We start from the raw sequence: 125,636 nt of genomic DNA, 5'->3' as shown, positions 1-125,636 counted from the left end.
TAACATTTCTCTCAGAAAATAATAAATCAAGGAAATAAAATAATTATAAGGATGTAGAACATGTGAACAACATGAATTAACAACATAAATTATCCTGTTTGACTATACATATGTGTACATATTTAAATCTATGTACATATGTATATGTGTGTGTGTAAAAACTTTCATTCAACAAAGTGAAATAATTCTTTTCAAGGATACATGGAAATTTTTTGTAAATCGACTCCAAAGGAAACTTCAATATGATTTTAAACATCAACTCCATATGGACCATTCTGTGCATACAGTGAATAAAATTAGAAATCAATTATTTAAAAAAATTATGTTTGGAAACTAAGAGACTTACTTCTAAGGAATTCATGGGTGGAAGAGAATATCCTCATGGAGTATTTTGAACTAAATGACAGCAGGAGTGCTGTGTCCTTCAGGCCTTGTGGGAGAAGCTGAAGGTCTACTTATAAAGTTAATTATGTGAGGGTCCGGCCCGGTGGCACAAGCGGTGGGGTGCGCACGCTCCACTGCGGCAGCCCGGGGTTCGCCAGTTCGGATCCCGGGCGCACGCTGACGCACCACTTGTCAGGCCATGCTGTGGCGGCGTCCCATATAGAGCAGAGGAAGATGGGCATGGATGTTAGCCCAGGGCCAGTCTTCCTCAACAACAACAAAAAAAGAGGAGGATTGGCAGATGTTAGCTCAGGGCTGATCTTCCTCACAAAAAAAAAAAAAAAGTTAATTATGTGAGAAACAAGAAAAATTGAAGACCAACATTCTGAAAGCTTTGATAGTAGACTAATAGTAAGTTAATTCTTTTATTAGTGTTTACTTGTGAATAATAGAAACAAGTTCTTAATAGAATCTGACTAGCATCTCAGGAGTTCATGTTTGACCATCATTTCACAAGAGAATGTTGGATTCTACTGACATTTACTAACATTCAGACTTTTAAGTGAATATTTTCCTCTATGTCATATAGTTCTCATTCCAAGTGCTTTTGTGTATTTTAAGTCTACCCTACTAATATCAGCTTGATTATCAAACTTTATTAGAGCCCTAAAATATTTGGGGACTAAGTATTGATTTCAACCAAATTACTTAAGTGAAATTAAGTAAATTTGCCTGTAGGTCATTTACTTGGAGAGTTGGTACAAGTGAAAACACACTTTTTTAAACCTTTGAGCAAATTATGTTTATATATTTTTTAAAACTTAAAAAAATCATTAAATCAAGTTGTCAGGAGATTTTCAGAGGTACTCTAGAAGTCAGTATATAATCCTATATTGAATTGTTAATGCCGTATTCTTATATCTTCAGTATGTTTTTCTAATTTTGCTTCTCAGTATAGTAGGATTTCCCCTTGACACCGTTGAGTGATATATGTGTAGTCAACGTATCAAAAACTGTAAGTATCAAGAGAGTGTTCCATCTCTATCCCTTTTAACCTTTTCAATAAAGGGGTCAACTACTCCATAACATTCAATTTCAGTGTTTAAAACTTGTATGAGAAGTCTTGTTTTTGAAAGGCTTCTTACCTTCCAAGAAGGAGCGAACTTTACTAACAGTTTATCTCCTTCAACTTTTTTTCCTTCATTTTTAAAAAATTTTTTATTGTGAAATTTTTATTGTACATTATTGTTTATCAGTCACGATATAAGTGCATCCCTCCACCCCTTGTGCCCACCCCCCGACCCCCTAGCCCCTGGTAACCACCAAACAGTTTTCTCTGTCCATGTGTTGGTTTATCTTCCACATACGAGTGAAATCATGCACTGTTTGTTTTTCTCTTTCTGGCTTATTTCACTTAACATAATACCCTCCAGGTCCGTCCATGTTGTTGCAAATGGGACGATTTTGTCTTTTTTTATGGCTGAGTAGTATTCCATTGTATATATATACCACATCTTCTTTATCCAATCATCAGTCAAGGGTTACTTCCATGTCTTGGCTATAGTGAATAATGCTGCGATGAACGTAAGGGTGCATAAGCCTCTTTGGATTGTTGATTTCAGGTTCGTTGGGTAGATACCCAGTAGTGGGATAGCTGGATCATAATGTATTTCTATTTTTAATTTTTTGAGGAATCTCCATAGTGTTTTCCACAAGGCTGCACAAGTTTGCATTCCCACCGGCAGTGCATTAGGGTTCCCATTTCTCCACAGCCTCTCCAGCATTTGTTGCTTTTTGTCTTGGTGATTATAACCATTCTAACAGGTGTAAGGTGATATGTTAATGTGGTTTTGATTTGCATTTCCCTGATGATTAGTGATGTTGAGCATCTTTTCATGTGCCTATTGGCCATCTGTATATCTTCTTTGGAGAAGTGTCTGTTCATTTCCTCTGCCCATTTTTTGATTGGGTTGTTTTTTTTTTTGTTATTGAGTTGCGTGAGTTCTTTATATATTATGGAGATTAATCCCTTGTCAGATATATGGTTTGCAAATATTTTTTCCAAGCTGGTGGGTTCCCTATTCATTTTGATCCTGGTTTCATTTGCCTTGTAGAAGCTCTTTAATCTGATGAAGTCCCACTTGTTTATTTTTTGGTTTGTTTCCTTTGAGTAGACATGGAATTCAAAAAGATCCCTTTATGGCTGATGGCAAGTAGTGTACTACCTATATTTTCCTCCAAGAGTTTTCTGGTTTCAGGTCTCACCTTCAGATCTTTGATCCATTTTGAGTTAATTTTTGCATATGGCAAAAGAAGATGGTCTACTTTCATTCTTTTGCAAGTGGCTGTCCAGTTTTCCCAGCACCATTTCTTGAAGAGACTTTCCTTTCTCCACTGTATGTCCTTAGCTCCTTTGTCAAAGATTAGCTGCTCATAGATATGAGGTTTTATTTCTGGACTTTCAATTCTGTTCCATTGATCTGTGTATCTGTTTTTGTACCAGTACCATGCTGTTTTAATTACTATTGCTTTGTAGTATGTTTTGAAGTCAGGGATTGTGATGCCTCCAGCCTCGTTCTTCTGTTTCAGGATTGCTTTAGCTATACGGGGTCTTTTGTTGCCCCATATGAATGTTAGTATTCTTTGTTCTATTTCTGTGAAGAATGTCCTTGGGATTCTGATTGGGATTGCATTGAATCTGTAGATTGCTTTAGGTAGTATGGATATTTTAACTATGTTTATTCTTCCAATCCAAGTGCATAGAATATTTTTCCATTTCTTTATATCATCATTGATTTCACTCAATAATGTCTTATAGTTTTCACTGTATAGGTCTTTCACCTCCTTGGTTAAATTTACTCCTAGATTAAAATTTTATTCTTTTTTGTTGCAATTGTAAACAGGATTGTCTTCTTGACTTCTCTTTCTGTTAGTTCGTTGTTGGTATATAGAAATGCAGCTGATTTCTGTAAGATGATTTTGTACCCTGCCACTTGGCTGTGGCTCTTTTTCCAAGTGGTGAGAGTGGGCACCCTTGTCTTGTCCCTGTTTTCAGAGGGATGGCTTTCAGTTTTTCCCCATTGAGTATGATGTTGGCTGTGGGTTTGTCATATATAGCCTTTATTATGATAAGGTACTTTCCTTCTATACTCATTTTGTTGAGAGTTATGATAAAAACTCTCAACAAAATGGATCTCGTCCATCTTTGTTGGATCTTGTCAAAAGCCTTCTCTGCATCTATTGAGATGATCATATGGTTTTTATTCCTCATTTTGTTAATGTGGTGTATCACATTGATTGATTTGCGGATGTTGAACCATCCCTGTGTCCCTGGTATAAATCTCACTTAATCGTGGTGTATGATCTTTCTCATGTATTGCTGTATTTGGTCTGCCAATATTTTGTTGAGGATTTTTGCATCTATGTTCATCAAGGATGCTGGTCTTTAGTTTTCCGTCTTAGTATTGTCTTTGCCTGGCTTTGGTATCAGGGTGATGTTGGCCTTGTAGAATGTGTTGGGAAGTGTTGCATCTTCCTCTATTTTTTGGAATAGTTTGAGAAGGATGGGTATTAAGTCTTCTTTGAATGTTTGGTAAAATTCTCCAGAGAAGCCATCTGGTCCTGGACTTTTATTTTTTGGGAGGTTTTTGATTATTGTTTCAATCTCTTTACTTGTGATTGGTCTATTCAGGTTCTCTATTTCTTCTTGATTCAGTTTTGGGAGGTTGTATGAGTCCAGGAATTTATCCATTTCTTCTAGATTGTCCAATTTGTTGGCATATAGTTTTTCATAGTATTCTCTTATAATCTTTTGTATTTCTGTGGTATCTGTTGTAATTTTTCCTTTTTCATTTCTAATTTTATTTATTTGAGCCTTCTCTCTTTTTTCTTGGTGAGTCTGGCTAAGGGTTTGTCAATTTTGTTTATCTTCTCAAAGAACCAGCTCTTTGTTTCATTGATCCTTTCTACTGTTTTTTTAATTTCAATTTCATTTATTTCTGCTCTGATTTTTATTATTTCCCTCCTTCCTCTGACTTTAGGCTTAGTTTGTTCTTCTTTTTCTAATTCTGTTAGGCATACTTTGAGGTTGCTTATTTGGACTTTTTCTTGTTTGTTAAGGTGGGCCTGTATTGCTATGAGTTTCCCTCTCAGGACCGCTTTTGCTGCATCCCATATGAGTTGGTACAGTGTATTTTCATTTTCATTAGTCTGCAGATATGCTTTGACTTCTCCTTTAATTTCATTAATGATCCATTGGTTGTTTAGTAGCATGTTGTTGAGTCTCCACAGCTTTGTCACTTTCCCGGTTTTCTCCTTGTAGTTGATTTTTAACTTCATGGCATTATGGTCTGAAAAAATGCTTGTTATGATTTCAATCTTCTTAAATTTATATCAGCATGCCTTGTTTCCCAACATATGATGTATTCTTGAGAATGTTCCATGTGCACTTGAGAAGAATGTGTAATATTCTGTGTTTGGATGGAGTGCTCTGTATATGTCTATTAAGTCCATCTCATCTAGTTTTTCATTTAGGTCCATTATTTCCTTATTTATTTTCTGTCTGGATGATCTGTCCATTGATGAGAGTGGGGTGGTAAGATCCCCCACTATTATTGTATTGTTGTTAATATCTCCTTTTAGGTTTGTTAATAGTTGCTTTATGTACCTTGGTGCTCCTGTATTGGGTGCATATATATTTAAAAGTGATAAGTCTTTTTGGTGGAGTGTCCCTTTTATCATTATACATTGCCCCTCTTTGTCTCTCATTACCTGTTTTATCTTGAAGTCAGCTTTGTCTGATATAAGTATGGCAACACCTGCTTTCTTTTGTTTGCCATTAGCTTGGAGTATTGTCTTCCATCCTTTCACTCTGAGCTTGTGTTTGTCTTTAGAGCTGAGATGTGTTTCCTGGAGGCAGCGTATTGTTGGGTCTTGTTTTTTAATCCATCCCACCACTCTGTGTCTTTTGATTGGAGAGTTCAGTCCATTTACATTTAGGGTAATTATTGATATATGAGGGCTTGTTGTTGTTATTTTATTGCTCTTTTTCCAGTTCTTTTGCATTTCTTGTGTTTCTCGTCCCATGTGTTTCGGACTACCAATTTAGTTTGGTAGTTCTGTATGGGGGTTCTCTTAGTTTTCTCTTTCTTTATCGTGTGTGATTCTGTTCTGATTATTTGGTTAGTGGTTACCATGAGGTTTGTGTAAAAAATCTCGTGGATGTGAGAGTCCATTTTTTGATGGCCTCTTATTCCCTTAGACTAAGTTGATTCGATCCCTTTCTTCTTCCCCTTCTACGTTGTTGTTGTCACATCTTATTCCTTCTTGTGTTGTGAGTTCGTGTTTAACATGATGAGGTTATATTTATGCTTGGTGCTTCCCTTCCCTTGATCTTTGGTTTTATAATTAAGTGTTTGCTAATCTATTTTGATAGAGGACTGCAATTTTTCTGGTTTTGTCGACCTATTTTCCTCCTTGTTCAAAACTTTGAATCCCCTTTCTCTTTTTTTCCTCAGGGACGAGGGCCTTCTTGAGCACTTCTTGTAGTGGGGGTCTTGTGGCAATGAACTCCCTTAGCTTTTGTTTATCTGGGATAGTTACTATTTCTCCATCACATCTGAAGGATATTTTTGCTGGATAGAGTATTCTTGGCTGAAAGTTTTTGTCCTTCAGAATTTTGAATATATCATTCCACTCTCTCCTAGCCTGTAAAGTTTCTGTTGAGAAATCAGCTGAGATCCTGATAGGAAATCCTTTGTATGTTATTTTTTTTTTTTGTCTAGCTGCCTTTAATATTTTTTCTTTGTCGTTGACTTTTGTCAGCTTTACTACTATATGCCTTGGAGACGGTCTTTTCGTGTTGATATATTTAGGAGATCTATTTATTTCATTCACTAGTATTTCCAGCTCCTTCCCCAGGTTTGGGAAGTTCTCGGATATTATTTCTTTGAATAAGTTCTCTGCTTCTTTTTCCCTCTCTTCTCCTTCTGGAATACCTATAATCCTTATGTTGGATTTCCTAATTGAGTCGGATATTTCTCGGAGAGGTTCTTCACTTCTTTTTAGTCTTAGTTCTCTTCCTTCCTCCCTCTGGAGCATTTCTGCATTGCTGTCCTCAATATTGCTAATTCTTTCCTCCATATTGTCAGCTCTGATGCTTAAGGCTTCCAGATTTGTCTTTATCTCCTCTATTGTGTTTTTCATCTCTAAGATTTCTGATTTTTTTTTTATAGTTTCAATCTCTTTTGTGAAGAAACTCCTGATTTCATTGAATTGTCTATGTTTTCTTGTATTTCATTAAGCTTTTTTATGATGGCTATTTTGAATTCTCATTAAGGTTATACATTTCTGTGCTTTCCGGGTTGACTTCTGGGTGCTTGTCATTTTCCTTTTGGTCTGGAGATTTAATATATTCTTGCATGGTGCCTGTCAGTGTTGGCTTACTTTTCCTCACAGTGAAAATATATGGTCTCAGTTTCCTCTTGCTGCTGCTGGGTGGGGGTCAAGGGCTGTGTATTGTGGCCAGCCTCAATCCGCAGGCATTCTTCTCGGCCTCTGGCTGATCTGAGGCGTGGCTGAGTGGAGGCTGCTAGGGGGGAAGCGTGGGAACAGCTGTGACTAGAGTGCAGCTGGGCTGAAGCAGCTGGGGTTTGGGTGCGGGTGAGTTGAAGCAGCTACAGCTGAAGTGCTGCTGGGCCAAAGAAGCAGGAACTGGAGCACCACTGGGCCGAAGAAGCTGGAACTGGAGTGCGCTAGGCAAAAGAAGCTGGAACCAGAGTGTGCTGGGCCAAAGAACCTGGAACTGGAGTGCGGTGGGCTGAAGTTACGAGCGCCAAGTCAACTGGAGCCTGAGCACAGGCCAAGCTGCAGCAGCTGGAGCCAGGGGGAGGGAGGGCGGTCAAGCCAAAGGAGCTGGGGCCGTGGCACGGTGGAGCTGGGGAAGCTGGGGCCGTGGCCTGGTCCAGCTGGAGCAGCTGGGGCTGTGGCATGGTGGGGCCTGAGCTGCCGCTTCCTCTGGTGTGGGGGCGCAGGCTCACCCCACTGCTGGTCAGGCCCGGGCACCTGGGGGCTGCTGTCTGTGGGGGTGGGACGCGGTCACGCTGCCCCTGCTGGTGGGGCCCAGGCACCTGGGGGCCACTGCCTCTGGGGACAGGGCTGAGCTGAACCGCCACTGTGCTGAAGTGCCAGTTGGGTGGGCCAGGTGGGAGAGGGGCTCTTACTTTCGCCTCCCGGATCTCCGAGGTTTCTTGCCTGGCTGTCGCTCTCTGCTCTCCTGAGGGGGTAGGTTGTTGAAACTACCCTCACAACAGTTCCTCTCCCTCCATAGGGGGATCCCCTCAGGCTGTGAGGGGTCTTGGAGAGTGCCATTTTTCACATGGCGAGCCGTCCCTCCCCCTCCTCTGAGAGCCACGGGGTCTCAGTCTCTGGGTCGCAGTCCTTGGGAAAGGAAGGGAGCTCCTCTTACCTTCTTCCACTTACTCTGGGGATTCCAGCACCTCAATCTTCGAGTGTACGGCTGCCTGGGTGCCTCAGATGTCCCGTGTTGTGTGAATAGCTTCTGTTGGAATATGAATGTCTTTTTTGTTGTGTCTTAGTGGGGAGAGCTTCAATGGGGGAAGCTCACTCTGCCATGATGCTGATGTCCTATCTCTGTCAACTTTTGATGACTTGGCCCCCCAATAAACTTCAGGCAGAGGCCTCTGCACATGCCCTCAGCATGGACATCACTCAGAGGACCTCAGAGTTCAAAGTCTCCTTCTTCCCCAAGCATTGCTGATTACTCTTCAGCCCGCTGAATGCCGAAATTCCCACTGTCACAGTATGGTTCCCTCCTTCTGGGTCAAAGTTAAAGGCTTCAGTACCTCCTAACAGAACTGGATCCCTAAGGCCAAGACATTTAGCCAATGTCAGCCATTTTAGGCATTTTGACTAGAAATTACATTGAAGGTTCCTGAAAGAATGAGAAATGTTTGTACATTTTATTCAAGCTCATTTGATTACAGAGTTAATGTACTTGATTTTTAAAAAAAAAATTAATTGTGGTAAAATATACAGAACATAAAATTTACCATTTTGCTTATTTTTCTAAAAGTATACCTTTTTTCCAGAGTACTGATAAATATTAAGGTTTAGTTTTTATTATTTATGATGATATAGGTTTGTTTCTAATTAGCCTTCTAAATGTATTTATCCAGATGAACCAGTTTTTGTTTTCTTGTATTTCCCCTTGTGAGCTTTTAAGATGTGAAATGCTGTTTCACTTTGAGTTAATTTAATATAAGGGTATGTTCCATTCAAATATCCTGGACCAAAAGCAGATAATTCTTCTTGAAAGACTCTCATTTGCTTAGCTCTAAGTGCATTATCATGGATATGCAGGTTAACTTGTCCATCTGTTCTGCTTTATCAGATCAAAATGTGTTTTTAAGAGATTATACATTTTCAGTGTGTGTGTGTGTGATTCTCATTCCCTCCTCCCCCGCTTATGTCCTCCCAAGTCGCCTGCAGTGCCAGCATCCCCTCCCTGCTGGGCTCATGCCTGTAACTGTCCAATGCAGACGCCTGTCGTGCCTAAACTTGTTACCTGCCAGCAATTAAATATGCCTTGTTGAAGTGAAGAGTCAAACCAGACTTAAAACAAAGCTTTTCAGTGCTGAGGTCCTAGTTTTATTCATTCCAGCCCGCTTGTGAGTCACTAACGGTGACAAATAACCATGTGTTCAACTGTGTTCATCTGAAATCACACGGGGGCCACTCAGTCATGTCCCCTCTCAGTGAGGTCTCACCATCAGAGTGTGAAATACAAATATTGATCAACTTTGAAAAAGCTTACAAATGATTCTGCTTTTTCCCTCCCTTCCCTTCAGTATCTCCTTTCAGGTAAAGGTTGTGACAGGAAAGGATGGGCAGACTGGTACTCCTTTTGTTATAGCAACCCAGCTTCCTCCTGGTTTCTGCCTCTTTTTCACCCCAGCAGCAACCATTTCAGGTACTTTTCAGTGGTTCTAAAATGTAGCTTTGTCCCTGATTTTCCACACTTGGACGTGGGGATTTGGTGTTCTCTGGCAGAATCAGATATTTTCCAAGAGTCTGTCCTTTGTAATTAAAAGATACATATTGAGATGACTTTATGAAGAATCAAAGTTTTAATGCATGAATTATGTTATTTTTTCCTGCTGTTGATGAAATGAAGAAGTTTTTGTCTCTGGTTCATTGGCTTACATCTATTAACTATTCAGCTTGAATGTTTTTCATTATTATTTGCTTTTCTGATACATCTGCTTTTTTATGCTTTTTGTATGATTGTGGCCTCTTTGTGATAGATTTTTCTCCTCTCTCTTCCCCCTTTCCTTGTCTGCTTTTTAAAAAAGGAGTAAATTTTCCAAATTATTTCCTTGCTAATGTAACTTTCTTTTGTTCTTTAGGCATGTTTTAGGTGATGAGTAGCAAAGAACAATGATTCTACATTTCTGAATACAAGAAAGTACCTAGAAACCACAAGTCACTTACTGTGTTCCTGTATACATAAGTTCTTTTTTAACTGTGATAAAAATACATAACATAAAATTTATTCTCTTAACCATTTTTTAGCATACAGTTCAGTGGTATTAAGTACATCCACATTGTTATGAAACCATCACCACCATCCATCTCCAGGACTTTTTCATCTTCCCCAAACTGAAACTCTGTCCCCATTAAACACTAACTCCTCATTCCACCTTCCCCAGCCTCTGGCACCCACCATTCTCCAGAGACTTCCTATAAGTGGAATCATACAGTATTTGTCCTTTTGTGACTGGCTAATTTCACTCAGCACAGTGTCCTCAAGGTTCATTCATGTTGCAGCAGGTGTGAGAATCTCCTTCCTTTGTAAGGCTGAATAATATCCCATCGTATGTATATATCACATTTTGGTAATCCATTTATCTCTCAGTGGACACTTGGGTTGCTTCCACATTTTAGCTGTTGTTAATAATGCTGCTTTGAACATGGGTGTACACATATCTCTTCTAGATCCTGCTTTCAGTTCTTTTGGGTATATATGCAGAAGTAGAATTATTGGATCATATGGTAATTCTTTGTTTAATTTTGTGAGTAACCACCATACTATCTTCCATAGTGGCTGTAACTATTTTACATTCCCACCAACAGTCACAGCGGTTCCAATTTCTCCACATCCTCGCCAACACTTCCTTTTCTTTTTTTTTTTTTTAATAATAGTAACCATCTTAATGGGCGTGCTATATACTTTTATGGCATAATAGAAAAATATGCACTGAATACATATGTACATAAAGCTGAAGACTTTCACAGTTTTAATATTCAATCAGCTAGCACCATTGATGGTATAGAATTGACTAGTGAGGGAGGGAGCATTTACAACACAGCTTTACCTCAAAGTAGCAGATGTGGTTTTGGCAGCACATGTAGAATCCCAAAGGAAGGGTCCCCTGGAGGAAGGGGAAGGACAGGGGGCTCTTGTGAGCAGAGGTGGGGCTGTCTGGGTGGAAAGGCACACTCCACCTGTGCCCTGGGAGGCACTGGGACCTACACACAGACCAAGGGGTGCTCAGCTCCCTTCTCACGTCCATGTTTTTAACAACTGAAACTGAATTCAGTGTGAGTCTCAAACCCACTGGCCATGGAAAATGTGAATTTTCTTTAATTTTTGTAAATTGATCATTATCTATGGAAGCATTTAGGAAGCTGCAGTTTTCACCTTAACAAATATTTTGTTAACCTTCTTTAGTGATCTACATTGTAGCAGATACAAAAGAAATAACAATCCAGAGTTTCTGCCCTTGAGTCTTCTTGGAACGTAATTTAGAAAATATTAGAAACAGTACAGGACATTGCATAATAAAGTGTGAAACTGCTTTCAGCAAAGTGCCAAAATGTGTGGGATACTCATTAGATGCTTACATTGGCCAGGAGTGTGATATATAATTCATGTTTGTGATGATCTCTTTATGGAATGCAGCTAAAATATTATAGACTTGTGTGAAACAATTTGATTTATTTTCATATATCTAGCTATATGTATACAGAGATTTTGTAGAAAGCACTTTTAAAATTTTTATTTCAACTTTAAATTGATGTTGTATTATTGTATAGCCAAACGTTCTATAGCTGTTTCGTTTCAGATGCTAGAGCACTACAAGTATTTTCCCCAAGTTATTTTGAAAAATTTCAAACTTATAGAAAATGTAGAAAGAATAGTGCAATGAATACTAATAGACGCTTCACCTAGACTCACATTTGCCACATTCATGTGTTATCTATGTCTGTCTGTCTGTCTTTATCTACTCAAATCTAGCTCTCTACCATCTTTCTATCTATCAATCATCTGTCTATGTCTCATCTGTCTATCAATCAACTATCCATCTGTCTATCTATCTGTCATAGCACGTGTTTTCCAAATCATGTTCAAGTTTTAGATCATGCTGGTTCTTTCATGAGTACTTTATCACATATCTCCCAATAAGGAAGTTTACCTGCATAACCATAATGTTATATCACACCCATTAACTTTGATGCAATAATATTCAAAACTTCCCACCTGTATCAGAATATCCTCTGTAGCCGGGTTGTTTCCAACCCAGGATTCAGAGGAGGGCCATGTGATGTCTTTAGCTGCCATGTCTACCTAGTCTACTTTCACCTAGAACAGTGTTTGTGTTTTCCTTCTCTCTCACGACACTGACATTTCTGAAGAGCCCAGGGCATTCACTCTTAGAGTTGCCACAACTTGGATTTTTCTGAGTTTCCTCAATATTAGATTTAGGTCAAACCTTTTTGGCAAGAATATTGTATAGGTGATGTTGTGCAAACATTATTTTAAAATCCTGTCTGGTGGATTGTTAAGGAGAGGTGGACATGCGTGCCCCTAGAGATGCAGATGCTGGCTGCCTGGGTGGTGCTGCAAGGCTGCTGGTATTGCGGCTCAGGACGGCCCGTGCTGGCACTTGGTTCATCTCCTTGTACTATCTGCTGGAATACTTTAAGGAGGCACACTCTCTATTACTAGCTGGGGCTTGGCCTGAACCCAAAGGCTTAGCAGTTGTCCATTTCTAAATACCTTCTTGCTCCTTCTATTCAGACGTTCTCTTCCTGTGGTCCTTTGTCTTGCTGTTGACCCACACCAGAGCCCTTTCCTGGAGGAATGCCAGCAGTAGGAATTAGACACCAAGCATTGAGCTTTCCCAAGAGGCCGCGTGAGCAGGGTGAAGACTTGATGGGCCAGTAACCTGTGGGCTGGGGCATCAGGCTGTGACCTGTCCTTCCGTTCTTTGTTGGGGTGAATTTGGCCCATCCAGCTTGCCTTATGTAGCATAGTATATATTGACAGAGATGTACTGACACATTTTAGAATTCTCTTTGGACTCACACACACATAAACAAATTTTTTTAACCACTTTGAGTCCATAAAACACAGGTATTTAATTTTATAGGCAAAATTTTTTTTAAAGTATCTTTTTCAAGCTTTTTTGGTATTTCTGAAACTCAGCTGGCTGCAGCATTCTGATCTATCTTTGAAATGGTCCTGCATGCTGGTTTTCATCATGAACCTGTATGAATCTCCATTCTAGATTGCTCTCTGAAACTGAACATTCTGCTTGAGGAAAGATCTCATATATAGGGATATTAAAACAAATGTTATTTTATATGAGAATAATGTCTGAGGCTCAATACATATATGTTTCATATCTCAGAAATAGTCACCCATATATTTATGAAAGTGCCCTGGATCACTTTGATGCAGTTGATGATGAAGAAATCTCCGTATAGAGAGTCAAGGAGATGTGTGCTAGAAGTGATTGTGGGAGCGTACAGAATGCAGCCCACCCTCAAACGAGGCAAAGACTGAAGGTGTGCACTTGGAAGACAAAAGGTTTATTGTGCCTTATGCCAAGTAATAAAAATATAAAAATAAAGTAAAATGCTTTTAGTACATTTCAGATTCTCCTATGCCACACCCCCTTGTAGTGTTCTATATGATTTTCTCCTTATTTCAGTTAAGAGTTGGTCTTACAAAACATATTTTTATATTGTAGATTTATAAAACCCAAATCTCTCTACTTCCTACTCAGTAAGTGATTATACTCCTGATTTTTCTTTTTGTATTGTTCACTAATTACTAGGATTTTGTTTGCACGTAAAGAAGTTCTTGCTTTTGCCATCAGATCCACCCATACTTTAAGTTTTTTGTTAAATTATGTTATGGATTAGAGCTTTATTTTTTCCCAAAAACATTATCATTTTTTACTTTAGTTTATACAACTGTTTTTCTAAGCACTAGACTTAGTTTTAACATTAACATCTTTGATGTTTTTATTCTAACTTTCACTTTTTGTTAGTGTGCTAACTGCAGTTCTTACCCAGATGCTGCTTCTGAAACCTAGTTCTATTGTACTATCTTTAGTAAATTATAAACAGAAAAGTATGAAACAAATGGTAATAGCTTTTTTTCCTTTGTTGTCAAGTTCAAAGGCTAATCTGGAGTTTTTTGGAATTTATAATCATTGGCTGATAGATCTAAGCTGTGAAATCTTGTTGTTTGTTATGGAAACTGAAAAGATAGTGCGGAGATATTTCTTTGAAAATCAGTATGATATAAGTCAATGCACATTTACCTTCTGGAATGTTTGTCTTCTGATAGTACATACACATAGAGACTCCAGTACCTAGAAATGTGAATTCCATAGAAATGGAAGCGTTTAAGAGATAGCAAACACTGATGCCAGCAGGTGTTAGCAATTAACCAGCATTAAGCAAACAAACAAAATGAAAACTGCCAGGCACCTTTAGCTGTTTATTTCATAACTTTTTATCATTTTAATCAATCAACAAGTATATAACAAATGGGTTCTGTGGGCTCAGGAGAGTGATTGTGCCTTATTTCAGTGGTAATCAGAACCCATTTGTTCTTATTTAGAACGAACTAATTTAACATGCTGTTGACCATTTAGTGCATAGTGTTGGCCAGTTAGTGCATTGTGGTGGGAGATGTGGTGAAGATGCCCTCTCATATGGAGGTCGTACCAGCACCCAGGGAGTGGCAGTACCTGGGTCGACCAGGGGCCCTGGGACCTGGCCCTCAGCTCTGGGTTTATCAATGCACTTGCTAACCAAATGCATGAAAGACTACGTCACCCCCTTTAATATCAGGATATCTGGGGAGTTGAATTATTCAACAGCAGGTTTGGAATCAGAACAAAGTGAGATGGATAATCTCAAAAGATGCAGTTTATCCAGTCCTTGATAAGTCTAGCCTCACTGAGGTTACCTCTCTAGTGATTGTGATATAAATGTGCGTGTTCTGCTTCCTTGAGCTATAATTCTGTGATATCACAGTAGCCTGCACTTCTGATGACAGCAGGTCTAGTACAGCATGAACTCTGAAGACAGAGCCTGGCTCACTGTCTTGTGCTGTGACTGGAATTTGATGTCACAGATTCTCCTAAGAGACCTTGACTGGAGGTGGGCCATCCTGGGCTGGGCCTCCAGCACCCAGGGCTGATCAGGAGTCCCTCTTGAGCAGCTGATGCTGACAAGGTACAAGTACAGGGTATCTGTGTCGAGACACCTGGCAGGTGCTGGTCCTGGAGCGCGGGCAGAGGGACTGGAGATCCTGCTAGCGTTTGGGGGCCACTGTAGACTCTGCCGCATGTAAACTTTTTTTTTTTTGGCAGATTGTGCCTTTGTGCCTGTTTTGTTTACTCAACCACGTGTACAAGCTAATGGTGTTCGTGCAGGCTTAGAGATTATCCTTAAACGTGCTGAACACTTAATGCACTTGCGTGCAGTCAAGAGGGTGTTTGAATTTTACTTTCAATTGCAGAACTATCTATTATCTCGCAGACTTTGTAGGACATGTGGCCACAGACAGCGGATAAATAAACAGGCAGGCTGTGTCCCAATAAAACTATTTTATCAAAACAGGCGGCAGGCTGGATTTGGCCACGGGCTGTAGCTTGTCCATCCCTGCAATGGAGAAAGAGGAACAGGGAAAGCTTCTTGGAGGAAGTGGCGACTGATCTAGGCTCTAAAAGAGTGGGGTTTGGGTGATGGGAGACAGAGGCGGCACCTTCCAGAGTTGGGGATCCTGTAGGCAAAGGCAGAGCAGGGAAGAGACAGGCGAGGTGTAGACAGGTCTGATCATCTGGTTTGAGTAGCACATGAAGTGGGACTGAAGAAGGCCATCGTGATGGTGGAGAAAAGAAATGCTAAGGTAAGGCTTCCGTGGATCCATCAACAGTGCAAGTGAGTCACTGAGCATGAGGAAGACTGCCCTATGGAGGGTGAAGGGCTGACAGGGGAGGGAGGGAGGCGGCTGGAGAGTGGGGTGACACACGGCAGAGCTTTCGGGCAGACCCCATGGGTAGTGAAGAGGGCTGGGTTCATGGCCAAGGGCAGAGGTTAGCCACCCCTTGATTCTAGAAATTACCTTGTTGTTGTTGTTGTTCTAAAAGGTAAAATGAAACTTTTAAATCGACTACTTTGAGAACTTTTAGAACAGGCACAACTGCTGCAAACATAATTTAAAAGAAAAACTGTGATCATGTGTTATAACACAAAACAATTCGAAGTGTTTCTTTTCTTTTACCATTTGTAAATGTACAGCTCAGAGGCATTAAGCACATTCTCATTGCTGTGCAACCATCACCACCATCCGTCTCCAGACCTTTTTGTCTTCCCAAACTGAAACTCTGCATCCATTAAACACTAACTCCCCATTCCTCCCTCCAGCCTCTGGCACCCACCATTCTACTTTCTGCCTCTATAAATTTGACTACTCTAGAGACCTCATGTAAGTGGAATCCTACAATATTTGTCCTTTTGTCACTGGCTTATTTCACTTAGCATAACGTCCTCAAAGTTCGCCTTGTTGTGGCATGTGTCAGAATTTCCTTCCTTTTTAAAACTGAATATTATTCCGTTGCTTGTATATACCGTATTTTGTTCATCCATGCTTGGACATTTGGGAAAGTAGTGCAGTTTTTACTTTATTTTTTTTATTTTATTGAGGTCATAATAGTTTATAACACTGTGAAATTTCAGTTGTACATTATTATTTGTCAGTCCCCATACAAATGCTCCCCTTCATCCCTTGTGCCACCCCCCAACCCCCTTACCTTCTGGTAACCACTAAACTGTTGTCTTTGTCTGTGTGTCGTGTGTTAGTTTATCTTCCACATGTGAGTGAAATCATATGGTGCTTGTCTTTCTCTGTCTGGCTTATTTCGCTTCACATAATACCCTCAAGGTCCATCCATATTGTTGCGAATCGGATGGTTTTGTCTTTTTTTATGGCTGAGTAGTATTCCATTGTATGTATGTATACCACATCTTCTTTATCCAATCATCAGTTGATGGGCACTTGGGTTGCTTCCACTTCTTGGCTATAGTGAAGAACGCTGCAATGAACATAGGTGTGCATAAAGTCTCTTTGAATTGTTGATGTTAAGTTCTTTGGATAAATATCCAGTAGTGGGATAGCTGGGTCATATGGTATTTCTATTTTTAATTTTTTGAGAAATCGCCATACTGTTTTCCATAGTGGCTGTACCAGTTTGCATTCCTGCCAGCAGTGTATGAGGGTCCGTTTTCTCCACATCCTTTCCAACGTTTGTTATTTTTTGTCTTGGTGATTATAGCCATTCTAACGGGTGTGAAGTGATATCTTAGTATAGTTTTGATGTGCATTTTCCTGATGATTAGTGATGTTAAACATCTTCTTATGTGCCTATTCGCTGTCTGTATATCTTCTTTGCAAAACTGTCTGTTCATATCCCCTGCCCATTTTTTGATCGGGTTGTTTGCTTTTGTTATTCAGTTGTGTGAGTTCTTTATATATTTTGGAGAATAACCCCTTGTCAGATATATGATTTGTAATTATTTTCTCCAAGTTCGTGGGTTGTCTTTTTGTTTTGTTCCTATTTTCCTTTGCCTTGCAGAAGCTCTTTAGTCTGATGAAGTCCCACTTGTTTATTTTTTGTTTCCATTGTCTGAGTAGACACAGTATTCGAAAAGATCCTTCTAAGACCCATGTCAAAGAGTGTACTGCCTATATTTTCTTCTAGGAGTTTTATGATTTCGGGTCTTATCTTCAAGTCTTTGATCCATTTTGAGTTAAGTTTTGTGTATGGCAAAAGATAATGGTCTACTTTCATTCTTCTGCATGTGGCTGTCCAGTTTTCCCAACACCATTTATTGAAGAGACTTTCCTTTCTCCATTGTATGTTCTTAGCTCCTTTGTCAAAGACTAGCTGTCCATAGATGTGTGGTTTTATTTCTGGGCTTTCAGTTCTATTCCATTGATCTGTGTGTCTGTTTATGTATCACTACCATGGTGTTTGATTACTATAGCTTTGTAGTATATTTTGAAGTCAGGGATTGTGATGCCTCCAGCTTTGTTCTTTTTCTCAGGATTGCTTTAGCTCTTTGGGGTCTTTTGTTGCCCCATATGAGTTTTAGGATTCTTTGTTCTATTCCGTGAAGAATGTCATTGGGATTCTGATTGGGATTGCATTGAATCTGTAGGTTGCTTTAGGTAGTGTGGGCATTTGGACTATGTTTATTCTTCCAATCCATGTGCATGGAATATCTTTCCATTTCTTTATGTCATCATCAATTTCTTTCAATAATGTCTTATAGTTTCATTGTGTAGGTCTTTCACCACCTTGGTTAAATTTATTCCTAGATATTTTATTCTTTTCATTGCAATTGTAGATGAGATTGTCTTCTTGAGTTCTCTTTCTGTTAGTTTGTTATTAGAGTATAGAAATGCAACTCTTTTTTGTAAGTTGATTTTGTACCCTGCAACTTTGCTGTAGTTATTGATTATTTCTATAGTTTTCCAATGGATTCTTTCGGGTTTTCTATATATAAAATCATGTTGTCTGCAAACAGCGAGAGTTTCACTTCTTCATTGCCTATTTGGATTCATTTTTCTTGCCTAATTGCTCTGGCCAAAACCTCCAGTACTGTGTTGAATAAGAGAGGTGAGAGTGGGCACCTTTGTCTTGTTCCTGTTCTCAGAGGGTTGGCTTTCAGTTTTTCCCCATTGAGTATGATGTTGGCTGTGGGTTTTTCATATATGGCATTTATTATGTTGAGGTGCTTTCCTTCTATACTCATTTTATTCAGAGTTTTTATCATAAATGGATGTTGGCTCTTGTCAAACGCTTTCTCTGCATCTGTTGAGATGATCATGTGGTTTTTATTCCTCATTTTGTTAATGTGGTGTATCACATTGATTAATTTGCAGATGCTGAACCATCCCTATGTCCCTGGAATAAATCCCACTTGGTCATGGTGTATGATCTTTTTAATGCATTGTTGTATGAAATTTGCTAGTATTTTGTTGAGGATTTTTGCATCAATGTTCATCAGTGATATTGGCCTGTAATTTTCTTTTATTGTGCTGTCCTTGTCTGGTTTTGGTATCAGGGTAATGTTCGCTTTGTAGAATGAGTTAGGAAGCTTCCTCTCCTCCCCAATTTTTTGAAAGAGTCTGAGAAGCATAGGTAGTAAGTCTTCGTTGAATGTTTGGTAGAATTCACCAGGGAAGCCATCTGGTCCTGGACTTTTATTTTTTGGGAGGTTTTTGATTAGTGTTTTGATCTCCTTACTGGTGATTGGTCTATTCAAATTCTCTATTTCTTCTTGATTCAGTTTTGGAAGGTTGTATGACTCCAAGAATTTATCCATTTCTTCTAGATTATCCAGTTTGTTGGCATATAGCTTTTCATAGTATTCTCTTATAATCTTTTGTATTTCTAAGGTGTCCATTGTAATGTCTCCTCTTTCATTTCTGATTTTACTTATTTGAGCCTTCTCTCTTTTTTTCTTGGTGAGTCTAGCTAAAGGTTTGTTAATTTTGTTTATCTTTTCAAAGAACCAGCTCTTGGTTTCATTGATTTTTTTCTATTGTTTTTTAGTCTCTATTTCATTTATTTCTGCTCTGATTTTTATTATTTCCCTCCTTCTGCTTATTTGGGGCTTTGTTTGTTCTTCTTTTCCACTTTTTCCAGTTCCTTTAGGTGCACTGTTAGATTGTTTATTTGAGATTTTTCTTTTTGTTGAGATAGGCCTGTATTGCTACAAACCTCCCTCTTAGAACTGCTTTTGCTGTATCCCCTAAATTCTGGCATGTCATATTTTCATTTTCATTTGTTTCCAGGTGTTTTTTGATTTCTTCTTTGATTTCTTCATTGACCCAGTCATTGTTCAGTAGCATTTTGTTTAATCGCCACGTATTTGTAGCTTTTCTGATTTTCTTCCTATAGTTGATTTCTAGTTTCATAATGTTGTGGTCAGAAAAGATGCTTGGTATTATTTCAGTCTTCTTAAATTTATGGAGACTTGTTTTGTGGCCTAATATGTGATCAATCCTGGAGAATGTTCCACGTGCATTTGAAAAGAATGTGTATTCTTCGGTTTTTGGATGGAGCATTCTGTATATATCTACTAAGTCCATCTGGTCTAGTGTGTCGTTTAAGGCCAGTGTTTCCTTATGGATCTTCTGTTTGGATGATCTATCCATTGGTGTAAGTGGAGTGTTAAAGTCTCCTACTATTATTGTGTTACTGTCTATTTCTCTTTTATGTCTGTTAATAATTGCTTTGTATATTAGGTGCTCGTATGTCGGGTGTATAGATATTTATGAGTGTATATCCTCTTGTTGGATTGTTCCCTTGATCATTATGTAGTGCCCTTCTTTGTCTCCTGTTACAGTTTTTGTTTTAAAGTCTATTTTGTCTGATATGAGTATTGCTACCCCAGCTTTCTTTTTATTGCCGTTTGCATGGAGAATCTTTTTCCATCCTTTCACTTTCAGTTTGTGAGTGTCTTTAGGTCTGAAGTGTGTCTCTTGGATGCAGCATATATATGGATCTTGTTTTTTTTTTATCCAATCAGCCACCCTATGCCTTTTAATTGGAGCGTTTAGTCCAGTGACATTTAAAGTAGCTATTGATAAGTATGTACTTACTGCCATTTTTTGGTGTTTTAGTAGTTCTTCTCTGTTCCTTTCTTCTTCTCTTTCTCTCTTCCCTTGTGATTTGATGACTTTCTTTAGTATTATGTTTGGGTTCCTTTCTCTTAGTTTTTTGTGTATTTATTATAGGTTTCTAGTTTGTGATTACCATGAGGGTCATATATAATAACCTACATATATAGCAATCTATATTAAGTTGATGGTCTCTTTAGTTTGACTTCTTTCTAAAAGCTCTACTCTTTTACTCCCCTTCTCCCACATTTTATGTTTTTGATATTTTGTGTAACCTCTTTTTTGTGTGTTTGTATCATTACCCTCTTATCATGGAAATAGATAATTTTTTCCTATTTGTGAGCTTCTCTTTCCCCCTTAAATGAGTCCCTTTACCATTTCTTGCAGGACTGGTTTCTTGGTGACAAACTCCTTTAATTGTTGCTTGTCTGGGGAACTCTTTATCTCTCCATCCTGCAGGGTAGAGTGTTCTTGGCTGTAGGTTTTTTCTTTTTAGCACTTTAAATATATTATGCCACTCTCTTCTAGCCTGTAAGGTTTCTGCTGAGAAGTCAGCTGATGGCCTTATGGGGTTTCCTTTGTATGTAACTTGTCTTTCTCTTGTGGTTTTTACGATTCTCTTTTTATCTTTAATTCTGGACATTTCAATTATGATGTGTCTTTGTGTGGGCCTCTTTGGGTTTTTCTTTTTTGCTGCTCTCTGTGCTTCCTGTACCTGGATGTCTGTTTCCTTCCTTAGGTTAGGGAAGTTTTCAGCTATTATTTCTTCAAATAGATTCTCTGCCCCTTCGTCTGTCTCTTCTCCTTCTGGGACACCTATAACACGGATGTTAATGCACTTGATATTGTCCCAGAGGTCCCTTATACTGTTCTCACTCTTTTTCTTCTTTCTTTTATCTCTTCAGCTTGGGTGATTTCCTCTACTCCTTCATCCAGCTTGCTGATCTGTTCTGTATCCTCTACTCTGCTTTTAAGCCCCTCTCGTGAATTTTTTATTTCCAGTATTGTATTCTTCATTTCTGATTGGTTCTTTTTTATATCTTCCATTTCTTTGCTGACATTCTCACTGAGTTCATCCATTATTCTCCCAAGATGGGTGGGCATCCTTATGACCCTTTGTTTGAACTCTCTGTCAGATAGATTGCTCATTTCTGTTTCATTTAGTTCATTTTCTGGGATTTTGTCCTGTTCCCTAACTTGGAACATATTCCTTTGCCTCCTCATTTTGCCTCTTTCTCTGTGCTTTTATCTATGTATTAGGTAGGTCAGCTACGTCTCCTGATCTTGGAGAGGTGGCCTTATGTAAGAGATGCCTTTTGAGGCCCAGCAGTGTGCTTCCCTCTCATCACCAGTTCCAAATATTCCAGGAGTGACCCCTCTCTGGGCTACGTGTGTCCTTCTGTTGTGGCAGGGTTGCTCTTGCCATAGGTGCCCAGGGAGGCTAAGCTGTCTCCGTGGCCAGCTGGTTATAACGCTCAGCTGCGTGTGGTTGTTGTGGGCCCTTCAGTCTCTTTATCGGGTGTGGGGAGCCCCAGCACAGTTGGCTGCAAGATCTAATAGCACATTCCTGTTGCAGTTTTTCTATTAAGTGAGTAGGCCACCAGTGTAGCTGGTTGTTAGGCTCAGGGGCTTACAATTGCTATAAGCCTCTGGCCTATAAGGCTCTTGTCTGCTCTCTGAGGATTGCAGCTGGGTGGGGCTGGCCCCAGGCACAAGAGCACCCAGTTGTTTCAGGCTTTGGAAGGTGGGGCTGATCCCATATGTGGCTGTTTGAGAAGCACACGTCTTCTGCAGCTGACAAGCCCCACCACCCACAGGGCCACACACACAGTCAACACAGTCCTGCCCGGTACGCACACCCCGACCCCCTGAAGTGGATCCAGTTGCTGCAAGGCAGGAGCCCCACAGACTCCAATAATGCCCCACACGCTCCACCCACTCCTCATGCACACCGTGCCCCACAGAGGTGGACCCACTTGCCAGGCTGCAGAGAATCCAGGCAGCTTGCTTCTGCAGGCCCACAAGTTGCCCAAAGGCTTGTTGTTGGGTGGGGCCAGTCCTTAGGGTGGGCTGCTTTCCTTGGCTGAGTTGGATTAAATCGGTGCTCTAGTGGGTGAGGCAGACCCTGGACTAGCAAGTCACAGGGAGAACTCCAATGGTGTCTGCCAGCATGTATGTCAGCATGCCCATACCCATGCCAGGTCACAACAATGGCTGCCACCAATGTCCCAGTCCCTCGAGAGGTCTCACCTTTCATGGAGATGCACCCAGAGCCTATCAGGTGAGTCTCTTTTCACCAAAGGACTGTGCACCTTTCTTTCTGGTGATTTTAGGTTGCTTTCTGAAATGGGTGAATTTGTGTATGGGCCCTTTAAGAGCCGGCTTTAAATTCTTTGTGACCCAGCTTTTCTAGGGGTACTCCCTGTTGTTGTTAGTAGCCAGCAAAGCCAGATATTACGACACTTGTCTCAGTTGTGTTGCGTCCAAAAATTGCCTATAGCAGCAACACTCCCCTCCCTGGCTCAGGTCCCCCACTCCTCCAGGGAAGGCTGCATACCTTTGGGTTCCCTCTGCATGGCCGTGAAGTCTTGTGGCTTGTGAAAGTGACGTTTTTTGTCTCCAGAAGGGAATTTCTGCCACTTCTACCTCAGTTAGGACTGCCACTTGTTGCAGGGGTTCCGCTTATCTAGTTTTCAGTTCTCTCTCAGGGGTAATTTTTCCAAGAATAGTTGTATGTCTGCTGGCCATGGGAGGAGGTGAGTTCCGAGTCTGCCTATGCCGCTATCTTGACTTCTCTTAAAGTTCAATTTATTAATTTTTGTCTCTATGTTTAATGTACCCTGTGATCTGTGTAAGAAACCTTTGCCTGTCCCAAAGTCATGAGAATATTATCCTGTATTATCTACTACAAATGTCATTGTTTTAAACACCACATTTGGATGTAAAATCCACCTGGAGTTGACTTTTGTTTATGGTGTAAGTAGGAATCAAGATGAATTTCTTTCCTGTGTGGGTAACCAGTGCCCCTGGGCCATTTACTGAGAAGACTGTCTTTTCCCCAGTGCTCTGCCTGCCTCTTCTGTCACATACAAGTGTTCGTATGTCTGGGTCCCAGGAGGACTCTATTCTTTCTACTTCTCCTTGTGGCTGTCCCTGCACTATGACAGCACACCTCCCTGATGACTGTAGCTTTATACCAAGGCTTCATATCTAGTAGCAGAAGCCCTCCAAGTTTATTCTCCTTCAAGATTGTCTTGACTAAATGTGGCCACTAGTATTTCTATGGAGATTTTGAAATTGCATAGTCAGTGTCCACAAGATATCTGCTGAGATACTTTATTGTGATTGTATGAATCTGTAGATCAATGAGGGGAGAAGTGACATATTAACAATACATAGCAAAGCAAACAAATAAAAATACCAAAAAAAAACCTGAACCAAACGAAAACATCACAATAAAGAAGGAAGAAACGATAAACTGAGAAGAAATATTTGTAATTCATGTCACAAAAGGGTTCATATCCCCAATTAGAAAAAGTTCCTAGAAATTGATAAGAAAAATAACACATAGTAGAAAAATTGACAAAAGACACGAACCCACAGTTCACGGAAAATGATATATAAATAGTCCTAAATGTATGAAAATATGCTCAAGCTCAGTCATACCATGACAAAATTGTCATATTGAAGATGTAACAAAGCCAGGGGAAAATAGAGAAGGGACTCCTTCCTCTCAGACTTTGCAGGCCCACCAGGTCCAGCACCCTGAGGACCTGCCTGACTGCACTGGGGGTGCCCATGGGGCTGCAGAAGATATGGGGTTCTCGGAGGCTGCAGGTAGAGGATCTCAAAGAACTCATCTCATGAGCAGAACAGCTGGTGCAGTGCTCATGCCAGCGGCAAGGCAGGGCTCAGGGGCACTCACAGTCCTGGGGCTGCTTGTGAGCACTGGGCCTTCAACAGGAGACCTGGCTGCTCCCGCTCCATGTCCACCAGCATCTGCCCATGTTAGGAGGCCTGTGCACCTGTGCCCACTTGAGCTCGCCCACTCCAACACCCCATCCAGTGTCGATGGAGCCTGAAAACATGCCCTGCTGTGCTTGTGCTTATGAAATTCTGCATTCAGCCCCTCTTTGTATAATTGGGAAACTGAGGCTCAGAAAGAGGCAGGCCCAGGGCACAGTATGTGGTCAGAGTCAAGAAGAAAAGTGAGGACACCGGCTTCATAGGCCCGGGCCCAACTCCTCCAGTCATGTTTACTTTGGAAATGAAAGCCCCTAAGATCCTAGTTTGGACTAGGATCCTACCCAACCCCTCCCAGTTTGGACCATTTTCCTTCCTGCATCCCCACAAGCACGCAGGCACGCACAAACAGAAGCAGACTTCCAGCTGGGGACTATGGGAGGGTGGTTAAGAAGAGCAGACACCCTGAAAATGACAAGGGAAAGAGGAGAGAGGGGTTGGAGCCAGCTCTGCAATAGAGTAGGGGCATCCATTCTCCCGGCAACATGTCCAGAGGTCCATAGCATGAAGGCGATCCTTAAATTTCCCACAGTCCTGCCTGGGCAGGGGCCAACTCCATAGTAGTCTCCAGAGGACAGGGACTGGGGTCCTGCAGTCTACTGTGCTAGGCTCCTGGAAGTGGACCGAGCATACTTCATCCCCTAGTATAGACAGGGACTACAGGAGAGAAGGTCTCAGTTTCCTTCTCTACAAATTGGGCTCTTGCAATGGCAGTACCCAAGGGTTCTGCATGCTTGGAAAGTCTGTAGACCTTGATTCTCTACCAATGACCCATCGTCCTCCAAGGACATGGATAAATGCTTCCCACTCCCTGAAGGTCCTTCGTGGCAGAGAGGAGCTTGGGGAATGAGGACTTGGGGTAGGGAAGAACAAGACAGAGCCAGGGACTGAAAGTTAAGGGTCCAGGAACAAGACCACTCATACTTGGATCCTTGGGGTCCTCATTTGGAAGTAGGGGGAATCATTGCCCTGGCTGAGGTGAGGATGCCTTCTGAGAAAACTAGACACCCCAGAGGGGAGTGGCAAAGAGGGCGGCAGGAGTGTCTTCTGAGGTCCCTTCCACAGCCCTGAAATCCTTCAGGGCCTGCTGTTTTACTCCTGGGACTCCGGAGAGCCTTTGCCTTGAGGTCACCCAAAGAAAGATTCCTGCCTGGGGCTGCAGTGCTAGTGCTGGCCACCAGGGGACAGGCAGCCTCCTGGTTCATGGTGCCCACTGAGCTTTGCTGGAGCAATTGGGGCAGGAAGAGCCATGCAGAATGTCATTTCGGCCACGCCTCTGCTTCAGAAACAATATGCACCTCCTACGATTAGTGATCATTTCTACAGAATGAGCTGGGCAGAGGCAGGAAGAAGAGCTCCAAGATCTCCCCATTTATTTATTTATTCGGAGATTTATTTATTTATTTATTCCGAGATTATGGCTCACCCTGTGCCAGGTGCCAAATGGTCTCTCTCTTCCAGGAGCTTTCAGTCTGGAGGAGAGAAGGACAAAAGCACAGAAGCAAGACATGTGAAAGAAAAGAGTAAGTGCTAACCTGAAAACAAAGCAGGGTGTTGTGAGAGATGAGATGGCAGTCGCTGGGTAGGAAGATCTGAAAGGCCTCACTGGGGTGACATTTACTGAGACTAGAATGACAAGAGAGAGCCATCCCTGCACAAGTCTGGGAGCAGTGTGTCAGGGAGAAGGCACCACTGGTACAGAGACTTGCAGGCAGAAGTGAGTTTGACCTGAGGCGGTTAGAAAGGTGACCAGTGTGGCTGGAGCGAGCCTGGGAAGAGAGAGGAGCAGAAGGAGGAGGGCAGGGCCAGATCTTGGGGGCTGTTAGATTGTTAGTTATCCCTTCCTCTCTGAAAGCGTTGCCCCAATACCATGCATCTTAAAACTACAAATATTTAATAGCTCACAAGTTTTGTGGATGAGGAATCCAGGCTTCGATTAGCTTGGTTCCTCCAATTCTATACATTTCTGTGCAACTTGTCATTTCACAGACTGCATCAAATCACTGTAGGGCTGTCAGGTCAGGAGCTGTGGCCTTAATGTGACTTCATAATATCCCATAAAGGAAGTCATTTGCCACAGCAATTCAGCTTTTCAATGTTGTCGGACCTTGACATGATTCAATTCTGTTGCCATTTCAGCAGTGCTGCAGGAACATCTTAAATGTGTCCTCATAGACTGTGTTAGTTTGCTGGGTCTGCTGTAACATAGAACCACCAAGTGGGTGGATGGCCCCTCATGCTTACTGGCACGGTACTGGTTTCTGTCTTTGTAGAGCTCCACCCAGGACATTGTCAAGGAGCTGGTTGATGGGTTCAACTCCTCCATCTCACTAGACAAGGGGCAGATGCATCTGGCGATGAACAATGGCCAACACTGGTCTGGGGTAAGTGTGGGCACATAGTGGTCTCCATACCCAGGACACTGAGATGACCGGGGTGAACCCAGAACCCAGTCAATCTGGTGAATCCCCTGGGTTCCTTCCAGGAATGTGGTTTCCCCAGAGCCTTCCGCTTCATGCCAGGTGCTGATGAAGCCTCAGGTAGTTTAGAGGGAATGTCATGCAGCCCATGGTAGGGGCAGTTCTCAGTTCTGACCTGTGTGATCTTGAGCAGCCCCTTGAAATCCCTAACCCTCTGTTTCTCAATATCTACAGTGGGGACGTTTGTTGATGACTCACTGAGATAAGGCTCTTAATACAGGCTATCAATACAGGGAGGTGCTATTGTTTCTCAGCTAACACAAAGCCTTGAAGGTACTGGTTGTTTATCACTCTCCCCAAAATCAAATGATGCTTTTAAAGCCTGGAACCTTTTTCTGTGTGGGCACTCATGTCCCTCCTCTTGCCCAAGTTCCTGAGGTGATGGGAGTTTCTGGTCTGAGCTCCAGACCCTGATCCTCCTGGTGGCTCATGGTGATGCCACTCACTATTTGTTCCTCCTCGTCCACTTGGTGTGAAAAGGAGTCAACCCTCTCCCGGGATGAGGCCTACTCAATGCCGACCCCCAAGGCAGGCACAATGGAGAAGGTGGTAGAGTCCCTGGTACCAGCTTTCCCGGATAGAAACATCTCCTACATTGCCGCCTTCCCATGCATGTACCAGGTCTTCACCACCACCCAACAGGTACTGGACTAGCTGCCCCATAGGCGAGTGCTGCCGCCTCCAGAGCACAGTGGTTAGTGTCCCATCTACCAACCGTGTGTATGGGGAATGTCAACACACCTCTGTGAGCTTTACTTTGCTCTTCTGAAAAGTGGGTTGGTAAGAAGATGAACCTCATAAAGTTATTTTAGGAAATCATGGAATCAGCCAAGGCAGGTGCTTACCTGGTGCCTGGTTCTGCAAAAAGGGCTGGGGAATGTGCTGTGGTTGTTCATGGTGATTATTTTTCTTTCCCCCATGAAAAGCAGACTTCCTCACGCATCACTGGGATTTAGCCTTTCTGAGTTTGGAAAACCAGATGGACACCCTGTCCAGGAGTTTGAGGTTCTCTCCAGCTGATCTTGACTGCTACATGGCACACATTTACAACTTGCAATGCAACACTGAGACAGACACCGTTAATAATTCACTGAAGTTTAATATATACATAATATTTGCACAATATCGTCTAGAGAAAGGTAGTTTGATGAAGGTTCAATTTAAGGAAAAGATAAGTCTCTTCTTCACTACTAACGAGGGATAATCCAAACAGTCCGTGAAGTGAAACAAAGTCCCACTTTTCTTGGTGTGCTCTAGGAATTCCAAAAGTCTGTCGATTTGGAGGAACTGACCGCGAAGGAGCCGTCTGCGGTGTCCAGCAGGCGAAGGTAGAGGATCTCCAGCCCAGCGAAGGGGCTCCCCTGCATCCACTGGCCTCAGGAACGCTCCGATGGAGGTCCAGCTGGCTGGAGGCAGCCAGGCGGCTTGGGAGGCCTGCGTGGAGGGGGAGAGAACAGCTCCGCTTTAAGACCCAGGCCCACTGCCGGGGAAGGGACCAGCAGGGCTTGGCTCTCGGCCTCCGGGCAGCTTTGGCAAAGCTCCTCGTGACGTGCTGGATCTCACGACCGCTTCTATGGACGCGAGCGCTTTTAGCATCTCGGCAATCTTTTCTTCTTCTTTCGACCGTTTGGCTCTCGCTGGAATGGTGTGTGTCCACGGATGTGCGTGTGACCTGTGCAGGAAGTCACGGTTCTGGAAGGCTTATCGGTATCTGCTTCTGCTCCCTCCAGGCCCAGCCTCACGGGGAGCTCACAGTCAAGTTCAGTCCTCGGGAATTTTCTGGAAGCCTCTTTCTTTCCCCGGCACAGAACTGGGGGATAAGAGCCCCATGGCTCTTCCTCATGCTCAAGGCAGAGCCGGGGATGTGGGGTCCACTCCAGCACATTCCCCTGCACCCACGAAACTCCGATCATAAAAGAAGAACCACCGAGATCGAGCCAGCTCCCCCCTTTCCAGGACACTGCAGATCACCTCTCTGGGATTTGGAGCAGGACCCAAGGCTGGCTCTGGTCTCACAGGCCTGTGCTCCTTCCCTTGACTCGGCTGTACACTCCCAGCCATGCATTTGTTCCGAGGCTGTGGCATCTCTCCGTAGCGTTGGCTGTCCCTGGCTGTCACAGGAAGGGAGCTCAGCCAGGACTTGCCTCTCCCTTTGTCGTCGGAGGCAAACCACAGGACATGTCCACTGTGGGTCGCATGAATTCCCCTTCCCTGCGTATCCCCTTGGAAGAACAGGCAGAAATTCTCAGATCCACATTCCCCATAGAGGACGCCTGGAAGCTGAGCTCCCTGCATCATGTCGCCGGGTCGGAAATTCCTTCACAGAAGGGAACAGCTTGACGGTGGCCTCCCAGGGCCATTGGCCCTCCTGGCCAAAGTCTCCCCAGAGCAGAAGGGGGGGTAGAGTCCACGGAAAGTTCTGCCCATACAAGGTGGTAGCAGTATTGTGTATGTGAAAATAAATCTGCAGATTTTAGGTTTCGTCTGGAGTGCAAAGAAAACAGACGATCACGGGATCAGATGTGAAAAGTCGTTTAGCCGACTGGTTTGCGAACAGCGGCACCAAGCGTTCTCGCGGATGGGGACAGCGGGGACGCAGCAACAAACTGGGGAGAGTGGGGCGGTGGCGGTTCTTCGCTGCTTACAGCCCACAAAACCCTCCACTCCCCGGGGGACGGTAGGATCAAGAGTGCCGTGAACACCCAGGGGACTGGATCTGGCTCTACCTTCCTGACCAGGGATCCCAGGCCTGAAGAGACAGCCCGAGGCAGAACAGAGCCTCATCACAGGTTGTGGAAGACTTAATCACCGTGCTAATGAATGGGCTTGAAAATGATTCTCAACTCTCTTCTATACTAACGGTGAACACCTCGAATTTAAAGTTACAAACACATCATTGATATCAGCATCAAAAATGACACACACAGGTGTAAATCTAAACACTTACGCACAAGATCGATGTGAGGAGGTCTACAACACGCTGACAGAAGAAATCACAGAAGACCAACAGCAGTGCAGACTTCCTCCATGTTTCTTCATAGGTTGACTCGGTATTGTTCAGCAGATGTCAGCTCTTCCCAACAGGATCTACAGAGTCAAGACAATCCTAGTGAAGATCCCAGCGGCAGACTCAACACGCCTCCCCAGTATGGAAGCAGAACATAGTGAGAGGAAGGTACGGTACTACCATCTTCGGGACTGCCTCTAAAGCTATACTACTCGATAAAGGGTGTGTGTGGTGGTGGTGGGCCTCCTGGAAACAGTCAGTGAGGAGGGGGCACGTGATGGGGTAATTAGGAGGCGGGGAGGGCGGGGTGGCGGTGGCGGTGGCGGGGGGGCGGGGGGGGGCGGCAGGGGGCGGCTTGTCCAGAGGGAGTGGCATCTGGACGAGGCCTTGAAGGACAGGGAGGACTTGAAGGTTGGAGGCAGGTGGGAAGAGAGGCCCCTGCAGCCTGAGGGAGGCGACAGCAGGAAGCACGGCACGGAGGAGGGGAGGGCACTGCTGTGTGAGTGTGGGGTGACAGAGCACCAGGAGCTGGCACTGCGGGCAGCCAGGCCCTTCCCTTCCTCCTGTAAATCTGACCTGTGAGCCGCCAAAGCCGCAGTCCCCGTTCCAGACAGTGGACATTCAGTCCAGCGCAGGACCGCAGCCTGCCTCCCGGGGCTGGACTTCTAGGTGGGGACAACAGGCGGGGCCCCATCCTCAGGGACCATCTGGGCACACATTTAATAAGAGGTGCCCACGGAAGTGGGGTGCACCGTGGCATGGCACAGGAGCCGCACTGAGCGGGGGCCCTTTGGGGGGGTTCCCCTAGAGCTGCAGGTGGTCAGGAGGGCCCAAGTGGAGAAGGAGTCGCTCGTCCCCGTCCACCCCTGCCCACCTCTGGGCTCTGAGCACGTTCGCGACACCATGGTCAAGGGCTCCACGCGTGGCGTGAACTGTTTCTTTGCAGACTCATTTTCCAAGCGCGGCCTTCGACGGGATTCGCTGGTGACGGGATGTTTGCCTCGCCACCTCCCACCTTCCCAGCCAAACCAGGGATCGGGGTGGCAGCGGGGTTCCCGGAAGTTCACAAAAGTGGAAACACGCCGCTCCTCTCTCAAAGGCAAGACGGAGGTGAGAAGAACCCCCTCCTCCCTCGGTCACTGACACCTAGGGAGCTTTCGAGGTTAGCGCCTTCAAAGATCTGTTTTCTTCACCAGGTACAGTTCTATACCCGTTTGGAATGTAAAAATTCTATGCGTCTTCAGGAAGGGGAAAAAGTCACCGAAATGTCACCTCGAGAGGCCCATTTCAAGCCACTGTGGCAAGTATTCTTCCGCGTGTTAGGAAGTGAGCTCTTCCTTGAGCAGCCCTGGTTCTGAGGAGGAGCCTCACGACGCATCCACAAATGGCAACGTGTGAGGCCCTCGAGCCCGGAGCGACGTCTGGGCCTCTCGGCCCTTCCTCCTGGCTCTAAAAGGCAACCCCGCTTCCAGAGCGAGGAGCTGCCCTAAAACCTGAGAACTGGCATCACCCCCGGGCCCTCCCTGCCAAAAACAAAGAAAGAAATGGGGACAGGAGAAGTATCAAGAGGAAAGAAGAGAGGCCAGCTTCATCTCTGTCCCCTAGAAATGCCACCATAAAACCCACGCCAGCTACACACACCATCTTTTAGGGCCTCCCAGCCCCCTCGACCCGCCCCCACCACCCCCAACCCCACAAATGGATTCAGGCTCAGTGGACCTTCAAGACAGCTGCTTGAGGCTTCCTGTGCTCCCCTGGTCACCTGGCTCCCATGGGACACCTGGCTTCTGTTCTCTACTGTTTTCATCTGTGAGGCCTCCAAGCCCAGGACACCAGAGGCAGGCCTGGGCTGATTACTGACCCTTCCACTCCAGAGAAAGGAAGAGGTAAATATTCACTTCACTTCTCTGGGCCTCAGCTTCTGCATCTGTAAGATGGGCTCTCGCCGCAAACAGGCCCATGGAGTCTACCCTGTGGCATCTTCTCGGCCCTTGGACATCGTCTCTGCTACGGGAACTTCCCTCCCCGATGCCCCTGCGTACTTCTATCTGCAGCCGTGAACGCTCCTCTGAGCGCAGACACCTGTCTCCTCCGAACATTCGGTATTTCTACTCTGCTGGCTGAGGGGCCCTGAAACCTAACTCTCACAGAGACCCACTCTGATTTCCCGTCCAAAGGCACTCCTCTGCCATTCCCCCCATCTCGCTGAAGGACACCACCCCTCACCTGGGGCTCCCGTCCCCATGCCGACGCCTCTCTTTTCTCACACCCACAGGCATCAGCACGTCTCACGGTCTCTGCCTGCAGGACAGGTCCCGGATCCCACCCCATCTCTCCGTCTCCACCTCCACCGCTGCCCGGGGGCAGCCTTCACCATCCTCAGCCTCGAGTCCCTGCCATGCTCTCCCACAGGTTTCCCTCTGTTCTCCTCTTCCCCATGGCAGCTTCTGTCCTCTGAAAGGGAAACCAAACTCTTTACGGTGGATTCGACTCCCTCCACCTTCTGACCCCTGATGGCCTTGACCCCCTTCTCTCTGGCTTCACTCACTGCACTCGGGCCACTCTGGCTCCTGGTCGCTTCTCACACTCACCGTGCTCATGCCGCCTTCAGAGCCATGGCCCGTTCTGCCCCCCCTGCCTACAGAGCTCTCCTCCAGGGCTCCTCAGTGCTCAGGTGACCACTCCCACCGAGAGTGTGTGTCTAGGCAAGTGTGCCCCCCATTCCCACACCCATCACCCCTTACCCTGCCTTGTTTATTCTTCTCCAGAACATTCGTTATCACCTAATATGCCATGTCTTCTACTCAATTTGATTCTTTAGCACCTGCCTGTCCTTCCTAAAATGTCAGCAACACAAGGGCAGGCTCTCGCATTCTAGTCTTCATTGCTCTGTTGCCAAGGCAAGCACAGGTTTTTGGTTTGTTGCTTTCTCTCGACTTAAGAGGAGAAATCCTTTCTGTGCCGCTGATGCTGTCTCTGCCATTTGTCTCATGTGACCCCTCCTATTTGCTCCACCTGCCACTTGCTGCTTTCCTGCCACTAGAGTCATCCGCAGCTGGTGCTCGTTGCCTAACTGGGGGACATTATCTGTGAGTGAAACTAGGAATGATCGAGACCCTCACTTCGTCACATGGGAGAGAAACCCCTGAGACTTCCCTCAGCTTTCCAGTGTGGAGCGTTAGCTGGTGAGTAGAGGGGGCCGAGGGCAGCAACGAGGAGGTTCCCCCCAGATGTCAAAGGTGATTTCCTCTTCATCAGTAAACTCTCCCTCGGCCTTCGTGTAGTGCAAGGACAAACCTCCACGTAGTTTATCATTTGTTTCTTGAAAATTGTTTAGCCGTTGCCACATTAGAATCAAGTCACAAAATAAGGCAAACCTCTCTCTAACCAGGCAATGTAACTTGATCCCCAAAGAGATCGATCAGCTTTTTCTTTTTCTAACCACTACATACTTAGTCCAAGAAAGCTCCTTCGACCTGTGAGTCGCGACTCTTGGGAATACTACTCTGAAACAAGACTGCTGTCGATTGCTAAAAGTCTTGACTGCTACATGGCGCACATTTACAACTTTCAATGCAACACTGAGACAGACACCGTTAATAATTCACTGAAGTTTAATATATACATAATATTTACACAATACCGTCTAGAGAAAGGTAGTTTGATGAAGGTTCAATTTAAGGAAAAGATCAGTCTCTTCTTCACTACTAACGAGGGATAATCCAAACAGTCCGTGAAGTGAAACAAAGTCCCACTTTTCTCGGTGTGCTCTAGGAATTCCAAAAGTCTGTCGATTTGGAGGAACTGACCGCGAAGGAGCCGTCTGCGGTGTCCAGCAGGCGAAGGTAGAGGATCTCCAGCCCAGCGAAGGGGCTCCCCTGCATCCACTGGCCTCAGGAACGCTCCGATGGAGGTCCAGCTGGCTGGAGGCAGCCAGGCGGCTTGGGAGGCCTGCGTGGAGGGGGAGAGAACAGGCCCGCTCTAAGACCCAGGCCCACCGCCGGGGAAGGGACCAGCAGGGCTTGGCTCTCGGCCTCCGGGCAGCTTTGGCAAAGCTCCTCGTGACGTGCTGGATCTCACGACCGCTTCTACGGACGCGAGCGCTTTTAGCATCTCGGCCATCTCTCCTTCTTCTTTCGACCGTTTGGCTCTCTCTGCCTTCAGTTCTCGAACCAGGCCAGTTAATTCCTCCATCAGCACTGAGTTGGTCCTCGTCACCTTTCGGTAAGCGTCTGTGAGGCCGGGTATATTTAGCGACTCTCTCTCTAGCCTGGCGTTCTCTGAAGACGAGTCGATCCCCATATACTCCTCTTGAGCAGCGCTGAGCTTGTCAATGAGCTGGCATTTCTCCTCAATCGCTGCAGCCACTGCTTCTGCCAGCCGCTTTTCACGTCTCACGTAACGTCGACTTCTAACAGACTGAACAAGTCTGAAGAGAAATAAGAGACCCACCAGTAAACCGACGACAGGTGGGCGCATCACTGTCTCCCACTGGAGGCTGTGGCAAGTGAGGCGTGGACTCAGGCCATCGGGCAGCAGCGCCACCACCACCTCGCCCAGCTTGCCGAGGATCGGCCCAAAGCCCAGCTCCACAGAGGACGGCAGCCCCTCCATGGCACTGACCCACCACAGGGCTCTGCCCAGTCACCGTGGCAACACCAGCCACAACAAATGTCGGCTCCCGACATTCCGCCTGGAACCCGACCGGCAACTGACAGTCTGGAAAGGTCACTTACATGGTGGGGCTGGGGGGAGATCTGTAAATAAACTATGCGTAGCTCCATGACGGTTCAGTGTTCCTTCTGATTTCCCTCTTTCTTTTCGCTTTTTAGTCAAATCAAATGAAAATAGAGTGAAACGTGTCAACATTAGCTGCGTGACTTGACCAATCTTCGACACTTCACGAACCCCTAGAGCGTCCAAACCCCCTCCCCTATATGAATCATTCCCATGACTACAGAAAACAGCCCTCTGCAACGTTTCAATTGAGACCCAACCACCCTCGACATGCGCAGCCTCTGTTTTCATTTCTGTTGACATCCTTCAGTTGGGTCGTGGCAGAACTTCATGAAAAGGAAGTAAATCACGGCCTACAGTTCGATGTCTGTCTGTTTTGCTCAAAGCAATGTTTTTTGAGATCTATATATTTTTCTTTGAATAAGCAGTACGCCCTCCTTTGAAGGCTGAGTATTTTGACCTCATGGAAATATATCCCAAAATGTCCAGCCCTTCACATAATAATGTACTTCTGCGTTAGTTCAAGCGTGGTATGTTATGAACAGAGATGCTGTGAAAATTCACGTATACGTCTGCCTTATAAGCACGTAGTTTCATTTACCTTGGGGGAAGAATACCCGGGAGTAGAAATGCTGGGTAGATACACGCTAAATGCCCTTTTATTTTGAAACCGTTTTCTTGAGGCACAATTCAGTGTCATCAATTCACACACCGAAATACGCAATTCACTGATTTTTCTCTGTACAAGTGCAGAGTTGTGTAACTATCACAGTGCCGTTGTAGGAAAAGTCCATCACTCACCCTTGACTCTCTTGGCTGCATTCGACACAGTCGGTCCCTTCTCCTTGAAATGCTTCCATCACTTCGTTGCCGGTTCGGTCCATTCTACTCTTTCGAGGATTGTCTTGTCGTCGGCTGGCGTGTTTCTCTGACCTCAGTAGCCTTTCCTTCTCTGTCTCCATCGCTGACGTCTGTGTTTCTCCCAAACCTCTCAGCATCAGTGTTGACCCAGGACGTAGATCCTGGACCGCTTTTGAGCCCTTGCTGACCTTAGCCAGTCTCCGGACTTCAATGACATCTGTGCTGTCGTGACTTCCACGTTTATTTATCCTTTCCACACCTTGCCACACAGTCCGGACTCACACCCACCCAGCTGCCTCCGTGACATCCCCACGTGGACATCGAACGAGCCCACACCATACTCCAATTCTCCCCTGAACCCGCTCTCCCTCTTTTCCACGTGGGCAACTCCACCCCGACGGGGGTTCAGGCCCCAGCTTTGTGGTCTTTCTTGACCTCTCCCCTCTCTCCTCTTCACCTCCACCCCATCGGCAAAGCCTTCATTCCCAGCATCAGAGTAATGCCCTCATCCGGCCATTCCTTGCCTCCCGCTACCCTACCTGTTCAGAGTCGCCTTCACCTTTTGACAACATGAGCGTGGCTGCTCCTAACCAAGCTCCTTCTCCTGCCCTCAGCCGTGCAGTCGGTTCTCCACCCAGCTCCAGAGGATCCAGTCAGGTCCGTCCTCAGCTCACGCCCCCAGCAGCTTTCCACTCATCAGAGTGCAAGTCAAACACACCCATGCCCCAGGAGCCCTACGGGATCTGACCCCCGGTTACCTCCCCGGTCGAACTGCACAGCTGGGCCCTCACGCGCTCTGCCCCAGCCTCGCAGGCCTCCTTCCTGCTCCACGAGTGCGCCAAGATGCTCCTGCCCCAGGGCTTGACGTTTCCTCCTCTCTCTGCCTTGAATCCCTGTCCTGTGAGACCCACGTGCTGGTCTCCCTCCTTCCCTTCAGGTCTCTGCTCAAGCGTCTCCCTGTCAGTGTCACCGCTTAGTCTCCAATACCTATCACAGGACCTATCCAGTCCCTATCATGACACGTGCAGTGTGAAGGCAGAGAAAAGCATGACTGAGTTACGTGAGCACCAAAAGTCTACTTTAGTGGATTGTACTAAGCCTGCGACTTTTTCCAGATCTGCATGTGGACATACACGTCATCGTAGTGCAGTCCCTCCTTAGTCTTCAGATTTCCAATTAATTTCTTCAAGGTCGTCTCGGGAAATATTCCTCGGCTTGAGAAGACGTAACAGTAAAGAGCAGAAGAGCAGCTAAAGATATATACGAGTACTTAAATGTATCTCCCAGTCATGCAACCTCTCGTAACGGATGCTGTGGGAGGGGAGCCCATGAGAAGGGTAATCGCCTGACCTCGTGCGTCTGCCCTGTGGTTGTGAGGAATGGTGTGTGTCCACGGATGTGCGTGTGACCTGTGCGGGGAGTCACGGTTCTGGAAGGCTTATCAGTATCTGCTTCTGCTCCCTCCAGGCCCAGCCTCACGGGGAGCTCACAGTCAAGTTCAGTCCTTGGGAATTTTCTGGAAGCCTCTTTCTTTCCCCGGCACAGAACTGGGGGATAAGAGCCCCATGGCTCTTCCTCATGCTCAAGGCAGAGCCGGGGATGTGGGGTCCACTCCAGCACATTCCCCTGCACCCACGAAACTCCGATCATAAAAGAAGAACCACCGAGATCGAGCCAGCTCCTCCCTTTCCAGGACACTGCAGATCACCTCTCTGGGATTTGGAGCAGGACCCAAGGCTGGCTCTGGTCTCACAGGCCTGTGCTCCTTCCCTTGACTCGGCTGTACACTCCCAGCCACGCATTTGTTCCGAGGCTGTGGCATCTCTCCGTAGCGTTGGCTCTCCCTGGCTGTCACAGGAAGGGAGCTCAGCCAGGACTTGCCTCTCCCTTTGTCGTCGGAGGCAAACCACAGGACATGTCCACTGTGGGTCGCATGAATTCCCCTTCCCTGCGTATCCCCTTGGAAGAACAGGCAGAAATTCTCAGATCCACATTCCCCATAGAGGACGCCTGGAAGCTGAGCTCCCTGCATCATGTCGCCGGGTCGGAAATTCCTTCACAGAAGGGAACAGCTTGACGGTGGCCTCCCAGGGCCATTGGCCCTCCTGGCCAAAGTCTCCCCAGAGCAGAAGGGGGGGTAGAGTCCACGGAAAGTTCTGCCCATACAAGGTGGTAGCAGTATTGTGTATGTGAAAATAAATCTGCAGATTTTAGGTTTCGTCTGGAGTGCAAAGAAAACAGACGATCACGGGATCAGATGTGAAAAGTCGTTTAGCCGACTGGTTTGCGAACAGCGGCACCAAGCGTTCTCGCGGATGGGGACAGCGGGGACGCAGCAACAAACTGGGGAGAGTGGGGCGGTGGCGGTTCTTCGCTGCTTACAGCCCACAAAACCCTCCACTCCCCGGGGGACGGTAGGATCAAGAGTGCCGTGAACACCCAGGGGACTGGATCTGGCTCTACCTTCCTGACCAGGGATCCCAGGCCTGAAGAGACAGCCCCAGGCAGAACAGAGCCTCATCACAGGTTGTGGAAGACTTAATCACCGTGCTAATGAATGGGCTTGAAAATGATTCTCAACTCTCTTCTATACTAACGGTGAACACCTCGCATTTAAAGTTACAAACACATCATTGATATCAGCATCAAAAATGACACACACAGGTGTAAATCTAAACACTTACGCACAAGATCGATGTGAGGAGGTCTACAACACGCTGACAGAAGAAATCACAGAAGACCAACAGCAATGCAGACTTCCTCCATGTTTCTTCATAGGTTGACTCGGTATTGTTCAGCAGATGTCAGCTCTTCCCAACAGGATCTACAGAGTCAAGACAATCCTAGTGAAGATCCCAGCGGCAGACTCAACACGCCTCCCCAGTATGGAAGCAGAACATAGTGAGAGGAAGGTACGGTACTACCATCTTCGGGACTGCCTCTAAAGCTACACTACTCGATAAAGGGTGTGTGGTGGTGGTGGTGGGCCTCCTGGAAACAGTCAGTGAGGAGGGGGCACGTGATGGGGTACTTAGGAGGCGGGGAGGGCGGGGGGGGCGGTGGCGGGGGCGGGGGGGCGGGGGGGGGCGGCAGGGGGCGGCTTGTCCAGAGGGAGTGGCACCTGGACGAGGCCTTGAAGGACAGGGAGGACTTGAAGGTTGGAGGCAGGTGGGAAGAGAGGCCCCTGCAGCCTGAGGGAGGCGACAGCAGGAAGCACGGCACGGAGGAGGGGAGGGCACTGCTGTGTGAGTGTGGGGTGACAGAGCACCAGGAGCTGGCACTGCGGGCAGCCAGGCCCTTCCCTTCCTCCTGTAAATCTGACCTGTGAGCCGCCAACGCCGCAGTCCCCGTTCCAGACAGTGGACATTCAGTCCAGCGCAGGACCGCAGCCTGCCTCCCGGGGCTGGACTTCTAGGTGGGGACAACAGGGGGGGCCCCATCCTGAGGGACCATCTGGGCACACATTTAATAAGAGGTGCCCACGGAAGTGGGGTGCACCGTGGCATGGCACAGGAGCCGCACTGAGCGGGGGCCCTTTGGGGGGGTTCCCCTAGAGCTGCGGGTGGTCAGGAGGGCCCAAGTGGAGAAGGAGTCGCTCGTCCCCGTCCACCCCTGCCCACCTCTGGGCTCTGAGCACGTTCGCGACACCATGGTCAAGGGCTCCACGCGTGGCGTGAACTGTTTCTTTGCAGACTCATTTGCCAAGCGCGGCCTTCGACGGGATTCGCTGGTGACGGGATGTTTGCTTCGCCACCTCCCACCTTCCCAGCCAAACCAGGGATCGGGGTGGCAGCGGGGTTCCCGGAAGTTCACAAAAGTGGAAACACGCCGCTCCTCTCTCAAAGGCAAGACGGAGGTGAGAAGAACCCCCTCCTCCCTCGGTCACTGACACCTAGGGAGCTTTCGAGGTTAGCGCCTTCAAAGATCTGTTCTCTTCACCAGGTACAGTTCTATACCCGTTTGGAATGTAAAAATTATATGCGTCTTCAGGAAGGGGAAAAAGTCACCGAAATGTCACCTCGAGAGGCCCATTTCAAGCCACTGTGGCAAGTATTCTTCCGCACGTTAGGAAGTGAGCTCTTCCCTGAGCAGCCCTGGTTCTGAGGAGGAGCCTCACGACGCATCCACAAATGGCAACGTGTGAGGCCCTCGAGCCCGGAGCGACGTCTGGGCCTCTCGGCCCTTCCTCCTGGCTCTAAAAGGCAACCCCGCTTCCAGAGCTAGGAGCTGCCCTAAAACCTGAGAAGTGGCATCACCCCCGGGCCCTCCCTGCCAAAAACAAAGAAAGAAATGGGGACAGGAGAAGTATCAAGAGGAAAGAAAAGAGGCCAGCTTCATCTCTGTCCCCTAGAAATGCCACCATAAAACCCACGCCAGCTACAGACACCATCTTTTAGGGCCTCCCAGCCCCCTCGACCCGCCCCCACCACCCCCAACCCCACAAATGGATTCAGGCTCAGTGGACCTTCAAGACAGCTGCTTGAGGCTTCCTGTGCTCCCCTGGTCACCTGGCTCCCATGGGACACCTGGCTTCTGTTCTCTACTGTTTTCATCTGTGAGGCCTCCAAGCCCAGGACACCAGAGGCAGGCCTGGGCTGATTACTGACCCTTCCACTCCAGAGAAAGGAAGAGGTAAATATTCACTTCACTTCTCTGGGCCTCAGCTTCTGCATCTGTAAGATGGGCTCTCGCCGCAAACAGGCCCATGGAGTCTACCCTGTGGCATCTTCTCGGCCCTTGGACATCGTCTCTGCTACGGGAACTTCCCTCCCCGATGCCCCTGCGTACTTCTATCTGCAGCCGTGAACGCTCCTCTGAGCGCAGACACCTGTCTCCTCCGAACAGTTGGTATTTCTACTCTGCTGGCTGAGGGGCCCTGAAACCTAACTCTCACAGAGGCCCACTCTGATTTCCCGTCCAAAGGCACTCCTCTGCCATTCCCCCCATCTCGCTGAAGGACACCACCCCTCACCTGGGGCTCCCGTCCCCATGCCGACTCCTCTCTTTTCTCACACCCACAGGCATCAGCACGTCTCACGGTCTCTGCCTGCAGGACAGGTCCCGGATCCCACCCCACCTCTCCGTCTCCACCTCCACCGCTGCCCGGGGGCAGCCTTCACCATCCTCAGCCTCGAGTCCCTGCCATGCTCTCCCACAGGTTTCCCTCTGTTCTCCTCTTCCCCATGGCAGCTTCTGTCCTTTGAAAGGGAAACCAAACTCTTTACGGTGGATTCGACTCCCTCCACCTTCTGACCCCTGATGGCCTTGACCCCCTTCTCTCTGGCTTCACTCACTGCACTCGGGCCACTCTGGCTCCTGGTCGCTTCTCACACTCACCGTGCTCATGCCGCCTTCAGAGCCATGGCCCGTTCTGCCCCCCCTGCCTACAGAGCTCTCCTCCAGGGCTCCTCAGTGCTCAGGTGACCACTCCCACCGAGAGTGTGTGTCTAGGCAAGTGTGCCCCCCATTCCCACACCCATCACCCCTTACCCTGCCTTGTTTATTCTTCTCCAGAACATTCGTTATCACCTAATATGCCATGTCTTCTACTCAATTTGATTCTTTAGCACCTGCCTGTCCTTCCTAAAATGTCAGCAACACAAGGGCAGGCTCTCGCATTCGAGTCTTCATTGCTCTGTTTCCAAGGCAAGCACAGGTTTTTGGTTTGTTGCTTTCTCTCGACTTAAGAGGAGAAATCCTTTCTGTGCTGCTGATGCTGTCTCTGCCATTTGTCTCATGTGACCCCTCCTATTTGCTCCAACTGCCACTTGCTGCTTTCCTGCCACTAGAGTCATCCGCAGCTGGTGCTCGTTGCCTAACTGGGGGACATTATCTGTGAGTGAAACTAGGAATGATCGAGACCCTCACTTCGTCACATGGGAGAGAAACCCCTGAGACTTCCCTCAGCTTTCCAGTGTGGAGCGTTAGCTGGTGAGTAGAGGGGGCCGAGGGCAGCAACGAGGAGGTTCCCCCCACATGTCAAAGGTGATTTCCTCTTCATCAGTAAACTCTCCCTCGGCCTTCGTGTAGTGCAAGGACAAACCTCCACGTAGTTTATCATTTGTTTCTTTAAAATTGTTTAGCCGTTGCCACATTAGAATCAAGTCACAAAATAAGGCAAACCTCTCTCTAACCAGGCAATGTAACTTGATCCCCAAAGAGATCGATCAGCTTTTTCTTTTTCTAACCACTACATACTTAGTCCAAGAAAGCTCCTTCGACCTGTGAGTCGCGACTCTTGGGAATACTACTCTGAAACAAGACTGCTGTCGATTGCTAAAAGTCTTGACTGCTACATGGCGCACATTTACAACTTTCAATGCAACACTGAGACAGACACCGTTAATAATTCACTGAAGTTTAATATATACATAATATTTACACAATACCGTCTAGAGAAAGGTAGTTTGATGAAGGTTCAATTTAAGGAAAAGATCAGTCTCTTCTTCACTACTAACGAGGGATAATCCAAACAGTCCGTGAAGTGAAACAAAGTCCCACTTTTCTCGGTGTGCTCTAGGAATTCCAAAAGTCTGTCGATTTGGAGGAACTGACCGCGAAGGAGCCGTCTGCGGTGTCCAGCAGGCGAAGGTAGAGGATCTCCAGCCCAGCGAAGGGGCTCCCCTGCATCCACTGGCCTCAGGAACGCTCCGATGGAGGTCCAGCTGGCTGGAGGCAGCCAGGCGGCTTGGGAGGCCTGCGTGGAGGGGGAGAGAACAGGCCCGCTCTAAGACCCAGGCCCACCGCCGGGGAAGGGACCAGCAGGGCTTGGCTCTCGGCCTCCGGGCAGCTTTGGCAAAGCTCCTCGTGACGTGCTGGATCTCACGACCGCTTCTACGGACGCGAGCGCTTTTAGCATCTCGGCCATCTCTCCTTCTTCTTTCGACCGTTTGGCTCTCTCTGCCTTCAGTTCTCGAACCAGGCCAGTTAATTCCTCCATCAGCACTGAGTTGGTCCTCGTCACCTTTCGGTAAGCGTCTGTGAGGCCGGGTATATTTAGCGACTCTCTCTCTAGCCTGGCGTTCTCTGAAGACGAGTCGATCCCCATATACTCCTCTTGAGCAGCGCTGAGCTTGTCAATGAGCTGGCATTTCTCCTCAATCGCTGCAGCCACTGCTTCTGCCAGCCGCTTTTCACGTCTCACGTAACGTCGACTTCTAACAGACTGAACAAGTCTGAAGAGAAATAAGAGACCCACCAGTAAACCGACGACAGGTGGGCGCATCACTGTCTCCCACTGGAGGCTGTGGCAAGTGAGGCGTGGACTCAGGCCATCGGGCAGCAGCGCCACCACCACCTCGCCCAGCTTGCCGAGGATCGGCCCAAAGCCCAGCTCCACAGAGGACGGCAGCCCCTCCATGGCACTGACCCACCACAGGGCTCTGCCCAGTCACCGTGGCAACACCAGCCACAACAAATGTCGGCTCCCGACATTCCGCCTGGAACCCGACCGGCAACTGACAGTCTGGAAAGGTCACTTACATGGTGGGGCTGGGGGGAGATCTGTAAATAAACTATGCGTAGCTCCATGACGGTTCAGTGTTCCTTCTGATTTCCCTCTTTCTTTTCGCTTTTTAGTCAAATCAAATGAAAATAGAGTGAAACGTGTCAACATTAGCTGCGTGACTTGACCAATCTTCGACACTTCACGAACCCCTAGAGCGTCCAAACCCCCTCCCCTATATGAATCATTCCCATGACTACAGAAAACAGCCCTCTGCAACGTTTCAATTGAGACCCAACCACCCTCGACATGCGCAGCCTCTGTTTTCATTTCTGTTGACATCCTTCAGTTGGGTCGTGGCAGAACTTCATGAAAAGGAAGTAAATCACGGCCTACAGTTCGATGTCTGTCTGTTTTGCTCAAAGCAATGTTTTTTGAGATCTATATATTTTTCTTTGAATAAGCAGTACGCCCTCCTTTGAAGGCTGAGTATTTTGACCTCATGGAAATATATCCCAAAATGTCCAGCCCTTCACATAATAATGTACTTCTGCGTTAGTTCAAGCGTGGTATGTTATGAACAGAGATGCTGTGAAAATTCACGTATACGTCTGCCTTATAAGCACGTAGTTTCATTTACCTTGGGGGAAGAATACCCGGGAGTAGAAATGCTGGGTAGATACACGCTAAATGCCCTTTTATTTTGAAACCGTTTTCTTGAGGCACAATTTAGTGTCATCAATTCACACACCGAAATACGCAATTCACTGATTTTTCTCTGTACAAGTGCAGAGTTGTGTAACTATCACAGTGCCGTTGTAGGAAAAGTCCATCACTCACCCTTGACTCTCTTGGCTGCATTCGACACAGTCGGTCCCTTCTCCTTGAAATGCTTCCATCACTTCGTTGCCGGTTCGGTCCATTCTACTCTTTCGAGGATTGTCTTGTCGTCGGCTGGCGTGTTTCTCTGACCTCAGTAGCCTTTCCTTCTCTGTCTCCATCGCTGACGTCTGTGTTTCTCCCAAACCTCTCAGCATCAGTGTTGACCCAGGACGTAGATCCTGGACCGCTTTTGAGCCCTTGCTGACCTTAGCCAGTCTCCGGACTTCAATGACATCTGTGCTGTCGTGACTTCCACGTTTATTTATCCTTTCCACACCTTGCCACACAGTCCGGACTCACACCCACCCAGCTGCCTCCGTGACATCCCCACGTGGACATCGAACGAGCCCACACCATACTCCAATTCTCCCCTGAACCCGCTCTCCCTCTTTTCCACGTGGGCAACTCCACCCCGACGGGGGTTCAGGCCCCAGCTTTGTGGTCTTTCTTGACCTCTCCCCTCTCTCCTCTTCACCTCCACCCCATCGGCAAAGCCTTCATTCCCAGCATCAGAGTAATGCCCTCATCCGGCCATTCCTTGCCTCCCGCTACCCTACCTGTTCAGAGTCGCCTTCACCTTTTGACAACATGAGCGTGGCTGCTCCTAACCAAGCTCCTTCTCCTGCCCTCAGCCGTGCAGTCGGTTCTCCACCCAGCTCCAGAGGATCCAGTCAGGTCCGTCCTCAGCTCACGCCCCCAGCAGCTTTCCACTCATCAGAGTGCAAGTCAAACACACCCATGCCCCAGGAGCCCTACGGGATCTGACCCCCGGTTACCTCCCCGGTCGAACTGCACAGCTGGGCCCTCACGCGCTCTGCCCCAGCCTCGCAGGCCTCCTTCCTGCTCCACGAGTGCGCCAAGATGCTCCTGCCCCAGGGCTTGACGTTTCCTCCTCTCTCTGCCTTGAATCCCTGTCCTGTGAGACCCACGTGCTGGTCTCCCTCCTTCCCTTCAGGTCTCTGCTCAAGCGTCTCCCTGTCAGTGTCACCGCTTAGTCTCCAATACCTATCACAGAACCTATCCAGTCCCTATCATGACACGTGCAGTGTGAAGGCAGAGAAAAGCATGACTGAGTTACGTGAGCACCAAAAGTCTACTTTAGTGGATTGTACTAAGCCTGCGACTTTTTCCAGATCTGCATGTGGACATACACGTCATCGTAGTGCAGTCCCTCCTTAGTCTTCAGATTTCCAATTAATTTCTTCAAGGTCGTCTCGGGAAATATTCCTCGGCTTGAGAAGACGTAACAGTAAAGAGCAGAAGAGCAGCTAAAGATATATACGAGTACTTAAATGTATCTCCCAGTCATGCAACCTCTCGTAACGGATGCTGTGGGAGGGGAGCCCATGAGAAGGGTAATCGCCTGACCTCGTGCGTCTGCCCTGTGGTTGTGAGGAATGGTGTGTGTCCACGGATGTGCGTGTGACCTGTGCGGGGAGTCACGGTTCTGGAAGGCTTATCAGTATCTGCTTCTGCTCCCTCCAGGCCCAGCCTCACGGGGAGCTCACAGTCAAGTTCAGTCCTTGGGAATTTTCTGGAAGCCTCTTTCTTTCCCCGGCACAGAACTGGGGGATAAGAGCCCCATGGCTCTTCCTCATGCTCAAGGCAGAGCCGGGGATGTGGGGTCCACTCCAGCACATTCCCCTGCACCCACGAAACTCCGATCATAAAAGAAGAACCACCGAGATCGAGCCAGCTCCTCCCTTTCCAGGACACTGCAGATCACCTCTCTGGGATTTGGAGCAGGACCCAAGGCTGGCTCTGGTCTCACAGGCCTGTGCTCCTTCCCTTGACTCGGCTGTACACTCCCAGCCACGCATTTGTTCCGAGGCTGTGGCATCTCTCCGTAGCGTTGGCTCTCCCTGGCTGTCACAGGAAGGGAGCTCAGCCAGGACTTGCCTCTCCCTTTGTCGTCGGAGGCAAACCACAGGACATGTCCACTGTGGGTCGCATGAATTCCCCTTCCCTGCGTATCCCCTTGGAAGAACAGGCAGAAATTCTCAGATCCACATTCCCCATAGAGGACGCCTGGAAGCTGAGCTCCCTGCATCATGTCGCCGGGTCGGAAATTCCTTCACAGAAGGGAACAGCTTGACGGTGGCCTCCCAGGGCCATTGGCCCTCCTGGCCAAAGTCTCCCCAGAACAGAAGGGGGGGTAGAGTCCACGGAAAGTTCTGCCCATACAAGGTGGTAGCAGTATTGTGTATGTGAAAATAAATCTGCAGATTTTAGGTTTCGTCTGGAGTGCAAAGAAAACAGACGATCACGGGATCAGATGTGAAAAGTCGTTTAGCCGACTGGTTTGCGAACAGCGGCACCAAGCGTTCTCGCGGATGGGGACAGCGGGGACGCAGCAACAAACTGGGGAGAGTGGGGCGGTGGCGGTTCTTCGCTGCTTACAGCCCACAAAACCCTCCACTCCCCGGGGGACGGTAGGATCAAGAGTGCCGTGAACACCCAGGGGACTGGATCTGGCTCTACCTTCCTGACCAGGGATCCCAGGCCTGAAGAGACAGCCCGAGGCAGAACAGAGCCTCATCACAGGTTGTGGAAGACTTAATCACCGTGCTAATGAATGGGCTTGAAAATGATTCTCAACTCTCTTCTATACTAACGGTGAACACCTCGAATTTAAAGTTACAAACACATCATTGATATCAGCATCAAAAATGACACACACAGGTGTAAATCTAAACACTTACGCACAAGATCGATGTGAGGAGGTCTACAACACGCTGACAGAAGAAATCACAGAAGACCAACAGCAATGCAGACTTCCTCCATGTTTCTTCATAGGTTGACTCGGTATTGTTCAGCAGATGTCAGCTCTTCCCAACAGGATCTACAGAGTCAAGACAATCCTAGTGAAGATCCCAGCGGCAGACTCAACACGCCTCCCCAGTATGGAAGCAGAACATAGTGAGAGGAAGGTACGGTACTACCATCTTCGGGACTGCCTCTAAAGCTACACTACTCGATAAAGGGTGTGTGGTGGTGGTGGTGGGCCTCCTGGAAACAGTCAGTGAGGAGGGGGCACGTGATGGGGTACTTAGGAGGCGGGGAGGGCGGGGGGGGCGGTGGCGGGGGCGGGGGGGGCGGGGGGGGGCGGCAGGGGGCGGCTTGTCCAGAGGGAGTGGCACCTGGACGAGGCCTTGAAGGACAGGGAGGACTTGAAGGTTGGAGGCAGGTGGGAAGAGAGGCCCCTGCAGCCTGAGGGAGGCGACAGCAGGAAGCACGGCACGGAGGAGGGGAGGGCACTGCTGTGTGAGTGTGGGGTGACAGAGCACCAGGAGCTGGCACTGCGGGCAGCCAGGCCCTTCCCTTCCTCCTGTAAATCTGACCTGTGAGCCGCCAACGCCGCAGTCCCCGTTCCAGACAGTGGACATTCAGTCCAGCGCAGGACCGCAGCCTGCCTCCCGGGGCTGGACTTCTAGGTGGGGACAACAGGGGGGGCCCCATCCTGAGGGACCATCTGGGCACACATTTAATAAGAGGTGCCCACGGAAGTGGGGTGCACCGTGGCATGGCACAGGAGCCGCACTGAGCGGGGGCCCTTTGGGGGGGTTCCCCTAGAGCTGCGGGTGGTCAGGAGGGCCCAAGTGGAGAAGGAGTCGCTCGTCCCCGTCCACCCCTGCCCACCTCTGGGCTCTGAGCACGTTCGCGACACCATGGTCAAGGGCTCCACGCGTGGCGTGAACTGTTTCTTTGCAGACTCATTTGCCAAGCGCGGCCTTCGACGGGATTCGCTGGTGACGGGATGTTTGCTTCGCCACCTCCCACCTTCCCAGCCAAACCAGGGATCGGGGTGGCAGCGGGGTTCCCGGAAGTTCACAAAAGTGGAAACACGCCGCTCCTCTCTCAAAGGCAAGACGGAGGTGAGAAGAACCCCCTCCTCCCTCGGTCACTGACACCTAGGGAGCTTTCGAGGTTAGCGCCTTCAAAGATCTGTTCTCTTCACCAGGTACAGTTCTATACCCGTTTGGAATGTAAAAATTATATGCGTCTTCAGGAAGGGGAAAAAGTCACCGAAATGTCACCTCGAGAGGCCCATTTCAAGCCACCGTGGCAAGTATTCTTCCGCACGTTAGGAAGTGAGCTCTTCCCTGAGCAGCCCTGGTTCTGAGGAGGAGCCTCACGACGCATCCACAAATGGCAACGTGTGAGGCCCTCGAGCCCGGAGCGACGTCTGGGCCTCTCGGCCCTTCCTCCTGGCTCTAAAAGGCAACCCCGCTTCCAGAGCTAGGAGCTGCCCTAAAACCTGAGAACTGGCATCACCCCCGGGCCCTCCCTGCCAAAAACAAAGAAAGAAATGGGGACAGGAGAAGTATCAAGAGGAAAGAAAAGAGGCCAGCTTCATCTCTGTCCCCTAGAAATGCCACCATAAAACCCACGCCAGCTACAGACACCATCTTTTAGGGCCTCCCAGCCCCCTCGACCCGCCCCCACCACCCCCAACCCCACAAATGGATTCAGGCTCAGTGGACCTTCAAGACAGCTGCTTGAGGCTTCCTGTGCTCCCCTGGTCACCTGGCTCCCATGGGACACCTGGCTTCTGTTCTCTACTGTTTTCATCTGTGAGGCCTCCAAGCCCAGGACACCAGAGGCAGGCCTGGGCTGATTACTGACCCTTCCACTCCAGAGAAAGGAAGAGGTAAATATTCACTTCACTTCTCTGGGCCTCAGCTTCTGCATCTGTAAGATGGGCTCTCGCCGCAAACAGGCCCATGGAGTCTACCCTGTGGCATCTTCTCGGCCCTTGGACATCGTCTCTGCTACGGGAACTTCCCTCCCCGATGCCCCTGCGTACTTCTATCTGCAGCCGTGAACGCTCCTCTGAGCGCAGACACCTGTCTCCTCCGAACATTCGGTATTTCTACTCTGCTGGCTGAGGGGCCCTGAAACCTAACTCTCACAGAGGCCCACTCTGATTTCCCGTCCAAAGGCACTCCTCTGCCATTCCCCCCATCTCGCTGAAGGACACCACCCCTCACCTGGGGCTCCCGTCCCCATGCCGACTCCTCTCTTTTCTCACACCCACAGGCATCAGCACGTCTCACGGTCTCTGCCTGCAGGACAGGTCCCGGATCCCACCCCACCTCTCCGTCTCCACCTCCACCGCTGCCCGGGGGCAGCCTTCACCATCCTCAGCCTCGAGTCCCTGCCATGCTCTCCCACAGGTTTCCCTCTGTTCTCCTCTTCCCCATGGCAGCTTCTGTCCTTTGAAAGGGAAACCAAACTCTTTACGGTGGATTCGACTCCCTCCACCTTCTGACCCCTGATGGCCTTGACCCCCTTCTCTCTGGCTTCACTCACTGCACTCGGGCCACTCTGGCTCCTGGTCGCTTCTCACACTCACCGTGCTCATGCCGCCTTCAGAGCCATGGCCCGTTCTGCCCCCCCTGCCTACAGAGCTCTCCTCCAGGGCTCCTCAGTGCTCAGGTGACCACTCCCACCGAGAGTGTGTGTCTAGGCAAGTGTGCCCCCCATTCCCACACCCATCACCCCTTACCCTGCCTTGTTTATTCTTCTCCAGAACATTCGTTATCACCTAATATGCCATGTCTTCTACTCAATTTGATTCTTTAGCACCTGCCTGTCCTTCCTAAAATGTCAGCAACACAAGGGCAGGCTCTCGCATTCGAGTCTTCATTGCTCTGTTTCCAAGGCAAGCGCAGGTTTTTGGTTTGTTGCTTTCTCTCGACTTAAGAGGAGAAATCCTTTCTGTGCTGCTGATGCTGTCTCTGCCATTTGTCTCATGTGACCCCTCCTATTTGCTCCAACTGCCACTTGCTGCTTTCCTGCCACTAGAGTCATCCGCAGCTGGTGCTCGTTGCCTAACTGGGGGACATTATCTGTGAGTGAAACTAGGAATGATCGAGACCCTCACTTCGTCACATGGGAGAGAAACCCCTGAGACTTCCCTCAGCTTTCCAGTGTGGAGCGTTAGCTGGTGAGTAGAGGGGGCCGAGGGCAGCAACGAGGAGGTTCCCCCCACATGTCAAAGGTGATTTCCTCTTCATCAGTAAACTCTCCCTCGGCCTTCGTGTAGTGCAAGGACAAACCTCCACGTAGTTTATCATTTGTTTCTTTAAAATTGTTTAGCCGTTGCCACATTAGAATCAAGTCACAAAATAAGGCAAACCTCTCTCTAACCAGGCAATGTAACTTGATCCCCAAAGAGATCGATCAGCTTTTTCTTTTTCTAACCACTACATACTTAGTCCAAGAAAGCTCCTTCGACCTGTGAGTCGCGACTCTTGGGAATACTACTCTGAAACAAGACTGCTGTCGATTGCTAAAAGTCTTGACTGCTACATGGCGCACATTTACAACTTTCAATGCAACACTGAGACAGACACCGTTAATAATTCACTGAAGTTTAATATATACATAATATTTACACAATACCGTCTAGAGAAAGGTAGTTTGATGAAGGTTCAATTTAAGGAAAAGATCAGTCTCTTCTTCACTACTAACGAGGGATAATCCAAACAGTCCGTGAAGTGAAACAAAGTCCCACTTTTCTCGGTGTGCTCTAGGAATTCCAAAAGTCTGTCGATTTGGAGGAACTGACCGCGAAGGAGCCGTCTGCGGTGTCCAGCAGGCGAAGGTAGAGGATCTCCAGCCCAGCGAAGGGGCTCCCCTGCATCCACTGGCCTCAGGAACGCTCCGATGGAGGTCCAGCTGGCTGGAGGCAGCCAGGCGGCTTGGGAGGCCTGCGTGGAGGGGGAGAGAACAGGCCCGCTCTAAGACCCAGGCCCACCGCCGGGGAAGGGACCAGCAGGGCTTGGCTCTCGGCCTCCGGGCAGCTTTGGCAAAGCTCCTCGTGACGTGCTGGATCTCACGACCGCTTCTACGGACGCGAGCGCTTTTAGCATCTCGGCCATCTCTCCTTCTTCTTTCGACCGTTTGGCTCTCTCTGCCTTCAGTTCTCGAACCAGGCCAGTTAATTCCTCCATCAGCACTGAGTTGGTCCTCGTCACCTTTCGGTAAGCGTCTGTGAGGCCGGGTATATTTAGCGACTCTCTCTCTAGCCTGGCGTTCTCTGAAGACGAGTCGATCCCCATATACTCCTCTTGAGCAGCGCTGAGCTTGTCAATGAGCTGGCATTTCTCCTCAATCGCTGCAGCCACTGCTTCTGCCAGCCGCTTTTCACGTCTCACGTAACGTCGACTTCTAACAGACTGAACAAGTCTGAAGAGAAATAAGAGACCCACCAGTAAACCGACGACAGGTGGGCGCATCACTGTCTCCCACTGGAGGCTGTGGCAAGTGAGGCGTGGACTCAGGCCATCGGGCAGCAGCGCCACCACCACCTCGCCCAGCTTGCCGAGGATCGGCCCAAAGCCCAGCTCCACAGAGGACGGCAGCCCCTCCATGGCACTGACCCACCACAGGGCTCTGCCCAGTCACCGTGGCAACACCAGCCACAACAAATGTCGGCTCCCGACATTCCGCCTGGAACCCGACCGGCAACTGACAGTCTGGAAAGGTCACTTACATGGTGGGGCTGGGGGGAGATCTGTAAATAAACTATGCGTAGCTCCATGACGGTTCAGTGTTCCTTCTGATTTCCCTCTTTCTTTTCGCTTTTTAGTCAAATCAAATGAAAATAGAGTGAAACGTGTCAACATTAGCTGCGTGACTTGACCAATCTTCGACACTTCACGAACCCCTAGAGCGTCCAAACCCCCTCCCCTATATGAATCATTCCCATGACTACAGAAAACAGCCCTCTGCAACGTTTCAATTGAGACCCAACCACCCTCGACATGCGCAGCCTCTGTTTTCATTTCTGTTGACATCCTTCAGTTGGGTCGTGGCAGAACTTCATGAAAAGGAAGTAAATCACGGCCTACAGTTCGATGTCTGTCTGTTTTGCTCAAAGCAATGTTTTTTGAGATCTATATATTTTTCTTTGAATAAGCAGTACGCCCTCCTTTGAAGGCTGAGTATTTTGACCTCATGGAAATATATCCCAAAATGTCCAGCCCTTCACATAATAATGTACTTCTGCGTTAGTTCAAGCGTGGTATGTTATGAACAGAGATGCTGTGAAAATTCACGTATACGTCTGCCTTATAAGCACGTAGTTTCATTTACCTTGGGGGAAGAATACCCGGGAGTAGAAATGCTGGGTAGATACACGCTAAATGCCCTTTTATTTTGAAACCGTTTTCTTGAGGCACAATTCAGTGTCATCAATTCACACACCGAAATACGCAATTCACTGATTTTTCTCTGTACAAGTGCAGAGTTGTGTAACTATCACAGTGCCGTTGTAGGAAAAGTCCATCACTCACCCTTGACTCTCTTGGCTGCATTCGACACAGTCGGTCCCTTCTCCTTGAAATGCTTCCATCACTTCGTTGCCGGTTCGGTCCATTCTACTCTTTCGAGGATTGTCTTGTCGTCGGCTGGCGTGTTTCTCTGACCTCAGTAGCCTTTCCTTCTCTGTCTCCATCGCTGACGTCTGTGTTTCTCCCAAACCTCTCAGCATCAGTGTTGACCCAGGACGTAGATCCTGGACCGCTTTTGAGCCCTTGCTGACCTTAGCCAGTCTCCGGACTTCAATGACATCTGTGCTGTCGTGACTTCCACGTTTATTTATCCTTTCCACACCTTGCCACACAGTCCGGACTCACACCCACCCAGCTGCCTCCGTGACATCCCCACGTGGACATCGAACGAGCCCACACCATACTCCAATTCTCCCCTGAACCCGCTCTCCCTCTTTTCCACGTGGGCAACTCCACCCCGACGGGGGTTCAGGCCCCAGCTTTGTGGTCTTTCTTGACCTCTCCCCTCTCTCCTCTTCACCTCCACCCCATCGGCAAAGCCTTCATTCCCAGCATCAGAGTAATGCCCTCATCCGGCCATTCCTTGCCTCCCGCTACCCTACCTGTTCAGAGTCGCCTTCACCTTTTGACAACATGAGCGTGGCTGCTCCTAACCAAGCTCCTTCTCCTGCCCTCAGCCGTGCAGTCGGTTCTCCACCCAGCTCCAGAGGATCCAGTCAGGTCCGTCCTCAGCTCACGCCCCCAGCAGCTTTCCACTCATCAGAGTGCAAGTCAAACACACCCATGCCCCAGGAGCCCTACGGGATCTGACCCCCGGTTACCTCCCCGGTCGAACTGCACAGCTGGGCCCTCACGCGCTCTGCCCCAGCCTCGCAGGCCTCCTTCCTGCTCCACGAGTGCGCCAAGATGCTCCTGCCCCAGGGCTTGACGTTTCCTCCTCTCTCTGCCTTGAATCCCTGTCCTGTGAGACCCACGTGCTGGTCTCCCTCCTTCCCTTCAGGTCTCTGCTCAAGCGTCTCCCTGTCAGTGTCACCGCTTAGTCTCCAATACCTATCACAGGACCTATCCAGTCCCTATCATGACACGTGCAGTGTGAAGGCAGAGAAAAGCATGACTGAGTTACGTGAGCACCAAAAGTCTACTTTAGTGGATTGTACTAAGCCTGCGACTTTTTCCAGATCTGCATGTGGACATACACGTCATCGTAGTGCAGTCCCTCCTTAGTCTTCAGATTTCCAATTAATTTCTTCAAGGTCGTCTCGGGAAATATTCCTCGGCTTGAGAAGACGTAACAGTAAAGAGCAGAAGAGCAGCTAAAGATATATACGAGTACTTAAATGTATCTCCCAGTCATGCAACCTCTCGTAACGGATGCTGTGGGAGGGGAGCCCATGAGAAGGGTAATCGCCTGACCTCGTGCGTCTGCCCTGTGGTTGTGAGGAATGGTGTGTGTCCACGGATGTGCGTGTGACCTGTGCGGGGAGTCACGGTTCTGGAAGGCTTATCAGTATCTGCTTCTGCTCCCTCCAGGCCCAGCCTCACGGGGAGCTCACAGTCAAGTTCAGTCCTTGGGAATTTTCTGGAAGCCTCTTTCTTTCCCCGGCACAGAACTGGGGGATAAGAGCCCCATGGCTCTTCCTCATGCTCAAGGCAGAGCCGGGGATGTGGGGTCCACTCCAGCACATTCCCCTGCACCCACGAAACTCCGATCATAAAAGAACCACCACCGAGATCGAGCCAGCTCCTCCCTTTCCAGGACACTGCAGATCACCTCTCTGGGATTTGGAGCAGGACCCAAGGCTGGCTCTGGTCTCACAGGCCTGTGCTCCTTCCCTTGACTCGGCTGTACACTCCCAGCCACGCATTTGTTCCGAGGCTGTGGCATCTCTCCGTAGCGTTGGCTCTCCCTGGCTGTCACAGGAAGGGAGCTCAGCCAGGACTTGCCTCTCCCTTTGTCGTCGGAGGCAAACCACAGGACACGTCCACTGTGGGTCGCATGAATTCCCCTTCCCTGCGTATCCCCTTGGAAGAACAGGCAGAAATTCTCAGATCCACATTCCCCATAGAGGACGCCTGGAAGCTGAGCTCCCTGCATCATGTCGCCGGGTCGGAAATTCCTTCACAGAAGGGAACAGCTTGACGGTGGCCTCCCAGGGCCATTGGCCCTCCTGGCCAAAGTCTCCCCAGAGCAGAAGGGGGGGTAGAGTCCACGGAAAGTTCTGCCCATACAAGGTGGTAGCAGTATTGTGTATGTGAAAATAAATCTGCAGATTTTAGGTTTCGTCTGGAGTGCAAAGAAAACAGACGATCACGGGATCAGATGTGAAAAGTCGTTTAGCCGACTGGTTTGCGAACAGCGGCACCAAGCGTTCTCGCGGATGGGGACAGCGGGGACGCAGCAACAAACTGGGGAGAGTGGGGCGGTGGCGGTTCTTCGCTGCTTACAGCCCACAAAACCCTCCACTCCCCGGGGGACGGTAGGATCAAGAGTGCCGTGAACACCCAGGGGACTGGATCTGGCTCTACCTTCCTGACCAGGGATCCCAGGCCTGAAGAGACAGCCCGAGGCAGAACAGAGCCTCATCACAGGTTGTGGAAGACTTAATCACCGTGCTAATGAATGGGCTTGAAAATGATTCTCAACTCTCTTCTATACTAACGGTGAACACCTCGAATTTAAAGTTACAAACACATCATTGATATCAGCATCAAAAATGACACACACAGGTGTAAATCTAAACACTTACGCACAAGATCGATGTGAGGAGGTCTACAACACGCTGACAGAAGAAATCACAGAAGACCAACAGCAATGCAGACTTCCTCCATGTTTCTTCATAGGTTGACTCGGTATTGTTCAGCAGATGTCAGCTCTTCCCAACAGGATCTACAGAGTCAAGACAATCCTAGTGAAGATCCCAGCGGCAGACTCAACACGCCTCCCCAGTATGGAAGCAGAACATAGTGAGAGGAAGGTACGGTACTACCATCTTCGGGACTGCCTCTAAAGCTACACTACTCGATAAAGGGTGTGTGGTGGTGGTGGTGGGCCTCCTGGAAACAGTCAGTGAGGAGGGGGCACGTGATGGGGTACTTAGGAGGCGGGGAGGGCGGGGGGGCGGTGGCGGGGGCGGGGGGGCGGGGGGGGCGGCAGGGGGCGGCTTGTCCAGAGGGAGTGGCACCTGGACGAGGCCTTGAAGGACAGGGAGGACTTGAAGGTTGGAGGCAGGTGGGAAGAGAGGCCCCTGCAGCCTGAGGGAGGCGACAGCAGGAAGCACGGCACGGAGGAGGGGAGGGCACTGCTGTGTGAGTGTGGGGTGACAGAGCACCAGGAGCTGGCACTGCGGGCAGCCAGGCCCTTCCCTTCCTCCTGTAAATCTGACCTGTGAGCCGCCAACGCCGCAGTCCCCGTTCCAGACAGTGGACATTCAGTCCAGCGCAGGACCGCAGCCTGCCTCCCGGGGCTGGACTTCTAGGTGGGGACAACAGGGGGGGCCCCATCCTGAGGGACCATCTGGGCACACATTTAATAAGAGGTGCCCACGGAAGTGGGGTGCACCGTGGCATGGCACAGGAGCCGCACTGAGCGGGGGCCCTTTGGGGGGGTTCCCCTAGAGCTGCGGGTGGTCAGGAGGGCCCAAGTGGAGAAGGAGTCGCTCGTCCCCGTCCACCCCTGCCCACCTCTGGGCTCTGAGCACGTTCGCGACACCATGGTCAAGGGCTCCACGCGTGGCGTGAACTGTTTCTTTGCAGACTCATTTGCCAAGCGCGGCCTTCGACGGGATTCGCTGGTGACGGGATGTTTGCTTCGCCACCTCCCACCTTCCCAGCCAAACCAGGGATCGGGGTGGCAGCGGGGTTCCCGGAAGTTCACAAAAGTGGAAACACGCCGCTCCTCTCTCAAAGGCAAGACGGAGGTGAGAAGAACCCCCTCCTCCCTCGGTCACTGACACCTAGGGAGCTTTCGAGGTTAGCGCCTTCAAAGATCTGTTCTCTTCACCAGGTACAGTTCTATACCCGTTTGGAATGTAAAAATTATATGCGTCTTCAGGAAGGGGAAAAAGTCACCGAAATGTCACCTCGAGAGGCCCATTTCAAGCCACTGTGGCAAGTATTCTTCCGCACGTTAGGAAGTGAGCTCTTCCCTGAGCAGCCCTGGTTCTGAGGAGGAGCCTCACGACGCATCCACAAATGGCAACGTGTGAGGCCCTCGAGCCCGGAGCGACGTCTGGGCCTCTCGGCCCTTCCTCCTGGCTCTAAAAGGCAACCCCGCTTCCAGAGCTAGGAGCTGCCCTAAAACCTGAGAAGTGGCATCACCCCCGGGCCCTCCCTGCCAAAAACAAAGAAAGAAATGGGGACAGGAGAAGTATCAAGAGGAAAGAAAAGAGGCCAGCTTCATCTCTGTCCCCTAGAAATGCCACCATAAAACCCACGCCAGCTACAGACACCATCTTTTAGGGCCTCCCAGCCCCCTCGACCCGCCCCCACCACCCCCAACCCCACAAATGGATTCAGGCTCAGTGGACCTTCAAGACAGCTGCTTGAGGCTTCCTGTGCTCCCCTGGTCACCTGGCTCCCATGGGACACCTGGCTTCTGTTCTCTACTGTTTTCATCTGTGAGGCCTCCAAGCCCAGGACACCAGAGGCAGGCCTGGGCTGATTACTGACCCTTCCACTCCAGAGAAAGGAAGAGGTAAATATTCACTTCACTTCTCTGGGCCTCAGCTTCTGCATCTGTAAGATGGGCTCTCGCCGCAAACAGGCCCATGGAGTCTACCCTGTGGCATCTTCTCGGCCCTTGGACATCGTCTCTGCTACGGGAACTTCCCTCCCCGATGCCCCTGCGTACTTCTATCTGCAGCCGTGAACGCTCCTCTGAGCGCAGACACCTGTCTCCTCCGAACAGTTGGTATTTCTACTCTGCTGGCTGAGGGGCCCTGAAACCTAACTCGCACAGAGGCCCACTCTGATTTCCCGTCCAAAGGCACTCCTCTGCCATTCCCCCCATCTCGCTGAAGGACACCACCCCTCACCTGGGGCTCCCGTCCCCATGCCGACTCCTCTCTTTTCTCACACCCACAGGCATCAGCACGTCTCACGGTCTCTGCCTGCAGGACAGGTCCCGGATCCCACCCCACCTCTCCGTCTCCACCTCCACCGCTGCCCGGGGGCAGCCTTCACCATCCTCAGCCTCGAGTCCCTGCCATGCTCTCCCACAGGTTTCCCTCTGTTCTCCTCTTCCCCATGGCAGCTTCTGTCCTTTGAAAGGGAAACCAAACTCTTTACGGTGGATTCGACTCCCTCCACCTTCTGACCCCTGATGGCCTTGACCCCCTTCTCTCTGGCTTCACTCACTGCACTCGGGCCACTCTGGCTCCTGGTCGCTTCTCACACTCACCGTGCTCATGCCGCCTTCAGAGCCATGGCCCGTTCTGCACCCCCTGCCTACAGAGCTCTCCTCCAGGGCTCCTCAGTGCTCAGGTGACCACTCCCACCGAGAGTGTGTGTCTAGGCAAGTGTGCCCCCCATTCCCACACCCATCACCCCTTACCCTGCCTTGTTTATTCTTCTCCAGAACATTCGTTATCACCTAATATGCCATGTCTTCTACTCAATTTGATTCTTTAGCACCTGCCTGTCCTTCCTAAAATGTCAGCAACACAAGGGCAGGCTCTCGCATTCGAGTCTTCATTGCTCTGTTTCCAAGGCAAGCGCAGGTTTTTGGTTTGTTGCTTTCTCTCGACTTAAGAGGAGAAATCCTTTCTGTGCTGCTGATGCTGTCTCTGCCATTTGTCTCATGTGACCCCTCCTATTTGCTCCAACTGCCACTTGCTGCTTTCCTGCCACTAGAGTCATCCGCAGCTGGTGCTCGTTGCCTAACTGGGGGACATTATCTGTGAGTGAAACTAGGAATGATCGAGACCCTCACTTCGTCACATGGGAGAGAAACCCCTGAGACTTCCCTCAGCTTTCCAGTGTGGAGCGTTAGCTGGTGAGTAGAGGGGGCCGAGGGCAGCAACGAGGAGGTTCCCCCCACATGTCAAAGGTGATTTCCTCTTCATCAGTAAACTCTCCCTCGGCCTTCGTGTAGTGCAAGGACAAACCTCCACGTAGTTTATCATTTGTTTCTTTAAAATTGTTTAGCCGTTGCCACATTAGAATCAAGTCACAAAATAAGGCAAACCTCTCTCTAACCAGGCAATGTAACTTGATCCCCAAAGAGATCGATCAGCTTTTTCTTTTTCTAACCACTACATACTTAGTCCAAGAAAGCTCCTTCGACCTGTGAGTCGCGACTCTTGGGAATACTACTCTGAAACAAGACTGCTGTCGATTGCTAAAAGTCTTGACTGCTACATGGCGCACATTTACAACTTTCAATGCAACACTGAGACAGACACCGTTAATAATTCACTGAAGTTTAATATATACATAATATTTACACAATACCGTCTAGAGAAAGGTAGTTTGATGAAGGTTCAATTTAAGGAAAAGATCAGTCTCTTCTTCACTACTAACGAGGGATAATCCAAACAGTCCGTGAAGTGAAACAAAGTCCCACTTTTCTCGGTGTGCTCTAGGAATTCCAAAAGTCTGTCGATTTGGAGGAACTGACCGCGAAGGAGCCGTCTGCGGTGTCCAGCAGGCGAAGGTAGAGGATCTCCAGCCCAGCGAAGGGGCTCCCCTGCATCCACTGGCCTCAGGAACGCTCCGATGGAGGTCCAGCTGGCTGGAGGCAGCCAGGCGGCTTGGGAGGCCTGCGTGGAGGGGGAGAGAACAGGCCCGCTCTAAGACCCAGGCCCACCGCCGGGGAAGGGACCAGCAGGGCTTGGCTCTCGGCCTCCGGGCAGCTTTGGCAAAGCTCCTCGTGACGTGCTGGATCTCACGACCGCTTCTACGGACGCGAGCGCTTTTAGCATCTCGGCCATCTCTCCTTCTTCTTTCGACCGTTTGGCTCTCTCTGCCTTCAGTTCTCGAACCAGGCCAGTTAATTCCTCCATCAGCACTGAGTTGGTCCTCGTCACCTTTCGGTAAGCGTCTGTGAGGCCGGGTATATTTAGCGACTCTCTCTCTAGCCTGGCGTTCTCTGAAGACGAGTCGATCCCCATATACTCCTCTTGAGCAGCGCTGAGCTTGTCAATGAGCTGGCATTTCTCCTCAATCGCTGCAGCCACTGCTTCTGCCAGCCGCTTTTCACGTCTCACGTAACGTCGACTTCTAACAGACTGAACAAGTCTGAAGAGAAATAAGAGACCCACCAGTAAACCGACGACAGGTGGGCGCATCACTGTCTCCCACTGGAGGCTGTGGCAAGTGAGGCGTGGACTCAGGCCATCGGGCAGCAGCGCCACCACCACCTCGCCCAGCTTGCCGAGGATCGGCCCAAAGCCCAGCTCCACAGAGGACGGCAGCCCCTCCATGGCACTGACCCACCACAGGGCTCTGCCCAGTCACCGTGGCAACACCAGCCACAACAAATGTCGGCTCCCGACATTCCGCCTGGAACCCGACCGGCAACTGACAGTCTGGAAAGGTCACTTACATGGTGGGGCTGGGGGGAGATCTGTAAATAAACTATGCGTAGCTCCATGACGGTTCAGTGTCCCTTCTGATTTCCCTCTTTCTTTTCGCTTTTTAGTCAAATCAAATGAAAATAGAGTGAAACGTGTCAACATTAGCTGCGTGACTTGACCAATCTTCGACACTTCACGAACCCCTAGAGCGTCCAAACCCCCTCCCCTATATGAATCATTCCCATGACTACAGAAAACAGCCCTCTGCAACGTTTCAATTGAGACCCAACCACCCTCGACATGCGCAGCCTCTGTTTTCATTTCTGTTGACATCCTTCAGTTGGGTCGTGGCAGAACTTCATGAAAAGGAAGTAAATCACGGCCTACAGTTCGATGTCTGTCTGTTTTGCTCAAAGCAATGTTTTTTGAGATCTATATATTTTTCTTTGAATAAGCAGTACGCCCTCCTTTGAAGGCTGAGTATTTTGACCTCATGGAAATATATCCCAAAATGTCCAGCCCTTCACATAATAATGTACTTCTGCGTTAGTTCAAGCGTGGTATGTTATGAACAGAGATGCTGTGAAAATTCACGTATACGTCTGCCTTATAAGCACGTAGTTTCATTTACCTTGGGGGAAGAATACCCGGGAGTAGAAATGCTGGGTAGATACACGCTAAATGCCCTTTTATTTTGAAACCGTTTTCTTGAGGCACAATTCAGTGTCATCAATTCACACACCGAAATACGCAATTCACTGATTTTTCTCTGTACAAGTGCAGAGTTGTGTAACTATCACAGTGCCGTTGTAGGAAAAGTCCATCACTCACCCTTGACTCTCTTGGCTGCATTCGACACAGTCGGTCCCTTCTCCTTGAAATGCTTCCATCACTTCGTTGCCGGTTCGGTCCATTCTACTCTTTCGAGGATTGTCTTGTCGTCGGCTGGCGTGTTTTCTTCTGACCTCAGTAGCCTTTCCTTCTCTGTCTCCATCGCTGACGTCTGTGTTTCTCCCAAACCTCTCAGCATCAGTGTTGACCCAGGACGTAGATCCTGGACCGCTTTTGAGCCCTTGCTGACCTTAGCCAGTCTCAGGACTTCAATGACATCTGTGCTGTCGTGACTTCCACGTTTATTTATCCTTTCCACACCTTGCCACACAGTCCGGACTCACACCCACCCAGCTGCCTCCGTGACATCCCCACGTGGACATCGAACGAGCCCACACCATACTCCAAATTCTCCCCTGAACCCGCTCTCCCTCTTTTCCACGTGGGCAACTCCACCCCGACGGGGGTTCAGGCCCCAGCTTTGTGGTCTTTCTTGACCTCTCCCCTCTCTCCTCTTCACCTCCACCCCATCGGCAAAGCCTTCATTCCCAGCATCAGAGTAATGCCCTCATCCGGCCATTCCTTGCCTCCCGCTACCCTACCTGTTCAGAGTCGCCTTCACCTTTTGACAACATGAGCGTGGCTGCTCCTAACCAAGCTCCTTCTCCTGCCCTCAGCCGTGCAGTCGGTTTCTCCACCCAGCTCCAGAGGATCCAGTCAGGTCCGTCCTCAGCTCACGCCCCCAGCAGCTTTCCACTCATCAGAGTGCAAGTCAAACACACCCATGGCCCCAGGAGCCCTACGGGATCTGACCCCCCGCTTACCTCCCCGGTCAGAACTGCACAGCTGGGCCCTCACGCGCTCTGCCCCAGCCTCGCAGGCCTCCTTCCTGCTCCACGAGTGCGCCAAGATGCTCCTGCCCCAGGGCTTTGACGTTTCCTCCTCTCTCTGCCTTGAATCCCTGTCCTGTGAGACCCACGTGCTGGTCTCCCTCCTTCCCTTCAGGTCTCTGCTCAAGCGTCTCCCTGTCAGTGTCCACCGCTTAGTCTCCAATACCTATCACAGGACCTATCCAGTCCCTATCATGACACGTGCAGTGTGAAGGCAGAGAAAAGCATGACTGAGTTACGTGAGCACCAAAAGTCTACTTTAGTGGATTGTACTAAGCCTGCGACTTTTCCAGATCTGCATGTGGACATACACGTCATCGTAGTGCAGTCCCTCCTTAGTCTTCAGATTTCCAATTAATTTCTTCAAGGTCGTCTCGGGAAATATTCCTCGGCTTGAGAAGACGTAACAGTAAAGAGCAGAAGAGCAGCTAAAGATATATACGAGTACTTAAATGTATCTCCCAGTCATGCAACCTCTCGTAACGGATGCTGTGGGAGGGGAGCCCATGAGAAGGGTAATCGCCTGACCTCGTGCGTCTGCCCTGTGGTTGTGAGGAATGGTGTGTGTCCACGGATGTGCGTGTGACCTGTGCGGGGAGTCACGGTTCTGGATGGCTTATCAGTATCTGCTTCTGCTCCCTCCAGGCCCAGCCTCACGGGGAGCTCACAGTCAAGTTCAGTCCTTGGAATTTTTCTGGAAGCCTCTTTCTTTCCCCGGCACAGAACTGGGGGATAAGAGCCCCATGGCTCTTCCTCATGCTCAAGGCAGAGCCGGGGATGTGGGGTCCACTCCAGCACATTCCCCTGCACCCACGAAACTCCGATCATAAAAGAAGAACCACCGAGATCGAGCCAGCTCCTCCCTTTCCAGGACACTGCAGATCACCTCTCTGGGATTTGGAGCAGGACCCAAGGCTGGCTCTGGTCTCACAGGCCTGTGCTCCTTCCCTTGACTCGGCTGTACACTCCCAGCCACGCATTTGTTCCGAGGCTGTGGCATCTCTCCGTAGCGTTGGCTCTCCCTGGCTGTCACAGGAAGGGAGCTCAGCCAGGACTTGCCTCTCCCTTTGTCGTCGGAGGCAAACCACAGGACATGTCCCACTGTGGGTCGCATGAATTCCCCTTCCCTGCGTATCCCCTTGGAAGAACAGGCAGAAATTCTCAGATCCACATTCCCCATAGAGGACGCCTGGAAGCTGAGCTCCCTGCATCATGTCGCCGGGTCGGAAATTCCTTCACAAAAAAAAAAGAAGGGAACAGCTTGACGGTGGCCTCCCAGGGCCATTGGCCCTCCTGGCCAAAGTCTCCCCAGAGCAGAAGGGGGGGTAGAGTCCACGGAAAGTTCTGCCCATACAAGGTGGTAGCAGTATTGTGTATGTGAAAATAAATCTGCAGATTTTAGGTTTCGTCTGGAGTGCAAAGAAAACAGACGATCACGGGATCAGATGTGAAAAGTCGTTTAGCCGACTGGTTTGCGAACAGCGGCACCAAGCGTTCTCGCGGATGGGGACAGCGGGGACGCAGCAACAAACTGGGGAGAGTGGGGCGGGTGGCGGTTCTTCGCTGCTTACAGCCCACAAAACCCTCCACTCCCCGGGGGACGGGTAGGATCAAGAGTGCCTGTGAACACCCAGGGGACTGGATCTGGCTCTACCTTCCTGACCAGGGATCCCAGGCCTGAAGAGACAGCCGAGGCAGAACAGAGCCTCATCACAGGTTGTGGAAGACTTAATCACCGTGCTAATGAATGGGCTTGAAAATGATTCTCAACTCTCTTCTATACTAACGGTGAACACCTCGAATTTAAAGTTACAAACACATCATTGATATCAGCATCAAAAATGACACACACAGGTGTAAATCTAAACACTTACGCACAAGATCGATGTGAGGAGGTCTACAACACGCTGACAGAAGAAATCACAGAAGACCAACAGCAATGCAGACTTCCTCCATGTTTCTTCATAGGTTGACTCGGTATTGTTCAGCAGATGTCAGCTCTTCCCAAACAGGATCTACAGAGTCAAGACAATCCTAGTGAAGATCCCAGCGGCAGACTCAACACGCCTCCCCAGTATTGAAGCAGAACATAGTGAGAGGAAGGTACGGTACTACCATCTTCGGGACTGCCTCTAAAGCTACACTACTCGATAAAGGGTGTGTGGTGGTGGTGGTGGGCCTCCTGGAAACAGTCAGTGAGGAGGGGGCACGTGATGGGGTACTTAGGAGGCGGGGAGGGCGGGGGGGCGGTGGCGGGGGGGCGGGGGGGGCGGCAGGGGGCGGCTTGTCCAGAGGGAGTGGCACCTGGACGAGGCCTTGAAGGACAGGGAGGACTTGAAGGTTGGAGGCAGGTGGGAAGAGAGGCCCCTGCAGCCTGAGGGAGGCGACAGCAGGAAGCACGGCACGGAGGAGGGGAGGGCACTGCTGTGTGAGTGTGGGGTGACAGAGCACCAGGAGCTGGCACTGCGGGCAGCCAGGCCCTTCCCTTCCTCCTGTAAATCTGACCTGTGAGCCGCCAACGCCGCAGTCCCCGTTCCAGACAGTGGACATTCAGTCCAGCGCAGGACCGCAGCCTGCCTCCCGGGGCTGGACTTCTAGGTGGGGACAACAGGGGGGGCCCCATCCTGAGGGACCATCTGGGCACACATTTAATAAGAGGTGCCCACGGAAGTGGGGTGCACCGTGGCATGGCACAGGAGCCGCACTGAGCGGGGGCCCTTTGGGGGGGTTCCCCTAGAGCTGCGGGTGGTCAGGAGGGCCCAAGTGGAGAAGGAGTCGCTCGTCCCCGTCCACCCCTGCCCACCTCTGGGCTCTGAGCACGTTCGCGACACCATGGTCAAGGGCTCCACGCGTGGCGTGAACTGTTTCTTTGCAGACTCATTTGCCAAGCGCGGCCTTCGACGGGATTCGCTGGTGACGGGATGTTTGCTTCGCCACCTCCCACCTTCCCAGCCAAACCAGGGATCGGGGTGGCAGCGGGGTTCCCGGAAGTTCACAAAAGTGGAAACACGCCGCTCCTCTCTCAAAGGCAAGACGGAGGTGAGAAGAACCCCCTCCTCCCTCGGTCACTGACACCTAGGGAGCTTTCGAGGTTAGCGCCTTCAAAGATCTGTTCTCTTCACCAGGTACAGTTCTATACCCGTTTGGAATGTAAAAATTATATGCGTCTTCAGGAAGGGGAAAAAGTCACCGAAATGTCACCTCGAGAGGCCCATTTCAAGCCACCGTGGCAAGTATTCTTCCGCACGTTAGGAAGTGAGCTCTTCCCTGAGCAGCCCTGGTTCTGAGGAGGAGCCTCACGACGCATCCACAAATGGCAACGTGTGAGGCCCTCGAGCCCGGAGCGACGTCTGGGCCTCTCGGCCCTTCCTCCTGGCTCTAAAAGGCAACCCCGCTTCCAGAGCTAGGAGCTGCCCTAAAACCTGAGAACTGGCATCACCCCCGGGCCCTCCCTGCCAAAAACAAAGAAAGAAATGGGGACAGGAGAAGTATCAAGAGGAAAGAAGAGAGGCCAGCTTCATCTCTGTCCCCTAGAAATGCCACCATAAAACCCACGCCAGCTACAGACACCATCTTTTAGGGCCTCCCAGCCCCCTCGACCCGCCCCCACCACCCCCAACCCCACAAATGGATTCAGGCTCAGTGGACCTTCAAGACAGCTGCTTGAGGCTTCCTGTGCTCCCCTGGTCACCTGGCTCCCATGGGACACCTGGCTTCTGTTCTCTACTGTTTTCATCTGTGAGGCCTCCAAGCCCAGGACACCAGAGGCAGGCCTGGGCTGATTACTGACCCTTCCACTCCAGAGAAAGGAAGAGGTAAATATTCACTTCACTTCTCTGGGCCTCAGCTTCTGCATCTGTAAGATGGGCTCTCGCCGCAAACAGGCCCATGGAGTCTACCCTGTGGCATCTTCTCGGCCCTTGGACATCGTCTCTGCTACGGGAACTTCCCTCCCCGATGCCCCTGCGTACTTCTATCTGCAGCCGTGAACGCTCCTCTGAGCGCAGACACCTGTCTCCTCCGAACAGTTGGTATTTCTACTCTGCTGGCTGAGGGGCCCTGAAACCTAACTCTCACAGAGGCCCACTCTGATTTCCCGTCCAAAGGCACTCCTCTGCCATTCCCCCCATCTCGCTGAAGGACACCACCCCTCACCTGGGGCTCCCGTCCCCATGCCGACTCCTCTCTTTTCTCACACCCACAGGCATCAGCACGTCTCACGGTCTCTGCCTGCAGGACAGGTCCCGGATCCCACCCCACCTCTCCGTCTCCACCTCCACCGCTGCCCGGGGGCAGCCTTCACCATCCTCAGCCTCGAGTCCCTGCCATGCTCTCCCACAGGTTTCCCTCTGTTCTCCTCTTCCCCATGGCAGCTTCTGTCCTTTGAAAGGGAAACCAAACTCTTTACGGTGGATTCGACTCCCTCCACCTTCTGACCCCTGATGGCCTTGACCCCCTTCTCTCTGGCTTCACTCACTGCACTCGGGCCACTCTGGCTCCTGGTCGCTTCTCACACTCACCGTGCTCATGCCGCCTTCAGAGCCATGGCCCGTTCTGCCCCCCCTGCCTACAGAGCTCTCCTCCAGGGCTCCTCAGTGCTCAGGTGACCACTCCCACCGAGAGTGTGTGTCTAGGCAAGTGTGCCCCCCATTCCCACACCCATCACCCCTTACCCTGCCTTGTTTATTCTTCTCCAGAACATTCGTTATCACCTAATATGCCATGTCTTCTACTCAATTTGATTCTTTAGCACCTGCCTGTCCTTCCTAAAATGTCAGCAACACAAGGGCAGGCTCTCGCATTCGAGTCTTCATTGCTCTGTTTCCAAGGCAAGCGCAGGTTTTTGGTTTGTTGCTTTCTCTCGACTTGAGAGGAGAAATCCTTTCTGTGCTGCTGATGCTGTCTCTGCCATTTGTCTCATGTGACCCCTCCTATTTGCTCCAACTGCCACTTGCTGCTTTCCTGCCACTAGAGTCATCCGCAGCTGGTGCTCGTTGCCTAACTGGGGGACATTATCTGTGAGTGAAACTAGGAATGATCGAGACCCTCACTTCGTCACATGGGAGAGAAACCCCTGAGACTTCCCTCAGCTTTCCAGTGTGGAGCGTTAGCTGGTGAGTAGAGGGGGCCGAGGGCAGCAACGAGGAGGTTCCCCCCACATGTCAAAGGTGATTTCCTCTTCATCAGTAAACTCTCCCTCGGCCTTCGTGTAGTGCAAGGACAAACCTCCACGTAGTTTATCATTTGTTTCTTGAAAATTGTTTAGCCGTTGCCACATTAGAATCAAGTCACAAAAGAAGGCAAACCTCTCTCTAACCAGGCAATCTAACTTGATCCCCAAAGAGATCGATCAGCTTTTTCTTTTTCTAACCACTACATACTTAGTCCAAGAAAGCTCCTTCGACCTGTGAGTCGCGACTCTTGGGAATACTACTCTGAAACAAGACTGCTGTCGATTGCTAAAAGTCTTGACTGCTACATGGCGCACATTTACAACTTTCAATGCAACACTGAGACAGACACCGTTAATAATTCACTGAAGTTTAATATATACATAATATTTACACAATACCGTCTAGAGAAAGGTAGTTTGATGAAGGTTCAATTTAAGGAAAAGATCAGTCTCTTCTTCACTACTAACGAGGGATAATCCAAACAGTCCGTGAAGTGAAACTAAGTCCCACTTTTCTCGGTGTGCTCTAGGAATTCCAAAAGTCTGTCGATTTGGAGGAACTGACCGCGAAGGAGCCGTCTGCGGTGTCCAGCAGGCGAAGGTAGAGGATCTCCAGCCCAGCGAAGGGGCTCCCCTGCATCCACTGGCCTCAGGAACGCTCCGATGGAGGTCCAGCTGGCTGGAGGCAGCCAGGCGGCTTGGGAGGCCTGCGTGGAGGGGGAGAGAACAGGCCCGCTCTAAGACCCAGGCCCACCGCCGGGGAAGGGACCAGCAGGGCTTGGCTCTCGGCCTCCGGGCAGCTTTGGCAAAGCTCCTCGTGACGTGCTGGATCTCACGACCGCTTCTACGGACGCGAGCGCTTTTAGCATCTCGGCCATCTCTCCTTCTTCTTTCGACCGTTTGGCTCTCTCTGCCTTCAGTTCTCGAACCAGGCCAGTTAATTCCTCCATCAGCACTGAGTTGGTCCTCGTCACCTTTCGGTAAGCGTCTGTGAGGCCGGGTATATTTAGCGACTCTCTCTCTAGCCTGGCGTTCTCTGAAGACGAGTCGATCCCCATATACTCCTCTTGAGCAGCGCTGAGCTTGTCAATGAGCTGGCATTTCTCCTCAATCGCTGCAGCCACTGCTTCTGCCAGCCGCTTTTCACGTCTCACGTAACGTCGACTTCTAACAGACTGAACAAGTCTGAAGAGAAATAAGAGACCCACCAGTAAACCGACGACAGGTGGGCGCATCACTGTCTCCCACTGGAGGCTGTGGCAAGTGAGGCGTGGACTCAGGCCATCGGGCAGCAGCGCCACCACCACCTCGCCCAGCTTGCCGAGGATCGGCCCAAAGCCCAGCTCCACAGAGGACGGCAGCCCCTCCATGGCACTGACCCACCACAGGGCTCTGCCCAGTCACCGTGGCAACACCAGCCACAACAAATGTCGGCTCCCGACATTCCGCCTGGAACCCGACCGGCAACTGACAGTCTGGAAAGGTCACTTACATGGTGGGGCTGGGGGGAGATCTGTAAATAAACTATGCGTAGCTCCATGACGGTTCAGTGTCCCTTCTGATTTCCCTCTTTCTTTTCGCTTTTTAGTCAAATCAAATGAAAATAGAGTGAAACGTGTCAACATTAGCTGCGTGACTTGACCAATCTTCGACACTTCACGAACCCCTAGAGCGTCCAAACCCCCTCCCCTATATGAATCATTCCCATGACTACAGAAAACAGCCCTCTGCAACGTTTCAATTGAGACCCAACCACCCTCGACATGCGCAGCCTCTGTTTTCATTTCTGTTGACATCCTTCAGTTGGGTCGTGGCAGAACTTCATGAAAAGGAAGTAAATCACGGCCTACAGTTCGATGTCTGTCTGTTTTGCTCAAAGCAATGTTTTTTGAGATCTATATATTTTTCTTTGAATAAGCAGTACGCCCTCCTTTGAAGGCTGAGTATTTTGACCTCATGGAAATATATCCCAAAATGTCCAGCCCTTCACATAATAATGTACTTCTGCGTTAGTTCAAGCGTGGTATGTTATGAACAGAGATGCTGTGAAAATTCACGTATACGTCTGCCTTATAAGCACGTAGTTTCATTTACCTTGGGGGAAGAATACCCGGGAGTAGAAATGCTGGGTAGATACACGCTAAATGCCCTTTTATTTTGAAACCGTTTTCTTGAGGCACAATTTAGTGTCATCAATTCACACACCGAAATACGCAATTCACTGATTTTTCTCTGTACAAGTGCAGAGTTGTGTAACTATCACAGTGCCGTTGTAGGAAAAGTCCATCACTCACCCTTGACTCTCTTGGCTGCATTCGACACAGTCGGTCCCTTCTCCTTGAAATGCTTCCATCACTTCGTTGCCGGTTCGGTCCATTCTACTCTTTCGAGGATTGTCTTGTCGTCGGCTGGCGTGTTTCTCTGACCTCAGTAGCCTTTCCTTCTCTGTCTCCATCGCTGACGTCTGTGTTTCTCCCAAACCTCTCAGCATCAGTGTTGACCCAGGACGTAGATCCTGGACCGCTTTTGAGCCCTTGCTGACCTTAGCCAGTCTCCGGACTTCAATGACATCTGTGCTGTCGTGACTTCCACGTTTATTTATCCTTTCCACACCTTGCCACACAGTCCGGACTCACACCCACCCAGCTGCCTCCGTGACATCCCCATGTGGACATCGAACGAGCCCACACCATACTCCAATTCTCCCCTGAACCCGCTCTCCCTCTTTTCCACGTGGGCAACTCCACCCCGACGGGGGTTCAGGCCCCAGCTTTGTGGTCTTTCTTGACCTCTCCCCTCTCTCCTCTTCACCTCCACCCCATCGGCAAAGCCTTCATTCCCAGCATCAGAGTAATGCCCTCATCCGGCCATTCCTTGCCTCCCGCTACCCTACCTGTTCAGAGTCGCCTTCACCTTTTGACAACATGAGCGTGGCTGCTCCTAACCAAGCTCCTTCTCCTGCCCTCAGCCGTGCAGTCGGTTCTCCACCCAGCTCCAGAGGATCCAGTCAGGTCCGTCCTCAGCTCACGCCCCCAGCAGCTTTCCACTCATCAGAGTGCAAGTCAAACACACCCATGCCCCAGGAGCCCTACGGGATCTGACCCCCGGTTACCTCCCCGGTCGAACTGCACAGCTGGGCCCTCACGCGCTCTGCCCCAGCCTCGCAGGCCTCCTTCCTGCTCCACGAGTGCGCCAAGATGCTCCTGCCCCAGGGCTTGACGTTTCCTCCTCTCTCTGCCTTGAATCCCTGTCCTGTGAGACCCACGTGCTGGTCTCCCTCCTTCCCTTCAGGTCTCTGCTCAAGCGTCTCCCTGTCAGTGTCACCGCTTAGTCTCCAATACCTATCACAGGACCTATCCAGTCCCTATCATGACACGTGCAGTGTGAAGGCAGAGAAAAGCATGACTGAGTTACGTGAGCACCAAAAGTCTACTTTAGTGGATTGTACTAAGCCTGCGACTTTTTCCAGATCTGCATGTGGACATACACGTCATCGTAGTGCAGTCCCTCCTTAGTCTTCAGATTTCCAATTAATTTCTTCAAGGTCGTCTCGGGAAATATTCCTCGGCTTGAGAAGACGTAACAGTAAAGAGCAGAAGAGCAGCTAAAGATATATACGAGTACTTAAATGTATCTCCCAGTCATGCAACCTCTCGTAACGGATGCTGTGGGAGGGGAGCCCATGAGAAGGGTAATCGCCTGACCTCGTGCGTCTGCCCTGTGGTTGTGAGGAATGGTGTGTGTCCACGGATGTGCGTGTGACCTGTGCGGGGAGTCACGGTTCTGGAAGGCTTATCAGTATCTGCTTCTGCTCCCTCCAGGCCCAGCCTCACGGGGAGCTCACAGTCAAGTTCAGTCCTTGGGAATTTTCTGGAAGCCTCTTTCTTTCCCCGGCACAGAACTGGGGGATAAGAGCCCCATGGCTCTTCCTCATGCTCAAGGCAGAGCCGGGGATGTGGGGTCCACTCCAGCACATTCCCCTGCACCCACGAAACTCCGATCATAAAAGAAGAACCACCGAGATCGAGCCAGCTCCTCCCTTTCCAGGACACTGCAGATCACCTCTCTGGGATTTGGAGCAGGACCCAAGGCTGGCTCTGGTCTCACAGGCCTGTGCTCCTTCCCTTGACTCGGCTGTACACTCCCAGCCACGCATTTGTTCCGAGGCTGTGGCATCTCTCCGTAGCGTTGGCTCTCCCTGGCTGTCACAGGAAGGGAGCTCAGCCAGGACTTGCCTCTCCCTTTGTCGTCGGAGGCAAACCACAGGACATGTCCACTGTGGGTCGCATGAATTCCCCTTCCCTGCGTATCCCCTTGGAAGAACAGGCAGAAATTCTCAGATCCACATTCCCCATAGAGGACGCCTGGAAGCTGAGCTCCCTGCATCATGTCGCCGGGTCGGAAATTCCTTCACAGAAGGGAACAGCTTGACGGTGGCCTCCCAGGGCCATTGGCCCTCCTGGCCAAAGTCTCCCCAGAGCAGAAGGGGGGGTAGAGTCCACGGAAAGTTCTGCCCATACAAGGTGGTAGCAGTATTGTGTATGTGAAAATAAATCTGCAGATTTTAGGTTTCGTCTGGAGTGCAAAGAAAACAGACGATCACGGGATCAGATGTGAAAAGTCGTTTAGCCGACTGGTTTGCGAACAGCGGCACCAAGCGTTCTCGCGGATGGGGACAGCGGGGACGCAGCAACAAACTGGGGAGAGTGGGGCGGTGGCGGTTCTTCGCTGCTTACAGCCCACAAAACCCTCCACTCCCCGGGGGACGGTAGGATCAAGAGTGCCGTGAACACCCAGGGGACTGGATCTGGCTCTACCTTCCTGACCAGGGATCCCAGGCCTGAAGAGACAGCCCGAGGCAGAACAGAGCCTCATCACAGGTTGTGGAAGACTTAATCACCGTGCTAATGAATGGGCTTGAAAATGATTCTCAACTCTCTTCTATACTAACGGTGAACACCTCGAATTTAAAGTTACAAACACATCATTGATATCAGCATCAAAAATGACACACACAGGTGTAAATCTAAACACTTACGCACAAGATCGATGTGAGGAGGTCTACAACACGCTGACAGAAGAAATCACAGAAGACCAACAGCAATGCAGACTTCCTCCATGTTTCTTCATAGGTTGACTCGGTATTGTTCAGCAGATGTCAGCTCTTCCCAACAGGATCTACAGAGTCAAGACAATCCTAGTGAAGATCCCAGCGGCAGACTCAACACGCCTCCCCAGTATTGAAGCAGAACATAGTGAGAGGAAGGTACGGTACTACCATCTTCGGGACTGCCTCTAAAGCTACACTACTCGATAAAGGGTGTGTGGTGGTGGTGGTGGGCCTCCTGGAAACAGTCAGTGAGGAGGGGGCACGTGATGGGGTACTTAGGAGGCGGGGAGGGCGGGGGGGCGGTGGCGGGGGCGGGGGGGGGCGGCAGGGGGCGGCTTGTCCAGAGGGAGTGGCACCTGGACGAGGCCTTGAAGGACAGGGAGGACTTGAAGGTTGGAGGCAGGTGGGAAGAGAGGCCCCTGCAGCCTGAGGGAGGCGACAGCAGGAAGCACGGCACGGAGGAGGGGAGGGCACTGCTGTGTGAGTGTGGGGTGACAGAGCACCAGGAGCTGGCACTGCGGGCAGCCAGGCCCTTCCCTTCCTCCTGTAAATCTGACCTGTGAGCCGCCAACGCCGCAGTCCCCGTTCCAGACAGTGGACATTCAGTCCAGCGCAGGACCGCAGCCTGCCTCCCGGGGCTGGACTTCTAGGTGGGGACAACAGGGGGGGCCCCATCCTGAGGGACCATCTGGGCACACATTTAATAAGAGGTGCCCACGGAAGTGGGGTGCACCGTGGCATGGCACAGGAGCCGCACTGAGCGGGGGCCCTTTGGGGGGGTTCCCCTAGAGCTGCGGGTGGTCAGGAGGGCCCAAGTGGAGAAGGAGTCGCTCGTCCCCGTCCACCCCTGCCCACCTCTGGGCTCTGAGCACGTTCGCGACACCATGGTCAAGGGCTCCACGCGTGGCGTGAACTGTTTCTTTGCAGACTCATTTGCCAAGCGCGGCCTTCGACGGGATTCGCTGGTGACGGGATGTTTGCTTCGCCACCTCCCACCTTCCCAGCCAAACCAGGGATCGGGGTGGCAGCGGGGTTCCCGGAAGTTCACAAAAGTGGAAACACGCCGCTCCTCTCTCAAAGGCAAGACGGAGGTGAGAAGAACCCCCTCCTCCCTCGGTCACTGACACCTAGGGAGCTTTCGAGGTTAGCGCCTTCAAAGATCTGTTCTCTTCACCAGGTACAGTTCTATACCCGTTTGGAATGTAAAAATTATATGCGTCTTCAGGAAGGGGAAAAAGTCACCGAAATGTCACCTCGAGAGGCCCATTTCAAGCCACCGTGGCAAGTATTCTTCCGCACGTTAGGAAGTGAGCTCTTCCCTGAGCAGCCCTGGTTCTGAGGAGGAGCCTCACGACGCATCCACAAATGGCAACGTGTGAGGCCCTCGAGCCCGGAGCGACGTCTGGGCCTCTCGGCCCTTCCTCCTGGCTCTAAAAGGCAACCCCGCTTCCAGAGCTAGGAGCTGCCCTAAAACCTGAGAACTGGCATCACCCCCGGGCCCTCCCTGCCAAAAACAAAGAAAGAAATGGGGACAGGAGAAGTATCAAGAGGAAAGAAAAGAGGCCAGCTTCATCTCTGTCCCCTAGAAATGCCACCATAAAACCCACGCCAGCTACAGACACCATCTTTTAGGGCCTCCCAGCCCCCTCGACCCGCCCCCACCACCCCCAACCCCACAAATGGATTCAGGCTCAGTGGACCTTCAAGACAGCTGCTTGAGGCTTCCTGTGCTCCCCTGGTCACCTGGCTCCCATGGGACACCTGGCTTCTGTTCTCTACTGTTTTCATCTGTGAGGCCTCCAAGCCCAGGACACCAGAGGCAGGCCTGGGCTGATTACTGACCCTTCCACTCCAGAGAAAGGAAGAGGTAAATATTCACTTCACTTCTCTGGGCCTCAGCTTCTGCATCTGTAAGATGGGCTCTCGCCGCAAACAGGCCCATGGAGTCTACCCTGTGGCATCTTCTCGGCCCTTGGACATCGTCTCTGCTACGGGAACTTCCCTCCCCGATGCCCCTGCGTACTTCTATCTGCAGCCGTGAACGCTCCTCTGAGCGCAGACACCTGTCTCCTCCGAACAGTTGGTATTTCTACTCTGCTGGCTGAGGGGCCCTGAAACCTAACTCTCACAGAGGCCCACTCTGATTTCCCGTCCAAAGGCACTCCTCTGCCATTCCCCCCATCTCGCTGAAGGACACCACCCCTCACCTGGGGCTCCCGTCCCCATGCCGACTCCTCTCTTTTCTCACACCCACAGGCATCAGCACGTCTCACGGTCTCTGCCTGCAGGACAGGTCCCGGATCCCACCCCACCTCTCCGTCTCCACCTCCACCGCTGCCCGGGGGCAGCCTTCACCATCCTCAGCCTCGAGTCCCTGCCATGCTCTCCCACAGGTTTCCCTCTGTTCTCCTCTTCCCCATGGCAGCTTCTGTCCTTTGAAAGGGAAACCAAACTCTTTACGGTGGATTCGACTCCCTCCACCTTCTGACCCCTGATGGCCTTGACCCCCTTCTCTCTGGCTTCACTCACTGCACTCGGGCCACTCTGGCTCCTGGTCGCTTCTCACACTCACCGTGCTCATGCCGCCTTCAGAGCCATGGCCCGTTCTGCACCCCCTGCCTACAGAGCTCTCCTCCAGGGCTCCTCAGTGCTCAGGTGACCACTCCCACCGAGAGTGTGTGTCTAGGCAAGTGTGCCCCCCATTCCCACACCCATCACCCCTTACCCTGCCTTGTTTATTCTTCTCCAGAACATTCGTTATCACCTAATATGCCATGTCTTCTACTCAATTTGATTCTTTAGCACCTGCCTGTCCTTCCTAAAATGTCAGCAACACAAGGGCAGGCTCTCGCATTCGAGTCTTCATTGCTCTGTTTCCAAGGCAAGCGCAGGTTTTTGGTTTGTTGCTTTCTCTCGACTTGAGAGGAGAAATCCTTTCTGTGCTGCTGATGCTGTCTCTGCCATTTGTCTCATGTGACCCCTCCTATTTGCTCCAACTGCCACTTGCTGCTTTCCTGCCACTAGAGTCATCCGCAGCTGGTGCTCGTTGCCTAACTGGGGGACATTATCTGTGAGTGAAACTAGGAATGATCGAGACCCTCACTTCGTCACATGGGAGAGAAACCCCTGAGACTTCCCTCAGCTTTCCAGTGTGGAGCGTTAGCTGGTGAGTAGAGGGGGCCGAGGGCAGCAACGAGGAGGTTCCCCCCACATGTCAAAGGTGATTTCCTCTTCATCAGTAAACTCTCCCTCGGCCTTCGTGTAGTGCAAGGACAAACCTCCACGTAGTTTATCATTTGTTTCTTGAAAATTGTTTAGCCGTTGCCACATTAGAATCAAGTCACAAAAGAAGGCAAACCTCTCTCTAACCAGGCAATCTAACTTGATCCCCAAAGAGATCGATCAGCTTTTTCTTTTTCTAACCACTACATACTTAGTCCAAGAAAGCTCCTTCGACCTGTGAGTCGCGACTCTTGGGAATACTACTCTGAAACAAGACTGCTGTCGATTGCTAAAAGTCTTGACTGCTACATGGCGCACATTTACAACTTTCAATGCAACACTGAGACAGACACCGTTAATAATTCACTGAAGTTTAATATATACATAATATTTACACAATACCGTCTAGAGAAAGGTAGTTTGATGAAGGTTCAATTTAAGGAAAAGATCAGTCTCTTCTTCACTACTAACGAGGGATAATCCAAACAGTCCGTGAAGTGAAACTAAGTCCCACTTTTCTCGGTGTGCTCTAGGAATTCCAAAAGTCTGTCGATTTGGAGGAACTGACCGCGAAGGAGCCGTCTGCGGTGTCCAGCAGGCGAAGGTAGAGGATCTCCAGCCCAGCGAAGGGGCTCCCCTGCATCCACTGGCCTCAGGAACGCTCCGATGGAGGTCCAGCTGGCTGGAGGCAGCCAGGCGGCTTGGGAGGCCTGCGTGGAGGGGGAGAGAACAGGCCCGCTCTAAGACCCAGGCCCACCGCCGGGGAAGGGACCAGCAGGGCTTGGCTCTCGGCCTCCGGGCAGCTTTGGCAAAGCTCCTCGTGACGTGCTGGATCTCACGACCGCTTCTACGGACGCGAGCGCTTTTAGCATCTCGGCCATCTCTCCTTCTTCTTTCGACCGTTTGGCTCTCTCTGCCTTCAGTTCTCGAACCAGGCCAGTTAATTCCTCCATCAGCACTGAGTTGGTCCTCGTCACCTTTCGGTAAGCGTCTGTGAGGCCGGGTATATTTAGCGACTCTCTCTCTAGCCTGGCGTTCTCTGAAGACGAGTCGATCCCCATATACTCCTCTTGAGCAGCGCTGAGCTTGTCAATGAGCTGGCATTTCTCCTCAATCGCTGCAGCCACTGCTTCTGCCAGCCGCTTTTCACGTCTCACGTAACGTCGACTTCTAACAGACTGAACAAGTCTGAAGAGAAATAAGAGACCCACCAGTAAACCGACGACAGGTGGGCGCATCACTGTCTCCCACTGGAGGCTGTGGCAAGTGAGGCGTGGACTCAGGCCATCGGGCAGCAGCGCCACCACCACCTCGCCCAGCTTGCCGAGGATCGGCCCAAAGCCCAGCTCCACAGAGGACGGCAGCCCCTCCATGGCACTGACCCACCACAGGGCTCTGCCCAGTCACCGTGGCAACACCAGCCACAACAAATGTCGGCTCCCGACATTCCGCCTGGAACCCGACCGGCAACTGACAGTCTGGAAAGGTCACTTACATGGTGGGGCTGGGGGGAGATCTGTAAATAAACTATGCGTAGCTCCATGACGGTTCAGTGTCCCTTCTGATTTCCCTCTTTCTTTTCGCTTTTTAGTCAAATCAAATGAAAATAGAGTGAAACGTGTCAACATTAGCTGCGTGACTTGACCAATCTTCGACACTTCACGAACCCCTAGAGCGTCCAAACCCCCTCCCCTATATGAATCATTCCCATGACTACAGAAAACAGCCCTCTGCAACGTTTCAATTGAGACCCAACCACCCTCGACATGCGCAGCCTCTGTTTTCATTTCTGTTGACATCCTTCAGTTGGGTCGTGGCAGAACTTCATGAAAAGGAAGTAAATCACGGCCTACAGTTCGATGTCTGTCTGTTTTGCTCAAAGCAATGTTTTTTGAGATCTATATATTTTTCTTTGAATAAGCAGTACGCCCTCCTTTGAAGGCTGAGTATTTTGACCTCATGGAAATATATCCCAAAATGTCCAGCCCTTCACATAATAATGTACTTCTGCGTTAGTTCAAGCGTGGTATGTTATGAACAGAGATGCTGTGAAAATTCACGTATACGTCTGCCTTATAAGCACGTAGTTTCATTTACCTTGGGGGAAGAATACCCGGGAGTAGAAATGCTGGGTAGATACACGCTAAATGCCCTTTTATTTTGAAACCGTTTTCTTGAGGCACAATTCAGTGTCATCAATTCACACACCGAAATACGCAATTCACTGATTTTTCTCTGTACAAGTGCAGAGTTGTGTAACTATCACAGTGCCGTTGTAGGAAAAGTCCATCACTCACCCTTGACTCTCTTGGCTGCATTCGACACAGTCGGTCCCTTCTCCTTGAAATGCTTCCATCACTTCGTTGCCGGTTCGGTCCATTCTACTCTTTCGAGGATTGTCTTGTCGTCGGCTGGCGTGTTTCTCTGACCTCAGTAGCCTTTCCTTCTCTGTCTCCATCGCTGACGTCTGTGTTTCTCCCAAACCTCTCAGCATCAGTGTTGACCCAGGACGTAGATCCTGGACCGCTTTTGAGCCCTTGCTGACCTTAGCCAGTCTCCGGACTTCAATGACATCTGTGCTGTCGTGACTTCCACGTTTATTTATCCTTTCCACACCTTGCCACACAGTCCGGACTCACACCCACCCAGCTGCCTCCGTGACATCCCCACGTGGACATCGAACGAGCCCACACCATACTCCAATTCTCCCCTGAACCCGCTCTCCCTCTTTTCCACGTGGGCAACTCCACCCCGACGGGGGTTCAGGCCCCAGCTTTGTGGTCTTTCTTGACCTCTCCCCTCTCTCCTCTTCACCTCCACCCCATCGGCAAAGCCTTCATTCCCAGCATCAGAGTAATGCCCTCATCCGGCCATTCCTTGCCTCCCGCTACCCTACCTGTTCAGAGTCGCCTTCACCTTTTGACAACATGAGCGTGGCTGCTCCTAACCAAGCTCCTTCTCCTGCCCTCAGCCGTGCAGTCGGTTCTCCACCCAGCTCCAGAGGATCCAGTCAGGTCCGTCCTCAGCTCACGCCCCCAGCAGCTTTCCACTCATCAGAGTGCAAGTCAAACACACCCATGCCCCAGGAGCCCTACGGGATCTGACCCCCGGTTACCTCCCCGGTCGAACTGCACAGCTGGGCCCTCACGCGCTCTGCCCCAGCCTCGCAGGCCTCCTTCCTGCTCCACGAGTGCGCCAAGATGCTCCTGCCCCAGGGCTTGACGTTTCCTCCTCTCTCTGCCTTGAATCCCTGTCCTGTGAGACCCACGTGCTGGTCTCCCTCCTTCCCTTCAGGTCTCTGCTCAAGCGTCTCCCTGTCAGTGTCACCGCTTAGTCTCCAATACCTATCACAGGACCTATCCAGTCCCTATCATGACACGTGCAGTGTGAAGGCAGAGAAAAGCATGACTGAGTTACGTGAGCACCAAAAGTCTACTTTAGTGGATTGTACTAAGCCTGCGACTTTTTCCAGATCTGCATGTGGACATACACGTCATCGTAGTGCAGTCCCTCCTTAGTCTTCAGATTTCCAATTAATTTCTTCAAGGTCGTCTCGGGAAATATTCCTCGGCTTGAGAAGACATAACAGTAAAGAGCAGAAGAGCAGCTAAAGATATATACGAGTACTTAAATGTATCTCCCAGTCATGCAACCTCTCGTAACGGATGCTGTGGGAGGGGAGCCCATGAGAAGGGTAATCGCCTGACCTCGTGCGTCTGCCCTGTGGTTGTGAGGAATGGTGTGTGTCCACGGATGTGCGTGTGACCTGTGCGGGGAGTCACGGTTCTGGAAGGCTTATCAGTATCTGCTTCTGCTCCCTCCAGGCCCAGCCTCACGGGGAGCTCACAGTCAAGTTCAGTCCTTGGGAATTTTCTGGAAGCCTCTTTCTTTCCCCGGCACAGAACTGGGGGATAAGAGCCCCATGGCTCTTCCTCATGCTCAAGGCAGAGCCGGGGATGTGGGGTCCACTCCAGCACATTCCCCTGCACCCACGAAACTCCGATCATAAAAGAAGAACCACCGAGATCGAGCCAGCTCCTCCCTTTCCAGGACACTGCAGATCACCTCTCTGGGATTTGGAGCAGGACCCAAGGCTGGCTCTGGTCTCACAGGCCTGTGCTCCTTCCCTTGACTCGGCTGTACACTCCCAGCCACGCATTTGTTCCGAGGCTGTGGCATCTCTCCGTAGCGTTGGCTCTCCCTGGCTGTCACAGGAAGGGAGCTCAGCCAGGACTTGCCTCTCCCTTTGTCGTCGGAGGCAAACCACAGGACATGTCCACTGTGGGTCGCATGAATTCCCCTTCCCTGCGTATCCCCTTGGAAGAACAGGCAGAAATTCTCAGATCCACATTCCCCATAGAGGACGCCTGGAAGCTGAGCTCCCTGCATCATGTCGCCGGGTCGGAAATTCCTTCACAGAAGGGAACAGCTTGACGGTGGCCTCCCAGGGCCATTGGCCCTCCTGGCCAAAGTCTCCCCAGAGCAGAAGGGGGGGTAGAGTCCACGGAAAGTTCTGCCCATACAAGGTGGTAGCAGTATTGTGTATGTGAAAATAAATCTGCAGATTTTAGGTTTCGTCTGGAGTGCAAAGAAAACAGACGATCACGGGATCAGATGTGAAAAGTCGTTTAGCCGACTGGTTTGCGAACAGCGGCACCAAGCGTTCTCGCGGATGGGGACAGCGGGGACGCAGCAACAAACTGGGGAGAGTGGGGCGGTGGCGGTTCTTCGCTGCTTACAGCCCACAAAACCCTCCACTCCCCGGGGGACGGTAGGATCAAGAGTGCCGTGAACACCCAGGGGACTGGATCTGGCTCTACCTTCCTGACCAGGGATCCCAGGCCTGAAGAGACAGCCCCAGGCAGAACAGAGCCTCATCACAGGTTGTGGAAGACTTAATCACCGTGCTAATGAATGGGCTTGAAAATGATTCTCAACTCTCTTCTATACTAACGGTGAACACCTCGAATTTAAAGTTACAAACACATCATTGATATCAGCATCAAAAATGACACACACAGGTGTAAATCTAAACACTTACGCACAAGATCGATGTGAGGAGGTCTACAACACGCTGACAGAAGAAATCACAGAAGACCAACAGCAATGCAGACTTCCTCCATGTTTCTTCATAGGTTGACTCGGTATTGTTCAGCAGATGTCAGCTCTTCCCAACAGGATCTACAGAGTCAAGACAATCCTAGTGAAGATCCCAGCGGCAGACTCAACACGCCTCCCCAGTATTGAAGCAGAACATAGTGAGAGGAAGGTACGGTACTACCATCTTCGGGACTGCCTCTAAAGCTACACTACTCGATAAAGGGTGTGTGGTGGTGGTGGTGGGCCTCCTGGAAACAGTCAGTGAGGAGGGGGCACGTGATGGGGTACTTAGGAGGCGGGGAGGGCGGGGGGGGCGGTGGCGGGGGCGGGGGGGGCGGGGGGGGCGGCAGGGGGCGGCTTGTCCAGAGGGAGTGGCACCTGGACGAGGCCTTGAAGGACAGGGAGGACTTGAAGGTTGGAGGCAGGTGGGAAGAGAGGCCCCTGCAGCCTGAGGGAGGCGACAGCAGGAAGCACGGCACGGAGGAGGGGAGGGCACTGCTGTGTGAGTGTGGGGTGACAGAGCACCAGGAGCTGGCACTGCGGGCAGCCAGGCCCTTCCCTTCCTCCTGTAAATCTGACCTGTGAGCCGCCAACGCCGCAGTCCCCGTTCCAGACAGTGGACATTCAGTCCAGCGCAGGACCGCAGCCTGCCTCCCGGGGCTGGACTTCTAGGTGGGGACAACAGGGGGGGCCCCATCCTGAGGGACCATCTGGGCACACATTTAATAAGAGGTGCCCACGGAAGTGGGGTGCACCGTGGCATGGCACAGGAGCCGCACTGAGCGGGGGCCCTTTGGGGGGGTTCCCCTAGAGCTGCGGGTGGTCAGGAGGGCCCAAGTGGAGAAGGAGTCGCTCGTCCCCGTCCACCCCTGCCCACCTCTGGGCTCTGAGCACGTTCGCGACACCATGGTCAAGGGCTCCACGCGTGGCGTGAACTGTTTCTTTGCAGACTCATTTGCCAAGCGCGGCCTTCGACGGGATTCGCTGGTGACGGGATGTTTGCTTCGCCACCTCCCACCTTCCCAGCCAAACCAGGGATCGGGGTGGCAGCGGGGTTCCCGGAAGTTCACAAAAGTGGAAACACGCCGCTCCTCTCTCAAAGGCAAGACGGAGGTGAGAAGAACCCCCTCCTCCCTCGGTCACTGACACCTAGGGAGCTTTCGAGGTTAGCGCCTTCAAAGATCTGTTCTCTTCACCAGGTACAGTTCTATACCCGTTTGGAATGTAAAAATTATATGCGTCTTCAGGAAGGGGAAAAAGTCACCGAAATGTCACCTCGAGAGGCCCATTTCAAGCCACCGTGGCAAGTATTCTTCCGCACGTTAGGAAGTGAGCTCTTCCCTGAGCAGCCCTGGTTCTGAGGAGGAGCCTCACGACGCATCCACAAATGGCAACGTGTGAGGCCCTCGAGCCCGGAGCGACGTCTGGGCCTCTCGGCCCTTCCTCCTGGCTCTAAAAGGCAACCCCGCTTCCAGAGCTAGGAGCTGCCCTAAAACCTGAGAAGTGGCATCACCCCCGGGCCCTCCCTGCCAAAAACAAAGAAAGAAATGGGGACAGGAGAAGTATCAAGAGGAAAGAAGAGAGGCCAGCTTCATCTCTGTCCCCTAGAAATGCCACCATAAAACCCACGCCAGCTACAGACACCATCTTTTAGGGCCTCCCAGCCCCCTCGACCCGCCCCCACCACCCCCAACCCCACAAATGGATTCAGGCTCAGTGGACCTTCAAGACAGCTGCTTGAGGCTTCCTGTGCTCCCCTGGTCACCTGGCTCCCATGGGACACCTGGCTTCTGTTCTCTACTGTTTTCATCTGTGAGGCCTCCAAGCCCAGGACACCAGAGGCAGGCCTGGGCTGATTACTGACCCTTCCACTCCAGAGAAAGGAAGAGGTAAATATTCACTTCACTTCTCTGGGCCTCAGCTTCTGCATCTGTAAGATGGGCTCTCGCCGCAAACAGGCCCATGGAGTCTACCCTGTGGCATCTTCTCGGCCCTTGGACATCGTCTCTGCTACGGGAACTTCCCTCCCCGATGCCCCTGCGTACTTCTATCTGCAGCCGTGAACGCTACTCTGAGCGCAGACACCTGTCTCCTCCGAACAGTTGGTATTTCTACTCTGCTGGCTGAGGGGCCCTGAAACCTAACTCTCACAGAGGCCCACTCTGATTTCCCGTCCAAAGGCACTCCTCTGCCATTCCCCCCATCTCGCTGAAGGACACCACCCCTCACCTGGGGCTCCCGTCCCCATGCCGACTCCTCTCTTTTCTCACACCCACAGGCATCAGCACGTCTCACGGTCTCTGCCTGCAGGACAGGTCCCGGATCCCACCCCACCTCTCCGTCTCCACCTCCACCGCTGCCCGGGGGCAGCCTTCACCATCCTCAGCCTCGAGTCCCTGCCATGCTCTCCCACAGGTTTCCCTCTGTTCTCCTCTTCCCCATGGCAGCTTCTGTCCTTTGAAAGGGAAACCAAACTCTTTACGGTGGATTCGACTCCCTCCACCTTCTGACCCCTGATGGCCTTGACCCCCTTCTCTCTGGCTTCACTCACTGCACTCGGGCCACTCTGGCTCCTGGTCGCTTCTCACACTCACCGTGCTCATGCCGCCTTCAGAGCCATGGCCCGTTCTGCCCCCCCTGCCTACAGAGCTCTCCTCCAGGGCTCCTCAGTGCTCAGGTGACCACTCCCACCGAGAGTGTGTGTCTAGGCAAGTGTGCCCCCCATTCCCACACCCATCACCCCTTACCCTGCCTTGTTTATTCTTCTCCAGAACATTCGTTATCACCTAATATGCCATGTCTTCTACTCAATTTGATTCTTTAGCACCTGCCTGTCCTTCCTAAAATGTCAGCAACACAAGGGCAGGCTCTCGCATTCGAGTCTTCATTGCTCTGTTTCCAAGGCAAGCGCAGGTTTTTGGTTTGTTGCTTTCTCTCGACTTGAGAGGAGAAATCCTTTCTGTGCTGCTGATGCTGTCTCTGCCATTTGTCTCATGTGACCCCTCCTATTTGCTCCAACTGCCACTTGCTGCTTTCCTGCCACTAGAGTCATCCGCAGCTGGTGCTCGTTGCCTAACTGGGGGACATTATCTGTGAGTGAAACTAGGAATGATCGAGACCCTCACTTCGTCACATGGGAGAGAAACCCCTGAGACTTCCCTCAGCTTTCCAGTGTGGAGCGTTAGCTGGTGAGTAGAGGGGGCCGAGGGCAGCAACGAGGAGGTTCCCCCCACATGTCAAAGGTGATTTCCTCTTCATCAGTAAACTCTCCCTCGGCCTTCGTGTAGTGCAAGGACAAACCTCCACGTAGTTTATCATTTGTTTCTTTAAAATTGTTTAGCCGTTGCCACATTAGAATCAAGTCACAAAATAAGGCAAACCTCTCTCTAACCAGGCAATGTAACTTGATCCCCAAAGAGATCGATCAGCTTTTTCTTTTTCTAACCACTACATACTTAGTCCAAGAAAGCTCCTTCGACCTGTGAGTCGCGACTCTTGGGAATACTACTCTGAAACAAGACTGCTGTCGATTGCTAAAAGTCTTGACTGCTACATGGCGCACATTTACAACTTTCAATGCAACACTGAGACAGACACCGTTAATAATTCACTGAAGTTTAATATATACATAATATTTACACAATACCGTCTAGAGAAAGGTAGTTTGATGAAGGTTCAATTTAAGGAAAAGATCAGTCTCTTCTTCACTACTAACGAGGGATAATCCAAACAGTCCGTGAAGTGAAACAAAGTCCCACTTTTCTCGGTGTGCTCTAGGAATTCCAAAAGTCTGTCGATTTGGAGGAACTGACCGCGAAGGAGCCGTCTGCGGTGTCCAGCAGGCGAAGGTAGAGGATCTCCAGCCCAGCGAAGGGGCTCCCCTGCATCCACTGGCCTCAGGAACGCTCCGATGGAGGTCCAGCTGGCTGGAGGCAGCCAGGCGGCTTGGGAGGCCTGCGTGGAGGGGGAGAGAACAGGCCCGCTCTAAGACCCAGGCCCACCGCCGGGGAAGGGACCAGCAGGGCTTGGCTCTCGGCCTCCGGGCAGCTTTGGCAAAGCTCCTCGTGACGTGCTGGATCTCACGACCGCTTCTACGGACGCGAGCGCTTTTAGCATCTCGGCCATCTCTCCTTCTTCTTTCGACCGTTTGGCTCTCTCTGCCTTCAGTTCTCGAACCAGGCCAGTTAATTCCTCCATCAGCACTGAGTTGGTCCTCGTCACCTTTCGGTAAGCGTCTGTGAGGCCGGGTATATTTAGCGACTCTCTCTCTAGCCTGGCGTTCTCTGAAGACGAGTCGATCCCCATATACTCCTCTTGAGCAGCGCTGAGCTTGTCAATGAGCTGGCATTTCTCCTCAATCGCTGCAGCCACTGCTTCTGCCAGCCGCTTTTCACGTCTCACGTAACGTCGACTTCTAACAGACTGAACAAGTCTGAAGAGAAATAAGAGACCCACCAGTAAACCGACGACAGGTGGGCGCATCACTGTCTCCCACTGGAGGCTGTGGCAAGTGAGGCGTGGACTCAGGCCATCGGGCAGCAGCGCCACCACCACCTCGCCCAGCTTGCCGAGGATCGGCCCAAAGCCCAGCTCCACAGAGGACGGCAGCCCCTCCATGGCACTGACCCACCACAGGGCTCTGCCCAGTCACCGTGGCAACACCAGCCACAACAAATGTCGGCTCCCGACATTCCGCCTGGAACCCGACCGGCAACTGACAGTCTGGAAAGGTCACTTACATGGTGGGGCTGGGGGGAGATCTGTAAATAAACTATGCGTAGCTCCATGACGGTTCAGTGTTCCTTCTGATTTCCCTCTTTCTTTTCGCTTTTTAGTCAAATCAAATGAAAATAGAGTGAAACGTGTCAACATTAGCTGCGTGACTTGACCAATCTTCGACACTTCACGAACCCCTAGAGCGTCCAAACCCCCTCCCCTATATGAATCATTCCCATGACTACAGAAAACAGCCCTCTGCAACGTTTCAATTGAGACCCAACCACCCTCGACATGCGCAGCCTCTGTTTTCATTTCTGTTGACATCCTTCAGTTGGGTCGTGGCAGAACTTCATGAAAAGGAAGTAAATCACGGCCTACAGTTCGATGTCTGTCTGTTTTGCTCAAAGCAATGTTTTTTGAGATCTATATATTTTTCTTTGAATAAGCAGTACGCCCTCCTTTGAAGGCTGAGTATTTTGACCTCATGTAAATATATCCCAAAATGTCCAGCCCTTCACATAATAATGTACTTCTGCGTTAGTTCAAGCATGGTATGTTATGAACAGAGATGCTGTGAAAATTCACGTATACGTCTGCCTTATAAGCACGTAGTTTCATTTACCTTGGGGGAAGAATACCCGGGAGTAGAAATGCTGGGTAGATACACGCTAAATGCCCTTTTATTTTGAAACCGTTTTCTTGAGGCACAATTTAGTGTCATCAATTCACACACCGAAATACGCAATTCACTGATTTTTCTCTGTACAAGTGCAGAGTTGTGTAACTATCACAGTGCCGTTGTAGGAAAAGTCCATCACTCACCCTTGACTCTCTTGGCTGCATTCGACACAGTCGGTCCCTTCTCCTTGAAATGCTTCCATCACTTCGTTGCCGGTTCGGTCCATTCTACTCTTTCGAGGATTGTCTTGTCGTCGGCTGGCGTGTTTCTCTGACCTCAGTAGCCTTTCCTTCTCTGTCTCCATCGCTGACGTCTGTGTTTCTCCCAAACCTCTCAGCATCAGTGTTGACCCAGGACGTAGATCCTGGACCGCTTTTGAGCCCTTGCTGACCTTAGCCAGTCTCCGGACTTCAATGACATCTGTGCTGTCGTGACTTCCACGTTTATTTATCCTTTCCACACCTTGCCACACAGTCCGGACTCACACCCACCCAGCTGCCTCCGTGACATCCCCACGTGGACATCGAACGAGCCCACACCATACTCCAATTCTCCCCTGAACCCGCTCTCCCTCTTTTCCACGTGGGCAACTCCACCCCGACGGGGGTTCAGGCCCCAGCTTTGTGGTCTTTCTTGACCTCTCCCCTCTCTCCTCTTCACCTCCACCCCATCGGCAAAGCCTTCATTCCCAGCATCAGAGTAATGCCCTCATCCGGCCATTCCTTGCCTCCCGCTACCCTACCTGTTCAGAGTCGCCTTCACCTTTTGACAACATGAGCGTGGCTGCTCCTAACCAAGCTCCTTCTCCTGCCCTCAGCCGTGCAGTCGGTTCTCCACCCAGCTCCAGAGGATCCAGTCAGGTCCGTCCTCAGCTCACGCCCCCAGCAGCTTTCCACTCATCAGAGTGCAAGTCAAACACACCCATGCCCCAGGAGCCCTACGGGATCTGACCCCCGGTTACCTCCCCGGTCGAACTGCACAGCTGGGCCCTCACGCGCTCTGCCCCAGCCTCGCAGGCCTCCTTCCTGCTCCACGAGTGCGCCAAGATGCTCCTGCCCCAGGGCTTGACGTTTCCTCCTCTCTCTGCCTTGAATCCCTGTCCTGTGAGACCCACGTGCTGGTCTCCCTCCTTCCCTTCAGGTCTCTGCTCAAGCGTCTCCCTGTCAGTGTCACCGCTTAGTCTCCAATACCTATCACAGGACCTATCCAGTCCCTATCATGACACGTGCAGTGTGAAGGCAGAGAAAAGCATGACTGAGTTACGTGAGCACCAAAAGTCTACTTTAGTGGATTGTACTAAGCCTGCGACTTTTTCCAGATCTGCATGTGGACATACACGTCATCGTAGTGCAGTCCCTCCTTAGTCTTCAGATTTCCAATTAATTTCTTCAAGGTCGTCTCGGGAAATATTCCTCGGCTTGAGAAGACGTAACAGTAAAGAGCAGAAGAGCAGCTAAAGATATATACGAGTACTTAAATGTATCTCCCAGTCATGCAACCTCTCGTAACGGATGCTGTGGGAGGGGAGCCCATGAGAAGGGTAATCGCCTGACCTCGTGCGTCTGCCCTGTGGTTGTGAGGAATGGTGTGTGTCCACGGATGTGCGTGTGACCTGTGCGGGGAGTCACGGTTCTGGAAGGCTTATCAGTATCTGCTTCTGCTCCCTCCAGGCCCAGCCTCACGGGGAGCTCACAGTCAAGTTCAGTCCTTGGGAATTTTCTGGAAGCCTCTTTCTTTCCCCGGCACAGAACTGGGGGATAAGAGCCCCATGGCTCTTCCTCATGCTCAAGGCAGAGCCGGGGATGTGGGGTCCACTCCAGCACATTCCCCTGCACCCACGAAACTCCGATCATAAAAGAAGAACCACCGAGATCGAGCCAGCTCCTCCCTTTCCAGGACACTGCAGATCACCTCTCTGGGATTTGGAGCAGGACCCAAGGCTGGCTCTGGTCTCACAGGCCTGTGCTCCTTCCCTTGACTCGGCTGTACACTCCCAGCCACGCATTTGTTCCGAGGCTGTGGCATCTCTCCGTAGCGTTGGCTCTCCCTGGCTGTCACAGGAAGGGAGCTCAGCCAGGACTTGCCTCTCCCTTTGTCGTCGGAGGCAAACCACAGGACATGTCCACTGTGGGTCGCATGAATTCCCCTTCCCTGCGTATCCCCTTGGAAGAACAGGCAGAAATTCTCAGATCCACATTCCCCATAGAGGACGCCTGGAAGCTGAGCTCCCTGCATCATGTCGCCGGGTCGGAAATTCCTTCACAGAAGGGAACAGCTTGACGGTGGCCTCCCAGGGCCATTGGCCCTCCTGGCCAAAGTCTCCCCAGAGCAGAAGGGGGGGTAGAGTCCACGGAAAGTTCTGCCCATACAAGGTGGTAGCAGTATTGTGTATGTGAAAATAAATCTGCAGATTTTAGGTTTCGTCTGGAGTGCAAAGAAAACAGACGATCACGGGATCAGATGTGAAAAGTCGTTTAGCCGACTGGTTTGCGAACAGCGGCACCAAGCGTTCTCGCGGATGGGGACAGCGGGGACGCAGCAACAAACTGGGGAGAGTGGGGCGGTGGCGGTTCTTCGCTGCTTACAGCCCACAAAACCCTCCACTCCCCGGGGGACGGTAGGATCAAGAGTGCCGTGAACACCCAGGGGACTGGATCTGGCTCTACCTTCCTGACCAGGGATCCCAGGCCTGAAGAGACAGCCCGAGGCAGAACAGAGCCTCATCACAGGTTGTGGAAGACTTAATCACCGTGCTAATGAATGGGCTTGAAAATGATTCTCAACTCTCTTCTATACTAACGGTGAACACCTCGAATTTAAAGTTACAAACACATCATTGATATCAGCATCAAAAATGACACACACAGGTGTAAATCTAAACACTTACGCACAAGATCGATGTGAGGAGGTCTACAACACGCTGACAGAAGAAATCACAGAAGACCAACAGCAATGCAGACTTCCTCCATGTTTCTTCATAGGTTGACTCGGTATTGTTCAGCAGATGTCAGCTCTTCCCAACAGGATCTACAGAGTCAAGACAATCCTAGTGAAGATCCCAGCGGCAGACTCAACACGCCTCCCCAGTATGGAAGCAGAACATAGTGAGAGGAAGGTACGGTACTACCATCTTCGGGACTGCCTCTAAAGCTACACTACTCGATAAAGGGTGTGTGGTGGTGGTGGTGGGCCTCCTGGAAACAGTCAGTGAGGAGGGGGCACGTGATGGGGTACTTAGGAGGCGGGGAGGGCGGGGGGGGCGGTGGCGGGGGCGGGGGGGGCGGGGGGGGGCGGCAGGGGGCGGCTTGTCCAGAGGGAGTGGCACCTGGACGAGGCCTTGAAGGACAGGGAGGACTTGAAGGTTGGAGGCAGGTGGGAAGAGAGGCCCCTGCAGCCTGAGGGAGGCGACAGCAGGAAGCACGGCACGGAGGAGGGGAGGGCACTGCTGTGTGAGTGTGGGGTGACAGAGCACCAGGAGCTGGCACTGCGGGCAGCCAGGCCCTTCCCTTCCTCCTGTAAATCTGACCTGTGAGCCGCCAACGCCGCAGTCCCCGTTCCAGACAGTGGACATTCAGTCCAGCGCAGGACCGCAGCCTGCCTCCCGGGGCTGGACTTCTAGGTGGGGACAACAGGGGGGGCCCCATCCTGAGGGACCATCTGGGCACACATTTAATAAGAGGTGCCCACGGAAGTGGGGTGCACCGTGGCATGGCACAGGAGCCGCACTGAGCGGGGGCCCTTTGGGGGGGTTCCCCTAGAGCTGCGGGTGGTCAGGAGGGCCCAAGTGGAGAAGGAGTCGCTCGTCCCCGTCCACCCCTGCCCACCTCTGGGCTCTGAGCACGTTCGCGACACCATGGTCAAGGGCTCCACGCGTGGCGTGAACTGTTTCTTTGCAGACTCATTTGCCAAGCGCGGCCTTCGACGGGATTCGCTGGTGACGGGATGTTTGCTTCGCCACCTCCCACCTTCCCAGCCAAACCAGGGATCGGGGTGGCAGCGGGGTTCCCGGAAGTTCACAAAAGTGGAAACACGCCGCTCCTCTCTCAAAGGCAAGACGGAGGTGAGAAGAACCCCCTCCTCCCTCGGTCACTGACACCTAGGGAGCTTTCGAGGTTAGCGCCTTCAAAGATCTGTTCTCTTCACCAGGTACAGTTCTATACCCGTTTGGAATGTAAAAATTATATGCGTCTTCAGGAAGGGGAAAAAGTCACCGAAATGTCACCTCGAGAGGCCCATTTCAAGCCACCGTGGCAAGTATTCTTCCGCACGTTAGGAAGTGAGCTCTTCCCTGAGCAGCCCTGGTTCTGAGGAGGAGCCTCACGACGCATCCACAAATGGCAACGTGTGAGGCCCTCGAGCCCGGAGCGACGTCTGGGCCTCTCGGCCCTTCCTCCTGGCTCTAAAAGGCAACCCCGCTTCCAGAGCTAGGAGCTGCCCTAAAACCTGAGAAGTGGCATCACCCCCGGGCCCTCCCTGCCAAAAACAAAGAAAGAAATGGGGACAGGAGAAGTATCAAGAGGAAAGAAAAGAGGCCAGCTTCATCTCTGTCCCCTAGAAATGCCACCATAAAACCCACGCCAGCTACAGACACCATCTTTTAGGGCCTCCCAGCCCCCTCGACCCGCCCCCACCACCCCCAACCCCACAAATGGATTCAGGCTCAGTGGACCTTCAAGACAGCTGCTTGAGGCTTCCTGTGCTCCCCTGGTCACCTGGCTCCCATGGGACACCTGGCTTCTGTTCTCTACTGTTTTCATCTGTGAGGCCTCCAAGCCCAGGACACCAGAGGCAGGCCTGGGCTGATTACTGACCCTTCCACTCCAGAGAAAGGAAGAGGTAAATATTCACTTCACTTCTCTGGGCCTCAGCTTCTGCATCTGTAAGATGGGCTCTCGCCGCAAACAGGCCCATGGAGTCTACCCTGTGGCATCTTCTCGGCCCTTGGACATCGTCTCTGCTACGGGAACTTCCCTCCCCGATGCCCCTGCGTACTTCTATCTGCAGCCGTGAACGCTACTCTGAGCGCAGACACCTGTCTCCTCCGAACAGTTGGTATTTCTACTCTGCTGGCTGAGGGGCCCTGAAACCTAACTCTCACAGAGGCCCACTCTGATTTCCCGTCCAAAGGCACTCCTCTGCCATTCCCCCCATCTCGCTGAAGGACACCACCCCTCACCTGGGGCTCCCGTCCCCATGCCGACTCCTCTCTTTTCTCACACCCACAGGCATCAGCACGTCTCACGGTCTCTGCCTGCAGGACAGGTCCCGGATCCCACCCCACCTCTCCGTCTCCACCTCCACCGCTGCCCGGGGGCAGCCTTCACCATCCTCAGCCTCGAGTCCCTGCCATGCTCTCCCACAGGTTTCCCTCTGTTCTCCTCTTCCCCATGGCAGCTTCTGTCCTTTGAAAGGGAAACCAAACTCTTTACGGTGGATTCGACTCCCTCCACCTTCTGACCCCTGATGGCCTTGACCCCCTTCTCTCTGGCTTCACTCACTGCACTCGGGCCACTCTGGCTCCTGGTCGCTTCTCACACTCACCGTGCTCATGCCGCCTTCAGAGCCATGGCCCGTTCTGCACCCCCTGCCTACAGAGCTCTCCTCCAGGGCTCCTCAGTGCTCAGGTGACCACTCCCACCGAGAGTGTGTGTCTAGGCAAGTGTGCCCCCCATTCCCACACCCATCACCCCTTACCCTGCCTTGTTTATTCTTCTCCAGAACATTCGTTATCACCTAATATGCCATGTCTTCTACTCAATTTGATTCTTTAGCACCTGCCTGTCCTTCCTAAAATGTCAGCAACACAAGGGCAGGCTCTCGCATTCGAGTCTTCATTGCTCTGTTTCCAAGGCAAGCGCAGGTTTTTGGTTTGTTGCTTTCTCTCGACTTGAGAGGAGAAATCCTTTCTGTGCTGCTGATGCTGTCTCTGCCATTTGTCTCATGTGACCCCTCCTATTTGCTCCAACTGCCACTTGCTGCTTTCCTGCCACTAGAGTCATCCGCAGCTGGTGCTCGTTGCCTAACTGGGGGACATTATCTGTGAGTGAAACTAGGAATGATCGAGACCCTCACTTCGTCACATGGGAGAGAAACCCCTGAGACTTCCCTCAGCTTTCCAGTGTGGAGCGTTAGCTGGTGAGTAGAGGGGGCCGAGGGCAGCAACGAGGAGGTTCCCCCCACATGTCAAAGGTGATTTCCTCTTCATCAGTAAACTCTCCCTCGGCCTTCGTGTAGTGCAAGGACAAACCTCCACGTAGTTTATCATTTGTTTCTTTAAAATTGTTTAGCCGTTGCCACATTAGAATCAAGTCACAAAATAAGGCAAACCTCTCTCTAACCAGGCAATGTAACTTGATCCCCAAAGAGATCGATCAGCTTTTTCTTTTTCTAACCACTACATACTTAGTCCAAGAAAGCTCCTTCGACCTGTGAGTCGCGACTCTTGGGAATACTACTCTGAAACAAGACTGCTGTCGATTGCTAAAAGTCTTGACTGCTACATGGCGCACATTTACAACTTTCAATGCAACACTGAGACAGACACCGTTAATAATTCACTGAAGTTTAATATATACATAATATTTACACAATACCGTCTAGAGAAAGGTAGTTTGATGAAGGTTCAATTTAAGGAAAAGATCAGTCTCTTCTTCACTACTAACGAGGGATAATCCAAACAGTCCGTGAAGTGAAACAAAGTCCCACTTTTCTCGGTGTGCTCTAGGAATTCCAAAAGTCTGTCGATTTGGAGGAACTGACCGCGAAGGAGCCGTCTGCGGTGTCCAGCAGGCGAAGGTAGAGGATCTCCAGCCCAGCGAAGGGGCTCCCCTGCATCCACTGGCCTCAGGAACGCTCCGATGGAGGTCCAGCTGGCTGGAGGCAGCCAGGCGGCTTGGGAGGCCTGCGTGGAGGGGGAGAGAACAGGCCCGCTCTAAGACCCAGGCCCACCGCCGGGGAAGGGACCAGCAGGGCTTGGCTCTCGGCCTCCGGGCAGCTTTGGCAAAGCTCCTCGTGACGTGCTGGATCTCACGACCGCTTCTACGGACGCGAGCGCTTTTAGCATCTCGGCCATCTCTCCTTCTTCTTTCGACCGTTTGGCTCTCTCTGCCTTCAGTTCTCGAACCAGGCCAGTTAATTCCTCCATCAGCACTGAGTTGGTCCTCGTCACCTTTCGGTAAGCGTCTGTGAGGCCGGGTATATTTAGCGACTCTCTCTCTAGCCTGGCGTTCTCTGAAGACGAGTCGATCCCCATATACTCCTCTTGAGCAGCGCTGAGCTTGTCAATGAGCTGGCATTTCTCCTCAATCGCTGCAGCCACTGCTTCTGCCAGCCGCTTTTCACGTCTCACGTAACGTCGACTTCTAACAGACTGAACAAGTCTGAAGAGAAATAAGAGACCCACCAGTAAACCGACGACAGGTGGGCGCATCACTGTCTCCCACTGGAGGCTGTGGCAAGTGAGGCGTGGACTCAGGCCATCGGGCAGCAGCGCCACCACCACCTCGCCCAGCTTGCCGAGGATCGGCCCAAAGCCCAGCTCCACAGAGGACGGCAGCCCCTCCATGGCACTGACCCACCACAGGGCTCTGCCCAGTCACCGTGGCAACACCAGCCACAACAAATGTCGGCTCCCGACATTCCGCCTGGAACCCGACCGGCAACTGACAGTCTGGAAAGGTCACTTACATGGTGGGGCTGGGGGGAGATCTGTAAATAAACTATGCGTAGCTCCATGACGGTTCAGTGTTCCTTCTGATTTCCCTCTTTCTTTTCGCTTTTTAGTCAAATCAAATGAAAATAGAGTGAAACGTGTCAACATTAGCTGCGTGACTTGACCAATCTTCGACACTTCACGAACCCCTAGAGCGTCCAAACCCCCTCCCCTATATGAATCATTCCCATGACTACAGAAAACAGCCCTCTGCAACGTTTCAATTGAGACCCAACCACCCTCGACATGCGCAGCCTCTGTTTTCATTTCTGTTGACATCCTTCAGTTGGGTCGTGGCAGAACTTCATGAAAAGGAAGTAAATCACGGCCTACAGTTCGATGTCTGTCTGTTTTGCTCAAAGCAATGTTTTTTGAGATCTATATATTTTTCTTTGAATAAGCAGTACGCCCTCCTTTGAAGGCTGAGTATTTTGACCTCATGGAAATATATCCCAAAATGTCCAGCCCTTCACATAATAATGTACTTCTGCGTTAGTTCAAGCGTGGTATGTTATGAACAGAGATGCTGTGAAAATTCACGTATACGTCTGCCTTATAAGCACGTAGTTTCATTTACCTTGGGGGAAGAATACCCGGGAGTAGAAATGCTGGGTAGATACACGCTAAATGCCCTTTTATTTTGAAACCGTTTTCTTGAGGCACAATTTAGTGTCATCAATTCACACACCGAAATACGCAATTCACTGATTTTTCTCTGTACAAGTGCAGAGTTGTGTAACTATCACAGTGCCGTTGTAGGAAAAGTCCATCACTCACCCTTGACTCTCTTGGCTGCATTCGACACAGTCGGTCCCTTCTCCTTGAAATGCTTCCATCACTTCGTTGCCGGTTCGGTCCATTCTACTCTTTCGAGGATTGTCTTGTCGTCGGCTGGCGTGTTTCTCTGACCTCAGTAGCCTTTCCTTCTCTGTCTCCATCGCTGACGTCTGTGTTTCTCCCAAACCTCTCAGCATCAGTGTTGACCCAGGACGTAGATCCTGGACCGCTTTTGAGCCCTTGCTGACCTTAGCCAGTCTCCGGACTTCAATGACATCTGTGCTGTCGTGACTTCCACGTTTATTTATCCTTTCCACACCTTGCCACACAGTCCGGACTCACACCCACCCAGCTGCCTCCGTGACATCCCCACGTGGACATCGAACGAGCCCACACCATACTCCAATTCTCCCCTGAACCCGCTCTCCCTCTTTTCCACGTGGGCAACTCCACCCCGACGGGGGTTCAGGCCCCAGCTTTGTGGTCTTTCTTGACCTCTCCCCTCTCTCCTCTTCACCTCCACCCCATCGGCAAAGCCTTCATTCCCAGCATCAGAGTAATGCCCTCATCCGGCCATTCCTTGCCTCCCGCTACCCTACCTGTTCAGAGTCGCCTTCACCTTTTGACAACATGAGCGTGGCTGCTCCTAACCAAGCTCCTTCTCCTGCCCTCAGCCGTGCAGTCGGTTCTCCACCCAGCTCCAGAGGATCCAGTCAGGTCCGTCCTCAGCTCACGCCCCCAGCAGCTTTCCACTCATCAGAGTGCAAGTCAAACACACCCATGCCCCAGGAGCCCTACGGGATCTGACCCCCGGTTACCTCCCCGGTCGAACTGCACAGCTGGGCCCTCACGCGCTCTGCCCCAGCCTCGCAGGCCTCCTTCCTGCTCCACGAGTGCGCCAAGATGCTCCTGCCCCAGGGCTTGACGTTTCCTCCTCTCTCTGCCTTGAATCCCTGTCCTGTGAGACCCACGTGCTGGTCTCCCTCCTTCCCTTCAGGTCTCTGCTCAAGCGTCTCCCTGTCAGTGTCACCGCTTAGTCTCCAATACCTATCACAGGACCTATCCAGTCCCTATCATGACACGTGCAGTGTGAAGGCAGAGAAAAGCATGACTGAGTTACGTGAGCACCAAAAGTCTACTTTAGTGGATTGTACTAAGCCTGCGACTTTTTCCAGATCTGCATGTGGACATACACGTCATCGTAGTGCAGTCCCTCCTTAGTCTTCAGATTTCCAATTAATTTCTTCAAGGTCGTCTCGGGAAATATTCCTCGGCTTGAGAAGACGTAACAGTAAAGAGCAGAAGAGCAGCTAAAGATATATACGAGTACTTAAATGTATCTCCCAGTCATGCAACCTCTCGTAACGGATGCTGTGGGAGGGGAGCCCATGAGAAGGGTAATCGCCTGACCTCGTGCGTCTGCCCTGTGGTTGTGAGGAATGGTGTGTGTCCACGGATGTGCGTGTGACCTGTGCGGGGAGTCACGGTTCTGGAAGGCTTATCAGTATCTGCTTCTGCTCCCTCCAGGCCCAGCCTCACGGGGAGCTCACAGTCAAGTTCAGTCCTTGGGAATTTTCTGGAAGCCTCTTTCTTTCCCCGGCACAGAACTGGGGGATAAGAGCCCCATGGCTCTTCCTCATGCTCAAGGCAGAGCCGGGGATGTGGGGTCCACTCCAGCACATTCCCCTGCACCCACGAAACTCCGATCATAAAAGAAGAACCACCGAGATCGAGCCAGCTCCTCCCTTTCCAGGACACTGCAGATCACCTCTCTGGGATTTGGAGCAGGACCCAAGGCTGGCTCTGGTCTCACAGGCCTGTGCTCCTTCCCTTGACTCGGCTGTACACTCCCAGCCACGCATTTGTTCCGAGGCTGTGGCATCTCTCCGTAGCGTTGGCTCTCCCTGGCTGTCACAGGAAGGGAGCTCAGCCAGGACTTGCCTCTCCCTTTGTCGTCGGAGGCAAACCACAGGACATGTCCACTGTGGGTCGCATGAATTCCCCTTCCCTGCGTATCCCCTTGGAAGAACAGGCAGAAATTCTCAGATCCACATTCCCCATAGAGGACGCCTGGAAGCTGAGCTCCCTGCATCATGTCGCCGGGTCGGAAATTCCTTCACAGAAGGGAACAGCTTGACGGTGGCCTCCCAGGGCCATTGGCCCTCCTGGCCAAAGTCTCCCCAGAGCAGAAGGGGGGGTAGAGTCCACGGAAAGTTCTGCCCATACAAGGTGGTAGCAGTATTGTGTATGTGAAAATAAATCTGCAGATTTTAGGTTTCGTCTGGAGTGCAAAGAAAACAGACGATCACGGGATCAGATGTGAAAAGTCGTTTAGCCGACTGGTTTGCGAACAGCGGCACCAAGCGTTCTCGCGGATGGGGACAGCGGGGACGCAGCAACAAACTGGGGAGAGTGGGGCGGTGGCGGTTCTTCGCTGCTTACAGCCCACAAAACCCTCCACTCCCCGGGGGACGGTAGGATCAAGAGTGCCGTGAACACCCAGGGGACTGGATCTGGCTCTACCTTCCTGACCAGGGATCCCAGGCCTGAAGAGACAGCCCGAGGCAGAACAGAGCCTCATCACAGGTTGTGGAAGACTTAATCACCGTGCTAATGAATGGGCTTGAAAATGATTCTCAACTCTCTTCTATACTAACGGTGAACACCTCGAATTTAAAGTTACAAACACATCATTGATATCAGCATCAAAAATGACACACACAGGTGTAAATCTAAACACTTACGCACAAGATCGATGTGAGGAGGTCTACAACACGCTGACAGAAGAAATCACAGAAGACCAACAGCAATGCAGACTTCCTCCATGTTTCTTCATAGGTTGACTCGGTATTGTTCAGCAGATGTCAGCTCTTCCCAACAGGATCTACAGAGTCAAGACAATCCTAGTGAAGATCCCAGCGGCAGACTCAACACGCCTCCCCAGTATTGAAGCAGAACATAGTGAGAGGAAGGTACGGTACTACCATCTTCGGGACTGCCTCTAAAGCTACACTACTCGATAAAGGGTGTGTGGTGGTGGTGGTGGGCCTCCTGGAAACAGTCAGTGAGGAGGGGGCACGTGATGGGGTACTTAGGAGGCGGGGAGGGCGGGGGGGGCGGTGGCGGGGGCGGGGGGGCGGGGGGGGCGGCAGGGGGCGGCTTGTCCAGAGGGAGTGGCACCTGGACGAGGCCTTGAAGGACAGGGAGGACTTGAAGGTTGGAGGCAGGTGGGAAGAGAGGCCCCTGCAGCCTGAGGGAGGCGACAGCAGGAAGCACGGCACGGAGGAGGGGAGGGCACTGCTGTGTGAGTGTGGGGTGACAGAGCACCAGGAGCTGGCACTGCGGGCAGCCAGGCCCTTCCCTTCCTCCTGTAAATCTGACCTGTGAGCCGCCAACGCCGCAGTCCCCGTTCCAGACAGTGGACATTCAGTCCAGCGCAGGACCGCAGCCTGCCTCCCGGGGCTGGACTTCTAGGTGGGGACAACAGGGGGGGCCCCATCCTGAGGGACCATCTGGGCACACATTTAATAAGAGGTGCCCACGGAAGTGGGGTGCACCGTGGCATGGCACAGGAGCCGCACTGAGCGGGGGCCCTTTGGGGGGGTTCCCCTAGAGCTGCGGGTGGTCAGGAGGGCCCAAGTGGAGAAGGAGTCGCTCGTCCCCGTCCACCCCTGCCCACCTCTGGGCTCTGAGCACGTTCGCAACACCATGGTCAAGGGCTCCACGCGTGGCGTGAACTGTTTCTTTGCAGACTCATTTGCCAAGCGCGGCCTTCGACGGGATTCGCTGGTGACGGGATGTTTGCTTCGCCACCTCCCACCTTCCCAGCCAAACCAGGGATCGGGGTGGCAGCGGGGTTCCCGGAAGTTCACAAAAGTGGAAACACGCCGCTCCTCTCTCAAAGGCAAGACGGAGGTGAGAAGAACCCCCTCCTCCCTCGGTCACTGACACCTAGGGAGCTTTCGAGGTTAGCGCCTTCAAAGATCTGTTCTCTTCACCAGGTACAGTTCTATACCCGTTTGGAATGTAAAACTTATATGCGTCTTCAGGAAGGGGAAAAAGTCACCGAAATGTCACCTCGAGAGGCCCATTTCAAGCCACTGTGGCAAGTATTCTTCCGCACGTTAGGAAGTGAGCTCTTCCCTGAGCAGCCCTGGTTCTGAGGAGGAGCCTCACGACGCATCCACAAATGGCAACGTGTGAGGCCCTCGAGCCCGGAGCGACGTCTGGGCCTCTCGGCCCTTCCTCCTGGCTCTAAAAGGCAACCCCGCTTCCAGAGCTAGGAGCTGCCCTAAAACCTGAGAACTGGCATCACCCCCGGGCCCTCCCTGCCAAAAACAAAGAAAGAAATGGGGACAGGAGAAGTATCAAGAGGAAAGAAAAGAGGCCAGCTTCATCTCTGTCCCCTAGAAATGCCACCATAAAACCCACGCCAGCTACAGACACCATCTTTTAGGGCCTCCCAGCCCCCTCGACCCGCCCCCACCACCCCCAACCCCACAAATGGATTCAGGCTCAGTGGACCTTCAAGACAGCTGCTTGAGGCTTCCTGTGCTCCCCTGGTCACCTGGCTCCCATGGGACACCTGGCTTCTGTTCTCTACTGTTTTCATCTGTGAGGCCTCCAAGCCCAGGACACCAGAGGCAGGCCTGGGCTGATTACTGACCCTTCCACTCCAGAGAAAGGAAGAGGTAAATATTCACTTCACTTCTCTGGGCCTCAGCTTCTGCATCTGTAAGATGGGCTCTCGCCGCAAACAGGCCCATGGAGTCTACCCTGTGGCATCTTCTCGGCCCTTGGACATCGTCTCTGCTACGGGAACTTCCCTCCCCGATGCCCCTGCGTACTTCTATCTGCAGCCGTGAACGCTCCTCTGAGCGCAGACACCTGTCTCCTCCGAACAGTTGGTATTTCTACTCTGCTGGCTGAGGGGCCCTGAAACCTAACTCTCACAGAGGCCCACTCTGATTTCCCGTCCAAAGGCACTCCTCTGCCATTCCCCCCATCTCGCTGAAGGACACCACCCCTCACCTGGGGCTCCCGTCCCCATGCCGACTCCTCTCTTTTCTCACACCCACAGGCATCAGCACGTCTCACGGTCTCTGCCTGCAGGACAGGTCCCGGATCCCACCCCACCTCTCCGTCTCCACCTCCACCGCTGCCCGGGGGCAGCCTTCACCATCCTCAGCCTCGAGTCCCTGCCATGCTCTCCCACAGGTTTCCCTCTGTTCTCCTCTTCCCCATGGCAGCTTCTGTCCTTTGAAAGGGAAACCAAACTCTTTACGGTGGATTCGACTCCCTCCACCTTCTGACCCCTGATGGCCTTGACCCCCTTCTCTCTGGCTTCACTCACTGCACTCGGGCCACTCTGGCTCCTGGTCGCTTCTCACACTCACCGTGCTCATGCCGCCTTCAGAGCCATGGCCCGTTCTGCACCCCCTGCCTACAGAGCTCTCCTCCAGGGCTCCTCAGTGCTCAGGTGACCACTCCCACCGAGAGTGTGTGTCTAGGCAAGTGTGCCCCCCATTCCCACACCCATCACCCCTTACCCTGCCTTGTTTATTCTTCTCCAGAACATTCGTTATCACCTAATATGCCATGTCTTCTACTCAATTTGATTCTTTAGCACCTGCCTGTCCTTCCTAAAATGTCAGCAACACAAGGGCAGGCTCTCGCATTCGAGTCTTCATTGCTCTGTTTCCAAGGCAAGCGCAGGTTTTTGGTTTGTTGCTTTCTCTCGACTTGAGAGGAGAAATCCTTTCTGTGCTGCTGATGCTGTCTCTGCCATTTGTCTCATGTGACCCCTCCTATTTGCTCCAACTGCCACTTGCTGCTTTCCTGCCACTAGAGTCATCCGCAGCTGGTGCTCGTTGCCTAACTGGGGGACATTATCTGTGAGTGAAACTAGGAATGATCGAGACCCTCACTTCGTCACATGGGAGAGAAACCCCTGAGACTTCCCTCAGCTTTCCAGTGTGGAGCGTTAGCTGGTGAGTAGAGGGGGCCGAGGGCAGCAACGAGGAGGTTCCCCCCACATGTCAAAGGTGATTTCCTCTTCATCAGTAAACTCTCCCTCGGCCTTCGTGTAGTGCAAGGACAAACCTCCACGTAGTTTATCATTTGTTTCTTGAAAATTGTTTAGCCGTTGCCACATTAGAATCAAGTCACAAAATAAGGCAAACCTCTCTCTAACCAGGCAATGTAACTTGATCCCCAAAGAGATCGATCAGCTTTTTCTTTTTCTAACCACTACATACTTAGTCCAAGAAAGCTCCTTCGACCTGTGAGTCGCGACTCTTGGGAATACTACTCTGAAACAAGACTGCTGTCGATTGCTAAAAGTCTTGACTGCTACATGGCGCACATTTACAACTTTCAATGCAACACTGAGACAGACACCGTTAATAATTCACTGAAGTTTAATATATACATAATATTTACACAATACCGTCTAGAGAAAGGTAGTTTGATGAAGGTTCAATTTAAGGAAAAGATCAGTCTCTTCTTCACTACTAACGAGGGATAATCCAAACAGTCCGTGAAGTGAAACAAAGTCCCACTTTTCTCGGTGTGCTCTAGGAATTCCAAAAGTCTGTCGATTTGGAGGAACTGACCGCGAAGGAGCCGTCTGCGGTGTCCAGCAGGCGAAGGTAGAGGATCTCCAGCCCAGCGAAGGGGCTCCCCTGCATCCACTGGCCTCAGGAACGCTCCGATGGAGGTCCAGCTGGCTGGAGGCAGCCAGGCGGCTTGGGAGGCCTGCGTGGAGGGGGAGAGAACAGGCCCGCTCTAAGACCCAGGCCCACCGCCGGGGAAGGGACCAGCAGGGCTTGGCTCTCGGCCTCCGGGCAGCTTTGGCAAAGCTCCTCGTGACGTGCTGGATCTCACGACCGCTTCTACGGACGCGAGCGCTTTTAGCATCTCGGCCATCTCTCCTTCTTCTTTCGACCGTTTGGCTCTCTCTGCCTTCAGTTCTCGAACCAGGCCAGTTAATTCCTCCATCAGCACTGAGTTGGTCCTCGTCACCTTTCGGTAAGCGTCTGTGAGGCCGGGTATATTTAGCGACTCTCTCTCTAGCCTGGCGTTCTCTGAAGACGAGTCGATCCCCATATACTCCTCTTGAGCAGCGCTGAGCTTGTCAATGAGCTGGCATTTCTCCTCAATCGCTGCAGCCACTGCTTCTGCCAGCCGCTTTTCACGTCTCACGTAACGTCGACTTCTAACAGACTGAACAAGTCTGAAGAGAAATAAGAGACCCACCAGTAAACCGACGACAGGTGGGCGCATCACTGTCTCCCACTGGAGGCTGTGGCAAGTGAGGCGTGGACTCAGGCCATCGGGCAGCAGCGCCACCACCACCTCGCCCAGCTTGCCGAGGATCGGCCCAAAGCCCAGCTCCACAGAGGACGGCAGCCCCTCCATGGCACTGACCCACCACAGGGCTCTGCCCAGTCACCGTGGCAACACCAGCCACAACAAATGTCGGCTCCCGACATTCCGCCTGGAACCCGACCGGCAACTGACAGTCTGGAAAGGTCACTTACATGGTGGGGCTGGGGGGAGATCTGTAAATAAACTATGCGTAGCTCCATGACGGTTCAGTGTTCCTTCTGATTTCCCTCTTTCTTTTCGCTTTTTAGTCAAATCAAATGAAAATAGAGTGAAACGTGTCAACATTAGCTGCGTGACTTGACCAATCTTCGACACTTCACGAACCCCTAGAGCGTCCAAACCCCCTCCCCTATATGAATCATTCCCATGACTACAGAAAACAGCCCTCTGCAACGTTTCAATTGAGACCCAACCACCCTCGACATGCGCAGCCTCTGTTTTCATTTCTGTTGACATCCTTCAGTTGGGTCGTGGCAGAACTTCATGAAAAGGAAGTAAATCACGGCCTACAGTTCGATGTCTGTCTGTTTTGCTCAAAGCAATGTTTTTTGAGATCTATATATTTTTCTTTGAATAAGCAGTACGCCCTCCTTTGAAGGCTGAGTATTTTGACCTCATGGAAATATATCCCAAAATGTCCAGCCCTTCACATAATAATGTACTTCTGCGTTAGTTCAAGCGTGGTATGTTATGAACAGAGATGCTGTGAAAATTCACGTATACGTCTGCCTTATAAGCACGTAGTTTCATTTACCTTGGGGGAAGAATACCCGGGAGTAGAAATGCTGGGTAGATACACGCTAAATGCCCTTTTATTTTGAAACCGTTTTCTTGAGGCACAATTCAGTGTCATCAATTCACACACCGAAATACGCAATTCACTGATTTTTCTCTGTACAAGTGCAGAGTTGTGTAACTATCACAGTGCCGTTGTAGGAAAAGTCCATCACTCACCCTTGACTCTCTTGGCTGCATTCGACACAGTCGGTCCCTTCTCCTTGAAATGCTTCCATCACTTCGTTGCCGGTTCGGTCCATTCTACTCTTTCGAGGATTGTCTTGTCGTCGGCTGGCGTGTTTCTCTGACCTCAGTAGCCTTTCCTTCTCTGTCTCCATCGCTGACGTCTGTGTTTCTCCCAAACCTCTCAGCATCAGTGTTGACCCAGGACGTAGATCCTGGACCGCTTTTGAGCCCTTGCTGACCTTAGCCAGTCTCCGGACTTCAATGACATCTGTGCTGTCGTGACTTCCACGTTTATTTATCCTTTCCACACCTTGCCACACAGTCCGGACTCACACCCACCCAGCTGCCTCCGTGACATCCCCACGTGGACATCGAACGAGCCCACACCATACTCCAATTCTCCCCTGAACCCGCTCTCCCTCTTTTCCACGTGGGCAACTCCACCCCGACGGGGGTTCAGGCCCCAGCTTTGTGGTCTTTCTTGACCTCTCCCCTCTCTCCTCTTCACCTCCACCCCATCGGCAAAGCCTTCATTCCCAGCATCAGAGTAATGCCCTCATCCGGCCATTCCTTGCCTCCCGCTACCCTACCTGTTCAGAGTCGCCTTCACCTTTTGACAACATGAGCGTGGCTGCTCCTAACCAAGCTCCTTCTCCTGCCCTCAGCCGTGCAGTCGGTTCTCCACCCAGCTCCAGAGGATCCAGTCAGGTCCGTCCTCAGCTCACGCCCCCAGCAGCTTTCCACTCATCAGAGTGCAAGTCAAACACACCCATGCCCCAGGAGCCCTACGGGATCTGACCCCCGCTTACCTCCCCGGTCGAACTGCACAGCTGGGCCCTCACGCGCTCTGCCCCAGCCTCGCAGGCCTCCTTCCTGCTCCACGAGTGCGCCAAGATGCTCCTGCCCCAGGGCTTGACGTTTCCTCCTCTCTCTGCCTTGAATCCCTGTCCTGTGAGACCCACGTGCTGGTCTCCCTCCTTCCCTTCAGGTCTCTGCTCAAGCGTCTCCCTGTCAGTGTCACCGCTTAGTCTCCAATACCTATCACAGGACCTATCCAGTCCCTATCATGACACGTGCAGTGTGAAGGCAGAGAAAAGCATGACTGAGTTACGTGAGCACCAAAAGTCTACTTTAGTGGATTGTACTAAGCCTGCGACTTTTTCCAGATCTGCATGTGGACATACACGTCATCGTAGTGCAGTCCCTCCTTAGTCTTCAGATTTCCAATTAATTTCTTCAAGGTCGTCTCGGGAAATATTCCTCGGCTTGAGAAGACGTAACAGTAAAGAGCAGAAGAGCAGCTAAAGATATATACGAGTACTTAAATGTATCTCCCAGTCATGCAACCTCTCGTAACGGATGCTGTGGGAGGGGAGCCCATGAGAAGGGTAATCGCCTGACCTCGTGCATCTGCCCTGTGGTTGTGAGGAATGGTGTGTGTCCACGGATGTGCGTGTGACCTGTGCGGGGAGTCACGGTTCTGGAAGGCTTATCAGTATCTGCTTCTGCTCCCTCCAGGCCCAGCCTCACGGGGAGCTCACAGTCAAGTTCAGTCCTTGGGAATTTTCTGGAAGCCTCTTTCTTTCCCCGGCACAGAACTGGGGGATAAGAGCCCCATGGCTCTTCCTCATGCTCAAGGCAGAGCCGGGGATGTGGGGTCCACTCCAGCACATTCCCCTGCACCCACGAAACTCCGATCATAAAAGAAGAACCACCGAGATCGAGCCAGCTCCTCCCTTTCCAGGACACTGCAGATCACCTCTCTGGGATTTGGAGCAGGACCCAAGGCTGGCTCTGGTCTCACAGGCCTGTGCTCCTTCCCTTGACTCGGCTGTACACTCCCAGCCACGCATTTGTTCCGAGGCTGTGGCATCTCTCCGTAGCGTTGGCTCTCCCTGGCTGTCACAGGAAGGGAGCTCAGCCAGGACTTGCCTCTCCCTTTGTCGTCGGAGGCAAACCACAGGACATGTCCACTGTGGGTCGCATGAATTCCCCTTCCCTGCGTATCCCCTTGGAAGAACAGGCAGAAATTCTCAGATCCACATTCCCCATAGAGGACGCCTGGAAGCTGAGCTCCCTGCATCATGTCGCCGGGTCGGAAATTCCTTCACAGAAGGGAACAGCTTGACGGTGGCCTCCCAGGGCCATTGGCCCTCCTGGCCAAAGTCTCCCCAGAGCAGAAGGGGGGGTAGAGTCCACGGAAAGTTCTGCCCATACAAGGTGGTAGCAGTATTGTGTATGTGAAAATAAATCTGCAGATTTTAGGTTTCGTCTGGAGTGCAAAGAAAACAGACGATCACGGGATCAGATGTGAAAAGTCGTTTAGCCGACTGGTTTGCGAACAGCGGCACCAAGCGTTCTCGCGGATGGGGACAGCGGGGACGCAGCAACAAACTGGGGAGAGTGGGGCGGTGGCGGTTCTTCGCTGCTTACAGCCCACAAAACCCTCCACTCCCCGGGGGACGGTAGGATCAAGAGTGCCGTGAACACCCAGGGGACTGGATCTGGCTCTACCTTCCTGACCAGGGATCCCAGGCCTGAAGAGACAGCCCGAGGCAGAACAGAGCCTCATCACAGGTTGTGGAAGACTTAATCACCGTGCTAATGAATGGGCTTGAAAATGATTCTCAACTCTCTTCTATACTAACGGTGAACACCTCGAATTTAAAGTTACAAACACATCATTGATATCAGCATCAAAAATGACACACACAGGTGTAAATCTAAACACTTACGCACAAGATCGATGTGAGGAGGTCTACAACACGCTGACAGAAGAAATCACAGAAGACCAACAGCAATGCAGACTTCCTCCATGTTTCTTCATAGGTTGACTCGGTATTGTTCAGCAGATGTCAGCTCTTCCCAACAGGATCTACAGAGTCAAGACAATCCTAGTGAAGATCCCAGCGGCAGACTCAACACGCCTCCCCAGTATGGAAGCAGAACATAGTGAGAGGAAGGTACGGTACTACCATCTTCGGGACTGCCTCTAAAGCTACACTACTCGATAAAGGGTGTGTGGTGGTGGTGGTGGGCCTCCTGGAAACAGTCAGTGAGGAGGGGGCACGTGATGGGGTACTTAGGAGGCGGGGAGGGCGGGGGGGGCGGTGGCGGGGGCGGGGGGGGGCGGGGGGGGCGGCAGGGGGCGGCTTGTCCAGAGGGAGTGGCACCTGGACGAGGCCTTGAAGGACAGGGAGGACTTGAAGGTTGGAGGCAGGTGGGAAGAGAGGCCCCTGCAGCCTGAGGGAGGCGACAGCAGGAAGCACGGCACGGAGGAGGGGAGGGCACTGCTGTGTGAGTGTGGGGTGACAGAGCACCAGGAGCTGGCACTGCGGGCAGCCAGGCCCTTCCCTTCCTCCTGTAAATCTGACCTGTGAGCCGCCAACGCCGCAGTCCCCGTTCCAGACAGTGGACATTCAGTCCAGCGCAGGACCGCAGCCTGCCTCCCGGGGCTGGACTTCTAGGTGGGGACAACAGGGGGGGCCCCATCCTGAGGGACCATCTGGGCACACATTTAATAAGAGGTGCCCACGGAAGTGGGGTGCACCGTGGCATGGCACAGGAGCCGCACTGAGCGGGGGCCCTTTGGGGGGGTTCCCCTAGAGCTGCCGGTGGTCAGGAGGGCCCAAGTGGAGAAGGAGTCGCTCGTCCCCGTCCACCCCTGCCCACCTCTGGGCTCTGAGCACGTTCGCGACACCATGGTCAAGGGCTCCACGCGTGGCGTGAACTGTTTCTTTGCAGACTCATTTGCCAAGCGCGGCCTTCGACGGGATTCGCTGGTGACGGGATGTTTGCTTCGCCACCTCCCACCTTCCCAGCCAAACCAGGGATCGGGGGTGGCAGCGGGGTTCCCGGAAGTTCACAAAAGTGGAAACACGCCGCTCCTCTCTCAAAGGCAAGACGGAGGTGAGAAGAACCCCCTCCTCCCTCGGTCACTGACACCTAGGGAGCTTTCGAGGTTAGCGCCTTCAAAGATCTGTTCTCTTCACCAGGTACAGTTCTATACCCGTTTGGAATGTAAAACTTATATGCGTCTTCAGGAAGGGGAAAAAGTCACCGAAATGTCACCTCGAGAGGCCCATTTCAAGCCACTGTGGCAAGTATTCTTCCGCACGTTAGGAAGTGAGCTCTTCCCTGAGCAGCCCTGGTTCTGAGGAGGAGCCTCACGACGCATCCACAAATGGCAACGTGTGAGGCCCTCGAGCCCGGAGCGACGTCTGGGCCTCTCGGCCCTTCCTCCTGGCTCTAAAAGGCAACCCCGCTTCCAGAGCTAGGAGCTGCCCTAAAACCTGAGAACTGGCATCACCCCCGGGCCCTCCCTGCCAAAAACAAAGAAAGAAATGGGGACAGGAGAAGTATCAAGAGGAAAGAAAAGAGGCCAGCTTCATCTCTGTCCCCTAGAAATGCCACCATAAAACCCACGCCAGCTACAGACACCATCTTTTAGGGCCTCCCAGCCCCCTCGACCCGCCCCCACCACCCCCAACCCCACAAATGGATTCAGGCTCAGTGGACCTTCAAGACAGCTGCTTGAGGCTTCCTGTGCTCCCCTGGTCACCTGGCTCCCATGGGACACCTGGCTTCTGTTCTCTACTGTTTTCATCTGTGAGGCCTCCAAGCCCAGGACACCAGAGGCAGGCCTGGGCTGATTACTGACCCTTCCACTCCAGAGAAAGGAAGAGGTAAATATTCACTTCACTTCTCTGGGCCTCAGCTTCTGCATCTGTAAGATGGGCTCTCGCCGCAAACAGGCCCATGGAGTCTACCCTGTGGCATCTTCTCGGCCCTTGGACATCGTCTCTGCTACGGGAACTTCCCTCCCCGATGCCCCTGCGTACTTCTATCTGCAGCCGTGAACGCTCCTCTGAGCGCAGACACCTGTCTCCTCCGAACAGTTGGTATTTCTACTCTGCTGGCTGAGGGGCCCTGAAACCTAACTCTCACAGAGGCCCACTCTGATTTCCCGTCCAAAGGCACTCCTCTGCCATTCCCCCCATCTCGCTGAAGGACACCACCCCTCACCTGGGGCTCCCGTCCCCATGCCGACTCCTCTCTTTTCTCACACCCACAGGCATCAGCACGTCTCACGGTCTCTGCCTGCAGGACAGGTCCCGGATCCCACCCCACCTCTCCGTCTCCACCTCCACCGCTGCCCGGGGGCAGCCTTCACCATCCTCAGCCTCGAGTCCCTGCCATGCTCTCCCACAGGTTTCCCTCTGTTCTCCTCTTCCCCATGGCAGCTTCTGTCCTTTGAAAGGGAAACCAAACTCTTTACGGTGGATTCGACTCCCTCCACCTTCTGACCCCTGATGGCCTTGACCCCCTTCTCTCTGGCTTCACTCACTGCACTCGGGCCACTCTGGCTCCTGGTCGCTTCTCACACTCACCGTGCTCATGCCGCCTTCAGAGCCATGGCCCGTTCTGCCCCCCCTGCCTACAGAGCTCTCCTCCAGGGCTCCTCAGTGCTCAGGTGACCACTCCCACCGAGAGTGTGTGTCTAGGCAAGTGTGCCCCCCATTCCCACACCCATCACCCCTTACCCTGCCTTGTTTATTCTTCTCCAGAACATTCGTTATCACCTAATATGCCATGTCTTCTACTCAATTTGATTCTTTAGCACCTGCCTGTCCTTCCTAAAATGTCAGCAACACAAGGGCAGGCTCTCGCATTCGAGTCTTCATTGCTCTGTTTCCAAGGCAAGCGCAGGTTTTTGGTTTGTTGCTTTCTCTCGACTTAAGAGGAGAAATCCTTTCTGTGCTGCTGATGCTGTCTCTGCCATTTGTCTCATGTGACCCCTCCTATTTGCTCCAACTGCCACTTGCTGCTTTCCTGCCACTAGAGTCATCCGCAGCTGGTGCTCGTTGCCTAACTGGGGGACATTATCTGTGAGTGAAACTAGGAATGATCGAGACCCTCACTTCGTCACATGGGAGAGAAACCCCTGAGACTTCCCTCAGCTTTCCAGTGTGGAGCGTTAGCTGGTGAGTAGAGGGGGCCGAGGGCAGCAACGAGGAGGTTCCCCCCACATGTCAAAGGTGATTTCCTCTTCATCAGTAAACTCTCCCTCGGCCTTCGTGTAGTGCAAGGACAAACCTCCACGTAGTTTATCATTTGTTTCTTTAAAATTGTTTAGCCGTTGCCACATTAGAATCAAGTCACAAAATAAGGCAAACCTCTCTCTAACCAGGCAATGTAACTTGATCCCCAAAGAGATCGATCAGCTTTTTCTTTTTCTAACCACTACATACTTAGTCCAAGAAAGCTCCTTCGACCTGTGAGTCGCGACTCTTGGGAATACTACTCTGAAACAAGACTGCTGTCGATTGCTAAAAGTCTTGACTGCTACATGGCGCACATTTACAACTTTCAATGCAACACTGAGACAGACACCGTTAATAATTCACTGAAGTTTAATATATACATAATATTTACACAATACCGTCTAGAGAAAGGTAGTTTGATGAAGGTTCAATTTAAGGAAAAGATCAGTCTCTTCTTCACTACTAACGAGGGATAATCCAAACAGTCCGTGAAGTGAAACAAAGTCCCACTTTTCTCGGTGTGCTCTAGGAATTCCAAAAGTCTGTCGATTTGGAGGAACTGACCGCGAAGGAGCCGTCTGCGGTGTCCAGCAGGCGAAGGTAGAGGATCTCCAGCCCAGCGAAGGGGCTCCCCTGCATCCACTGGCCTCAGGAACGCTCCGATGGAGGTCCAGCTGGCTGGAGGCAGCCAGGCGGCTTGGGAGGCCTGCGTGGAGGGGGAGAGAACAGGCCCGCTCTAAGACCCAGGCCCACCGCCGGGGAAGGGACCAGCAGGGCTTGGCTCTCGGCCTCCGGGCAGCTTTGGCAAAGCTCCTCGTGACGTGCTGGATCTCACGACCGCTTCTACGGACGCGAGCGCTTTTAGCATCTCGGCCATCTCTCCTTCTTCTTTCGACCGTTTGGCTCTCTCTGCCTTCAGTTCTCGAACCAGGCCAGTTAATTCCTCCATCAGCACTGAGTTGGTCCTCGTCACCTTTCGGTAAGCGTCTGTGAGGCCGGGTATATTTAGCGACTCTCTCTCTAGCCTGGCGTTCTCTGAAGACGAGTCGATCCCCATATACTCCTCTTGAGCAGCGCTGAGCTTGTCAATGAGCTGGCATTTCTCCTCAATCGCTGCAGCCACTGCTTCTGCCAGCCGCTTTTCACGTCTCACGTAACGTCGACTTCTAACAGACTGAACAAGTCTGAAGAGAAATAAGAGACCCACCAGTAAACCGACGACAGGTGGGCGCATCACTGTCTCCCACTGGAGGCTGTGGCAAGTGAGGCGTGGACTCAGGCCATCGGGCAGCAGCGCCACCACCACCTCGCCCAGCTTGCCGAGGATCGGCCCAAAGCCCAGCTCCACAGAGGACGGCAGCCCCTCCATGGCACTGACCCACCACAGGGCTCTGCCCAGTCACCGTGGCAACACCAGCCACAACAAATGTCGGCTCCCGACATTCCGCCTGGAACCCGACCGGCAACTGACAGTCTGGAAAGGTCACTTACATGGTGGGGCTGGGGGGAGATCTGTAAATAAACTATGCGTAGCTCCATGACGGTTCAGTGTTCCTTCTGATTTCCCTCTTTCTTTTCGCTTTTTAGTCAAATCAAATGAAAATAGAGCGAAACGTGTCAACATTAGCTGCGTGACTTGACCAATCTTCGACACTTCACGAACCCCTAGAGCGTCCAAACCCCCTCCCCTATATGAATCATTCCCATGACTACAGAAAACAGCCCTCTGCAACGTTTCAATTGAGACCCAACCACCCTCGACATGCGCAGCCTCTGTTTTCATTTCTGTTGACATCCTTCAGTTGGGTCGTGGCAGAACTTCATGAAAAGGAAGTAAATCACGGCCTACAGTTCGATGTCTGTCTGTTTTGCTCAAAGCAATGTTTTTTGAGATCTATATATTTTTATTTGAATAAGCAGTACGCCCTCCTTTGAAGGCTGAGTATTTTGACCTCATGTAAATATATCCCAAAATGTCCAGCCCTTCACATAATAATGTACTTCTGCGTTAGTTCAAGCGTGGTATGTTATGAACAGAGATGCTGTGAAAATTCACGTATACGTCTGCCTTATAAGCACGTAGTTTCATTTACCTTGGGGGAAGAATACCCGGGAGTAGAAATGCTGGGTAGATACACGCTAAATGCCCTTTTATTTTGAAACCGTTTTCTTGAGGCACAATTTAGTGTCATCAATTCACACACCGAAATACGCAATTCACTGATTTTTCTCTGTACAAGTGCAGAGTTGTGTAACTATCACAGTGCCGTTGTAGGAAAAGTCCATCACTCACCCTTGACTCTCTTGGCTGCATTCGACACAGTCGGTCCCTTCTCCTTGAAATGCTTCCATCACTTCGTTGCCGGTTCGGTCCATTCTACTCTTTCGAGGATTGTCTTGTCGTCGGCTGGCGTGTTTCTCTGACCTCAGTAGCCTTTCCTTCTCTGTCTCCATCGCTGACGTCTGTGTTTCTCCCAAACCTCTCAGCATCAGTGTTGACCCAGGACGTAGATGATCCTGGACCGCTTTTGAGCCCTTGCTGACCTTAGCCAGTCTCCGGACTTCAATGACATCTGTGCTGTCGTGACTTCCACGTTTATTTATCCTTTCCACACCTTGCCACACAGTCCGGACTCACACCCACCCAGCTGCCTCCGTGACATCCCCACGTGGACATCGAACGAGCCCACACCATACTCCAATTCTCCCCTGAACCCGCTCTCCCTCTTTTCCACGTGGGCAACTCCACCCCGACGGGGGTTCAGGCCCCAGCTTTGTGGTCTTTCTTGACCTCTCCCCTCTCTCCTCTTCACCTCCACCCCATCGGCAAAGCCTTCATTCCCAGCATCAGAGTAATGCCCTCATCCGGCCATTCCTTGCCTCCCGCTACCCTACCTGTTCAGAGTCGCCTTCACCTTTTGACAACATGAGCGTGGCTGCTCCTAACCAAGCTCCTTCTCCTGCCCTCAGCCGTGCAGTCGGTTCTCCACCCAGCTCCAGAGGATCCAGTCAGGTCCGTCCTCAGCTCACGCCCCCAGCAGCTTTCCACTCATCAGAGTGCAAGTCAAACACACCCATGCCCCAGGAGCCCTACGGGATCTGACCCCCGCTTACCTCCCCGGTCGAACTGCACAGCTGGGCCCTCACGCGCTCTGCCCCAGCCTCGCAGGCCTCCTTCCTGCTCCACGAGTGCGCCAAGATGCTCCTGCCCCAGGGCTTGACGTTTCCTCCTCTCTCTGCCTTGAATCCCTGTCCTGTGAGACCCACGTGCTGGTCTCCCTCCTTCCCTTCAGGTCTCTGCTCAAGCGTCTCCCTGTCAGTGTCACCGCTTAGTCTCCAATACCTATCACAGGACCTATCCAGTCCCTATCATGACACGTGCAGTGTGAAGGCAGAGAAAAGCATGACTGAGTTACGTGAGCACCAAAAGTCTACTTTAGTGGATTGTACTAAGCCTGCGACTTTTTCCAGATCTGCATGTGGACATACACGTCATCGTAGTGCAGTCCCTCCTTAGTCTTCAGATTTCCAATTAATTTCTTCAAGGTCGTCTCGGGAAATATTCCTCGGCTTGAGAAGACGTAACAGTAAAGAGCAGAAGAGCAGCTAAAGATATATACGAGTACTTAAATGTATCTCCCAGTCATGCAACCTCTCGTAACGGATGCTGTGGGAGGGGAGCCCATGAGAAGGGTAATCGCCTGACCTCGTGCGTCTGCCCTGTGGTTGTGAGGAATGGTGTGTGTCCACGGATGTGCGTGTGACCTGTGCGGGGAGTCACGGTTCTGGAAGGCTTATCAGTATCTGCTTCTGCTCCCTCCAGGCCCAGCCTCACGGGGAGCTCACAGTCAAGTTCAGTCCTTGGGAATTTTCTGGAAGCCTCTTTCTTTCCCCGGCACAGAACTGGGGGATAAGAGCCCCATGGCTCTTCCTCATGCTCAAGGCAGAGCCGGGGATGTGGGGTCCACTCCAGCACATTCCCCTGCACCCACGAAACTCCGATCATAAAAGAAGAACCACCGAGATCGAGCCAGCTCCTCCCTTTCCAGGACACTGCAGATCACCTCTCTGGGATTTGGAGCAGGACCCAAGGCTGGCTCTGGTCTCACAGGCCTGTGCTCCTTCCCTTGACTCGGCTGTACACTCCCAGCCACGCATTTGTTCCGAGGCTGTGGCATCTCTCCGTAGCGTTGGCTCTCCCTGGCTGTCACAGGAAGGGAGCTCAGCCAGGACTTGCCTCTCCCTTTGTCGTCGGAGGCAAACCACAGGACATGTCCACTGTGGGTCGCATGAATTCCCCTTCCCTGCGTATCCCCTTGGAAGAACAGGCAGAAATTCTCAGATCCACATTCCCCATAGAGGACGCCTGGAAGCTGAGCTCCCTGCATCATGTCGCCGGGTCGGAAATTCCTTCACAGAAGGGAACAGCTTGACGGTGGCCTCCCAGGGCCATTGGCCCTCCTGGCCAAAGTCTCCCCAGAGCAGAAGGGGGGGTAGAGTCCACGGAAAGTTCTGCCCATACAAGGTGGTAGCAGTATTGTGTATGTGAAAATAAATCTGCAGATTTTAGGTTTCGTCTGGAGTGCAAAGAAAACAGACGATCACGGGATCAGATGTGAAAAGTCGTTTAGCCGACTGGTTTGCGAACAGCGGCACCAAGCGTTCTCGCGGATGGGGACAGCGGGGACGCAGCAACAAACTGGGGAGAGTGGGGCGGTGGCGGTTCTTCGCTGCTTACAGCCCACAAAACCCTCCACTCCCCGGGGGACGGTAGGATCAAGAGTGCCGTGAACACCCAGGGGACTGGATCTGGCTCTACCTTCCTGACCAGGGATCCCAGGCCTGAAGAGACAGCCCGAGGCAGAACAGAGCCTCATCACAGGTTGTGGAAGACTTAATCACCGTGCTAATGAATGGGCTTGAAAATGATTCTCAACTCTCTTCTATACTAACGGTGAACACCTCGAATTTAAAGTTACAAACACATCATTGATATCAGCATCAAAAATGACACACACAGGTGTAAATCTAAACACTTACGCACAAGATCGATGTGAGGAGGTCTACAACACGCTGACAGAAGAAATCACAGAAGACCAACAGCAATGCAGACTTCCTCCATGTTTCTTCGTAGGTTGACTCGGTATTGTTCGGCAGATGTCAGCTCTTCCCAACAGGATCTACAGAGTTAAGACAATCCTAGTGAAGATCCCAGCGGCAGACTCAACACGCCTCCCCAGTATTGAAGCAGAACATAGTGAGAGGAAGGTACGGTACTACCATCTTCGGGACTGCCTCTAAAGCTACACTACTCGATAAAGGGTGTGTGGTGGTGGTGGTGGGCCTCCTGGAAACAGTCAGTGAGGAGGGGGCACGTGATGGGGTACTTAGGAGGCGGGGAGGGCGGGGGGGGCGGTGGCGGTGGCGGGGGGGGGGCGGGGGGGGGCGGCAGGGGGCGGCTTGTCCAGAGGGAGTGGCACCTGGACGAGGCCTTGAAGGACAGGGAGGACTTGAAGGTTGGAGGCAGGTGGGAAGAGAGGCCCCTGCAGCCTGAGGGAGGCGACAGCAGGAAGCACGGCACGGAGGAGGGGAGGGCACTGCTGTGTGAGTGTGGGGTGACAGAGCACCAGGAGCTGGCACTGCGGGCAGCCAGGCCCTTCCCTTCCTCCTGTAAATCTGACCTGTGAGCCGCCAACGCCGCAGTCCCCGTTCCAGACAGTGGACATTCAGTCCAGCGCAGGACCGCAGCCTGCCTCCCGGGGCTGGACTTCTAGGTGGGGACAACAGGGGGGGCCCCATCCTGAGGGACCATCTGGGCACACATTTAATAAGAGGTGCCCACGGAAGTGGGGTGCACCGTGGCATGGCACAGGAGCCGCACTGAGCGGGGGCCCTTTGGGGGGGTTCCCCTAGAGCTGCGGGTGGTCAGGAGGGCCCAAGTGGAGAAGGAGTCGCTCGTCCCCGTCCACCCCTGCCCACCTCTGGGCTCTGAGCACGTTCGCGACACCACGGTCAAGGGCTCCACGCGTGGCGTGAACTGTTTCTTTGCAGACTCATTTGCCAAGCGCGGCCTTCGACGGGATTCCCTGGTGACGGGATGTTTGCTTCGCCACCTCCCACCTTCCCAGCCAAACCAGGGATCGGGGTGGCAGCGGGGTTCCCGGAAGTTCACAAAAGTGGAAACACGCCGCTCCTCTCTCAAAGGCAAGACGGAGGTGAGAAGAACCCCCTCCTCCCTCGGTCACTGACACCTAGGGAGCTTTCGAGGTTAGCGCCTTCAAAGATCTGTTCTCTTCACCAGGTACAGTTCTATACCCGTTTGGAATGTAAAAATTATATGCGTCTTCAGGAAGGGGAAAAAGTCACCGAAATGTCACCTCGAGAGGCCCATTTCAAGCCACCGTGGCAAGTATTCTTCCGCACGTTAGGAAGTGAGCTCTTCCTTGAGCAGCCCTGGTTCTGAGGAGGAGCCTCACGACGCATCCACAAATGGCAACGTGTGAGGCCCTGGAGGCCGGAGTGACGTCTCGGCCTCTTTGTCCTGCCTCCTGACTCTGAAAGGAAACCACACTTTCATAGCTATGCAATACATTGAAGTATATCTTATATATCCTAAGATTCACCTATAAGTGTATAATTCAATGATTTTTATAATTCTACAGAATTCTACAATGATCACAATATTTCATTTTTAGTATATTTCCCTCACCTTAAGAGTTATCCCAAAATTTATAGTATTTGTTGCATTTGACACAGTTCGTCCCTCTCTTCTTGAAATACTTCTATCACCTATCTTACAATCCATCACACGGCACTATACCCTTTTCTTTTTGTACTCAATGGCCTTTCCTTCTCTGTCTATATTGCAGGTTTCTATTTTGTCCCTTATTTCTCGGCATTAGTTTTAACTGAAGGCTCAATTCCTAGCCTGATGTCAGCAAAATGGTGGAATAAGCTCTTCCACCATTTATCCCGTTGTGGAAACTTCAATTCGAATAATGATCCACTCATGAAAATATCTTCGCAAGAGCCAAAGATTCCAGGTGAGTGATTAAAGCACCTTGGCGGACCACAGAAACAAGGAAAGATTCATTCAAGAGAGTAGAAAGAACAGTTTTACATTACCCTGCCCACTCCCCCCGAGCCTGAGCAGTCCAGCCTAGGGAACATACTCTCCCTGTTGGGAGAGGAGAATGAAGTGAGCACCCAACTTCACCAGACCCCAGTACCTGGCCCCCCCCAGTGAACCCCAGAGCCAAGCCTGCCCCCACAGCCCCAGGCACCTGTAGACCCAGCCCCTATGTTCAACCCAGCACCAAGATAGACTTTGCATTCCCAGGCTCTGGTCTGGCCCAGTGCCTGGCCCGGCTCTGTAGACCCAGTCTCCAGGCTAGCACTTGCAGCCCCAGGCTCTAGACTGGCACCTGTGGACCCAGGCTCCAGACTTGCTCCTGCAGTCTTATGCTCTGGCACCCCACCCAGTGAAATATGGCCCCTGCAGCCCCAGGTTCCAGTAGAACAAGGCTCCTGGCCTACTCCAGTGGACACAAGGTCCCGGCCTGCCCCAGTAGAACCCAACATCAGGCTGGCCTCATACATCCAGGCTCTATGACTCTCCACATGTACTCTGGCTCCAGGCCCGTCTCTGCACAAAGCTGACCTTAGGAACCCAGGATCCATGGCTGCCCGCTTGGGTCCAGGCTTCAGACCCAATATTACATTCCCACCCATCAGGTCTGCCTCCACGAACCTAGGATCCAGGCCTGTCCGCAATGGACACCGGCACCATGCCACGCACCACAAACTCAGGTCCAGGACCATCCCTGTGAACCCAGGTGTCAGGCACACCCCAGCACCAGGTGAGCTCCTGTGAACTCAGGCTCAAGTTTCACACTAGCACCAGGTTGGCTCCTGGACCCAGAAGCCAGGCTGCCTTCGCAAACCCAGTCACCAGACCCACCCCAGTGGTCCCTGGTGCCTAGTCAGTTCTTGCTAACTCAACACCCAGGTCCACCCAAATAGATCCAGGCCCCAGACCAACCACTATGGACTTAGGTGCCACACCTGCTCCAGTGGACCCAGGTTCCAGACCTGCTTTTGTGAACCCAGGTACCAGATTGGCCCCTGGGAACCCAGGTGCATGGCCTGCCCACCTGCTGACCTAGGTACCAAAGAAGCCTGCCCAAGGACTCTAGCAGCAATCCTGTTCATACCCACCACCAGAATGCCCATCCAGAATCTCTACATAAACTGATTGGTGAAGGGCTTTCCCTTCATACATGCTGCAGCCCGTATGTAAAGACAGAAAGAGGTGCCTACTTCTTCAAATGCACAGTCACCAACAAAATGCCACAAGCATCAAGAATAATCAAGGAAACATGACAGTACCAAGGAACAAAATAAAGCACCAGTATCTGACCCAAAGGAAATGCAGATCTATTGACTGCCAAAAAAAAAATTGAAAATAACAGTCTGAACAAAGCTCAGTGAGCTAGAAGAGAACACAGACAACCAAGTAAAATGGAAAGAGAATACAGGAACAAAATAAGAAGTTCAAAACAGAGAAATCATAAAAAAAGAACTCAACAGAAATTCTGGAGCTGAAGTACACGAGGATTGACTGAAAAATTCATAGAGAGTTTCAAAAACAGAAATACAAAGGATCATAAGAGACTATTACAAACGATTATAGTCCAACAAAGTGGACAACCTAGAGGAAATATATAAATTCCTAGAAACACACAATCTACTAAGACTTAATCATGAAGAAATAAAAAAATCTGAAGAGACCATTAAGGAGTAAGGAGATTGAAACAGTCATCAAAAAAAACCTCCCAACAAAGAAAAGCCCAAGACCAGATGACTTCAGGGTGAATTCTACCAAACATTTAAAGAAGAACCAATGCCAATTCTTCTCAAACCCTTCCAAACAATTAAAGAGGAGGAAACATTCCCAAACTCATTTTACCAGGCCAACATGATGCTAATACCAAAGCAAGATAAGGACACTGCAAGAAAAGAAAACTACAGGTCAATATTCCTGATCAATACAGATGCTAAATTCTCATATTAGCAAACCAAATTCAGCAGCACATTAAAAGGATTATACATCACGATCAAGTAGGGATAATATCCCTAAGATACAAAGATGGTTCAACTTACGCATATCAATAAACATAATACGCAACATTTAATAGAATAAAGATACAAATTGAATGATCCTCTCCATATGTAGAAAAACCATTTGACAAAACTCAACATTCTTTCCTGATAAAAACTCTTAACGATTTGGGTATAGATGAAATAAACGTCAACATAATAAAGGGCATATAGGACAAGCCCACAGCTACCATCATACTCAACAGAGAATGGTTGAAAGCTTATCCTCAAAGATCAGGAAAAAGACAAGAGTGCCCACTTTCACCACTTCTGTTCAACTTACTACTGGAAGTCCTAGCCAGAGCAATGAGGCAAGGAAGAGAAATAAGACATCTAAATCAGAAAGTAGAAGTAAAATTGTCTCTGTTTGCAGATGACACAATCTTCTATGTAGAAAATCCTAAAGACGCCACCAAAAAACTGTTAGAACTAATAAACAAATTTAGTAAAGGTACAGGATACAAAATAAACATAGAAATCTTAGTTGTATTTCTATACACTAATAATAAACTATTTGAAAAATAAATTCTTAAAAATCCCCATTTACAATAGCAACAAAAACAATAAATGACTTAGGAATAAATTTAACCAAAGTAATAAAAGATCTGTATACTGAAAACTATAAAACACTGATGGAAGAATTGAAGAAGACATAAATAAATGGAAAGATATCCTGTGATCATGGATCAGAAGAATTAATATTGTTAAAATGTCTGTACTATCCAAAGCCATCTCTAATGGCATTTTTTACATAAATAGAAAAAAAACATAAGATTTTTATAGACCACACGAGAGCCCAAATAGCCAAAGCAATATTGAGAAAGAGGAACAAAGCCGGAGGCACTGTACTTCCTGAATCAAATTATTACACAAACTGTAATAATAAAAACAGTATGGTACTGGCATAAATCCAGACACATACACCAATGGAACAGAATCAAGTGCCCAGAAATAAACCCATGCATATACACTAATATTTGACAAGGGAGCCAAGAATACTCAATGGGGAAAGGATAGTCTAGTCAACAAATGGTGTTGGGGAAAGTACATATTCACTTGCAAAGGAATGAAATTGGACCCCTACCTTACTCCATCAACAAAAATTAACTCAAAATGGTTTATGGATTTAACATTAAGACTTGAAACCATAAAACTACTATAAGAAAACACAGGGGAAAAGACCCTTGATATCTGTTTGGCAACAATTTTTTTGGATATGACACCAAAAGCACAATCAACAAAAGCAAAAATCAACAAGTGGGACTACATCAATCTAACAAGCTTCTTTCTGCACAGCAAAAGAAATAATCAACAATATGAAAAGGGAACCCACAGAAAGGGAGAAAATATTTGCAAAACACATATTTGATATGGGATTAATATGCAAAATAAGAAGGAACTCATGTAACTCAACAGCAAAAACAAACAAACATCCAATTAAAAAAATGGGCAGAGGACCTTAATAGACAAGTTTTTCCAAAAAAGACATACAAATGGCCAACAAGTACACGAAAAGTTGGTCAACATCACTAATCATCAGGGAAATGCAAACCAAAATCACACTGAGATATTATCTCACAACAGTTAGAATGGCTATTATCAAAATAAATAAGAGATAACAAATGCTAATAAGGATGTGGAGAAAAGGGAACTCTGGTGCACTGTTGATGAGAATGTAAACTGGCGCAGCCACTACGGAAAACAGTGTGCAGGTTCCTCAAAAAATTAAAGTGGAACTCCCATATGATCCAGATGTTGCACTTCTGGCTATACATATACGGAGGAGACAAAATCATTATCTTGAAGAGTTATCTACACTTCCATGTTCCTTGCTCATTACTCACAACGCCCAAAACATGGAAACAACCAAAGTATCCATAGATGGATGAACTGATAAAGAAAATGTGATCATACACGTGCGTGTGTATATGTGTGTGTGCATATATATATAATGGAAAATTATTCAGCCATAAAAAAGAAGGAAATCCTGCAATTTGTGACAAAATGGATGAACCCTAAGGACATTATGTTAAGTGAAATAAGTCAGATACAGAAAGTCAAATACTAATCTAAAAACACTGAGCTCATAGAAACAGAGAGCAGAATGGTGGTTGCCAGGGCCCGAGGGGTAAGGGAAATGGGGAGATGTTGGTCAAAGGGTACAAACTTTCAGTTGTAAGAAGAATAAGTTCTGGGGATCTAATACACAGCATGGTGACTAGCATTATCAACACTGTATTTTATACTTGAATGTGAGCTATGTGTTGTGGTGGTCTCAGCCTATTCATAGTGATGCTATCAGCTAGGAATGCCTGAATAACTTGACTGAGACCTTACTACGTGTGGGAGCCCTCACAGACATTTCCCTGACCAGAGTCGATGTTGTGGCTAGTCTGGCCCTTGTGGTTCCTATTATGATTGCAACATGCACATAAGCCAAAAACCATCAGGGAACCTCGAAGACCAAGATTTATTACTCACAGGTTCTGGAGGGTACACAGCACTCCCGAGGGTGACACAGCCAAGTCTCAGGAAAGGAGAGAGGGAGGAGCAGGGACCTGGGGCTCTGCCTCTCTCGGGTCTGAAGGTTGGGGTGTTAGGTTATCATGGGTTCACCATTTATTGGCAAATTTAAAACATAGCAGCCAAAATTAAGCCATGGGAAAGGAAAAGCAGGGTAACTCAAGCAGTCAGATATCTAGGTTACTAAGGGCTTTCTAATAGGGTAACTTCAAGGGTAGGGTGGCCTGGTTTCTTATCTAGTTGTTTTACAAGTAGGTGTGTCATATAGCTGGCAATACATTTATGGGATATGGAAACAGTTCCAACGGAAGTCTTGGCAATTAATGTCAGGCACTTCAGTACACTATGAGGGTAGAGCTTGAATGTTCTCACCATAACAACAACAAAATAGCAATTACATGACGTGGAAGATGTGTTAACTAATCCTATTGAGGTAAACATTTTGGAATACATACATGTATCAAATGATTAGATTCTACACCTCACACTCTCAATCATTAGATTCTACACCTTACACTCTCAATAGACCTGGAAAAAATAAAATAAAATGAATCATGTGACTCAGTTTCCTGGTTCTCCAGCTTGCAGATGGCAGATTGTGTGACTTCTCAGTCTTAATAACCATGTAAGCCAATTCCTATACTATATCTCTTCTTATATACATCTATACACAACCTATTGGTTCCATTTCTCTGGAGAACCCTGACTAACACACACACAGACCAGGCGACTGATGTTCTTCAGCATCACATCTCTGTACAGCCTTTCTCTGGGATGTGTCCAGCAGGGCCCACTTTTCCTGGTGAAGTCCACAGCCACATCCTTGAAGATCACTGATTTCTAAGACATGACTGACATTCTTCTATACCCAGAGCTGTCCCTAACAATGTCCAGAGGGTGATGGGCAAGGGTGACAGCACTGGGTAAGGGGTGCTGTATGTAGAGAAAGCTCAAACTGTGCCTGGAATTTTGGTCAGATCATCACAGTAGTGACCTGACACCCGTTCAAGGACTGGGATGATAAATGAATGGGGTGGAATTGTTGTGGGGGCCGTTCTGGATATGGAAGCCAAGTGACAGTAAGGTGTCCCAGACCTGGGTGTTATAAAGGTCTCCTGAGTGGAGTATCAGTGTTGATCTCCATATCAAGGCTGATGTGCCTGGAAACATTCTCTGAGTTTTAGGAAATGCACAGAGAAGCAGAATAATAATTTGGAGGCACTGACCACATCTGGCTGTTACTGAAATCATATTATCCATAGTCGTGTTCAAAAATCCCAAACATAAAGCATGAAACTCTTCTCCTCAACCCCTTTTTATCTGGAGAGATCACATTATGTGGTAAGAAGTACAGACCCTGTGTCTAGTTGGTATTCAATATAAATATATGGAATAAACGGCTGAAAGAGTGAAGTGGCCCAAATGTTATACCTCCCATTAGGTAGTGAGGAAGCAGAAGGTCAGGGAGACTATGGGATGTGCCCCAAATCAAAGTCTTAATTAGTAGCAGAGCAGCTACACAGGCTGGGAAAAACTTCAACCAAGAGACAGATCTAACTTGCCTCTCAGAGCCACCGTTTCCATCCTCAATCCCACTGCTGTTCTGGACTGTATACTGAGGTCTAACGAGGCATTGATACAGGGCCAGACCTTAGGTTCATCTCGTCAAGCTGGTTGGAGAAAATCTTGTCAAGACATTTCTTAAGGTAAACTGACTGTATATGGCAAATGTACATTTTATTTTATTTTATTTATTTATTATTTTTTTTTGTGAGGAAGATCAGCCCTGAGCTAACATCCATGTCAATCCTCCTCTTTTTGCTGAGGAAGAACGGCTCTGAGCTAACATCCGTGCCCATCTTCCTCCACTTTATGTGGGACGCCGCCTCAGCATGGCCTGACAAGTGGTGCGTCGGTGCGCGCCCGGGATCTGAACCTGGGCCGCCAGCAGCGGGGCGCGCGCACTTAACTGCTATGCCACGGGGCCGGCCCCATGGCACATGTACATTTTATTTTGGTATTAGAACCACCAATTGTAGAAATTTTACTCTAATGAAATCATAATCAGAGTCTGCAGGAATTCTTATGTTACTTAACATTAATCCTTAAGATAAATCAACTTAAGTACAAAATACTTGAGTGTAAGCTGGAACCTAAGATCACTCAGCCACAGTTGATTCAGGATTTCTCTTCTCTCTAGTCTCATGCTGGGTGGATCTTCTCTGCAACATGGTCAGTCTGAAATGGAGACCGTATTTTTTCACTGTGCAGGAGAAGAGATCTTGTTTCTATCCTGAATCACCATCTACCTCACTTACCAGAGATAATGGAGAAAAACAAATTCATTCACAATTGGAAAGGGAAGTAAGTCCAACTTTTTACCCCTCACTATATGTTGTGAATTCTGAAGACATAAAAAATATTAAGACTTTCCAAAATCATAACACAGAGAAATTATTTCCATTTTTTTCCCTAGATGGAAGATGGTACCCCTATTCTCTAAATATATTTGATTTAAATGAAGAAGATCCCTTTAATCACACTCACGGAGATGCGTAACATTAAAATTTGTTGTGGATAGCAGTGTCTGTCCATGTGTTACTGAATAAAGCACTACCGCACAACGAGTAAATTTCAGTACGGAAAAACAAAGAATGAGCTTTGTCTCCTGGAAGGAAATTCAACAGCTGAATGACTGCAAGTATGTTGTTTAACTTCTCTAACCTTCAAATGCCTTTGTTTTAAAGCTGGTATAATAACAGTCAGCACATTACAAAGTTATCATGAGATTTAAATTAATTATGTGTACTACTTACCACTGCTTGAACATACTAAATACTCAATAATTATTTGGTACACTTTGAAGTACCGAAATGGCCTTTATCCTGCACATACAAAGCAATAGCACTCCACTTGTCTAATATTCAATTAAACTTGATGTCAGGCATTGGCTATTTAAACCCAAAATATCTTTAAGTAATTTTTGGAAACTTCTCCCTCACAGTTTATGTATTACCTAATATGCTCAATCTGAAATGAAATGAAAAACATTCCTCTTTGAAATGGCAGATTTCCCTCTATATTATAGTTTAATTAAGAAATTATAAAATTGGTATAAGACTATTATGTAATATGTAACGCCCTCCCCCAGACCAATCCACTGTTTGTTTTACTATTACATCTAGGTCATAGTTCCTTTAGCTCCTACATGTAATGATTTATGTTCATATTTATTTCATTCTATTAGACTGACAGCATCTTGAAGGGGGGGGGCCTCTGTATCTCTCTGTGCTCAGTCTAGCACACAACTTGACACAGAGTAGGCAAAGAATATTTGTTGAATAAAAGATCAATGAGATATTTATAAAAAATAAATTTAATAGAATTATTTTATTGTTAGGAGGTCCCTAAAACACATTTGTCAGTGACAAGATACTGTAGATATATATGATTACGTCCTATATGCTGGGGATGAAATCTATCTACTACATTCACTCCTCGAGGTCTATATTTTTATGATGTCATATTCAGATTTCCATTTTATATTGGAAAATAAACTAGAAAACAACTGTTTTAACATGTTACATAACACATTATTCTGTCCAAAAGAAAGAAAATCTTCTCAGGTGTAGAGAAGTTCTAGACTGTCCTTTCAAGAAACAAAATCTAGGTTCTAAAGCATACTAATAAAACCTGATATAAAATTCAGATATTTTGATAACCAATGTTAGATTTCTAATTGCATGTTCATGTAATCTAAAGAGCTAAATTAAATTCACAAACAACTGATCAATCTATATATATCAAGGAGGGTTTACTATGTGTCAGGGCTGTGGCTCTGTGGTTTACAAAGTTTTTCAATCATAAAATACCTAAAAAGCTTTTTCAAAAGTAATCCTTGGATATATTTACTCAGTGATGTGTGTGTGTGTATACCGATGTCGGATACAGGCAAGCAAAGAATATACGTACCGTGAAAGAGTGAGAAACCTACAGTAAAGTGTGACCTGAAGTGAGGAAATTAAGCCTAGTTATAATCCTTTTAAAATACTTGGGATTTTTTATATATGTGATAGCCTTAACTTTCTTCACTGCCATCTCACATCTTAAGAGATATCATTAACAAACACACTTCCCAGTTATTTACCAGGCATCAGAGAACTGAATACATTTAAATAAAAGGAAAGCATAAAGTCTAAAAAGATTAGCTACAGCATTTACCAAAATTATGTAAGAAGAATTCCATTTGTGAAGGAAAATGATAATTTCATTTTTGATATTATGAATCTGAGGTGACAAAGATCCTGCATTAAAGATTTCCTATCATCACAAGTGAAAGTAAGACTTAAGGTTAATTATTAGCAGCAGCACATTCAGAAATTATTTCTATAAATGAAAGTCTGAAAGCATGAGAGAAGATTATCTCTCACAGGAAGTAAAACAGGAGATCAAGAGACCATACTTTGGTCTTATATGACATGCCCACGATTGGGATCAAGATGAAGGGGAGGAGATGGTGGAGATGGTGAAGAGATAAAGCAAGTGCTCAGGTGAGAGGAGAAACGAGACAGCACATTGTCAGTGAAATATTAATATATTAATATTTAGGTATTAAAATAGGGCTTAAATTTAGTTCAAAATTGTCTCAAGGAAGAAACATCTATATATATTTTATGGCACTTAAGACTTCTATCCTCATATTTCTATGAGATTAGAGTAATCCCTGAAAAATGATCCACATTAGGAAACACAAGTTAAAGAACAGCAATCAAGCACTGAGCTTTGATAAAACATGCCCATTTGCCAAGCTTCTACAAATGTAGAAACTACAATAAAAGCCAGTGAGATAGAAGATGTTTATAGAAGGGTAGAAGGGTACACCAACGTGTAACAGAGAGAAACAGTCAACTCTGGTATCAAATTTTCTCAGGAGCACAGGGAATTTCTAAACTGCCTGAAGAAAATGTGTTCTGGCTGAACTATCTGAAGAAAAACCTGACATTCATATTGTATGTTTATATGAAAATGGAATATTTAAAATGAGGTAGAGTGGGAAAAAAGCTCATCGACTTTCTTCTCTAAGCCTGACCAAATTATTGACAAGCAATCAGGAAATCATTGGTCTAAAAATCATTTGCCAATAGAAGAGAAAGTGGTTTGAAACCAAAGCAGAATGAAAAGTGACAAAGTTGATAACGTCTACATAAAAGCTCTGCTCTAACAATTTGTTAATTCCCTGACTATATCAACTATCACTTCTTGGGCACTTACTGTATATAAGACACTTTGCTGGGCACTGGCATTTAATTTACAGTCTCTGCCACCAAGAAATTTACAGTCATGTTGAAAAATAAGTCAAAGGCATTTACAGATGTCAAGATTTTAAAACTAGAAGGAAGCTTAGTGAACACCTATTAAAACTATTTTCTGGAGTCTCAAAAATGTTAAGTAGATCTTTAATTGCTAGCAGACATGGGCTTAATTTTTATATGCTCTAGTTTTTCATTAAGAGTACTGAAACATAAATTATGAGTTAACAATATTAATAATACTAAAAATAACAATAGACTATTCCAAGATGACACATAATTAATTCCTAATGCAATAATACAGAAAACCAGTACAATTAGTTTAGAAAAGAAAAACATAATAAAAAACAACTTCAGTGCACTGATGAAAATATAGGTTTGGGTCATTTTT

The 125,636-nt window shown here is 50.2% G+C and overlaps 1 long non-coding RNA gene across 3 annotated transcripts; it reads left to right on the top strand.

Moving 5' to 3' along the window:
- The first annotated feature begins 25,209 nt into the window (after positions 1 to 25,209).
- Positions 25,210 to 122,568, top strand: LOC131413219 (uncharacterized). Of its 3 annotated transcripts, XR_009221907.1 has the most exons (4): positions 25,210 to 25,944; positions 26,695 to 26,805; positions 122,137 to 122,300; positions 122,413 to 122,568. It is a non-coding gene; the product is annotated as an uncharacterized LOC131413219 (long non-coding RNA). The 3 variants fall into 3 exon arrangements; XR_009221908.1 differs by lacking the exons at positions 122,137 to 122,300; positions 122,413 to 122,568 and adding an exon at positions 27,831 to 27,987; XR_009221909.1 differs by lacking the exons at positions 122,137 to 122,300; positions 122,413 to 122,568 and adding an exon at positions 27,382 to 27,615.
- The last annotated feature ends 3,068 nt before the right edge of the window (positions 122,569 to 125,636 follow it).

The sequence above is a fragment of the Diceros bicornis genome, chromosome 13, assembly GCF_020826845.1.
Source record: "Diceros bicornis minor isolate mBicDic1 chromosome 13, mDicBic1.mat.cur, whole genome shotgun sequence".
NCBI lineage: Eukaryota > Metazoa > Chordata > Mammalia > Perissodactyla > Rhinocerotidae > Diceros > Diceros bicornis.
This window is presented reverse-complemented; position numbering and strand designations above follow the sequence as displayed.